The sequence below is a fragment of the Lepisma saccharinum genome, chromosome 3 (genome assembly GCF_977018435.1).
Source record: "Lepisma saccharinum chromosome 3, izLepSacc3.1, whole genome shotgun sequence".
Lineage (NCBI taxonomy): Eukaryota > Metazoa > Arthropoda > Insecta > Zygentoma > Lepismatidae > Lepisma > Lepisma saccharinum.
In genome coordinates this window covers 87620573-87764751 of record NC_139231.1, presented here as the reverse complement: position 1 = coordinate 87764751, position 144179 = coordinate 87620573, and the positions used below count along the sequence as shown (strand labels likewise).

The window sequence follows — 144179 nt, the reverse complement described above, 5'->3', positions numbered from 1 at the left end:
AGTCTCAGTTTAGAAAAAACCAAAGTCCTAGGTAGTTTTATACTACGCTGTGTTAATGTACTACATCCAACATTCTTATTGCAGGGCCTCTCTTCTAAGCTCCAGCACAGTGCTGGAAGTCTGGAGGATGAACTCAGGTATATCCTCTGGCTGACTGGAAGAATCAAGCAGAATATTAAATTCATCAAAGGAGCAGATGTGGACAGGATGCAACTCACTACTCGGGTAATTATAGGCTGTTGTTTAACATTTTATTTTCTCCTTGTTTTTCAATGCCTCCATCCTCTTCTGTCATTCAGATTGGGGCGTCCGAGATGTGTTTACTTAATGTATATGGGCCGCAACCTGTGATGCTCGAAGGACTTATGATGTCAAAGAATTAGTTGTGCATTTTGGAGAAATACATATATTTGAATGAGTGATTTGTACAATAAAGAGTTCTTGTAAATCTCTTTAGTTTAGAGTAAGAATAATCATTGTTATCGCAAATTAAACATAGGTGTATCCTGATCAGTTACATGTAAATTTCTGCATTTGTATGTAGTACAACATTTAATTATATGTTAGTAAAAAAAAGTCTGTGTTCAACCAGTCCGAAGTATTAGACATTTAAGAATTTGTGAACATAGGTGAATGGTAATATTAAACACATGGATGCTGACCTTGTAACTAATATATTCCTTTATTTAACATTAAGAAATGTTGATTGTTATATATAATCATACGTTGTCTAAAATTGTGCTGTTCAAATTGCAAGAGTCACATCTTTAACACATTTACTTTCTAGTAACAATAGAAGATATTGCCTTACTTCTTCATGTTATGTTCCAGTTTACAAGAATTATGTGCTTGATGATGATGTGAAAAAATATAATGTATATTAATATAATTTTACGACTTTGTTCAATTTTATAAGCCTATTTCACAAATACATTGTGAATAATTTTGTACCTTTGTACTCAGTAATGGAAGTCATATTCATTCTTTGTGGATTATTTTCGTCAAAACAGGAATACGTTTTTGATTATTGCGATGTAGTTAGTGAACTATATAAAAACATGTACTTGTGTCACCAACATTTAAGGTATTTGGAAATGTAGAAAATTGCTAAAATAGAAAGTTGCTAAAGTGAAAATTTACTATGTAAAGAATAACGATTAGTACATTTGCATAGTCAGTGATTGTGATTTCATGTAACACAGTTGCTTTATTTACATTTATGCTCCGTGGAAAAGTAGGAGAGCGAGATATTATCTCAACCTGATCTTAATATCACAAGTACAAGGAGGAAATGCAATTATCATTTTACATGTCAGTGAATATTGCATGACACAATTTCAGTACATGTCCAGGTACAGTTAGAAGTAAATTGTCATTGCTAGGGATGAATAAAACACGCTCTGATATGTACGCTCTATCCTGAAAAATAACTTGTCTCTTGGTTTTTACCATTTTCTAGCTTGTTTACTGAAAGTGGTATAATTATAAGGACTTTAGAATACGATAATCTCCTGATAGCATGAGGTTTATTGTGTTCTCCTGCTTTTTCCTTTGGACATCTTAATTAAAGTAAAGTTGCTTGCATGTTGCATTAATTTTCTCAAAGAGTTTAATTTTCCGTGTGTTCGTAAATCCCTTTTCATAGGCTTGAATTACTGTTAGATCAATTAAGATTGGTGTTCTTAGCATCTAGGTATTGCAAATAGGTTAGGCTAGTACGTTTGTTGCATTAATGTTTGTACACTTTTTCTCTTTGCTTGCATGGAAGATTTTAATGCAAAAAATGATTTAAAAAAAATTTAAACTACAACCAAACCACGGGAACTTGTGCATCCAAATATTTACCAGATTTCTAGAAAATTAAACATGTACGGGAATTAAATTTCTGAAGTTGGAAAGCTTATTTAATACGAAATTCCAATCTTACAAGCTCTTTCCTCAGCCTTATATATGTAAACATTTACAAATTATCTTGCATACATAATTTGGACTGTAAGTTTTTATTCCACAGCAATTTAATAGCACTCGTATACTAACGATGATAATCCTTTACGAACTTACAGTAAGTTCTAATTGTAGAACGATATTTTATCTATATGGCCTTTTTTTCATTGGTAATATGAAAAATAAGGGTACATTATGCAGAACGGTAAAGATTGGATTTTACTTTTATCAATATTATTTACGTATTTTCTAATGTCATATAACATTTGAAATGTTCTTCAGGTGAAAGCAACGTTCTGAACGAATAAGAGAGGACTATTCACTCAGAAAACTAAATATCATACTCTTACAATTTACACTTTGTGAAATGTTGTAAATGGACTATACTTGACTAATCCTGTGACGTCACGGAAGCTGCTGTGACGCCCATATATAAGTATCTCTGATATGCACATTATTCTTATTTGTTGTATGTTTAGATTTGTTATAAAATACAAAGCAAAAGTCTATTTTTGTATGTATATTTGTTAATATATTCACTTTCTGAATTTTTCACAATTGCCATTGTTATGCATATGTATGAGAGTATCAATTGAAGATTATGATATGCAGTATTATCAGCTCATTTTTAATGTTATTGAATTTAGTCTCATCATGTGACCTCTCTCTCTTTCTCTCTCGCTCGCTCGCTCGGCGGCGGCGGTGGCGGGGAGGTGGTATGGATTTTTATATTTCTTATTTTACATTGGTTTTCCACCTCTCTAAACTAATTGGCACAATGAGGATGAATGGTGTTTTGAGGTTACTTTTTGTCCAGATAAGCCAGTTGGGCCTGAAGCTATAGTTTTGAGTAGAATTAGAACCATTGTGCCTTCACAGGGGTTTGAACCAGGAATCCCTTAATTAGAAGGCCATGACATTACGACTGCACCATTGGGGAGGCTCCGAGGATGAATATTGATTAGATGATATTGACGAAGGGACACATGCCCAGGCTTCAATGGAGAGACAGTGGGCCAATTGCTCAGTCACTTAAAGGAATGGACTGGTGTGAAATTTTTAAAAACAATATCGACATAAAATTTACTGATAATGATAGTCTAAAGTATTAAATACCCATGATGAACCTGAATAAGTGATCCGCCTCCTTGATTTATGTATGTAGTGGGGTGACTATAGTGGGTAAACTACATATTCAGAGATTTACTTTCAGAACCATAAGAAAGGGTGGAGTTTTTCTTAATTACAGGCTATTTATAGAAATACCAGATTGGTAAAAGTATTACCAATTTTTCCAATACACTGATACCTATATCAGCCAGCACTGGAAAGAATACCAATCAATCATCCATGCCTGGCATTTATACCCTTTGTTTTTTGTCATGTTCCAGATCCATGAAGCAACAGAGGGTGCAGGTGGCTTAAAGCACCTTTCTGCATGGGAAACAAAACTTGTCCAGAATGCTCAACTGCAGGCACAGTATCTTCAGAACACCAAGGATGACATCCATCTGTTGGAGACTTACATGAAGTGGAGACAAAAGAGCTCAGTATTCTGGCAGTGGATGGTAAGTACTGATTTGGCTTTTACTTAAAATATCCATCTTGGAAGTCCTGTGATGAGATGAAGCATCTATTTGGTCAGAAGCATGTAGTCACATGTCATATTTTCAAGGAACAGGCATGCCTATTGTTTGTAGCCACTTCTGAACAAATGTAAGAGATCAGTGGCTAAAGCTGTTGCCTTGCAATCAAGAAGTCTTTTTGATTCCTGGTGGAGGAACATTGTGCAGTGGTTCAGATGCCACTTTAAACTGTAGTTGGCCTCAACTAGCCTATCTGAGGAAAAAGTGGCCTTAAAAAAAAACTTTGATGAACCTTTTATGTCTTCTGCATATGGTGAGAAATAGTTGAGGTTTGGCTACTGGCAATGTTGGAATCATGGGATTCAATTGATCTGTCTGTTTTTTTTTTTTTTATCCAAAGGGTATTGGCAAGAGACTTGTGCAATCTCTTGCTTTAGATTTTAATGCATGCTGGGACTTGACTAAGACTTACAATCAAAGGTTCCCAATGCATTGGGTCAGGTCCCAATTTAATCTTTAGTGTCAGCACTAGCACCATGTGGCAGCAATTAACACATCATTTCTTGGAAACAGAGATGATATTTCAGTTCTCTCCTTTGTTAATTTATATCCATGTGAAGGTATGACTTACTGGAATAACAAAACAATATATTTATTCAGGGTGGCTACTCGCCGGGAATTCTGTGAATTATTGGCTCCGGGAAATCAGCGTGAATTTTTCTCCATAGGCATGAAAAATTGCAACGAGGCAATTTTTTTACAGTTTAGCTCTTAGTTTTATCAAGGAAGGAAAAGAAAGCTGCATGCAAGATAAAACAGAATTCTCTCAATCTGTTTACTTTGTTATTGTTCTTTGTAGAACAATCTATGACAGACAGAACATTATTGCAAGATATCTTGAAGTTGATTAGTTAAACTTGAGTTTGAAATTCTTACGCAATTGACAATTCTTCGTAGATTAGTATATCCCATAAAATTTGTGACTTGTGTTTGTAGATGTATATCGAATGTGAAATGGCAAGTTTAAACTTCACACTTTAAATATTTTAAATATATGTACCTTTTATTTGACTTTGAATTAATTTAGAATTGTTTGATACATTGGAATCACACAGATCCTTTATATTGCTGTGTGAGAAAGGAGGGGGGGATGAGGTTGAATATGTAAGGTTGACATACAGAAAACATCTGCTTGTACCCTTGAATTTTTGGAAAGTTCACCTTGAAAACCAGGAATTATACTTGAATTTTATCATGGTCCTAGGGTGGCCACCCTGATATTTTTTAATACATTTTGAAAATGTCAATTTTTTCCAAGAAAAATTGTGATGTTACTTAAAATAGGGCCATATAGGAGTGCCACATATGAATTTTTGCATAAAATTTCAATGTCCTTCTCCTTTTCATATTTTCATTATTGAGAGGTAGAATGCATAAATTTCACTTCGCCTCTGCACAGGGTAGAAAAATACAGGGTGCCTGAAAATCTTCACCTGCCACTTAAATTTCTAAATTGAGTTTGAAAATTTAAAAAAAATAATTCAAGTTCACTTATGGAAGTTTCAATTACTTTTTAAAAAACTAAAGAGTACAGTAATATTTGTGTATTTTCTGTATCATGTGTATCATTAAATCAGAATAATAAACATGACATAAATTTTGCACTGTTGCTAGCTGAATTTGAAAATCTGCAGGGATATGGTAAACAGCCGTTGCATAGTTATTCATGCTGTTACCAGTTGAGCCTTCTTTAAAGGACATTCCAGTGCAAAAATTAATTACTTTTAATCCAATTTTGTATTAATTAATAAATTGATTTTACTGCTTAGATATTTTTAAAATGTGCTTGTTTTAAAGTCTCAATTGAAATACATTAGGTTTATAAAATAAATGTCTAAATATAGTTAATTTTTCTAGGGCAAAATCCATTATGGTTATGTCCATTAATTAAAGATGCCAATGAATCATTGTGTCAATTTTTATATTGGATTAGTAAACTACAGGCAGTCAGCTTGGGCAAATTTTTGTAAAAATATTTGCAGTTATCTGTTCTCATTCATCCCTGATTTATAATTTAAAAAATCATTGTTTTGACTGATAAACATTAGTCATCATTGGGAAACTTAAAATTACATGACTTTGGTGGATATTAAAATTGATTGATTTGGTTTGTTTTACTTCGCTCTTCTGCTATTTGCAAAGATGAGAATGAGTGATGTAATTGATGAAGGGACACACAAAGAACACCCATGCCCAGGAAAAATCTGGAACTCCTGGATGTGTTAAAATGAGATTAACCTTTACTCTGCTGAGGGGGTCGTCAGAAAGTAACCCCGGTTTCACCTAGGCCTTTGGCGCAATTTTAAATGCATACACTTATTTGACAAAAAATGTTATAACTTAGACTATTTGACCAATCTACTTTGGGTAACTTTTGTTTTAGCTGCAGCTAAAACATCAGGGGATGCAACTGTGCAGAAATCAAAACGCCAAAGCCAATAAGAGGGGTTGGGTGGACTGCAGCCTCCAACTTTCATGAAAAAAAAACATAAAAAAGGGGAGTTTGTTTCACATATTTGATAATGTAATGCACCCAGGAACATGAAATTACTTTCATTCGGTTGAGAAAGGACCATTCTTTGAAAATAAGGCTAAAGCTTGCATCTCCTTCCAAAAATAGTGGGGGAAGAGGGGCAAACTCCCCATTTTTATGATTTTTTCATTGAAAGTTGGGGGCCGCAGCCCACCCAACCTCTCTTATTGACTTTGGCATTTTTATTTCTGCACGGTTGCATGCCCTGATGTTTTAGTTGCAAAACAAAAGTTACCCGAAGTAGATTGGTTAAATAGTCTACGAGTTATAATATTTTTTGTAAAATAAGTGTACAAATTTAAAATTCCATACATAACTTTGGAGTCGGGGGAGGAGGGGTGCATCCACATGACGTGCCAAAGCTTCGTTTAACCCACTGTAAATGTTTCCGACCTAAAAGAAAGGTATCAATATAGTAAAAAAACAGGAATTTTGTAATCAGCTGCATGGTCGATTTTTGAACCAAATTACGAGTAGCCCTTATATTCGATGGTTGAAAAATCGACCAAAATAAGAGTAAAGGTTAATGGGAAAAAGTACATGGAAAGAAAATTAGATGTGACATATCATTGTCATTGGCACTTGTAGAATACCATGCAATTTTTAGATTTAAGACTAACGTTTATTAATTGAAATACTGAATGAGTCTCCGTAAAAAACTACATGACTGTAAGGTACATTCACAATGCTCTGCATGTATAAGTACTGTACAAGCTTCATATAGGTTTGTCCTTGCTTTACTCTAAAGTAGAAATGTACATGTCAAGACACAACACCTAACAGTCACAAAGATCTCATATAATTCTTTCTTGTAGGAAAGTGTCTTGAAAGAAAAATTGGATAACCAAGCTGTACATGCCACCACTGAGAGCGATAAAGGCAATATATTATTAGTGTTAACCGCTATTAGATCTGAACTTGGCATTCATTTGAATTGCAATGGAAAGTGTTTTATGGGGACAGAAGATGGTTGTGTTTCTAGTGCAAGGGAAATTTGTGGTTCGTTACTCTCGCCATTTGAAGTAAAAGATGTAAAACTTAATATTCCTAAGTTTGTCCATGAATCAAAGAAGCCAAGCAAGGAGATGGAGAATTGGCTCTCGCAGTTACATTCTCAGTTACAAGAAGCAAAAGAACACTGTGCACAGAATGCAACAGATATAAACAGTAGCATGTGCAAAGTATATCAGCAAGCAAAAAATCTGTTGGTGCTATTTCCAAAATCAAGTTCTTCTGTAGACGACGATTCGAAAAAGAAGGGAATAAAATGAGCCATTACAAATTTTGGCAAAGTTTATAACTGTGGATAAAGATGGATGTTCAGTGATGAGATATGAGATATTGTGTGCAGTGTGTATGCAACAGAAAAATTGCTGTAGCGTAGTTTTGGTAGTCAAGAGATTGTTATGATTGCCTTAAAATATATATTTTTGTATTGAACTTACACTTGAAAGATAATATAATATATAGTGATAATAGCGCTGTTCCTAATATTGATCACATGTGGTCTTAACTACTATGACTTTCCATAAATTTGTAGATAAGGCCCATCTGAAGGAAAAGGGAGTCTAGTATTTGTATTATTCTTATTTTACATTGTTTTTTAACAGGGTTGGCATTTTGCCCGGATTTTTCAAAGAAAGAAAAAAAACTGGCACAACTGGGTTTTATTATTGTTTTTTTTCAGGTTATGTTTAAAAATATATATTTTAAAAATGAAATACATTTTCCCGTGGTAATAATGTATCGTAACATCCAGTTTGTATTGCTTTATACCCTGTTCCAACTATCTCTTGAGCAGGTGAATAAAAACAAGTCTCAGTGCAAGTAGTGATGCGAGATGGTTTCACCAATGAACACGTGAAAGGAAACGGAACTGGACTGTTTGGAGGGGGTAAGCGACTGCAGTTACCAGCCTTCACTCTGCCAACTCGATTTCCTCTCCTTCTCTGATGCTATGTGTGACCTTGCTCCAGAGATAGATGAGTCAGGGTAAAGCTGACAATCAAAAACTATTTAACATTTCTGTTAACATATTCTGTTCTAAAATATTTGTCCAATGGTTTGATTTTACTCTTCCTGGAGAGTGTAATAGGTAATAACATACTTTGGTGTATCCAACAATCAGGCTACCAGGGGGAAAGGGGGGGGGGGTACAAAATATTTTATAACCAGTGCTTTTTTTCTGCAGTCAACAATGATCCTCCATACTGGCACGTTTTAGGTGTGGACTAATAATATTTTATTTTAACAAGATAAATGCCTATGATGCCAGAGGTCCCAGGTTCGAATCCCGGCCTGAGCATGGGTATTCTTTGTCTCTCCATCAATTTCATCATATCATCGCTCATTCTCATCTTCGTGATTAGCCAAATGTGGAGCAAAAGAGAAGTAAAATAAACCAAATCAAATAAGAGAAATGCATTTGTGTGTGTATGTGTGGATGCATCATAGTTTATGAACATAATACAATTTTGAGTAGTTGTTATGATGAACACAGTAACATAACAAATCAACTTTAATAGTGCTGTAACCATTCTTCCCAGAAAAGAAAGCAATAACTGTAACTTTTTTACAGTGAGATTTTTAATTTTATCAATCAGGTTTGTTACTTTCTTCCCCCTGCAACGATACTCAAATTTAAGCATGTTAAAAGTATATGATTTTCAAGATGCACACATTTTTAGTAAATACTGTTAGTGAATATTCCATTCTGAACTTCAGTTTATGAAAGAAATTATTTTGTGAATGCAGTGTTGTGTCTATACAACTACAAACACATTTTTTATCTAAATTATTTCATGTTCGATAGACCATTAAATAATCCAAAAATACCATGCAACACAATGTTTTCAATCTGCTTCAATGCAGTTTGTTCACAGTTTATCGCAGTTGTGTTTTACCATTTTTTTCTGGATGTTTCAAGCAACTTCTCCGTGTATTAACATGACAAATTATAATTTTGCCATATTTATTTGTCTGGCTGATTTCGTTCAAATGAAATACCTTGTTATACACCCTCCAAAATATCTGGCTGCAATGAAACTGGCAATTCCCATGGTCAAAACATTAGTGACCCCTAATTTGGTCCCCAATGCTCCCCAAACATGCACTATATTTCAAAACATTTATTATCAAACTATAGCTTAAGTGATGCCCTAAATTTCTTAAAAGAATTTCTTTTCTTAATATCGAGAAATGTAGGTTAGGCATTTGAAAGTGTCATCAGAATTTGGAATCTACCTCAGCATATGAAAATTCCATTTTTCATCTACAATCTTGAAATGCTTTGAACAAATGCAGTTGAGAAACAAAATCATTCCTGAGATGTATCTAGATGTGATTAATTTCAGCCAAAAACCTCGAAATTTGCTGCAGTTATTGTGGTGTCAAAATTGGTGTCTTAACCCCCACCCTTCCTAAAACACACACTATATTACAGAGTTTTTATTAAAAACTTAAATCTCACGTGATGCCGTAACATTGCTGAGACTTGTTCTTCTTAATCTAGAAAAATGTAACCTAGTCAAATTTAAAGCTCTCGCAAGACATGTTAAACCGGCCTGTCGTCTACTATCTTTGTACATGATCAATTTTTCTCAAATACAATGTGAGACCAATCTTCAAGTTGTCTTGCAACTATAAAAATTGCAACTCAAAAGATTTCCATTTATGGTGGTTATCATAAATACAATTTTTCTGATTTTATCACCACTCCTCTCCCAAGCTATGAAATATTAATTTAAAAGTCTTACTGCAAAATTGCAGACCAATGAAATCTCTGAAATGAATGTTTAAATCTTTACACTCCGAAAATGTATTCTAGGCAGTAAAAAGAAAAAAATAATGTAGAGCATAGCATAGACCCTCAACATGGGGAAAATCTGGATTTCAAGTTAGGCCTCCTGAATGAATCTGTTTGCAGCCAAGTCCATTCCCATACTGGAGAAAGAGTAGCTGTTACAGTAGGTAACTGAAAAGCAATGAGATTTTGTGTTGTGACAATAGCATTGTTGAAGCTATTGGGGCTGTTCTTTGTTTCGACCAAACATGTCCACATTGTTTGATGATGGTTTTAGATTCCTTATCAGCCATAGCTGTTGCACAAAAGCAGAAAGAACCATTTCTTGTAAAAATTAAACTAAGAGCAAGATTAAGCAATAACCCAATCAAACAGAACAAAATGAAACTATACAAAATTTGACAATCAAGAAAATAAGATGAATTACCAAACAGCAATTAAAAATAAGCTACAACAAAATATTCAAGAAGAAACAATAGAAGGGAAGTGGAAAAGAATTTAAAAAGTGTTAACAGAAGCTGCAGAAGAAGTAATAGGCAAAGAGAAAACATCAAGGAAGAAAGAGTGGTTTGATATAGAATGTCTGCAAATATTTAACCAAAAAAATGCTGCAAGGAGAAACAAGAAGTAGCTGTAACAAATAAAAAGAACTAAGGCAACAGGAAAATAACTTATTTAAGAAAAAGATAAAAAGAATTGATAAGAAAGAATATCCAAGAAATAGAAGAACTAAGTTGACAGTCTGAATCAGAAAGTACTATGCAGCCATAAAGAGAATAAATAAGGGATATCAACCCAAAGAGAGAGGATGTAAAAGGAGAGACGGGAAGATAATAGGAGACAAAGAAAACGTATTAGAAAGATGGACAGAACACTTCCAAGAACAACTATACAATGAAATGTATAGAGAAGATCAAACAGAAGATAACGACTAACAAAACACAGAAGGAACACCAACAAGAGAAGAAGTTGAGAAGATAATAAAAAATCTAAAAAACAATAAATCCCCAGGAGAAGATGAAATAACAGCAGAAATACTAAAATATTCTGGACCAAACATAATAGAAGAAATATACAATCTGATAAAACAAATCTGGCAAGAACAACACATACCAGAAGCATGGAATATTGTGCCCAATACATAAGAAAGGTGACAATATTTATAGAGGCATCATGTTACTTAATACAACTTATAAAATATTAACTAGCATTATACGATGGTCACTATTTATATTTTGAGCCTAACAATGAAAAAACAGGAATTTGGCATTGAAAACTGCTTTATTGTTTTTCGAAGTATTCTCCTTTATGGTCAATACACTTTTGCATTCGTTCGAACCATTTGTCAAAGCAGTTTTTCCAATCTTCTTGAGACACCTCCATAATATGGTTTTTGAACGCATCAACGGCATCTTCCGCCGACGAAAATCGTTGTCCACGCAATTTATTCTTGACATTCGGGAACAAGAAGAAGTCATTGGGTGCCAAATCAGGACTGTACGGCGGATGACCCATCAATTCGATTTTTTGACTGTTCATAAAGTCGGTTGTTAGACGAGATGTGTGACAGCTGGCATTGTCTTGATGAAGAATGATCCGACGGCATTTGTTTGTTTTCCGTATTTGACCGCAGACCTCTGGCAAACAAATTGTTGTGTACCATTCAGAGTTGACCGTTCTACGTTCCTCTTAAGGCACAGTTGCCACATGACCAGTTTTCCCGAAAAAACAGGTGACCATTTGTTTCGATGTGCTTCGAGCGCGAACAACTTTTGTTGGATTGGGTTCATCTTGAAACACCCATACAGTCGACTGCTGTTTACGTTCCGGCTCATATGCATATATCCATGATTCGTCACCTGTTACAATCTTATATACGTCTTTTGAAGCACGACGATTATATTTATTGAGCATTCGTTTGCACCAATTGACGCGAGCATCTTTTTGAGTTTTTGTCAAATTGTGTGGGATCCAACGAGAACATACCTTTCTCACAGCTAAATGATCATGTAATATTTTATATATGCTGGTGGAACTAATGCCTATGGTTACCTCAATCTCACAGTATGTCACATGACGATCTTGCAGTATTAGGTTTTGCACAGCATCAATGTTTTCTTAAACAACAACTGATTTTAGACGACCTTCGCGAATCTCGTCGGTGAGCGAATGGCGGCCACGATTAAATTCGTTATACCAACGTTTCACAGTGGCAAAGGATGGGGCTTCATCGCCAAATGTGGAAGTAAGTTGATCGATGCACTCTTGACTTGATAATCCACGTCGAAAATCGTAAAAAATCATCGCACGAAAATGTTCACGACTTAATTCCATTTTATTGTTGTCGCGCAATCTCCAAGGCAACATAAACAACACAAATGAAGCTATTGACAAAACATTTGAAGTACGTTATGGTCAATAATGCCAGACGATTCCGTGCAAACGTCAAATCGCACCTAACTTCAATCAGTGTTGCCAAGGCTCAAAATATAAATAGTAACCCTCGTACATAGAAGATTAACAGCAATATCAGAAAACACAATAGGAGAATACCAAGCAGGCTTTAGACAAGGAAGAAGTACCATAGTTCAATTATTCACAATAAGACAGAAAACCATTACGAACATAATACAAATCTCTACATGCTATTCATAGACTTTTGTAGTGCTTTTGATAATATTACAAGGCATAAATTAATGCAAACTATGACAGAATTAGAAATACCTAAGAAATTGATTAGATTAACAAACATGACACTTCGACGCACATAATTTAAGGTCAAAATATGGCGTGATATGAGTGAACTAACAGAATATAACACAGGAGTAAAACAAGGAGATGGACTATCTAAAGTGAGAATCATAGAACTTAAGACCTTCTGTAAACAAAACACGTGTATCATAACAGTGTTGCCAACTTATGACAATAAAATTATCTACATAGCCTACAAGGTGCAAAGATGTTCCATTTGTCAACGGATGCGTTGTAGCAATGTTTCACTTAAGGAGGCCCTATCACTTGTTGGAAGTTAATTTAATATGTAGCTTAAAAATAACAATTAAATATACATCTTGGCTGCTCGGTGGCTGAGTGCAAGAAGAGACGATTAGCCAAATGTGGAAGATAAAGTCGTTAAATATAAAAAAATAAAGAAAAAATGTATATCTTATCCCCTACCGGGTGTGACAGTTCAGTACCAAATGATTATTCTTCTGTCATCTTATGCTAAAAGTAACCTTTGCAAGGGAATATGATGACACATTCAGATAAATTATGTTTTTAAAACAGCGGTTTATTGATTAAATTCATTTGGGGTTTGAAAGTGTTATGATTTTTTATTACTATTGCACATAATGGAAGTAAGCTGATAGATTTAATTTGATTAACTAAGTTCTTGAATTGTATTCATCGTCTTGGTAACTAATGACATAAAGTGCGTGTCACAATGTGGGGAATCTACACCTCAATGTCACACATTACAACATGCTCCAGAGTTTTCTTCAACGTCTCTAAGGTTATGCTTTCCCAAAACACTCGTATGTCCTTTTCACCTCTATCTAAAATTCTGGGATAAGCAACAAAAATGCCGAGGGAGACTAAAACAGCAAGTCAATGAAGCATTGTCACTGGAAAGAAAAGTGGGGGAAGAAGACGGTAGGAGGCAGTTACATTTTATTGCACCCTACATTATAAAATAAAATTCATATTTGCATCGTTTTATTTTTAAATTACCATGTTTTTCTTCTTTCTAGAGCAAAAGTGTTCATTTTAAATCCACCTCCACCAGTGACGTGCCGTATACTATAAGTTTACGTCTACATGCGTTGTCTACACGTAATCACGTAAATTACATTGGGCTGTGGTTTACATAGACTACGTAGACAATCTAAAGTACATTAAAATTAATTTTCAAGGCTTTCATTTTCAACTATATTAGTTCTTTATGAACTGACAAGAATAGTATTTACAACAAAATTTATCTTCTCTTCTGTCATCAACTATGGAAGAAGATAAATAGTATGGAAAAAACAACAACAGATGGCAGTCGTGAGGTAAGAGTGGTCTTGTTCTCCATAAAACACTAGAATATTTCCTATATTTGGTTTCTTCCTAGGTGAGAAATTGTTCGAATTTGGAAGAAAGAGCATGAAGAGTTCTCCTCACACATCAGCAACTGATACGCAGTATAACTTTATTTTTATTCCACGGCACCCTTTGCTACGTTATCACCTTTTGCCATGTTGTTTACATAGATTATGTGATCTACGTGTATAAAATAGTCTACATGTAAATGTAGACTATCGTTGTTTACGCGTAGACGCACATCACTGACCTCCACCCATCCCCCTCTCGCATCTGCCCACACCCTTCCTCACAAGTCTTACAGAGTGTGAGGGTGTTTGTGAGGTCTGCAGTCATGAGGGTAACAATCGATGATGAGCACCTCTGCTATGGTCAGTCCCTCTGTGTCCCTATACCCCACAGCACCCTCACTGACAAAGTGAAATCAAATTATCATGTGCCGACATTTGCCACACCACTTCGGTTTCCTCGCCGACTTAGTGCGAAGGTATTGGGGTTGACAACAACCTAATAGCGGATTTCTTCCGCCCCATATAGTTCGTTTTAAAAAAGTTTGCAATCTATGCAAGAAAAATGTGTAAATTATCCCGGAATTTGCATTTTCAAATAGCTTTTCATTAAAGGTTTCTGCTTATAATAATAATACGTGATGATTGTATAAATTACAACTGATCACGTGAGCGGCAAGAAAGTAGCGCCAGTTTCGAATATGGCAACTTCTATGCGTGCAGGAAGGTCTCCGTGTTTTCAGAGTTTCTTTCGGGAACATCGGCAAGGACAGCCGTTGAAAAGTGGCGAGAAGCAGATTGTTCTGAACGTTTATGCAATGTTCTGTCGGTGGCATCCTGATAAAACAGTGAAGGAGGTGGTGAAGTTGGTGTCCGAGTGCAGTGGTGTGTCAGCATCTTCTGTTTTCGGTGCGTTGAAAGAACTGAAAACGACCGGTGAAGTTGTGACTCCCGGGAAGAAATGCAACGTTGTTGCTCGTGTGAACAAGTACACCAATTTTGAAATAAGTGCAATACGGCGCAAGGTGCATTCCTATTTTTTTTTAATCAAGAACTACCCACCGTGCGGAAGGTATTGACAGATGTTTGTAACAATGAGGATCTCCCCAATTTTAAGCGTGTCCACGTTAAATCGCCTCTTCTTGGACGTTGGGTTCATTTATGGGAAGCGAAGTCTGCAGACAGCACTCATCGACAGGGATGATATTCTTGTTTGGCGCCGAAAATACCTCCGGTCCATAAGGGAACTGCGAAAGCAAGGTAAGAACATTTATTACTTGAGCCCAACCCTGTGGCCGAGTGGTTAGCACATCGCGCTGCGACGCCAAGGGTCCCGGGTTCGAATCCCGGTCGGGTATGGTTGTTTGTGAATGTCCATTTTCATCCATTTCATCACTCATCCCCATCTTCGCAAATTAGCCAAGAGGCACAAAACGCGAAGTAAAATAAACTAAATCAATCAATCAATCAATTTATTACTTGGATGAGACGTGGGTAAACGCGTGGCACGATAGCACTGTCACCTCCAGGAAGAAAGCTTTTCTCGAAGGACTATCAACTGGACTGAAGCAACCATCAGGAAAAGGCAAGAGGCTCATCATTGTTCATGTTGGAAGTGGATGTGGGTTCGTGCACAGCTAATTTTTGTGTTCAAGACTACAGGTGACTACCACAAAGAAATGAACGGTGATGTTTTTTAGGAGCGGTTTTCATCTGTTCTGCCAAAACTTGACCCGAACAGTGTTATTATGCTGGATAATGCTCCCTATCACAGTGTGAAATGCGAAAAGTTGGTCAACCACTGCTTGGAAGAAGGCTGACATATTAGCTTGGCTGAGCGAAAAAGGCATTGTACTTCCAGCTGACTTTCTCAAGGCTGAACTTTTGGATCAAGTTTCACGTATGAAGCCAAGCTGTGACAAATACGTTGTCAATGAAATGGCGAAGAGAGCCGGGCACACTGTGTTGCATCTACTGCCTTAGCATTGCAACCTGAATCCCATTGAAATGATATGGGCTCAGGTCAAAGGGTACGTTGCGTGCCACAAGAAGACCTTCAAGTTGGACGAGGTCAAGAGACTGAGATTGCCATGTCTCAGATTTCAGCCTGTAACTGGGCCAACGCAGTGCGTCATGTCATTGAAACCGAAGAGCAGAAATTGTGTGAAGTGGACAACCTGACAGACGATTTAAATTTAGAAAGTTAATGACGGGGAAAGTAAATCTAAAGATAGTTGTGATGAAGATCAGACAGGCATCGAACCTCTCTCATTGGATTAAAGTAAATGAATATTTTTCCCTTGCATAAATAATGTGAGTTCTTATTGCTGCTTTTTTTTCAGTGCTCATGAAAGAAAAATGAACGGAGATAAACAGTCTATGTTTTTATATTTCGGCTTATCTTTGTGTAGTTTCTGCTAAAACTGGCAGTACATTGTTGGACAAAGGAGAATAACAATTCTCTACATGTCAACAATGTTGGGCAATAGCTTGGTGGAAAAGGTAGCAATAAAAAGAAAAGGCTTGAATTTACTGAATTGACTCTCTCGCTCTCTTAGTTTTACTTTGGCCCCGTCATACTGAGAGAAAAGGGGGGAGGAGGGACCCGTTAACCCAGTGTCAGGTAAATGAATTTTTTGAAGTCGAAAATATGTTCATACCTGTACTTCAAGCTTTAACAAACTTTTCTTATGCTTCAATGTGTAGGGATGTCATAAAAAATAGGAATACGTTTTTTTCCATGTAACTTATTCGGTGAAATGCGAGTGAACAACAGCATATGATGACCACGTCATCAATGAACAGCTGACGCAGAGTGATACGTTACTCGAAGTGAGACTGTTTGTTTACAGAGGGTCTGAAGGTTCGTGATTCCGACTTTACATGCTTATTTAACATAGCACTACATGGAATAATAAGTAAAATAGACAAAAGAGGAACAATATTTACGAAACTTAGCCAAATTTAACACATATGCCAATGACATAGTTATAATATCTAGAACAGAAGAATAATTAAAGAGAACATACAGGATATTAGAAGAAGAAGCAAATACAATTGGGCTACAGACAAACATGAATAAAACCAAATTCATACTACTGACACCAAAACAAGAAAAAAACATTCCCATCAATTTACAATAGATGACAAGAAATTTGAAGCAGTAACAAACTTCAAGTATCTTGGAATGACTATAAATGACCAAAATAATATGCATGATACAATCAGAGAAAGAATAAATGCAGGGAACAAAGCATATTATGCCAATATACAATTACTAAAAAGCAATTTACTTAGCAGATATACAAAACTATTGATTTACAAAACACTTATAAGACTGGTAATAACCTATAGTGCTGAGGTATGGACAATGAGTATAGAAGATGAACAACAATTAAGGAAAACCGAAAGAAGAAGAATCAGAAAAATATATGGACCAATCAAGGATGGAGATTTTTGGAGAAGCCGAAATAATGAAGGGATAAATTCCATCTTAAACCAAAAGCATATAGTCATTCCATGCGAAATCAACACAACCCCCAACCTGACCATCACGGATTTTAATTAAATTTGGGGAGTTGAAACAATGCATGGAACTTAGTAACTATGGAAATTTTGAGTCTCGTTTGTCTTGCAATTGTTAAATTATTCAAGGTCAAAGTTAGCATAAATTGCACTTTTTGAGCCCGCTTAGCTGTACTAAATGTGCTGTAACTCCGCCCCTATTTCGTATAGGAAGCTCAAATAAAGCTTATTGTACAAGCTTTACAGTGATATATAACAAATCTACCTTTGGGTAAAAATATAATTTTGTCACGTGAGCTTGTCCTTTAACCTTGAATATCTCAAAACATGTCATCACCAAAAATCATGAAAAAAATATATTTCGTCCCTCATGCCATACTCTAAAACATACCAAAATATGATTCTGGGACTGCAATGGGATCAGAAGATACAAAATAATATGTGTAACTATGTAACTATAAAAGCCTCATTACATGAACTATGACGAGTCAAATTTCCCTTAACACCCCCCCCCCCCTACAAAATGTAAAGGAGTTATCGTGGGTATAATTGGTCATGAAAGAAATAGGTTAGGCACAGGGTGATCCCTAGCCGTGTGTGTCAAGCGCAGGTCCGGCATATTGTTGACCGCCATATTGAATTCAATGAAAAATTTCAAAGGAAAGGGGGTGATGTGATATATCAAATCAGGCTAGAATTTCACGAGAAATGAAGTGACGAAGATTTTTCCAACATATATTTAACCAACAAAAAGTGATTACTGCATGCTTGTAACCATTCTCCTTTTTGAGGTGTTCAAAACAAAGCATTAAAATGCTCCTAACGTGTTAGGAACTCATCCTGATCACGCTGACATCTTGGGAGAGAAAGAAGTACCTAGGTATGCACCATTGCATATGATTTTAATCAAAGACATTCACCAAATAGTTGAATAGTGAAGAATGTTGAGAAAAGTATCTCAAACAAACACTTCCTTTGGAATGAAAAGATTTTTATGTTCACGGTGAAGTTAATGAAAAGAATATGCAATACCTGGGATTTGATAATCTACAGTAGATAGATCTCAGCCGAATGGTTGTTGCTGGTAAGCTAATGATGTGGTATAGGACAGGACAGGACAGTGTGTGACCACACTATGTGGACATTGTGGCAATTTCTAGGTAGATTGATGGATACACGGGGATCTATTAAAAGGCCTGCACATTCCACAGATCTAACATCTTAGGAGGACATTTACCTTCAGAAACATTTGAAGATAATAGTGCATGCACTAAAAGTCCGTGATATTGACCATCTGAGAGAAGGCATAGTTGTAGATTGCGATGATGTTGCACCTGCTACATTGCCAAATGTTCTATGTGAGTGTGAGAGATGTCAACCAGTGTGCTCACAGGAACATTGACAACATTATAATGTTATACCGTAAGTCAAAGATATGCGTAAAACTTTTTGCTGGCTAAAGATACGTTGGAAAAACCTTCGTCACTTCATTTCTCGTGAAATTCTAGCCTGATTTGATATATCACATCACCCCCTTTCCTTTGAAATTCTTGCGTTGAATTTAATATGGCGGTCAACAATATGCCGGACCTGTGCTTGACACACACAGCTAGGGATCTCCTTGTGCCTAACCTATTTCTTTCATGACCAGGATAACTTCTTTACATTTTGTAGGGGGTGTTAAGGGACATTTGACTCGTCATAGTTCATGTAATGAGGCTTTTATCAGTCACATAGTTATACATATTATTTTGTATCTTCTGATCCCATTGCAGTCCCAGAATCATATTTTGATATGTTTAAGAGCATGACATGAGCGACAAAATACATTTTTTTCATGATTTTTGGTGATGACATGTTTTGAGATATTCAAGGTCAAAAGCCAAGGTCATGGGACAAAATTATATTTTTATCCAAAGGTAGACTTGTTAGATATCACTGGAAAGCTTGTTGAATTCCACTGTATTGCTAAGCACAGCCGGCTTCCATATAATTTCATTACTAAAATGTTAAAACAGAAAATTAGGATGGAACAGTTTTGCAAAGGTCAACTCTGAGAAATACCTTAAAATAGATTAAAGTGAAAACTTGTAGAGCTTGAAAGAAAAAGAAATTAATTTCATCGGGAAAGCGATTTATTTGGAGGCATGATTCGTGACAATTTTCAGGGTTGCTACGCATCTGAAAAACAGGTAAATGTCAGGGAATTTGGCTTGTCAGGGAAATGTCAGAGAATTTTGCAGATCGTCTGGAATTTACATACATTTTGGAGTCTGCAAGAGAAAAAGTTTCAAAATGGACAAGCAGTTCACTTCCACTTCTGGATTCGGTTCTTGTGATTCCACTCCCAAAAAAAAATCAGTTCAGAAACTTCTTTCTTTCGTTCTTGTGATTCTCAGTCTTGTGAAAAATTATGGTTTCTTCGAATTTCTGTAATAAATTTTCACTTTTATAATACTAGATATTATAAAGAATATCAAAGTAAAACCTGCAGTCCAAATATCTGATTGATAACTAATGTACATTTACCATATGAAAAACTCAATATGCTAACCAAGGCATGTTATTATAAAACATAAACTAAACGTAATGTTTCAACATTCTAGCAAGGACAAGACAGAGATAGGAGAGAAGAAGGAAGAAGAATGAAGGAAAAAGAGTGTGAGATAAAAGAGTCCAACCACATTCCAGATGAAAGAAAATGTTTAGCTAAATAGTCTTTCAGGTGAAAGTACAGTTGACAAGGGAAAGCCACCTGCTAGAATGTTCCAGAACAACTTTCTAATAGTCTGGAGGGGAGTAATTTTTGTGTATATATACCTCCTGTTTTTTTACCTTGTTACATTTGTACTTGGTGCAGAGTCTGAAGAAGACCTTGCTAGAAGGTTAAAACGTTACGTTTGTTTTATAATAAAATTAATTTCTGCCTTGGTCAGCATATTGAGTTTTTCATATCATTGAAACAAGGCTTAATGGTGTTATAATTTACAATATGATCATAATTATCGGAAAGGTTGGTGAAGATGAGGTTGTCCTCTATTATTTTATAGATCTTAGTCTTGTTGGCATTTCCCATAGAATTCCTATATGCAACAAAAATTTCTCCAGATGCTGCGTACTTGTAAATGTAAGGAAAAAGAGCAGCATTTTCTACGATACTATAAAAGATACCAGAAAAAGAAAAATTGTGTATGGTTTATGAACTTTTTCTGTTGATTTTATATTGTGGAGATCTGTTATGGTGAAATAATGTACCTCTTTTATCTTAGCCTGAAGGCTAGATGCATGTGATTGTAGCATACATACATTTGATGCCGATTGTAATTTTACAGTTCTAATTTTCACGTGTTCTTGTGTGTGTTGAATGAAATTTGCCAAAAAGAAAAGTTCTGGAAGTGAATATTCATAATAATTAACGGATTATATATTTAATTGAAAAACACACAAGGTTCATTAGCAAAAATCATGATGATAAACATGTTTGGAGAAATTTCATTTTTTGACTGGAAAACCTGGAAATGTCAGGGAATTTCATAATCAAAAAATCGTAGCAACCCTGCACGATTATAGTAAGATTGTTTCTTGTTGTCCTATTCCATAATTTTGTGTATTTATTTTCCTCCGAAAGGTGCTTTTAATTCTTGCTTATAGCTAAATATGTATTTTTTTTTTCAAGTCCGCTTTATTGCGGGACTGCACCTACTGTTTAAAAATACGGAAACCCTATTTTTTCCAGAGAATCTAACTTACGACCCCATAATAATAAAGGTGGCAGCGTTAACCCCTACAGCAACAGGGGGTGGGGAAGACTTGCTTACAGTGGTGGCAATTAAGGGGGCAGTTGCCCCCTACTATTTGCCACTTTTGCCCCTGCACTATGCTAAACCTTATCTATAAACAGTCCTTGCCCCCTCCCCCAGGTTTGGAACCCAATCGCTGCTACTGATTGCTTACATGCAATTCAACCAATTTACATTTCACTGGGACATTTGTTAGTAGCAGATTGGTGTTCCACTCACCTCCCCCATGCAGGTAAAATTGGGACTCTTATTAAAATTTAATCAGGAATACTGTAACGTAAGCTGTGATAGAGGTGGACGCCCTGCTGTAAGCAAGTCCTAGCCCCAAACAGACAAGAAAAAAATTATAAAATCAACTTATGAGTTTTAACTAAACCCCACTCCAAAAAAAATTCTCTAGTTCTCTGCACTTGATTTTTACTATTTTTACTAGCGTTGCCACTACATATATCAAGACTCTAATTGTCTCCCAAAATAAATCATGAACTAAACTAAATCCCTTGCAGCAACATTTCTTCAGGCCAAACGCTGTAAATCAGCTGCTGAAATAAAAGTAAATTTACTATTTCCGATTAAGCTTTCTTTTCGTCTGCACTTGTTCAAGAAGATCTTCATGTTTATTTGACTTATTCTCACTGTGAACGTTAATGGATCCCAATTAGGGGTGGCACATGAGAGAGGTGGATTTTTGGTGCCCCCCCTACTTTCCACCTCGCACTGTATTGAGAGACAACAACCACCCCTCCATCATCCCACAAGACCTTGCGTAACCACCAGACAAAGGACGATGTTGTGGGGAACTCTTCATAATATTGTTCGTAAGTACTGAATTGCATTCACAACTCTCTTGATTCAGATTGCTTGAACAAACTGGCAGCTTACAAAGACAATTGTTAGTTTGTGTGCAGACAAAAAGAAATCTGCAATCTGGATTTTATCCAAAATCCGGATAGTAAGATTTCCGAATCCGGATTTTAAATTTTCTGGATTCTGGATATTTTTGGCCATCCCTACTTGAAACTAGAGGGTTCAGTGGTGAGAACATGAGTCAACCACTGAACACATTTAGCCATCGTGCTGAAAATTTCACCCTAATAATTTTCTAAATGATACACACTTTGTGCACAAAAAATTGAATGGAAACAATAACAGAAGTTTTTACAGGATACAAAGCAATGTAGTTTTTCTTTATTAAATCACACATGGATGTGGATTGTATTATGGTGTAATAATGCATGGTACATTCTAAGTTTTTATTGGCTTCCAAGTACAGATTACACAGGCCTGCGAAATTGAAGTTATTGAAAAATACAAGAGACGTGTACGCTGAGTTTTATGTTATTGGGTGTGCGGATTTCGAAAATGACCTCCATTTTTTTCCATCACGTCAGGATTTTTTGTACAATCGATATCGATATTTTTGCTAAAATCCTATGTAAAAAGGAATTTCATGAACAATTTTGCATGCTCTATCTGGCAACAGTGGTTTTGATCCATTTAAATCTATGTAAAATCGATCGATGCTTGGTGATGCAAATTGATTTATTAGCAATTGATTTTATTTTGTATAGGTTTAAATGGAAGAAAACCACTGTTGCCAGATTGCACGAGACACCTCTGGTCGAGAGAAAAACACAAAGTTCCCTTGTGTTTACACTTTTAACATCCCATTATGGTGAAGTTTCTAGAAAAAAAGCACCAACGTATTATGTTCATTTGTGTTTATTAAGGTAACGTACATAAAATATACGATTGACCACGAGGAGCAATGTATGTGTACATGAACGTTTGACACAAATTGTAAACTGAACAAACAACAAAACCAAACACAAACAAAGTTGATATTTAAGTACGTACCCTTTTGCCTTTGAAACTTCTTTTTGACGTTCTTTTATGTGCAATCTCAGGCCTCTCTCGTGTTAACATCCAACAGTAGTTGGCGAGCATGTTCTTGTCCCATTGTCCTTGATATTTGCACTCCATATCTTTAATATCTTGGTGGAACCTTCACCCTATTCTTCGCTGACTGCTCCTAAATTTTCGGGGAAATAGTCCACATGTGAGTGAAGGAAATGTAGTTTGACACTCATGGAGCAACCCAACGCTTGAAATTTGTACAGCATATTCATAACAAGTGCTTTATAGTCAGGATCCTTGTAATTCCCCAGAAATTTACTGACCACATCTTTGAAGGCAACCCAAGCTTCTTTCTCCTTTGTTGTCATGCTAGTCTCAAAGTCTTTATCCTTCATGAGCTTGCGGATATCTGGACCAACAAAGATTCCCTCTGTCAACTTCGTTGCAGATAAACCTGGAAACTTTTTGCACAGGTATTAGAAACAATCGCCATCTTTTGGAATAGCCTTGACAAATTGCTTTATTACACCTAATTTGATATGCAACGGGGGTAACAATACTTTTTTGGGTCAACTAAGCTGTTCCGAATCACATTCTTGGTGCCTGGTTCAAGATTTTGTCTTTTAGCCCATTCTTTCTTGACCCAATGTTGAGTCTTTGCACGGCTGTCTCACTCACAAATGAAACATGTGAACTTTGTATATCCGTCTTGTTGACCAAGAAGCATGGAGATAACTTTCAAATCACCGCAAATGGTCCAACCGTGGTCGGCAATTTTATTTTGTTGAGGACGAGAGCCAGGTTTTCATAGCGTTCATGTAAATGTACAGAGTGTGCAACTGGTACAGATGCATACTGGCTTCCGTGATAAAGAAGGACAGCTATAAATCTATAAACAGCTCCATTCATCTTTATCGTAGGTGATATTAAATTTGCTCATCAATCCGGGAACATCAGAACAATAGACCAGGTACTCCGCTTTCTCAAAGTACTGAACAAAGTCCTTTTCTTGATTCCTGTACCAATAAAAAGTGGTTCCTTTGGCCAATAAATGTTTTTCTCTCAATCTGGAGCCCAACAATTCAGCTGCCTCTTTCGAAAGGCCCAGATCTCTAATCAGATCATTAAGTTCAACCTGAGAGAAGGGCTGAGGTGAATCGCCTCCAGAGGGCTTATATTTGGTATCGGAGCCTTGACCGTCTGGATGTTCCGAGTCTGAAGACTCTGAAGAGATGACTGGTAATTAAGTTGGAGGCAAAGGCACTAGCACATAAGGTCCATGAGGAACGGGGTGTATGGCCGATAGAATGTTCTCAGGATAAGAGATTAGCTTGTGATTTTTTCGGTTATACCCGCGGACATGGCAGGCACAAAAGTAACAATCATCACAGTGGTTTCTCGGCTCCCTCCATGTCATAGGAATTCCAAAGCGTAAAGCAGTCTTCTTTCCGTTGAGCCATAAGCGTAGATCATTGAGCCCACGATTTGTCCTGGTCTCAGAGTTTCATGCCAAAATACGCAAGATAAAGTTTTCTTACATAGTTTGTAATGGTCAGGCAGGGAGGAAAGCTATTCCACGCCGGAACAACATATTTATGATAAATGTTCATACAAATCCACTTACAATTAAATTTTTCAAGAAAACTTGACGTGATAGACATTTTTCTTTATTTTTTTCGAACACAGCACGACAAAATACATAAAGTTCACCTATCACTTCCCTTGTATTTTTTTCATCGCAGGCCTGTGTTATTGTATGTTAACTCCATGCTGAAACCACCACCAGATTATTCCTTATATTTCCATAAGTAATATTAATGTCTGACCTTAATTGATTACATGAGTCAAAGGTGGATCCAGAAATTGAGGGAGGGTGCACACACAGCCTCCAGAGATCTGAATATTTTCTCAGTTGCATTTTGATGTAAATGATTCATCAGTTAAGCATCACATTTCTGTATACTTTCATCTGATGAGTGAAATTCCCGATAAACTTGTGAAGCGAGTCCAGTCAATCTATCTGCAATCTTTTCCAAGTTTTCATTAACTGAACAGGGTGTCTACCAGTCAAGAAAGTCAATAAAAAGTAAAGAAATCAACAAGTAGGTCAAAAAGTCAATAAAAAGTCAAGAAATTATACTTGTGGTCAAGAATTTTTGCTATCACAATGACTGATTGATTACTTTGTTTTTTTTTACTCCACTTTTCTGCCCCTTTGGCTAATCGTGAAGATGAGGTTCAATGGTGGTAAGATGGATGGAGGGACATCACAAACACATAGCGACAACAACACAAATCCCATATGAGATTATACTGGTGGCGAGTCCAGATGCCAGAGCCTTGCTAGTTTGCCAAATGTAGTCCAGGATGCATTAATAGGAACAAGGTCTTATTCTCTTCTTAAATACAGCTTCAGTTTTCATCTTAAGAGGGAACTAAAGGCAATTTTGCAGTAACTTTTCGATACTAGATGGCAGCACCATTTGTTTTGGCAACCGAGTGCCATGTTGCCAGATTTATGCATGAATCAAGGGTAGGTACTATTTATCTAGACAGTTTATGCTTGGTTGATGGGGGCATTGCAAGCAAAACTTTAAATATGAAACATTTTAAGGTCATGTGTGCGACTGAACACACCAATACCACCTCAAGTTTTTTGAAACTAAGATATTCTCTTTATCACAGTTGCGTCCCAGTAATGTATTGCAAGATTTACATGGGTGGCAGGAGGTTAAAAATCACAGCGGGCTGAAAAAAATAACTACATCTGAAAAAAAATGAGCAAGAAAAGATACACATCGCCCATGATGAAACAATTGAAACAACTTACATTATAAGTAAATACTCACATAGCTATCAGTAGGAGCTGTAGGTGAGTGGTGAGTGTTATGGCTTCACATTCTGAAGAATGCGTGTTCGAGCCTGGTCAAAGATTTTTTTTATTTTTTTTTATTTTGTAGTTACCAACAAAGCTCCAACATGTGTGTGTTCGAATCCACATTTATAGTGTAACTTTTTTTTTAATCTTGTGTAACTATGCATATTCTCGTATACATGGAATGTGGGAAGTGCATACGACATGCATTTTCAATCCACGATTTGACCCGCTAATTTCTGAAAAGTCTTTCATGTTTTCACTTGGGGACCAAATATGGAACTGTTAGACCATACCTACTTTCAGCGTGACTGTAAATTACATGCCTTTACATTTTAAACTAAAGATTAATGTATAAATCTGGCAACATGGCACTCGGTTGCCAAAACAAACGGTGCTGCCATCTAGTATCAAAAAGTTACTGCAAAATTGCCTTCAGTTCCCTCTTAAGATGAAAACTGAAGCTGTATTTAACAAGAGAATAAGACCTTGTATCTAGTAATGCATCTTGGACTACATGATGAGTTTGTTTACACAAGTTTGCATTGTCACTTACTAATATGTTTAATTTAATCTCTATCTAAAGAGAGATTGCGCTGGAATCATAGAATAAGAATGAAACGGACGTTTATACTTTTACACAACGTATGCATACTACAAATGTAAATCAGGACGATACTGATTGGACAAAAAACTATGTGCTAAAGGTGGTCGTAAGAACATTCGTTTTGCTATTCTTATACATAGCCACAGATTTTAAAACAAAATTATAATGACGTGGTTGTTAAGAATTTTCAGATTTACAACAATATGCTCGTATCAACTCTTGTCTTTTTTGCATTTATGGCTCGTCCACATGCCTTTCCACATTTTGTAAGAGATTTAATATCAAGTAGGTACTCTCGAAACCTTTACATTTTTATTAAAAATAGCAGACGTTTCGAAACATGCAATTAATTCCATTCTAAGCATACACTAGTTGGCACTGCACTAAAAAAATGTACCTTTGATGAGAAGCAAACCTGGGACTATTTAGTATGTTGGCAACTTATCATACAGACTTGACTATAAAGTCATATTTTCACAGCATTTTATTGCCCACTTTGACTTCTGTAGAAATAATATTATTAAAGAGGGGATTATGACATTCTTTCAATTTTTATGGAATGTTTGTGCATAGTTAGGGACTGATAAATGTAGGAATGCAAGGTCGATATCTTCTTCTCTCAATAGGCATGTACACAATGACTAAAATTACACAATTTTTCAAGGTGTAAAACAACATAAATCATTTATCATTTTAATAGAAAGAATATAAATGGCAAACTGTAAGAGAGATCACTTTATGAAATGAGAGCTTGCCACGAGGTTGCTAACAATTCCAACCTTAACGTTTGCATCTGTGTATAGATTTAGAGGCAAGATTTAATAGCATAGCTATAGCCTAATATAAGCAAATAATCTAGTGATACCAATTCCATGCAAAACACTAGATTCAAATAATAGACTACACTTAGCGTTTATTTTATTTAAGTCTCATTTCATGGCTTCAACTTTATTAAAGTAAGTTGGTATTCAGCAGTTTCAAAATTATTTGCAATTTGAATAGAAAATGGAATTATTTGTAGTGCTCAGCTGATACCACTTTGAACCTATACCGATGCCGATACTTGTAAAATTCTATTTTAAAATAATAAAGGCTAGTCACCAAGTCATGCTAACTCATCACATCACATTCCTTTAAAGATGTTAAATAACTCCCAAATTATTCTCATGTAGCATTATAATACTTTGAGCTGCGTTGGTCTAGTCGGTAAGGTGACGACTGCCACGTAGGATACCTGCGTTCGATTCCCGGGGCAAGTGATCTAAGGTCACCGTTTACTGTATTAAATAAAATGGCTATTGATATTTGCTGTTCTTGAAAATTCGGGAGATTTTTAATATTTTCTTGCGGAATTATTACGATATCACTGGCATATTCATATCTAGCTTATGTGTAGTTAAGAGTGCTAAAATTTGTGTAAAATAACTGTCCTGGCAAGGAAATTAATGTCAAGAAAGTAAAAGATTGAATATTTATTAACTACCAAAAAAAAAAAAAGATCTGATGTTCAGTTGATGAAAAGTAAAGTTTTTGATTAATATTTTATGTTCATTATTATAAGTAGTGTTGAACATATATCTTTAGAAGGGCCTTCACGATGAAATAGTGGTAACGTCGTCAATTTGTAATTGAGGGGTCCTGGGTTTGATACCTGATGAAGGCACATGGTTGTTGAGATTCCACTTTAAACTGCAGTCCCAGTCCTATCTGTGCATAAAGTGGACTTGAAACAAAAACTCAAACTCAAATCATCTTTAGTATTGTCATTGAAAGCCATATGGTCCTAATGTCATTTCGACGGAAACAAATAACCCTCATCGGCCGATACCAGCAGTCGCACAAAAGACTGACATAGAAGAGAAGAGGACAAGAAGAATTGCTGAATCCACTTCCTGTTTAAACATAGATAAAACAAAGCTAATTACATAGCGACCTTCATCCCTCTTTAGCAAGAACTCCGCAACCACCTGACCCAGCATTAGCACGGTATGTGGTTTAAGGACATCTACCTATCATACCCCACAAGCTTTCAAGCAAGAATTGGCAATGAAAAGTTTATTTTATTTCCACAGCATTAACTAAGCAGTTATATGCCTTCATGGTCACGTTTGGGTTCAGCTTCCACTTACCCATGCCTTTGATCTTGCCATCTGCTTCCCAGGAGAGTGAGGGTTTATGATCAAGTGTTTCTAGCAGAATCTATGGAACTTCTTGTGCTGGTCTCCCAATGCAAGGAAGGGTGAATGAATATTTAAAAAGAACAAATGTTGCCCTCTTGCTCTACTAGCCACTCAAAATGTTTGGTATCATATGGTATCGGTAGAAAAATTAAGCCGATACCAATACATCGGTCTCGGCTCAGCCCTAATCATTTCTCAACAAATTTGCAATTAATATTTCACAGACTTACAATAATTTGTATTTTATCGTTTAAGAAAAAAAGTGTTGTAGTGGAGATTCGAACCAGGGACACTTTGTGTGGTGGGAAAGTATGATAGTCACTGGATCACACCATCTGTCTTGTTCAAGTGCTTACATGTCCCTATCCAATCAAGCACTCGCACTGATGAAGAAAAAACTGAAGGAAATTACGGCAACAATGTTTGCTACAATCAACACCACAGAGTACATTGCAACGAAACGCAATTTCAAAAATCATTAATATAACCACTACTTTCTGAAGGTACGAAATTTCATTTTTTCACATAGTATTTCAAATGCTTGCGGCTACAGCCTGAAGTCGTTTCACAATGAAATCTTCCTTACTAGTCATAAAATAAAAAAATGCACCGGTATTGACAAAACTACCACTTCAGCACCATCTGTACGCAGTAGTTTGAACATGACTAGACCTTATATTTTCTGTTATTTACTTAAATACCTATAATCGTAACAAAATTATAAGGATTCCAGTTTCTAGTAAATAAACCAACCTTTTGTATCGTTATCCAATTGAATTTGGGCCTATGCTTTAGTATGGCTTTAGGATCTCCTTAACTGGCCTTTTAAAAGGGGTTTTTCATTAAATACAGGGTAAGTAAAAAATAATGAAACAACTTTATACAGTTATTATAATGTAACTATTTATGATAGAAAATCAAACAAGGCGTCAATAGAATGAAAAACTGTGGAAGTTTTATTCCCACTTGGCGCTCTTATGCTGCTTTGCCATTCCTCCACCAGGATCGCTAGTGTGGAAAAATGGCGAGTGAACAGCAGAAGGATTATAGTTTGTTGGAGTAAGCAAAGTCTGAGTCGATCTCAATGGCGCAAAGACATTTCTGCATATGTTTCGGTGATAATCCACCACATCGGAAAAACATGTGGCTTTCTGGGGCAGTTGCAGCTCACGACTTGCACTGTGAGTGAATTTTTGTGGCATTCTTGCGAAAAGTTCCCTAATTCTGTTTGCTGCCTCATAGGGTACAATGCTCTTCCCTTTACACACAGACTATATATAGTCTCTTCAAACAGTTTGTACTGATGGTTCGTCCAAAACGGTAGTTTACTATCAAAACGCATGCAGAAATATCTTTCCACCATTGTGATCGCACTCGCACACACAATATGCCTTCTGCTGGTCACTCGCCATTTTGCCACACTAGCGATCCTGGCGGAGGAATGGCAAAGCAGCATAAGAGCACCAAGTGGGAATAAAACTTCCACAGTTTTTCTTTCCATTGATGCCTTGTTTGATTTTCTATCATGATTTTTTATTTGAGTTGCTTTGTTTTACTTCGCTTTTTGTGCCACTTTTGGCTAATTTGCGAAGATGGGGATGAGTGATGATATGATGAAATTGATGAATGGACACTCACAAATATCCATGCCCAGGCCAGGATGTCCCTGGCATCGTAGCGTGATGTGATTTTCTATCGTAAATAGTTAAGTCATAATAACTGTATAAAGTTGTTTCAATCTTTTTGACTTACCCTGTAGATATTTAATTTCTTAACTGCTAATTTCCAACTTTACCTAAGTAATGGTTGAATAAATAATGGTTAAGAAAAACAAAGAAAAGGTCAATAATTTTGGATTTGTTATTTTGGTATAGACACCTTGCTGAAGAGTGGAGAAACTTCATTCTGCCACGGATCTTGTTACCATTCAATATAATTGTCAGTTGCAGGAAGAAGTCATCCTCATATTGGACAGAGTGACGATGGATGCATTTCGTGCTGTTGCTAAAGGAGCTCTACTTTCGTACCGATATGTAGTAGGAGGTCTGAGTGTGAATCATGTCCCATGAGCTGAGTCAATGTTTTTTCCCCGTGCAATTTTCTGTGGTCATAATTACTGTATTCTAAAATTTGAAGAATTCAAAATATTGAGATTAGTATACTTCGTAAATTCTTCACCCAAACATTGTTTCTAAACCCATGCCATTGTAGAGCAGTGCAATGTAAGCAGCTCGCCTCCATCATATTGTGAGTAATAAGTAGGAAACGGATTTTAAGGTGCAAAATCATGGTCAGGAAAGGGAGGAAAAAGGTTCTGAAAATGTTTTCAAAAAGGTGCTGATAAAATGCCTTTATTCAATGTTCTCTTTTTTTCTGCACCTTCTGTATGTAATGCACATGGACCACATAGAGAATTGTTTTTCTGCCGAAAAGGTTTTGTTGAAGTTTGCGTTTTCTCTCGTGGGGTTTGCTACATTATCTTTGGAACTATTGGGGCTGCAATGATTATATTACACCATTTTATAGCTCTAGTTCTGCTCTACAAAATGAGACTACAGGGATTTTATGTAGCTGCTCAAGAAGAGTGAAAATCATTTATTTTTCTGTCCAATTTTTTTTAACAAAACATGATAGAAAAGGAAGGAAAAAGGTGCTGAAGGATGAAAGAGAGGCTAAAAAGTGGAAAAATGTGCTAATCTCACGAAAAGGTGCAACAAAGTTTGTTCATTTTACTTGCTTTCATGTCCTAAAATACATCTCAAACAATCTGTATGAAAGCGTTTTTTTGGAAAAGTGCTGCACCTTAAAATCCATTCCCTAGTGATAAGGGTTTGCCTTACAGTTGGTCTAGGCCATTTGATTCCTAGTAAGTCCTTTATCTGTACTTGTGTGACAAATTCTACACCCACAAAGAAAATTAATGGCAATTTTTCATCTGCCCTTTAAAATCATGCCTGTGGCTTCGGTTTTCTTATATTTTTTTGTAGAATGAAGGCTGAGGAGACTCCCCTGTAGTATTTTTTCCTAGAAACACTTGCTTACAAATCTAGAGAATACAGAAGGAACGTTCATATGGACATGATTTTGAATATGACTGTAATATTATGCACTGTAGCCATACCACTCTGAACTCACAATTTCATTATTGGAACAAGGCAGGTATATCGGAAACAGTTTCTTTTCACCTTGCTTTCAAAAAATCATTATAAAATGTAGATGTTAGGGTCATGATGTTTCTGTTTTCTGCTACCACTTCCTAGAATAGGATAGACAAAGAAATACATTGGAAAATCATAGAAAGATACTCACACTTATCTCAATAGGCTGTTTTGAAAATTAAATAATTTCCTTGTACATAATCAAAGTGAATAGAGGGATAAATAAATTATTTTTTATGTGCAGACAGAAAAGAGCAAGTACATTACATTTATGTAAAATAATCACCTTTGCCAGCTGTGTGAAACACACATTCTTGAAAAATACACTTTTTATGCTTTCTCATGGTTCAAACACATGTAACACTTGCTGGAAGCATTTCTTGGTATAACTTCAAAAGTATTATGTGTAGGATTTCATCCTTGAGTTTTGGTTAAATTTGGTAATCAGTGTCCTATGAAATACAACACCATGATTCCACCTGCTCCTTAACAAAGGTGCAAGTGTATTGGCCACAGACAGTTCCTGGTTTCAGTCTTGACCAGGGCATAGGTGTTCCTTTGCGAGTGTTTTTTCATCATTCATTCTTCTTGTCATAATTAGCCAAATATCTCAGAAAAGGGACAAAAATTAAGAAAATAAGAACTCAAGTTTGTTCTTTTTAACTGTAATTCCAGCTCTTAGAGCCACAAATATAAAAAATTGGGAAGTCAATAGGATATGTTTGTCATGATTGAAATTAAATTGGTACTGATAATGAAAAATAAATTTAATTTTCAAATATAAAGAAAAGGGAGTATTTTTATTGTTGCAGCATCAACGTTATCACTAAGAATGTCGGCAACATTGAAAGTGCATATTTTCTGATGAATGCACTGAAATATTCACAGCAACAATCAGGTTTTACTAACATTTCCCACATTGGCATCACAAAGAAACACACCTTGCAACAATATTGCAATTTATGAAGCTCTACAATTTGTTCTGTTAAAAAATGTTCAAAGTTACCTACATAATGTGTTTAAAAAGCAATTTGGACTAGCATCAGTGGAAACCCAGAAAATCAATCAGTCTGTCATTCCAATTCAGTAACCATCGGTGAATGGGATGTGTCTTTGTGGTTGGCGACATCATATCAGGAGGTAAATAATCTTCACTTCGGATGCAGAAGTAACTCCTGATAGGGCTTCTGCACATGGGACAACGATCGAGTTTGTTGAAACAACTAGCACAAATGCAAGTGTGACGACACGGAAGTAATGCACGAGAAAGGGGGAAGTACTGACACACGACACACAATTGTTCTCCTGTACTGTTCCACAATGTTGGTTCACTCTCTTCAGGTTCCTGAGGCAACACACAATCTTTGTCCTCAGTTGTTTCTTCTTCACTGCACAATGGGGGGTCATCATCATAAGTTAGAGGATTCCCTGTTGCCAAATACAATTGCTGAAAGTAGAAAAAGGTAACTAATTCGAGTCAATATGAAATTAATTAATTCCTTAGTAGAAAAACTGATTATTCATTATTCTAAGGGTGAGCCGATACCCATACTACAGCACCTTGAATAATGTAGTGTGGAAAACGACCCAAGAAACTGGTTCCCGCGACTGATGAGAACATAGATGGCAGTGCGATCAGAATCGGCGCTAATTTTCTTATGAAAGTAATGTGGCTTTGTTAGTTTTTGGAAAATATTGTGTAGATTTGTTTGTCTTGAAAGGCGGTACGTGAATTGATGGAAACAGTTATATTTGTGGAGTGATTTGCAGTCACGAAATGGCATTAATTTGGAAAGAAAAGCAAAATAAAATTAATAAATAAATAGCATGCATAACACAAGACGAAACATCGCAATGTGATTCCGGACGTCAGGTCTTGGACTGTGTATTAGAGTTTATTTTTCTATGTTATTAGAATATAAGTAGTATCCTGAGAGATATTTCATACCGAGGTGACAAACCACAAATGTCGCTTGAAAGCGAGCAGTCTGAAATCAATGCCGCCTTTCGAACCATAGGGACACAAGCTCTGACTGCACCGTTTCCTCGAGGAGATTTTAGACTAAAGCAACACGCGACAAACGATACGAGGATTTCACACCAAAGCGACACGGGTCATTCGGTCCAAGGCAACTTTCATACCGAAGCGACACATGTTGCTTGGAAAGGAGCCAATCAAGAGCAACATTTCACATCGTAGCGGCATGACGGGAAGCACAGGCCAGCGTTTGGTTGGTGAAATCCTCAAGCGATAAGAGTCGCGTGCCGCTTGTCGCTTTGGTGCGCAATCTCACTAAAGCAAGACACTCACTGCATTGCGTATGCACGAACAACAAACCACGGCAACATGTTGCAAGCTATTGAGGAAATGGCCCAGTTTGAGCAACGCTTGCTAATAGACTGAAGGCACCATGTCGCTTGTCACTTAGTTGAGAACTCCCCCTGTAGCGCGTCGCTTCAGTCTGAGCACCCTTCCTTTAAGGAGCTTTTCGACCGAAGTAACAAGTAGCACGCGAATACGCCATATGAAAGTGTCGTTAGCTGTTTGAACCCTCAATGAATGTTATTTTACAGTCTGGAAGTGTGTGTCACTAGTATGACAGTGTGAACATCCCGTGTCGCTTGTCCCATTGGTTTGAAAGTTGCCTTACACTCATGTCGATGGCACTAAGAAAGTTTTGTGGGGTTCCCCTTGTCATTTCATGCAATCATCATCATCATCATCGCCGCGATTAGTTTAAAGCGGAAGAAAAGAGACAGTAAATATCAAAAATACAAATGCTTCAGTGTGTATATCTTTAAAAGAAATTATGATGATGATAATAATAATGAACCTAATTCATACACAAAAATTTACTTGCCAAGAGCATTCCAGGCGTATTTTTTCTCCCATATTATTAATGAAAGTATGACTATAACATGACGTGGTCGACTGTCTAGAATGTTTGTTAATATCTTCGCGACCACTGAACCAAATATCATAGGAATTATCACATTCATGGAAATGCTTCATGTAAAAGAATCAGATGTTGCAGCGAAAACTCCATTTACTTCCATTATAAGCAGTCTAATACGAAGCACCGGGTTCAACACCAGCGCCTCTAGCGGATCATTTTCGAGTGGACCAGCCAGAGAGCACAGAACCGTGCACGTTTTCCACACTACGTTATTCAAGGTGCTGTACCCATACTGATGCCAATATTCTTTCTAATATATAAGGATTTCACTGTCATTATAGTACATCAGTATACTAAAATTTTGCTTTAAAACATTCAAAGAATTACATTGGAATGCTACAATAGCTTTGATTTGGTCCAAAAACCAATTTTCCACAAATACCTGTGCAAAATAAAGGAAAATTTGAATTCTGCATAATTTCGAGAATGATTAGACTCCAAAAATGCCATGCAGTATTTTTGTGAACCCTGCCATATACGTAGACTCCAGAAAAGTATCAGCAGTTGATCAGTGCTTGAAGTGTGTGTGCATGTGTATGGAGGGGGGGGGCGGGGGGTGCTACCCCTCCAGTTAAAAAAAAATTGTATCAATAAATAAATTGCATTTGCAGCTCTAGAAAAATAATGCAAATTTGTAACTTCAAAATAATGAGAAAATACAGAACTATACCTAGGGCTCGAAAAATCTCAGTCGCCAGGTCACCATGGCGACTAAAAATTTCAGCCTGGCGACTGTGATCTTTTGCTGCAATATGTAAGTAATTTTGAAGATTCTAAGTTCAAATTGCAGTACAGCGTAAGTTAGCAATTTTTGTTTATCAACGTTGTGAACATTCCATAGATTCAGTAACAATTTCTTACTCTTTGTCCCCCATTTCCTGCTTTCTCAAATGATTTAGCGATGTTTGAATACCGTGATGCTCAGCTTCTTATACAGAATGTTTCGAAAGTTGCACAACCCAAACTTATATCATGAAAACCGTAAGAGATATTTACACCTGGTTTTCTACATTATAAAGCCTCATCCATTGAGTTATTTTTCATTGCATAAAATTATCAGTTTACGCCATACAAAAAATTTGATAAATTAATAACTGGCGGAAGGCAGGGTTAAAATTTTTCCAGAAATGAACTTTTGAGAGAAAAATATATAAGAAATTATCGAAGGGTCATAATTAGACGTCTGATGACTGATACCATGTCAATCTATCATTTACGACCAATATTGGTCATGTGCAATATTTGATGGATTTGTGACTGAGGTTTTTATGGTTTGAGTGAAAAGGTGACATTTTTTGGACATATCTCCGTAGATAGCAACACAAGCAGGTCGAAATATTGTCAAAAGACGCATGCAACATGTGCCTAAGTATTGGCCATACATTTACATGAAAAATCATAAATCAAGATTTTGTGCCGAAATCCAACTCTTGAGAGAATTCTAGACTGCCCCTGGTTATCCTGAATTCTCTTCGCTCACCTTCGCTGCTACTGTGCATGTTTTCTTTTAATTGATTCAGCATGGCGTATACATTGGAGTAGCGTGTGTGCTTTTCTGAAGAGTATTTTACTACTAATTCTTACACTCGGGTGCAAGAAGTTTTCAAAGAAAAATACCCTGCTTCTGCTGTACCTCACAAAACAACTGTTTTACGACAAGTCAAACACCAACAAATGATCCCACAAATTGTTAAGAGTTGGTATTTATTGTTGAAAATCAATTCTCAGATGTTCTATTCATATTAACAAATGTTTTTTTTTTTTCAAATAATGTAATTGCTTTCATTTGGATAAATGCTAAAATAAATTTATTAACCCAGTGATAGCCTACATGATCAGTTTAGTGCAGAGAACCAGGTGTAAATATCTCTTACGTTTTCATGATATACTTTTCAAAGTTTGGGTTGCGTGACTTTTGAAACAATCTGTAGTATGCACAATTGCTAGTAGGTGGTTTCCTGGTGCCTGATTTTCAGAGTTGGCGCCTAGCTTTGAAGAAATTTTTTCGAGCACTGACTATATCACAGAAGGAATTATTCGATATAGCCAAATACATATTCAATGTTTACAAGTCTTTAGGTAATACAATCATGAAATATTATTCTGGGAGTTTGAGTGTCAATATTGTAATAAAATATTTTTGACACATTTGCAATTTATAGAACAGTATATATTTAAGGGATTACAATCTACATGCTAATATTAGAATGAAATGTGCTGACAGTAATTTTTTTACACTAAGCATTGAGGTGTAGTGGTAACGTCACCTTGTAATCAGGGAGTCACAGGTTCGGTAGCTGGTGGAGGCACAGTGATTTCAAATCCCACTTAAAACAAATTATAGTAATGTGGAACTCAACTAAGAACTTTAATATTATGCTTATTGCTTCCAAATAATTTTGCAGTTTTAATTTCTGCTGGAAGCAAGTAACATCACAATCTTTAAAATCATATAATTAAAAACTCACTAAATATTTAGTTCTTTTAAATTTGTTGTTCTTCCATATAAGGTCACAAGCCTTAATTCTGATGTTGGTGTTCCAAGGACCAGGGTCTCTTTCAGGTTTTTCCAAATTAATTTCCACACTATTCTGTGGTGTTTTAACCTGCTATGAAATTGCAGTAAATGCATAATTAGTCGCTGCATGTGTGAGAATCATGTTAATATTCTCTACTTGTAACAATAACTACAAATGAATGCATGCTCCATCAAGACTAGAGATAAATTACCTTCAAGCACGAGAGCTGACCATTGGCTTGTTTTAAGTACTGTGCAAGTATGCTTGTAGGTAATGTACATGTATTGTCCTTGATGTGGATCACGTTGATTAACGCAACCTAAAATAGAAAAAGAATTAAGTGAGGGCATGTTCGTTAATCTGAAACATTACAGAATAAAATTTGAGCTAAATATGCCTTAGTGAAGGGGACAAAAATGCCCACTGCCATCACTTTATAATTACATAAATACTTCTCATACAAAAAATGTGTATCACTAATCAATATAATAAAAATATGACCTGTTTGCTTGTTCTTGAAAATGAAAATTGTCCAATTTGGGAAGAAGGGAATGCTAAGCTTTAGAATTGATTTAAAACAATTGTGTATAATGGAAAATTTTAATAACAAAAATTTGAAAGTTACAAAAAAAAATAAAAAAATATTAACATTAGAATCTAAAGCCCGAGCAGCCAAAGAATGAACCTCAGCAAATCCAGACTTGTCCCCTCCACTTGTACTTGACCTTGTTGAATGTGCCACCTGTTTCGAAAATGACTCGAAATGAAAACTTTGGCAAATCAGAATACCATGAGAATTTCCCCTCACCACGGCAACTGGACAAAGCAGATTGGTTCAGCAGTTCATGTGACCCTCGCTGACTTTCGACGGAAAAGTCAAAAATGGAATTTTCAAGTTTGTTCTTTTGCTGAACAGGCTGTAGTTGTCCTATGTAGCTTGCATGAACAGGCTTTTGAAGAACAAACTCTAAAATAGGAACTACATGCAACTTCATATCATAGTATATGCGGTATTAATTGTAAAGCAGTTATCATAAATAAACTCACCGTTTCATCTGGGTGGAAATTTGGTAAATCACTTCTTATTAAGAATATCACAAGAGGATAAAATAATCTTGGAGGTACTCCCAAATCTAAAGATGACTGACTAGGCAGACTCAACCTGTACTCTTCTTCTAAGTGAGGTTTCTTTCTATTGACACAGTTAAGGAAAATATACATATTTACACAAAAGTTTCATGAGTCATAGAACATAAACAATAGTTTTACCCTTCCGCTGGAACACTTTTGAAAACTGTGTAAAGAGAAGGCATAATACAGTATCTTAATCTCTAGCAGATAGTCGGGACATATAAGTACCACTGCATATATAGCTTTGAGGAACGAAGGCTGGTACCAGGGTCATTCTGAAAGTTTTGAGAATCTACAACAATAAGCCAACACAACACGCTGCTGGTGTTTGTATATTTAGATTGGCATTTCAATAATAAACTCTGCAATTTCAACTTGCTCCAACAACGGGCTGATTCAGAATGATAGTTTACACAGCAGCAGTTGAGGTCTCGTTTTGAGCAAGGATGGATCTGATGAAACGAGAGCATTTCCGCACTATGATTTTTTATGACTTCAAAGTTGGTTTAGGCAAGACTGAGTGTCGTGAAAGATTGCACCGTGCACAGTGGCGTACACAAGGGGGTGGGGTTAAACCCCCCTTGTGCTTGTGAAATATGAAAAATGCTGTACAAAAATTTTACATGGCAGATTTATCACAGTCAAAGATCTGAGAGAATACTATTACTATTACTACATCTACTACTACTACTATTTGGTCTAGGAATTAATTCGTGCGCCTGGACAAGAGATGGCGTAACGAGCGTATCGTCCCACAGTTCCGTGTATCCACACATGCGTTGAAAACTCCTATCAGCACGCATCGTTCGTAGTATAGGGCAGTTGATTGACGCGTCAACAACAGCATTTTGTAGTCAACTGAACATGGTGCAGTTCGTGCCAGATAAAGTGTTTTTGCGGGGTGTTCTGCTTCATTACTTTAACATGCAGAAAAGTGCTACCGAAAGTCATCGTATTTTGGTGGAAGTGTATGGTGACCATGCGCTAGCTGAGCAAACGTGTCAGAAGTGGTTTGCACGGTTTAGAAGTGGTGATTTCGGCCTGGAAGACCAAGAGCGACCTGGACAGCCAAAAAAAAAATTGAAGACGAAGAATTGAGAGCATTGCTCGATCAGGATTCGTGTCAAACGCAGGAAGAACTTGCAGAAGCATTAGGCGTTGATCAAACAACAGTTTCCAAACGCCTCAAAGCCATGGGAATGATTCAAAAGATGTCACATTGGGTTCCACATGAATTGAAAGACAGAGACGTTGAAAGACAAAAAACCATTTGCGAATTGCTGCTTCAAAGACAGAAAAGAAAGGGGTTTTTGCATCGCATTGTTACTGGCGATGAGAAGTGGATCCATTGCGAGAACCCGAAACGAAAAAAGGCCTGGGTGAAGCCAGGTCAACCAGGTCCATCACAACCGAAACGAGATATTCACTGTGCAAAGGTTATGCTGTGCATATGGTAGGATATGAAAGGTGTGGTGTACTATGAGCTGCTGAAACCGGGTGAAACTATTAATGGAGAACGTTATCGACGACAATTAATGCGTTTGAAGCAAGCTCTGGCCAGGAAACGACCAGAATGGGAGAACAGACATGATAAACTTATTTTTCAACATGATAACGCTCGCCCACATGTCACAAAACCGGTCAAAACCTATTTAGAAAATGTCGGATGGGAAGTTTTACCCCACCCGCCGTATTCACCAGACGTTGCTCCTTCAGACTACTACTTGTTCGATTGCATGAATAACGATTTGATTGGACAGCAGTTCACTTCTTCAGAAGATATCGAAAAATGGGTCTCTGACTGGATCGCTTCAAAGGATGAGGACTTCTTTCGCCACGGAATCCGTAACTTGCCTGACAGATGGGCGAAAGTGGTGGCTCGCGATGGACAATATTTTTCTTAAGGTATTTATGTATTTTGTGTTTGAACTACAGCTTCAATGTGTGCGTAACAACTGCACAAATTAATTCCTAGACCAAATACTACTACTACTACTAATAATAATTTGAATTATTGTTTCCATCCAGCATGGAGAAAAGCACAGCATTCCAAACACACACGTCTTTCAGAATGATGCCTTGAAAATAAACACGAGTTCTTGAAAATAAAATATGAGGGTAACTGTGATTTAAAAGAGAGAAAACTTGTTTTGTATCTCAGTTGCAACAATGTTCAATACACTGGCGTACGTAGGATTTTTTTTTCTTTTCGGGAGGGGCTGGAATAGTAAATGTGCATAGCACATGGCTTTGTTTTGGAGGGCAGGATACATAATAAAATATTTCGTATTTTTGGAGCTTTTCAGTCTATTAAAATTGTATTCAAAGACAAAAATGGTGAACCATGAGAATTAACTAAATAGAGTTCTTGGTTCGTTGTAAGAGACTAATGTATAGACAAAGGCTAGGTGGACAAGAATACAGTCACCAGTCCACCTTCCCATTGTATTGTTTACCGCAACACGTTTGAATGTCTCTCTTTAAAATGTCTCACCTTGTTGACTACACACTATTCAAATGACAATAAGCTTAACAGTGTAAAATGTTTTGTTGGTACTGGTAAGAACAGTGAGACAATCCAAGTGTGAATTATCGGGGACACTTATGCAGGGAAGAAGCTGGAAATATTACAACCAATTTCGGGAATCGAATCCGGATCTCCCGCATGATTGTCAGATGCTCTACCAACCAGACCACCGCAGCTCCTTGGATGAGTTCCATACTTTGATTATTTCAATTTATTTTAATATATTTTCTTGTTTTTATGGATTTTCTTCACCCTTAAAATGTCTCACCTCGTTGACCACAGTTATTTCATAACAAAGAAAAAAAAATGCTCCCAGGAGTTGATAGAAATCGAATGACTAGAAAGTAATTTCGTTCTATTGTTTTCATAAATACTACATTTATGTAGATCTCTACAACTTAATAGTAGTAGTGGTATTAGTAGTATTATTAGTAGTAATTCAGCTAATTAATTAACTATAAGTATTATTAATTATAAGTGATTATTATTTAATTAAAATATAATAAAACAATGGTAATGTGAATTTGGAGAAAGTTTTAGAAATAACCCCCCCTTGATGAAATCCTGCGTATGCTACTGACCATTCATTTGGTGATCTTTGCTCTTCACAAGCCACTATCATGTCGATGGTTTGCAAAATTGGAGAGAGGAAGGGACTCCCTTGAAGATGAAGATCGTTCAGGGTGGCCTGCAACAGCCACAACAGATGAAAATGTGGCAAAAGTTGAACAAACGTTGAGAAGATCAACAATGTACATATGTGCATATTCAGACAAGCCTAAATATTGGATTAGCAGCAGTTAGACAGATCCTAGATGAATAACTTCATGTCAGGAAGATTTGCAGTCGCTGGATCCCTCACCTCACAAATGAGCAGAAAAGGACACAAGTGGATTGGTGCCAGGAATTGTTGGACAAATTCAGTGGAGGAAGATCAAAAAACATTTTTAACATCACAACAGGTGACGAAAGCTAGTTATACCAATATGATCCTGAAACGAAGAGGCAGTGAAGTGCCAGCATCAGTCTGGGTCTTCCCTAGGGAGGATCCTCCACCAAAAGTGAAGAGATCAAGAAGTGTTGGTAAAAAGATTATCTGTTCTTTTTTTCTCTGCTAGTGGACACATTGTGACAGTTCCACTTGAAGAACAAAAAACACACTGCTAGATGGTACACAAAATGTCTGCCCAAAGTGTTTGATGCGTTGAGGAAGAACCATCAAAAGACAGGCCTCCGCATAATCATGCTGCATCATGACAATGCAACTGCTCACACCGCAAGGGAGACAATATATTTTCTCAACGAGTGAAAACATTTCACCACCCCCCTTACAGCCCAGATCTGGCCCCATGTGATTATTTTCTTTTTCCTAAAGTGAAAGAAAACATTCGTGATCGTTGATTTGACTCACCTGAAGCTGCATATGAGCAGTGTCTTTGTAGCATGACGTATGGCGTTCAGCATTCCAAAAGTTGTTTGAACGGATGACACATTGTTTAGTGTGTGGTGGAGAGTAATTTGAGAAGATGTAAGGAAAGAATATTTTCATTTTAAGGCTTCCATTCTCAAAACTTTCAGAGTGACCCTTGTAGTTGTCTTTATTGTTAAATTATATGCATATGAAGTATGAAAATCTCTAATTACAATGCATTACAAGTATTGTATGTTACCTATTTGTGTTAACCCATATGGATTTTAAAGCACAGGCTTTTCAAATGTGCAGATGTGTTTTAAAAAATCATAGAATGGCAACTATTTTTCAAAGAGAGTGATGCTTGTTTTATTTTGGATGCAATGGCCAGGGCTTTCACAGGAAGCAGAATGCTGACATTCCATTCAGGTGGAGGTAGAAGAAAAGGGTTAGTTGAGAAATTTGTTTTCAAGAAACACCTGCATCTACCACAATAAACCAAAGTAAACAGAAATTTCAAAATGTGGCATTGCTATAAATTTGGCTAGGAACTTGAATTGAAACATTGCAAAAGATTACTCTTTAAGAAAATATTATTTTCGGGGGGGGGGGGAGGAGGGGACAAAAAAGAGAAAAAGTAGAAATTTCGTGAGGAATGTATTTTTGAAAAAAAATTGGCTGCCCCCGTTTGACGCCTACTTAAGGCATGGTGAGAAAAATGGTTTTCGGCTGTAGAACATGTGTGTCTATATAGAGAACCTAAAATCCAACAATATACGAGGGCTGCTGGAAAAATTTCTGCAGTCAATATGAAAAAATATATGTGAATTTCTGGGAATGGCATTTTTGTTTTTCAAAGTATTCACCCTTAAGATCAGTCAAGTTTTGCATACGCTCAAACTAATTTTGAAAGCATTTTTTCCACTCTGAAGCTGATACCTCAGAAACTGATATTCGGAATGCGTCAACAGCTGCTTCAGGCGACACAAATCACTCACCACCATCTTGTTTTTCATGTGTGGGAACAAAAATAAGTCATTAGGTGATAAATCAGGTGAGTACCGACAATGAGTCATTAATTAGACATTTTTACTGGACAAAAATCAACAGTTTGGTGTGCTGAGTGGGAACTGACGTTGTCGTGGTGAAGAATAATGCGATGATTTGGGTTTGTTTTACGCAATTCATTGATGACCTCTGGCAAACAAATTGTTGTATACCACTCAGCATTTACAGTCCTTTGATCTTCTAAAGCTATTGTTGCCACATGTCCGAAATAACCAAAGAAACGAGCAATCATTTGCTTGGCAGCACTCCTCGAACAAACAACTTTTGTTGGTTTCCACTCACTTTGAAACACCCAAACGGTGGATTGCTGTTTAGTTTCGAGGTCATATGAATAGATCCAAGTTTTGTTTCCTGTAACGATGTAGTACATCAAATTTGACTTGCCTCGGTTGAATTTTTTGAGAATTTCTATACACAAATTCACATGAGCTGATATCTCTCAATCATTTCACGCACAACATCAACATTACCGGCAACAACAGACGTGGATGGACGACCTTCATGAAATTCATCACTGAGAAATGTATGACCACGCTGGAATTCGGAAAACCAATTGTACACAGTCCTATTGGATGGTGCTTCATTCCCAAAAGCCAAATGAAGTCACATGATGCATTGTTTCGGTGTTAAACTAAATTTGAAATCATAAAAAATCATTATATATATCACTATACACTGTGATAACATTGATGCTAAAATAGAGTCACAGGAGAAAAATCTGACTAAATTGTATAATGATCATGCCCCGATAAGGATGGCTAGAATCACAAAGGAGCCCACGCCATGGCTAACAAGCAACCTTAAACTTCTGATGAAATTAAGGGATGGGACACTGCAGAAATATAAACAAACCAAACTGCCTCTACATTGGGATGAATATAAACAGTTAAATTTTTTTACCACCTCCATTATGAGACAGGAGAAAAAAGCTTACTGTTCATTTGTTATAAACAACTCGATGAAAAACACAAAAATTTGTGTAACAAGCTAAAAACAGCCTGCATAGGTAGCAACAAAATATCGGCGAACTTCCACATCACCTCCGTAACCCTTCTAAAATAAATCACCATTTTGCGAATGTTAGGAGAGAAGTGGAGGTGTCTCATGAACTCCCGGATGCATTTGAAGCTCAAGAACAGGCATTCTGCAACAATGTATATGATAATACTTCCTGTGACATCGCCCTCATTGCAAAGGAGTACAAATATTTCTCTGACAACATTTTGAACAACGAAGCGGAAGAATTTCAATTTCATCCAATGTCTGAGCCTGAGGTGAAGAAGGCCATACACAGCATCCATTCAAATGTATCAGGAATAGATAACATCTCGGGCAAAATGCTTAAATTAGCTCTCCCTTTCGTACTCCCTGCGCTCACACACACAAATTATTCACTAAAATCAGGTCAATTTCCTAATGCTTGGAAGGAAGCGCAAGTCATCCCACTACCCAAAAAAACAAATGATAACATCTTTGAATGATTGAAAAAATAGTATCAATACAATTGAAAAATTATATTGTGAAATACAATATTTTATCTGATACACCGTCGGGTTTCCGTGCATCTCACAGCACTACTACAGCTTTACTGTCTATCACAGACAGCATATTAAGGAACATCAATGACAAAAAAGTAACCATACTCCTATTATTAGACCTCTCGAAAGCATTCGACCTTGTTCACCATAACCTCCTTCTTGCTAAAATGAAATATTATAATTTTTCCAAACAAGTAATGAACTGTTTTAATTCATATCTGCAAGAAAGGAGACAGAGAGTAATCTGTCCTGGAAATACATTTTCATCACCGTTATCTTTAAATGGAGGGAGTGCTGCAAGGCTCCATCTTGGCTTCTCTGTTATACGTATACCTTGTATGTTGCCGACTTACCGATGGCAATCAAGCATTGTACTGTTCATTGTTACGCAGATGATACGCAACTCATGATATCATCCTCACCAACAAATATATTAAACAAAATTGAAAATCTAAATAAAGATTTACATGCCATTAACAAATGGTTCATTGCAATTGGGCTCATAATTAACCGCTGGGCCTCCCCGATGGTGCAGTGTTAAGGTCGCCGCCTTGTAATCAAGGGGTCTCGGGTTCGATACCCGGTGGAGGCACATAGTGGTTCGGATCCCACTTTAAACTGCAGGTCCAGTCCTGATTAGCCTTACTGTGCATAAAGTGGACTTAAAACTTCAAATCATTCATTCATTCATAATTAACCCCCAAAAATCTGTTCACACGATACTGGGATCTCACAACTCTCTGCAACAAATAAACAATTATGCAATTAATGTTAAAATTAGAAATCAAAACATAATATATGCTCACACAATTAAACATTTAGGTCTAAATTTCAATCAACATTTATCCTGGCCTGCACATGTTTCAACACAGTGCACAAAAGCACTTACAATTCTTAGATCATTATATAGAAACCAAATTATACCTTACTGACACATTAATATACTTGCTATTTGATTATTGTGATGTGGTGTACGGTATAAATTTGCAAAGGAAACTATCAAACAGAATTTAAAAAATTCTAAATTCTTGCATTTGATATGCTATTTAGATCATAAGAAGTGAGCATATCTTGCCTTGGCTTAATATTCATGAAATCCTCATTTACTGAAAGAAACAACGATTAAGTCACTCCTCATGGCTAAACCAACTTACAAATTATCAGTATTCTCCCACAAAATATCCATACACCTGCCTGACGTCATGAAAAATGCATATTGTGTACACATTTCTTTACTTCTATGTATTTGGATACAATTTTGAATCATATATGATGAGTGTTTGTGTGTTTGTGTGTGAACCGGTATGTGTGCTTCTATTTTTTTTCATGTATTTCATGTATTCTAATCAATTTTGTTTAATGCTTTTCACATGTAACCAACTTTGTAATACCTGGGCCTGAGTTAGGTGGTAGAGCAGCCCTAGGCTGAACCCTACATTGTGCTACAATGCCAGGAGTCCCAGGTTAGAATCCTGGCCTGGGCATGGATGTTTGCGAGTGTCCATTCATCAATTTCATCATATCATCCCTCATCCGCAACTATGCAAATTAGCCAAAAGTGGCACAAAAAGCAAAGTAAAATAAAACACATTAATCAATCAACCTAGGCTGAACCACTCTCAGTAGAAAATAAAAAGACTGTTTTATTCTATATATAAAACTTTTTCTCAGTAAGTTATTAATAGGGAGCAATTTTTAGGTAAAAACATTTTTTTTGTTGCTACCGAAGGGGTATCGAGCATATGGCTGCAATGTAATTTGCAGCCTATGAAATATTTTTTCAATTTAAATTTTCTTCTTTTTTTGGAACGGGAGTGTATAAATTTTACTTCCTTTGAAAGGCCTGTCTGTCAATGGGAAAAAAATTAAACACATCTCACATTTCTACGACAAATAGTTCACTTGCTATGATTTTTCGAATATGACTGCACATTTGAAAAACACTGAAACCATGCACTAAAGGTTAATGAACAGTATTGGAAAGGTGGAGGGTTTGAAACTAGACTTCTATATTTAGGCACCATTTGGCAACTCTTGAATAATATTTATGGAACACAAAGGTTGACAACTCAGCCACCAAATACTAATTTCTAATACTGATTTGTACATTTAAGTAAATAATTTAAAAAATACTACATACCTATTTTGCAAAAGTTTATGCCTATAATATTGCATTCTAATCAGAAATCCCAACATACCATTCTAGAAATAAACATGATTTACATATGTCGTTTAAACAAACATGCACAGCACTGTTTGCAACAAAGGATACCCATATGATGAGCCCCTTAGCTGATAATGCCCTTGCATCAGAGCATCGCTCTCCAGGCTCTTGTGTAGGGAATTCCATGAACGCCAGAGGAACAAATGCAACTCGCGTATCGAAACTCCCCAAAATGCTTGCAGGGTGTATGGAACCTGACTTGAAACAGTGCAGTAGAGATCTGAAAGTAGAGGAGAAATAATTACTGATTAGTTTCACTGTCGTAAAGAAGACTTGTACAGAATATGTGCATAATGTGCGCTGTCAATGTGAATGATTCTTTGGAAGCTTAAGACAGGGTGATCAATGGTTGAAGCATTCCTGTGATATTGTTCACTATGCACTAGATTTCTGTGCCAAATTTGCAACTGGTGGTGAAAATTTGAACTATTTTTTTCGTCAGCATTCGCTTCCCCGTGGTCTTCATAGCCTCTATAGCAAGTTTCAGCGCAATCCATTGCTTTGAAGGTGGGTCCTGAGGGCTCTGAGTAGGGCAACTTTAATTGTGGCCATCCAGTATAGCTAGAATATTATAATAACTTTTCAACCGATTACCATTGTTGTTTAAAATTTGCATAACTGCTGTATATCGCAAATTATTACAGTAGATCGTATTTTGAAAGTGGCATTTCATTCTAGTGTCCTATAACTTTTTAAGGCTGATATACTGCCAACACTTACTTTGGTAAAATAAATTCATAACTAGAGCTGAGCAGATACCAAGGGTATTGGTATGCAAAAGTATTGGTTGATATTTTTGCACCGATTCTAGCCGATACCATTGTCTTTGAGTCGCTAGAAGCATCGCCAAGACCAAAATTTAATTTGTTCCTTTTCAAAGGTTCATTCACCTTTTCCAATTTACCTTTGCCTTTGAAAAAAACTGAAAAGTATGTATTTGTGCATTTTTTAGTTGAACGTGAACTGAAGTTCCGTGAACAGTTAAGTACGTGACAAAGAATCCATACACAGATAGACTCGCGGTCAAGTATCTTGGAAATTAAGGGTAACGTGGAATTATCCCCATAGGCGTGAGTTCCTTCGAAGTCTACCAGGCTTTGTTCCCACAGATGCAGTCTCGTGTAACAATAATCCCAATAAGGTCCCAGTGTCAACAAGGCACGTGGTGTATTATGGACATCTCTCTCCTTAGAAACCTCCAGCAGTGAAAACAGTCATCGACCACGTGGTGAACGTGTTTCAGACATAGTACTTAGCATATTCCTGGAAATTCAAATACCTGGGCTAATCCCCTTTTCCTTTCCAACTTTGGACTTTTGTTTGCCCCGATCTGGATAATTGGGTTTTCAGCAGGCGTGTTTTGACACACACAGGGACGTGGCAGGGGAATAATGTTCTTTGAACGACAAATGATGGCAGGGACTTTCTGGAACGTGTGTGTAGTCATGGGTTTGGATCCTCCTCCACTCCAATGGATAGAAGTATGCAATTACTTTTTTTTTAGAAGTAATTTGCCGAAAATATATATATGTCAAAAGCAAAGTCACATCGGAATATCACTGTACTGAAGTCAATTGCCTGATATAGAAGCAAGAGACTGGTTAGTTATCTCTCAGCCTCCCCGATGGCGTAGTAGTATTGTCGTCGCCTTGTAATCAAGGGGTCCCGGGTTCAATACCCAGCCGGATCCCACTTTAAATTGTAGTTCCAGTTCCGATTAGCCTTACTGTGCATAAAGTGGATTTAAAACAATCAATCAATTAGCATTCTCTCCTTACATTTCGTTTACAAATTTTTATTCTCTTTGTTAAGGACAAAAAAGAGACTAGATTGGTTTTACATTACAGCTTTACTGTTAGTTTCACATGTCGTGTCCGTCCAGGGCTGGTAAATCGCCAATTATTCTTGTGTTCACGGATGATTTAATGTTAGTTTGGGAAGATTGATTCCTTAGTTTTAGCATTTAGAGGAGGTTGAAGAGACATGATCTCATTTTTCAACATTGGAGGTGGGGGGACGACGACACGATTATCTCACTCTTAGCTTCTTGTATTTCTCTCATATTTGAAACATCTGATCGATTGTCACTGATCTAAAAATAGACTGTAAACTTGAGATGCATCGTGGGTATCGGTGAGAGTATCGGTATCGGTTCAAAGTGCTATCGGCTCAGCCCTATTCATAACTTTTCCAGGCAATTTTAAATATAATTCTAGGCCATTCTCTCATGTTTTAAGATGCTAAGTTTTCAATTGCATATGCTATAAAAAGAATCAATTTTATTCAAATAAATTACTAAAAAAAACTTTAAAAATTATATAGAATACCTCCCATTAAGATGCTGGTTAAAGGCAAAAGTGAAATTTCTTTTCATTCCCAAATTCTTTCAAGTAGAAAATAATGAATACAGCCGGGCTTCTTTTCAAGTCTACTGAAGGCATTTACAAACTTACATGACTTTTTCACTCACTTTTCCATGGTATCCAGATCAGTGGGATTCCTGCACATTAAATACATACACACAACCTTACAGTGACTGGCCATGTAAGGTGGTTGTGTTTGTGTGTATGCATATATACATAGATAGATAGTATCAGTTCGGAAAAGTTCTGGGAACCAGAATGAAACATCACCAGAAGAATAAAAGCACTTTCATAATAAGATTTATTGTGTTATTTTGTAATGTGCAACCGATTAACTTTTTAAACACAGATTTGTATAGAAATAAATTATTACATTGACCAAAATAATTGTTTTCATATACCCAATGTGAGAGGAAGAAAATATAATCAGTGGCAGCGATTGGGTTCCAAATAGGGGGAGGGGGGGCAAGGACATTTTACTTTCCCTTGGTAGATAAAGTTTTGCTTAGAGTGGGGGCAACTGCTCCCACGAATCGCTGCCATTGAATATAATTGTGAGTCTCCCTACAAGTGGAGTGGATTGATGCTGTCTCTCTGTAATGAAGGGTATCCAGGTTCCCAGAGACATATCTAGAAATATATTTTGGGAGCAATCCTCTCAGTCGAACCAGATATATCATATGATGTAATCAAGGTGGTATTGGCAGGTGTAAGGGGCATTCCCCACCTCCGCCCCTCCTGTTTGCAAATTTTTAACCCTTAGGGGCATGTTACAGTGTAATATTGTTCCACACACAAAATATAGTGATAATTGGAAAGAAATTATCAGATTTGCAATCCACTGGAAAAAATACCACACTGCATGAATATGCCATAAAAATGAAAAAAAATATACATTCATATATGCAGCCTATTTTTTACTTAAGACTGTGAAGCATTTGTAACAACCAGTCTACAAAGGCAATTAATAATAATAATAAAATCATCTTTATTAGAGTGGGCATGTTTCAGCCTTGAGGGCCGCTCTTACAACAGACCCTTGTCTGAGAGATGATCACAATGCAAAAATGGAATACAAAATTGCATATTGATTACATGAAAACTTAATGAATATGGATTGAATAGAACAAATATAATTGAATTAAAAAGAAAGAGAAAAGCATTACATTTAAATTAGGTACATATATATCTAATTATCGTTGCTTTCATCTTTAGTACATGCATGACTTTGAGTCAGCTAGAACAATGAATAAAGTAATCATATTAATAATTATAATAGCAATGAAAAATAAAGTGAAATAAAAATAAAATAAGAAGTTATAGAATGTTAATAGCTATAACAGGTTTTACGAATACAGTTACTAGTTGTATAATGATTATGTATAATGTTGGTCGTTGCTTGTTTAATTTCAGTACTTGACATTTTTTAGGAGGGGTTAGGATTCTGGACACCACATTTAAATGCGTTCTTGTTATATCTCTCTGGCATCCCTAAACCTGAAGGTTCACTGTACCAACACCATAGGTTTTACATTTCTCACTATTCTGATCAATCTACTCTACTCTTGATCATTTCCTTCAAGCACATCTTAATATTGTCATTCCATCTCTATCCTAGCCTTTCTACACGACTCTTCCCAACAAGAATCCTGTAAACATTTATATCTGCCATTCCCGATTAATTTATCAAACTCATGGCCGTAGGCAGGAAAAAATTTCAGGGGGGGGGGGTTCATTCATAATTGTTCCCATGGGCGTCGCCAGAAATTTGAATAATAGAAATAATAACAATAATTGTACAATAATAATTAAAATTTCATAATAATAAAACAATTTCATTCCATAATAATAATAATTATTATTATATTATTGTTATATCCTTGAGGGGGCTTACTCAATCCAGCAGATGAGTGAATATCCAGCACAAGTTTTTTTTACACACACACACAGTGTGTACTGAAATGCACAATTATTATACTTCGTCATTAAACTTTAGATACCTTCAAGAGAAAAGCTTTAAAAGTTAGATGGAAATTTTAGTCATAAAGTTTTTGTTGTTTGACTTTAAAATTAAATTTTTGGAATTTTGAAAAGTGTGGAACCAGTTATTCTTTTTAAAAACTTAGCCTGGTGCATGGATTGTAACCTCAATCGCGAAGGTAATGCGCTACAAAACTGGAGATCCTAGGTTTGAACTCCTATCAAGGGGGATTTTTTGACTTTATCGGAAAGGGAATTTTGGGACAATCATAAGGGAATCTTCAGTCTATATTCCTTGTGACGCAGGAGCAACACTGGAAAGATGACAGCAGAAGTGATAATGGAGGGGTCGCGGGTGGGTTACGATTCTGAGAATAAATCCTGTTTCACTCAAGTTTCAGAATTCCAAATGTATGAAAATTCTAGCTCGATCGTTTCAACATTGTCTCCATGTATTTTTGTGATGCTTCGAAAAAAAATTGAAAATTTGTTACAGATTTTGGTTTCTGAACTTCCATTAATCCAACATGTCAGAAGTTTCGGGGGGGGTTGAACCCTAGAAACCCCCCTCTAAATACGGCCATGATCAAACTAACTGGTGGTTTGTAAGATTTTTTGTATTCCAGGAATCCAGTAAATAAAAAATATCATTATGCGTCTGCCGAGAAAATAGCGTGTGAGGAAAATGTGCATTTTAAATAAAGCTGTCAAGTTTAAGATCTGGAATTTTAATGCTGATTGCAGCAGACAACAATGAAAACATCGATGTTCACTACAAGGTTGTGGTGTAAACAGTAAGCACATGTGACAAACTTCCTACGAGTGAAAACTTTCACCTTAATTACATAATAACTTCCCACTTTCGTTCACAGCTATTCTTACATAAGGGTCTTACAAGAAAATGTCTTTGGTTCCATTCTCAGGCCAGGAGGTCAACTGGAAATATTTTCCTTCCCAGCAAAGAGGGGCGAGTATCTAGCGCAAACTTGTGGAACTCTCTCGTGCTAAAATTAGACTAAAACGCGTGCTTTCCTCCACGCCTGAACTGGCTGTGGGACCCTTACATAATATAACGAAAGAAGGACAAAGAGAAGATTTGAACAAAGACACGTCACGTGTACCGCAAGGAAGAAATGGGAGTTAGGTAATCCTCTATATCTCGTGGACAAACCGCCTGCAGATACTTGATGCGAGCTATTTTATCTCTCGGAAAGGCAATTTAACCTTTTCTTAAACCTTCGTGAACCGCTAGGTCTAATGGATTGGATGTTGTTATTGTTACGTCATCAGTTTGTATGGTCTTCGAAACATTTCACACCGTCCTGTTTTCAAAACTCTTTCAAAGGCGGTGGGAACAAAGCCTTTATTTCCCAGACTATATTTTGTAGCTCCGATTAAAAATATGCAATTTAGGTTTTTCTGGAGTTGAATTGTGAAGAATTTATTTATTTATTTATTAAAAAAAACAACTGAGTAGTAACAGGTTGCATTTGGTATATACTCAAAACATGAGAAAGTTATATTTTCACAAGCAATATAGTTATAAACTTTCCACAATGTCTCATAAATACTGTTTCTCTTAGCCCATCTAAAACAACTTCGTTGCGCAACAGCCCTTTGAAGGGCTTTTCGCTGAAAGAGGCTTCTCATCGCCGCTGTTTTCTGGGTTTCGAACTGGATTCCGATAAGATGGCTCCCCAATTGTACACACGGTGCTTGGGCCAATGCCGAATTTTGAAACTCTCACCAGTAATTGAACTTGGCGCCGAAGGAGAGACCGCTAACTTTACGGTTAGGCGGAAGCGCATTTGTTCCACGTAAGAATTAAATACAGGCCTACGAAGTTGAAATACTGTATTTCGCCTATGAGATCGTTCAACATTTGCCTTCGACCAGTGTGACTGAAGTAATTCAGAGCGAGTTTGCAGAGTGTCAGTGAGAGGATTCATTATTTTTGGCTCAACTTGATTCAGTTCTGTAGAAAAGGTGTTGTGAAGTAACGCCACAAATAACAGTTGCAAATATTACCTTTTGAACACACTTCCAGTAAACTTTTTCTTCTTTTTAAGCCTGGTCCACATGTAACGTTTTGTCATCAGTCATCATCAACACTGAACTTATATGTACATGGTGATTTTGGAACGACTGAATAAGACCAAAAAAAAAAGCATGAATAGTGTAGCCACGTGTTTTGCGTCAGTCTTCTGTCAAACTTACCTTATCATGCAAGACTGACGACAAAACATTACATGCGGACCAGGCTTAAAGATGACAATCCTATTTCATCGAGGATGCTTCAAAGCGACATAAGTTCGACTGGGGTCATTCCATGTCAAGTCAACCAATACTAAAATAATTGGTTGCATGACCATTTTAGAAAAAAAACAACATAATAATTAGTACATACGTTTGTGAATGTTTCTAGATATCAAAACAATGTTCAAAAACATGTATTGTCTTTAGTTCTCCTGGGGCAGCCATTTTTCCAACATGGCGCATGGTTTTTTTGTTGTTTTTTTTGCTCATGTAGCACTTTACAGAAACCTTAATGTCTCAAAAACCATTAGAGCTAGAGACCTGAAACAAAATTAATTTTGTGGCTAATGAAGTATACTTTCTATGATATTCAAGTATGTTTTGCTTAAATTGCATCCTAAGTACGAAAATTATGGTGGACATTTGGGTAACTGGGTAACAATAGTTAGAAAATTGAATTTTTAAGCCCGATTTTTTCAATGAAGGGGTTTAGTCTAAGGCTTGATTTTTTTTTCATGTATAGACTAGGGATGGCCAACCGGATCCGGATCCGAGAGTTTCGTTTCTCAATCCCATTATAATATTACCACACCTGAAAAGGTATTATGATCTTCGATTACAAAGATTTTTTTTCATTAGTTAGTCCTACAAGATGTTTTTCAAGTGTTGTTCCTAAAATACTTTGCTACGCATCGCATAACACACTCTTGCAACAAATATAATCTTACTTGTTTAACATAAAATGTCAGAGGTGATTTTGTAATGCCATTGAAACGAATATATATTCATTCGAATGTATTGGAAATGGAAACACACATAAATGTGAGACATTCCATTCCAGGATGAAACCTTTAACAAGATAGAAATGTTATACATAAATTATACAATTGTTCTACAGTTACAGTTTTAAAAATTAAAACAAAACATTATAATATATGTAGTATTATACAGGGTGTCATTTTAATGGCGCCCACGGACCACGGAAACGTACAGAGGACATCAAAACAAACAACTTTTCTCAGTAACATTTTTCTCGTTGGTGCCTCGTTTCGGTGCTACAGCCGTTCAAAAAAGACCATTTTGCCGCCTGGATGCTGGCAACCCAACACAACATTTGATCGCATCTGTGACGTTATTTCCTGCGGTGAAACAGCGCACGGCAGGGTTGCAAGGAACACACATATTCTGTGAATAATAGCAAACTACCAACCACATTATCAGCTGTAAAACGAAGGGAGAAACGCGTCCAGTAGACCAACCCGGAAATGAACCAACGATAATAAAAATGATTAAAAAACAACGCATTCAAAAGAAAGTGGTTATATCGGGTTTTGTCTCTCAGCCTACATGTTCAATATTTGCAAATATCATTGCAAGGTTGATATCTACAGGTTACGTCTATACATTTGTCCTGATACACGCGTTGTGGTATTGTTTGTGGTGCTGATAATGGAAGCATCCGAGGTTCACGTTGTTACATTACGTCTGAAACACATACAGTAGGATCCATGTCTATTTTCATTAATTTCTCTCTTCCATCTTGTGTATTTTTAAGCGATGGATTTTTATGTTTGTTGTTGCAGAAGTTGTCAATAGCTTGTATTGAGTTTTATTTTAATTCTTGAAGCTCTTATTGGGTCAAATAAAGTGCACGAACATGGTGATGGATAATTTGCACGGTACAGTGGATCCCACTCTACAATCCCAATAACAACGTATCAGAAGGATAAGTGGATAGAATAACATATAAATCTGCAAAGAATCCATTTTAAAATCTCCAAATTGTGATTGTAGTAATTCAAGAGCGATGTTCATCATATTATTTTCAAATGTCCTACTTATACTTTTCAGAAAAGAAACATTTTATTCAAAGTATTATAAAATGTGTTTTTTTTTTCATACATTTGACTTCATTTTTGAACGCAACAGATATTCGATATATTGTGATTGCTTTTTGAGACAAGCTAATATAAAATTGATTTTTTTAGGAAATGAACGAGTGAATGTAGTTATATGTAAACATGTTTCTTAAGAATATATTTCAACTTTTGGCAGAAATGTATACCTAAAGTGTGTCTTTTATGTATTCAAAATGAAAATGTATGCTGGGCATAAACAGCCAAAGTCAAAGCTGTAAGTCGAATAAAGTATTGCTGATGAATGATGATAATGGTCAATAATCTGGCAATATCTATGGCAACGGGTGCTATAAGTAGAAAAATACCGACTCGAACGTCATCCTGATGCTAAGGTAATACGCAGACTGGATCTTCGGATGAGGTATACTGGAAGTGTCGCACCTTCTCCTCAGGTGGACAGAGGTCGTCCGCGGTACGTGAGAACACCACGTGCTGAAGAGGAAGTACTCTTTGCAATTCAGCAAGATCCAATGCAAAGTACCCGTGACATCGGTCGCCAGTTTCGTTTGTCCAGACAAATGGTACATTCGATTCTGGCAGACGAAGAACTGTATCCGTACCACTACACAAGGACACAACATCTGATGCCTGGGGATTTCAATCGTCGTAGTGTGTACTGCGAATGGTTGGTACACCAATTAGATCAAGATGGCCAATTCTCGGAGCATATTTTGTGGACAGATGAAGCACTGTTCACTCGGGACGGTGTTTTCAACATTCATAACAGCCACTGGTGGGCACATGACAACCCATATCTTACAAGAGAGCGCAGTCACCAGGTTCGATGGGGAATACATGTCTGGTGTGGAATAGTCGGCACTAAACTGATAGGGCCTGCTCTGCTTCCAAACCGCCTCAACGCTCACCAGTACCTTGAATTTCTGCAGACCACACTACAAGAACTTTTGGAAGATGTGCCACTCGATTCACGCCTCAGAATGTATTTCCAGCATGATGGAGCGCCAGCACATTTTGCTCGGTTCATAAAACAGCACTTGGACAGATTTTTTCCGAATAAATGGATAGGAAGGAACGGACCTGTACGTTGGCCACCTCGTTCGCCCGATCTCAGTCCACTAGATTACTTCCTTTGGGGCCATTTGAAAGAAATCGTGTACAGACCACCACCAACAAATCCTGAAGAGCTAGTCGCCAAATTGCACGCAGCAGTGGCTACAATTGATGCTAACATGTTGCTACGCGTGCAAATTGGTATTCGAAGACGGGCTGAAGCATGTCTCGCTACGCAGGGTGGACATTTTGAGCACGTGCTCTTTTAGCTTTAGTTTCTTTTTTATTTGTTGTTGTTTTTTTACTAGTATTAGTAGTTTTTGGTCATCTATGAATTTTGTTTTGAGTTTGAGTTTTGTTTAAGTCCACTTTTTAGCCCAGATAGGTTAATTGGCACTAAAACTATAGTTTAAAGTGGGATCCGAACGACTGTGTGCATTCACCGGGTATTGAACCCGGTACACCTTGATTACCACCCGATGGTCTAATACTACGTCATCCGGAGGCGAATTTCATTTTATATTGCAAAAAAATATTACCGTGCCCTCACTTTTCTTACCTGCATTTCAATCGTGGATACAGGAGGGATAAATAAGTTTACACTATGGGCGTTAGACATTGATAAATCTTGCATAATAGAAAAAAATAACAAAAACATTATTATCATGACTATGATTATTATTGTACAATAATCACTATACTAATATAATAAACAAATCTCACTCGAAAGTTGTTGTTCTTGTTATTTATACTAACAATAATATTGTAATATATTTAGGGAAATGGAGTATAACAAACACAGGGAAAGAAGCAGTTGACGTGTGTTTATCATAAGATCTCGAACAAAGGTATTAAACTATATGTTTCAGAAGGTCAGTGAATCCTGATTTTATTCTAAAACTTGTTGAGCAGAGTAATTAATGTGTTAAGAATAATTGTATCCCGTTCCTGAACTAGATTATTATTCCAGTGGCGTATTTAGAACACCCCAGTAGGTGGGTTTACTCTGGACGTGTTACAGGTTGCACTTCTCCTCACGCTAATTATTTCTGATTTCAAATAATAAGGTAAATAAAACTGGCACCATTCGGTAGTGAAAAGATGTCTCTTTACACACGTTGCAGAGACCATGCGAATTTAAAATAAAACTGAACACACCACAGAACGTTATCTCTGAACTGCCCAGTCTCTGACTCCACAGTTGGTTTACTGAATTGCGTAATCATTCTATTTAGTTATTAATTTTAATATACCTTTTTTTAAAAAAAAAAGTCTGTAGAGGAATAAGGAATCTTAAAGTTTGTGTGATTTCTTACATAAAAATCTCTCTTTTTTATTTTGAAAAGTGGAACCGTATATTCCTTGTTTTGGATGGTCGAATATTAAAACACAACTTAATTCCTGTATTTTATACTCGGTGATTCCATCTAAAGCAATTGTTACATTGGTTATTCTGTTCGAACAATATTTCTGCATTTTTATGAATTGAAATTAACATTGACAATTTACAAGAGTGGGGCGAATGACTCATTGGAACTCCCCTCCCATGGTTTACAATGAATAAAATGTAGTATCTACGTATTTGAGAATAAAAGGAAAAACTTGAATAAGAATGAAATTTTAATTTGCAAATAAATTACACGTAGACAAAATTCGATATATCCACTTCCGTTTGCTGTTCTTCACAACCTGCCCTTACCTTTCAAATTACGAAGAGAAAAGGATCACAGAAAAATATTACTTAGAAATTACATACAAGCTTAGAAACACACTAATTGTTAAAGAATTCTCAGCAATCATACGTATTCTATTTCTGTGTGAAACTAACTCATGTTTCCGAGTTCCGTATGAAAGATAACTTTCTAAAGTTTTACGTACATGAAGATGAGGAAAGAGTATGTAAGAATTAAATTTAGTATTAAATAAACTTTCAAACTTTGCAAACGCAAAGTGTACTTTGCACACATATTTAATTTCCGAGAACTCATGTAGGTATTTGATTACACAAGTTTCCGTAGTCATGAGTTACATTTTCATCCATTAAAAATCCTGCGTACACACACGAACAGGCGAGGAGTGAAAGTGTTAAATACTTATGCTACAAACAAACTAGCCTAACCTACTCGAAACATCTGGATGCTAAGAACACCAAACTTAATTCGCCTAACTCACTAATTCAAACCTATGGGAAGGGGTTTACATTAACGAAGAGAATAAAAACACATTGGCAATAATAATGAAAGCAGCTTACATTAATTAATGAACACTAAGCAAGATGCAAGAGAATCTAGTAGTCCTCATGCAAAATCAGGACAATGCTGCTATTGTTATAAAACTCTTATAATTTATATTCCTTTTCGGTAGACAAGCCAGGTAATAGAAAATCTTAAGAGGTAATATATGATGCAAGTCTTTTCTCAGGAGATGTCGTAGGTTTCATGAATGTCAACGTGTGCTTCACCCTTTCCTAACGACATTATACTTCTAACTCTACATGGATGTGTATTGAAATCGTGTCATGTAAAATAGGTGTGTGTGTGTATATGAAGATATAATCACCCTGCAATCTAAACTTGGCCCAGATTACGAATTCCAGAAAAGCACTTAATCGTTGAAATGATGTATAGTTGAATTGGTACAACATTAATTTCACTGACATGCAAGTTGGGAATTATATTTTCCCTTGCACTTGTGACATTAATATCTCTCTCTCATACTTGTCAATACGAAGCATAAATTTAAAAAGAATGCAAATAGGTTACAGGAAATCACACTGACTGACTGTGCAAAGTTAAGAATTGCTATTCGTAAAGAGCAAATTTTAATTTTAGGAACTTCTGTGCAGATTTTAATTTTACATATCTTAAATTCTGGTGTGCACATTATTTATATTGTTCATTAACTACATCGCAATATTCATAAATATCTTGGTCTCCTTGAGAAGGAGAATATAACATGCATTGTTTGCATCAGGTACTAAGGTACAAAAATTAACCACAAAATTAAAATTGAACGAAGTCGTAAAAATTCATTAATGGACATAATATTTATTTGACATCATATTTATCATCTTGCGCATAGTTCCCTTAAACTGAACATAAATATATTATTTGAGAATATAACTGAATATCTTGCTATTATGTCTAGATAATGAATACGTGACCTTTACACTTCGAAGTGCACAATTTCATACAACTTATGCACAACAATACGGACACATACATAGCAATTAACTTATTTTCGTGTTAGATAGTTGAATATATGTAGTTACAAATCAGTCATTTATCATTCAGCTAGGTTCACAAATTCTTAAATGTCGTACTTAGGGCTGGTTGAACACAAACGTTGTTTTCACTAACATGTTATTGTTATTGAATGTTGTATTTCATACAAATGCACACATTTAGTTGTCACTGATTAGAATATAACCATGTCAAATTTGCAATAACATGTAATATTCTTACTCTGAAATGAATACATTTACCGGAACTGTTTTTCGAAGAACTCGCTCACTCAAATACTCTATTTCTCCAAAACACACGAAAACGTCATCAGCCCTTTTAGAACAACAAATTGAGGTCCGTAGTGTTACATGTGGTTGGTTGCAGCTATATTATTTTTCACATAATATGTGTGTTCCTGGCAACCCTGGAACGCATCGCTTCACGACGGGATATGACGTCAAAGATGCAATCAAATGTTGTGTGTGGTTGCCAGCATTCAGGCGGCAAAACGGGCTTTTTTGAACGACTGTAGCGCCGAAATGATGCACCAACGAGAAAAATGTTACTGAGAAAAGTTGTTTGTTTTGATGTCCTCTATACGTTTCCGTGGTCCGTGGGCGCCATTAAAATGACACCCTGTATAATTACAAAGTGTAAGACTAACAAGGGAGGTTATCTAAGTGTCCCCCTCCGATTTCCATGAAACGTGGCAGGTGTATAGAGGGGCTCAAAGGAAGAAATAAGTGTTTTTCTGTTTCAGCTAAAAACTGTTTTAGGGGGCAAATCCCCTCAAATGTCAAGATGAGGACAAATTGTAGTGGGGATGTGACTCCTGTGCCCCCTCCGATTTTCATGAAACTTGGCAGGTGTATAGAGGGGCCCAAAGGAAGAAATACGTGTTTTTTTGTTTCACCTACAAAAAACTGTTTTAGGGGGCAACCCCCCACTCAAATGTCAAAATGAGGACAAATTAAAGTGGGCATTTGACCCCTGTGCCTCCCTACGATTTCCATAAAACTTTGCAGGTGTATAGATGGGCCCAAAGGAAGAAATATGTGTTTTTTTGCTTCGGCTAAAAAACTGTTTTAGGGGGCAAAACCCGCCTCAAATGTCAAGATGAGGACAAATTGACGTGGGGATATGACCCCTGTGTCCCCTTCCGATTTCCATGAAACTTGGCAGGTGTATAAAGGGAGCCAAAGGAAGAAGTACTTGTTTTTTTTGTTTCGGCTAAAAACAGTTTTCGGGGCAACCCGCCCCCCCCCCCTCAAATGTCAAAATGAGGACAAATAGAAGTAGTCATTTGACCCGTGTGGCCCCCTCCAATTTCCATGAAACTCGGCAGGGATATAGAGGAGCCTAAAGGATGAAATGCGTGTTTTTGTTTCGGCTAAAAAAACTGTTTTAGGGGACAAAACCCGCCTCAAATATCAAGATGAGGACAAATTGACGTGGGGACCTGACCCCTGTGTCCCCCTCCGAATTCCATGAAATTTGGCAGGTGTATAGAGGGGCCCTATGCCATATTTACGTGGCTTCTGGGTCAGATCTCCACTTCAATTTCTCATCATCTTGACATTTGAGGGGGGATTGCCCCCTAAAACAGTTTTTTTTTTTTTTTTTTTTTTTTAAGCTGAAACATAAAAACACATATTTCTTCCTTTGGGCCCCTCCATACACCTGCCAAGTTTCATGGATATCTGAGGGGGACACTTAGATAACCTCCTTTGTAGTACGTGTATTAATTACAAATATATATATATATATATATATATATATATATATATATAATGTATGTGTGTGTGTTGTTTTAAACACATTCTTACTTTCCAAAGAAGCGCTACAGGGTGTCTGTAAATAAAATACCAATGCTTAGAAAATGCAACCCTTTTATACATCATGGGCTCAAACATGGCCGTTCATTGAATTTTGACAGTTTTCGGGGTTAAATATATATCAATGAGTCCTCTTGAAAAAGTCTGAAATTTGGCACAAAGGAAGCCCTGCATGAACCTAAATCACATTAAAAATATCAACTTTTAGATTCAACTAGTTTTGGTCAATAAGAGATAACGTATGTGACCTAATTTCTGATGCTGCAAAGTAAGGTTAAGCTACATCCCATACTTAGAATAATGAAGTCTTTTCTTTTTTAAATTTGGTTTAAAAAAGCCTCAGAAAATATAGTAAGGTTTTAATACTTGACTTACCAGAAATTGAAATTACAAGGTATAACAATTGAAAATCTGCGAAATCTCATTGAATTTTGTTTCAGGTCTCTAGCTCTAATGGTTTTTGAGACATTAAGGTTTCTGTAAAGTGCTACATGAACAAAAAAAGCCATGCACAATGTTGGAAAAATTGCTGCCCCAGGAGAACTAAAAACAATACATTTTTTGAACATTGGTTTTGATATCTAGAAACATGTACAAACGTGAAAATTTTCTACAATGGTCATCAACCACGATTGGATGGTTTGGCATGGAATGACCCAGAGGCGGACCGTGTGGTTGAAGACCGACGCTCAAACCACGGCCCACGGAACACACTCGGCTCGTCATAATATAGCGTGCCTCAGAACGGCGTAACCAACTGGTGCTGAGGAATACCTTTAAATTTGCTCGTGGAAAATTTGCAATCCATAAGCTTTGGAGGAAAACTGCAGGGTGTCCCAAAAGTTCCTTAACAGCCGTCCTAGAGACGTGTAGTGCAGAGATTGACATGATTTGAGTATATAGTAATACTATAGGGGTAGGGGGAACATGATTGCTGTGGGTGACCATGGCCATCTTGGTATCCGTGATATTGGATGGAGGTCATTTTTTTAAAATGGGAAGGTATATGTGTGGCACACAATTTTAGGCTAGAATTGCACCAGAAACAAGAATATGAAGCCAGTTTTCAGATATCTTTAATCTGTGAAAAGTTATTGATGCAATGTTGAATAAATAATGACGTATGATAAAGTATGGAAATTGTGATAACTGATATATCTCTTTTGTTGCAAGTGTAAGTGACAAAGAACATGATGTTATCCAATGAGGAACGAATTGAGATCATCCTCATTTCCGCCGAAAGGAGTTCACGGGACATCCGCTTAGGCCGCCAGTGTCGCATGTTAGTGTGGCCAATGTGATGAAGCGGTTTAAAGAAACGGGTGCAGTGCACGATAGACGTCGATCGGGAAGACCAAAAACAGCCACGGATGAAGAAACAACAATGGCATTTCTGGCATCATTCGTGAAAAAAGTATTCACCCAAAAAAAGTATTCGACGACTATCCGCCCAATGTGGTGTTAGCAAGAGTTCGATTAGCAGGATTATGCCAGAACACAAGTGGCATCCATACAAGATGCAAACGCAACAACATCAGTGAAGATGATCTTCATAGGAGGGTGGAATTTTGTGAGTGGTATGTCGTGCAACTTGAACGTGACCCTGACTTCTGGCGAAACATTCTGCATAGCGATGAGGCACTTTTTTATACCAATGGTGAGGTCAACCGTCAAAACTTGCTGTATTGGTCCTCTGAGAACCCGCACTGGGTAAACCCGGGGAACGTGGTTGGGCCAGCAAAAGTTATGGTGTGGTGTGGAATTTGGAATACCCAAATCATAGGTCCATTTTTCATTGAGGGGACATTGAATGCAGAGACCTACCTGCAGTTGCTACGCGATCTTGTCTTACCTTCTGTGTGTATGCCGGATGGGTCTTTCCCAGAATTTTTTCAACATGATGGTGCACCACCTCATTATGGGAACATTGTTCGGCAGTACCTTATGTCCAATTTCCTGGTAGGTGGATTGGCAGACGAGGACCAAGAGAGTGGCCAGCCAGGTCCCCAGACCTTACTCCTCTTGATTTTTACTTGTGGGGCCATCTTAAGGCCATGGTTTATGCAGTTCCAATACGTGAGATGCGTCACCTTCGGCAACGAATCACTGAGGCCTGTGCCGCTGTCACTCCCGAAACTCTTTTGAATGTTCGCGTGCATGAGAGACTTGCTTACGGATGTGTTTACGGGAGCATGGCGAGCACATTGAGCACATTTTGTAGCGCAATAACTTTTCACAGATTAAAGATATCTGAAAATTGACTTCATATTCTTGTTTCTGGTGCAATTCTAGCCTAAAATTATGTACCACACATATACCTTCCCATTTAAAAAAATTGACCTCCATCCAATATGGCGGATACCAAGATGGCCGCCGCCATGGTCACCCAAAGCAATCATGTTCCCCCTACCCCTACAGTATTACTATATACTCAAATCATGTCAATCTCTGCACTACGCGTCTCTAGAGCGGCTGTTAAGGGACTTTTGGGACACCCTGTAATACAATATGAACTATGAATATCAGAAGTTATCTTCATAATATGTTCCCGCGTCGGCGGATTGGGCATGGTGGGCCCACTGGACCCTGCGTTCACCTGGCATAACCTGTTGTTGGAGGTTACAACATCCCTGTTACAGGCATTGTATACTTATAAAGGAAGATTACACAGGGAATTCACAAAGCTGATACTGACATTCTAGCAAGATTTTTTTTGGAATTTGATTAACGTTAAAAATTCTTAAGGTGAGCAGTGATGCCCATTTTCAATGCCTCTAAAAACTTAATGGGCTTTTTATCCAATTAACACCAATTGTGACTTTATATAATTCAGAGTGGCTACAAACAAGCAGAAATGAAATTCCCGTGACTTTTCCAGGACAAAATTTACGTTTTTCCCTGACAATTTCAAACTAAGCTAAATTGATGTTTTTGCAAATAGAAATAATAAACTCATACAGATCCAGGTATGAATTTGATTACCAATATTATTTTCTATGAAATTGACAATTTCTCTATTGTCTATGATTTGAATTCAAACTGAAAAATAGTGAATTTGAAAAATTATTACAATTCACAAGCTAGGGAAGGATTACGGAATTTTATCATATGCAGTAAGTTTAAAATAAAATACCTGATTATTTTTAAAGTTACGACTAAATGAGATTAGTGTGATTAAAAAAAGAAATACAATTTGTAATTTAACAGTCCCCTTATCCATTCTCGGTATTATATGTTGATATTTCCACTGAGGTTTGGAACCCTCTACTTGCAAGAACTATGAGTGCGGACTCATTTTTCGATGCATAAAGTTACTTCTCTCTTCTCTGTAAAGCAAACAACTTAACTCGAGCATATAAGTGAAACAATTGAATTGTACAAAATAAAGTGTCATATTTCTTTACATTATCATTGGGATTTCTGTTTCAAGTATATCGAAGTGAAGTACTGTGAAACTGACAACATGCAGTTATACCATTATTGTTGACGAAAAGGGTATGTAGTTATTAGAAATTTAACACAAGGAATTTATAGAATTGCATTGTATAGGTACCTGATTTAGCTAACCAAACAATAAAACAGGAACATTCTGTTAATAACAGCTTCTGAAAGTTCATATACGAGGGTCATCCTGAAAAAAGCTCCAATGGTGTCTGTACGCAGCACTAGTGGCCGGAGAGCGACACACACATGCGGACAGGAAGAAGTGGCATGTAACTGTAACCTGGTACAGTCGCAATGCAGCCGTTTTAGGACAGTTCTAGATTAAAGATTGCAGCTCTCATACAGTCTCCTTCCGACTACGATGTAGCCTACGTGTAGTAATCCGATTTTTGCACGCTCAGAATTTGGCACAGATCCACCAGCAATCGTGTGAGGTGTGCAGACCGAATGTCGTGAGTGATAGTATGGTCAGACGATGGTGCAGACAATTCACAGAAGGCCAATCGAATGTGCACAACCCCATACAGCTGAGTACACGCGGGCTCTTTGCACCACTGCAGGTGAGAGATCTTGGACCACTCCCTGTACAGCCATGGCCTTCCATGTACCGACTTTCAACTCTTTGTTCAACTGAAGAGGTTTCTGGCAGGAGAAGGATTTGACAGCTACACTGTACTGTGGTAGAGATAGTTCCATCCAGTCTTTGCTGTCAGACACATATGCCATGAGCATACAAAATTTAGTGCCATGCTACGACAAAATGCCAGAACAACGGTGGTGATTATGCCGAAAATTAGGTTAGGACTCTGTTCCTAATGCAATAAATTACTACTGATGTTCTTGTTTTATTTATGTCTAATCGGTAGGGACCTTGAATTTTTTTTCTTTCAAATTGGTGTATTTTTTAATTTTTATTTTTTACTATTCGGTGTTATTTTTCCCAAAATTCACATTTTCATTTTAGCACATTTTCTGGCAAATACCTGAAATTATACCTTCATGGTGTTTTAAGTCACATGGCCTACGCCTCTTCGTGAGAGTTTGATATCTTGAAAGTTATTTTACATACCCCCTTTTCAATTTTAAGATAAGGATTTTAGATAATGGAATTTTTCCCGTACATACTGAAGGGTGCATAATGACCATAAGTGGCGACGCACCCAAAAATTTTAAATCAATCAATCTCACGTGACAGATACCGATATATTATGGCACCAAAAATTGGCATTATATTTTTTTGACTTGTTAGTGTTACGATTCCCAAAATTCTCATTTTTGTTTTAGAACGTTTTTCTGCCAAATATACCAAAAGTTAATACTTCCACTGTGCTTTTAAACTATTATTTTAAATTGTAGGTCACATGGTCTAATAGGAAGTGCTCTGCAGCGATCTGCGCATATCGGGACTTAACTTGTCAGGCTATAGGGGGTGTGGAGTTAGGATCCCACACTTTCTTGATCACGGCTGAACGTGGGGGTGAAGTGATCAGCACCACGCTTCTGGCTACATTTACCCCCCCCCCCAAAGTTTCCTCCAGGTACACGCTTGATATGATGCTGGGTGGGTGCCGGAGCAGTTTGAACAGGTGGAAAAGATCCCGGGTCTCTTGCATGGTAGTCCGACGCCCTAGCTCAATTATTTCTCGCCTGACAAATGCAGATGGTGTGAACTTAGCTTGGTAATTCAAAACACATCTCGCGCAACAAATACTGAAGCTGCTGCTCCCGTGTGACGGTAGATACGCACTCGATCTGCTGTTAGAGCCCTGCCACTTCGTTCTGTAATGCGAAATGTTTTGAGAGAAGTTGAAAAAATCGTGGGAAATACATGATTTAATGTGGCCGTCGGAATTAATGAATGTATAACGAGCATTATAGTTTTCTCTTGAATAAAATGTTGGAAAACTTGCACGTTCTATGTACAAAAATATGACACATTTTGTTTCTTTAAGCCTAGAAAAGACAAGAATGTTGGATTTCACGGAATTTTTCATTGTTTTAGGATTTTTTTTAAAAAAAAAATCTCTAAAAACGCCAACAATTCGCATTATTTAGATATTTTGAACGGGCGAAAAATGTGTTCAAACATCACTGCACATTCATAAACACAACTTCGCAGCAATTAACATTTTTCACGTTTTTCGCGTTTGCGAAAAATTAAGGTCCCTACTAATTGGAAATTACTTTCTGGGGACACCTCATATAAATCAGTAGATGCAAAGTGAAAATTTAGCTGCCAGAGAAAAGTCAATTCTTGAAAAAAGTGATTTGGTTTTATGATTGAATGATTCGAGAAAATATCATATTAAAACATTTACGTATTTATTATTAGTATTTTATTTCATAATATTGGACATTAACTTCACTCAGTGAGAGATTAATGACCATCTCTCACGAGTTTAAAGCTCTTGTTTATGATTGCGATTTTTCTTGGATGTTGCAGTCCGAAGACATCGAACACAAATCAATTCCATAAGAGTGCGATGCATGCAATTTCTGTTGCATGTTGTAGTGAGATACTTTGTCGGGTGGCGATATTCGACAAAAATCGTATGCATCAATGGAGCCTATTTGTTTCCATGTCCCTTCAGTTTGTTTAACAAAATTACTTACTACGACGTCCAACAACTATCAGACGGCGCCACCCGCTCCCATCCCCTACATCTGTTGACAGTTCTGTCTCCTTACTACTCCCATACCGACAAGAAAAAAGGATAATTCAATGCATTTTCCACGTAATATTTAGAGGCTTAACACATTTTTCTGCCAATCCTGGAAAAAAATTCAACACAAAATCCCCTGACATTTCTCTTGACTTTTTTGACACCTCAAATTCCCTGACTTTTCCCGGTTTTCCAGGTCTGTAGCCACCCTGTAATTTCTATTAAATGTTTTCTGATCATTTAAGATTGATTATACCCATTTGGGGTAACCTGTATTCATAAAAATCACTCTAATTTTATTATGAGGCACAACCAATCGCTCAAGTGGTTACTGACGCTGCATATAAAAAGTTTGTACACCACTGATGTAAATGGGGCTGTAAACATGCGTTACTATTTTGTACCTGTAATTGGTCGACATATTCTCCGCAAAAGATGACAAGTGCAATTCGTGATAGAATTTCGTTGCTCGTATATCCCCCAGCCCTGCTTGTACCCACGGGCAAGACGAGTTATGCGTTTTTAAGAATTAAACTGTGCTCGGGACGCCACAGATTCAAACCTCGGACTAGTTTTCCTAGTTTGCTCGAGGTTACTGATGGTAGTACCTCTGCCTACCTTAAAGAGAAATGCTTCGTATCTGTGTATGCAGAAATTGAGGAGCAAATTTCATATAAATCAGGCCGGAAAAGATTACACTGGGAAAGAAAAGTTTTATTGCATTGATACCAGCAGTTGTTCTAACCTAATTTGGGTGCGCAGATTTCAGATCTGAGGTTAGTTTTTCTCTCTAAGCTCTAGTTTTTTGCAGTTCAACATTTTAAAGTCAGATGTCATCTTGGATACTACCTTGGCGAATATATTCTTCATGCATTCGCAAACACGTTTAACTGCATCTCAATATGCATTACAGTTTGAAATTACACAAGATAAAAGCATTTTTGGAATATTAAACATTTATTCAATATAGTAAAATATGAGTATGAATTTAAGACTTTTCTTTTAGAAAAAAATAAAACATAATGTCTACATACAGACGGAAGGTAATGTAAGAAATTTGATACGGATGGCATGCAAAGTTCAAATAGGTTCTATTCAGGCAAGAATTTGCGCCTGTAGCTCTTGCTTTGTGGCTTGCTCAGGGCAATGTAGCTGGCAACTGTAGTCTGCCATCATATTCTCATCCCATGGCCTTTGACATGCTCTTTTATGCCATTATGTTCTTCTCGCAAATGCACTGAGTGACCAAGTGGAATTGATCCATAACATTCCCGTTGTGCAAGAGAACACATATGATACTCTGCTTACAGCTACCGAGATATAAGCACCATTCATTGGACTAATTAGTAGTGTTGCCCACGAGACGAGACTTTGGCCTGTCTCGTCTCCAAAATATTCGTTTGTCTCGTGACACATGGTCAATCTCGTCTCGTCTCGAATTTTTAAAAGCCTGTCCCGTCTCGTCCCGTGGGTAACACTACTAATTAGAGGTAAGATTTAATTGAGTGAGAAGACCTGGCATATCATGACAGTAAACAAAGCGCTTGTCGTGTGAAAAGAAGTCCACAAAAATCTGCTCTCACTTTCGGAAATATGACACTTTTGCTTATCAGTGCAGTATATATTTTTTTTCTTGCAGCCTCGATGTTAATAACTCAGCTTCTTTCTTATATCTAAGTGAAGAAGCCATGATCTGATATGAAAAACCGAAAAAGAGGTGTTTTAGGGCCTCACCGATGGAGTAGTGGGAACGTCATCGCCTTGTAATCAAGGAGTCCTGCGTTCGATACCCGGTGGAGGCACATAGTGGTTGGATACCACTTTAAACTGGGGGTCCAGTCCCGATTAGTCTTTCTATGCATAAAGTGGACTTAAAACACTCTCAATGAATCAATTAAAGGTGTTTTAGTGCGTGGTTAGGGTTGATCTAAGCGTCGTTGTCCACCTATCCCCAATGTAAATACCAATGGGTGTCCTTTTTCATAAAAGTGAAAGTTTCAAATTGCATGATAACTATAGCATAGATGGGAAAACCGGTTTCATAATTGAAATCAGCGTTGAAAAATTACACAGAAACAGCTGAAAAATCACATGCAACAGAAAATGAGAAAAAAATATGTTCCCCTGTGTTATGTTAGCACTGTAACGACGGATCGGGTGTATCGGACCTGGTGTGGCAAAGTAACACTGTCGGGAAGTCTCTCACTTCTACGTCAAGACACGTGAGATCACTACAATCCCTGAAGATCAGAGTGGCGTTAGCTCTCGAAAGCCTGTCCGGAAATCGACTAGTTGCTCGAGAAAAACTCATCATCATTCTTCATGTGAGGTCATGTTTGTGGACGAACCTAATAGAGCAGGGGTTCCCAAACTTTTTCGTTTCACGGCGCCCATAGTGTTTCAAGATTTTTCCGCGGCGCCCAAGTCAGAATGTAGGGCTATTTAACACTTGTAACACTCAGTGTGGTTAGTAGAGTGCTGCATCGAGGCTTTTTTGCTCGATCGGCTAATAGTTCGCACGGATGATGCTAGATGGCTTACGGAATCGACTGTTTCTTCGGTCGAGCGAATAACGCTCGAACAGGCAAACGGTCACGAAGCCGAGTAGTCCACATACAACAGTAAATTGTCTGTGATAGTGGGCCTTCAAAATTGCCTCGAAGTGAAAGACACAGTGAAATTGAAACAAAAGTGAACATAAGTCATCATCTCCATGTTAAAATGTAATTCAGTGTATCTTTCCAATACATAGCAATATATGAAAATGAATAGATTATTATGAGCTGAAAATACCAGCACGAATTTTACACATATATTTGTACGATTATTGTAACATTGAAATAATATTTGATATTCTATATATTCGAGCGAATCATGCTCGAGCGTGGGAGATTCGATCGAGTTTGAGCGAGCGAAAGAGGCCCAATGCAGTACTCTAGTGGTTAGGTTAAAAATAAACATATTTCAAATACATAAACATTTAACATGTAAAAAGTACTAAATAAGCACATATTTGGAACAATCATGGCATTTCAGTGAAATATTGGAACATTCCGCGGCGCACGCTTTGGACACCACTGCCAGTTCCAGTAACTACTTACTTGAGTAACTAGTCGTGAGCCACATTACATCATACATACACCAAAAAATAGGACTCAGGCGGCTCGAGATAAAGTTTTCTACCGGACAAAGTAGATTTTTTGCGCCTCCCCCCACTTTCGACCCCACCTTGAACATGTTATATTTATTATGTTATGCAGAAGTAACTTCAATTACTGTTGGATTAAAAATTATAGATACCTGAGTTTGGACTCCAGTTAAAAATTAACCAGTAGACCTACATTAACGAGTTACATCAAAATTTTGCTTATTCAACTTTGCGTTAATCTATGCTAACCATTTTTTTTGGAGCAGGCCTATTTTTTATCGTCGTGAGAACAAAAAGTACCGTTTTTTTTTTAGTTTTGCAAATGATCGCTATCTTTGAAATTCTGTAAATCAAAAACTGGTTGTGCGATCGTTATGAAATTTTAGTAGGGTGCAGGCAGAAAGGTTTTAAACACAATTATTAATTTTCAGGCTTTCAAAATGTCTAAAAAAAAAAAAACAGTTTTTCGCAATTTTGCGAAACAACTTTTTGTTAGTATTGGGTAGTCCTACAAATACAATATTGGTGTTGTTTTGAAGCTGTTAGCATCTGTTTTTAATTATCATTGTGAATTCACATTGCGAAACCGATTTGATACAGATTTTTACTCAGCGGAGTAAAGCTGTACGTGGAACGTGGCAAAACGCACACAGCGATGTTCGTTGAACCGCGGAAACTGCCGGCGGCTGCTGCGAGTCGATGCTTGCGGTGTTGCCATGTTCCACGTACAGCTTTACTCAGCTGAATAAAAATCTGCATAAAATCGGTTTCGCAATGTGAATTGACAATGATAATGCATTTTAAAAACAGATGCGAACAGCTTCAAAACAAGACTAATATTGTATTTGTAGCACTATCCAATACTAAGAAAAAGTTGTTTCGCAAATTTGCTAAAAACTGTTTTTTGAGAAATTTTGAAAACCTGAAAAATTAATAATTGTGTTTAAAATCTTTCTGCCTGCACCCTACTAAAATTTCATCACGATCGGGCAACCAGTTTTTGATTTACAGAATTTCAAAGATAGCGATCGTTTGCAAAAAAACTTTTTTGTTCTCACGACGATAAAAAATAAAAGGCATACTCGAAAAAAAATTGTTAGCATACATTAACGCAGAATTAATAAGCTAAATTTTGATGTAACTCGTTTTAATGTAGGTCTACTGGTTAATTTTTAATTGAAGTCCAAACTCCAGTACTATCTACAATTTTTAATCCGATAGTAGTTCTTGTCTACACAAATCCAACTCTTTTGATAAATATATGAGTCTCCGTGTAGCATGGTGGTTAACGTTCTCGCCTTTGGCGCAAGAGATTCCCAAAGCGAAATCCAAAATTTCTAGTGTTCACAGCTTTATGAAGTTTTAGGAAAATCCAGATAACCGACAGCAATGGGACTCGATGCGCTGACCACGTATCTATCACCCACCCGAAATCAGCTTGGGCGTTCGTAAAGAAGGACCATGATACCCCCCCAAATGAACGTCAGACTAAAATTATATATTCCACACACATAATTTCAATTCACTCACAGTAATTTGAATTAATTATTTTAAGGAACTGATAATTACAAGTAGATTCGTACATGTCGCACGACCGCAATAACTTGAAACCAATGCAATGTTTGCAGCGGGATGAAGAACAGTTTTGTGTGGAACCTTCTCTCCTGGAAAAATGTCTAAGTTGTCTGCACATCCCTCGACAATTTTCTGTGAACATATTTTCCCTCGCCAGGAAGTTTAGTTTACGTAAATGCATAAATAGTATCGTAACAACATTGTTAATGCATTTATTCGTACTAAATAAAATGCATAGGGTGACCAGATATTTGTTGACCAAAAAGAGTATAGTCTATAGGTTGAAGGTGCGCATGCATTTTGGTCTTTCACGGGGTCCGCAAAAATCCCGCGCGACTTCTTGGCAGTCTAATTATCCTGGAAATTACTCAAAATTAAAACTTCCTTTTTATTTTACACTAATTTTGCACAAAAAACTATATTTTGTGACTACATAATATCTATTTTAATATTCTGATGCAATTCTTGAATACTCGTATTCTAAAGCAAATTATAGTATAGTATGTTGATGCATATAATTGGAGGAGAATATTTACACACCAGTATTGATCAATATTTTGAAGAAACTTTAATTATTGCAATATTCAAGTATCGGTATCTGTATCGGTGGGAATCGGTAAGAGTATCGGTATCGGTTCAAAGTGGTATCGGCTCAGCCCTAATCATTATCATTAAATTCCAATGAATTTGAAATATGTTTTGCTTGTTGATGGAATATGAAAATGATTCTTGAAATTGTTCATAGGAAATTCTTGAGTCAAGGAGTAAATACTTCAGTTTGTTGACATCTTGACGTTTTCCGTTCTGTGGATTTTAAGGCATTATTACGCGTAAAATAATGAATGAAATTAAATAGCAAGGAAAAGAGTATGTTTGGGGATTTTTTCAAATTGAAAAGAGTATAGAGTATATGAACCTCTAAAAGAGTATAATACTCTTAAAAAGAGTATGTCTGGTCACCCTAAAAATGCACACAAACTTCTCTGGTTGTAACCGGGTCAACTGCTCGACACTGAACCGCCACAGGGCGGGGGAATCCTCCTGCGTTACCACCACGCACCATTTCTGATGAACTAAGCGTGCGTGTCACGTAGACGACGAGACTTTCAGGTCTCCCAGGATGCGAAACGGGTATCGCTACATGTCTCCCCACCTCCATTCATCCCGATGCTCTCATGGCAATGATCAAAGCTTTCTCTTGAACTTCGAGTGCTTTCTCTTCCTTTCACTCTAAAAACACATTTTTCCGGGTAATTTTTGATTTCGTACTCTGTTGCTTGTAGATCGCCCTGCAACGGCTCCCAATTGAGTACAAATCGCAACGCCTATCATCACTGGCATACGCAGGATATTTTTTCGGGGGGGGGGGTGAACTTGGAACAGTGGCGCAGAAACATTTTTCATCTGCGAAGTACAAAATTCGTCCTCCGTGTGTGCGTCTGCGTGCAAGTGCGTGCGTACGTATACACACACGCACAGGTCCAAAAGGAAAGAGAAGAAAAGGGAAACCTCGTGGCCGAATTTATGGCTATTTTAAAAAGTAGATAATTCCGAAACATATAAAGCCCGTAGACATCGTTTTGGGTTCATTTGGAATGGAATGGAATGGAAAATCAGAATTTTGTCATTTGAAAGTAGCCAACAAAGATGCATCTATTCATTTTAATGCAGAGTGCGATTTGAAGGGGCGATAGGGGGGATTCTCACTCCCCCCTCCCAGCGACGGATTAAGTTGGGTGCTATTGATGCTGCCCATTCCTGAAATAGGCCCAGATGAAAACCGACGAGAATTTTCCGAAAGCTGAACAGTTTTCTTTTGCTATATTAACCTGAAAATAAATCTTAGAATGAAATTTGGAGCCTCAATTTCGGACGCCTAGACACAGCGTTACTTATTATACAGTTACTATTATTCTTGCAGCATCAGGCCCAATTTCGTCTTAATCCGACCCTGCCCCCTCCCCTTCCTGCTTTGAAACTTCATATCTCTGGTTATGAATGACACCACACCTGGGGATCATTTTTTCCAACCCACTTGTAAACTATATCGTACTTGTGGTGTTCCAGTTGAATTCAATTAAGTTTACCGCATCATACCTACAAAAAAAAATCGTTACACAATTTATGTCGACTTTGCACAGTGGCGCCAATTTATATGGGTCCGTGAGGCCCGAACCCACCCAATAACTTACGTGATTTTTTGTGAACTTATAAATCAAGTGTTTGAGCCCTACCAATGTTTTTGAAAAATTTGTGCCCCTGACTGTCTCCCTTTTAGATGCCATGTAATCTGTATTTTTTCAGACTTCTGGTGTTTCACAAGTAGGCTACTTTTCTATCGAATACTAAAACTAGGCATTGTTTCTGACGTATGTTGGGTTGCTTCGTCGTTTAATCCTGTTCGAGAGCTTGTCGAGATCTGTAGTGTTTTGTTGTGTTTTATGAAAATATGTCGTGATGGCCTCCGATCGACTCGTGGGAGTTTCAGGTTTCAAGGATTGGCAAGACATTTGTAAAAGTAGTTATTTATGATGGAATTTGCGATATCTTAAGACTCTATACAAGTACGAAAGTACTATCATTATTTGCAAAACCAAAATGCTTGTTCTTAGAGCAAAGCAAAAAAAATTGGCATGGCTACTCTTGAAACATTGAAAACGATTGATTCATCGCGTAGGAGGACGGTAGTTCATGAATTAGATTAAAACAATACGTTCGAAAGTAATTTTGTCAATCTTTGGTGCACAATATGAATAGCCGGTTTGAAAACTTAGACCTCTTTTCGCATGTAGTCCTATTAAATACTCACACACATGGCTTGTATATGAACGTATGTTTTATGAAGACATGTCAGGTGAACTTTAATGTAAGTGCAAACATATGAGCGTCACTAGTTAAATATTTTCACATCTACAAACAAAATCCAAAATAAATTTCCACCTCACTCAACGATTATGCGAATTCAATTAAAATTGTACCAATATCTACAGCTGAATGCGAACACGGATTTAGTGTCATGAATCTAATCTTTACTGAAAAGAGTGAGATTAAATATTTACTTGGACAATAGAATACATCGGCGTAAATCAATTTTGGTGATATGAGATATGAGCTCCAATTACAATTTTAAACCTTCGTTTTAAAAGTTATTCAAACACAAAAATAGTTATGGGGGCAATTTAAATTTTTTCCCAACTTCATTACTTACCTTCATTTGAATTTTCAATTTTCTAAACATTTCGAGGGGGGCTGTAGCCACTTCAGCCTCCCAGGGTACGCCAGTGCATATCATATGAGCCTTCAATGAACTCGCAAAAGGTTTGCTACCAATGCAACGATAGTTGATGAAGTGGTGGCAAAGTTCTTTGAAACCGAGGACCTGTGTGGTTTTGCAATTAAAAGGTCCCTTTTTACTGATTTCTTTTAGCGACTCGAATCACATGTTGGGTTGGGTTAGGTTAAAAGAAAAAGTGTACCTTCCGTTTTAAAGGGCATGGGGGAGCTCAATACTATGCCAATTCTATCACCATGACAAATTGGACGGTGCGATCAGAACATTTAAAGTGCTGCTGCTCCTCGCAGATTATTTTCTGTGAATATTTTGTAGATTGTGTGGATGGAGGTTATGAAATAATTAGTTCAGCGATTGATTTACTAGTCATTCCAGTAGAGCCTTGGTGGTAGGGCGAGAAACCCGGACTAGGGGTGGGTGATCTAACGTCGGAATTTTTCCGGCCTTGTCCCCGCATAAAGTGGCTCCAGGGCTCACCCAGCCTCAAATCAATGGGTACATGAGTGGGGGACAAGCGACCGGAGCGTGATGCCGATTACATCACCTCCAAAATGTCCGAGATCGAGAATGTGTGGGGGCCCTACCCCTAAATATGCCTTCATAGCACGTTGCCATATGCACGAACTTTACTTTACACCTTTTTACTTTTATACCTTTACCATTCCAGTAGTGAGTTGTGAACCTGTGATGCGTGGTCGCATACATATTTACGATAGAATCCCGTTTCCCCAAGAATTTATGTTTTAAGTCCACTTTATGCACAGATAGGCTAATCGGGACCGTTTTCGAAGACCCGTAGCTGTGAAAGAAGGCGGCGAACAAAAAAAAAAAACTTTTCAGAAAAGATGTTTGCCGGAATGGCCTCTTGTGATGGTGCACATGTAGTTTTTATTATATATTTCGAGATGAGACCGAGGCATTGCTTTGTCAATGAACACGTCTTAGAAAGGGTTTCCAAATACAAAAGAATTAGAAGACTCGGTTGTAATTCTAACTTAACTGGTTCTAACAGCCCGATCTGTAGCTAAAAGTTTTTAACGGAAGAACCGAGATTGGAACTGTATTTTATGAAGCCACTTTTCAGACTGATTTTCGGTGCACGCACTTGACAATGAAGTCTTTGAACGGCACAATTAATTTTTCCAGACAAGATCACCGATATTATTCTCCTTAATCAAAACCACATGAAGTAACATAAAACTTTCCTCCGCTGCAACTTGCTTGTTTGATTTAGTTTATTTAACGTCGCATTCCTGCTCCTTTTAGCTAATCGCGAATGATGGGGAGGAATTGTATGAACGGACAACACAACCCAACCCCACGGAGGATTATACTGACCATGAGACCAGGTGCCAGAGCCTCGTTGGCCTTCAACGCTGCAAGCGGGCAGGAGGGAGATGCTAACATAGACATTCGAGATCTAAAACAAACGTGCACTTGGTGCAGACGTGGTGGATATTGCCTTGCAAAGGACAAATAAAATTGGCCGCAAACATGGCGGCTGTGCGGATCCTGACATCACATGAAACCCACCTATTATTATGTAGTATTTGAAATATTCTTGCAGGTGAAGGCCAAACTCTGAATAAATAAGAAAGATGGACTCAGTTGGAAAACTAAATATTACACTTTCATAGCGAGTTGTATGTTGTACATTAATTATACCAGACCAGTACTGTGACGTCACAGAAGCTTGTGTGATGTCCACGGTCAGTGTCACAAAGAATCAAATTACACTAGTGTTGACAATGCTGATTCGAAAGATTGATGGGTTTACGACTGTTATGCAAGACCTCCCCCTCCCCCTTCCCAGTTCACAGAAGCCGCACAGAGGGCAACAAACGGTGTTGTTTTATTTACTCTGTGAATACTTCGTGTTGTCCTTGTGAACATGTCAATGTAAATAAACGTGCTTGCATTTCTTGTTGTGCTGCACACGCACATTACTAAATAATGTGTGTTGGTGGTCTTTGTTTCTTTTACGTGTCGAGCGCTTGTAATGATGCATGGGTCTTGACAACTACAATATTTTTTAAAGAGTAATTGTTTACAACGTGACGTGACCGGTCAGGGTGTCATTTCAAGTTTAGTCTTTGCTGTTATTCTCTCAGCACTATCTCAACACAAATATTTTTTGTTCTATTGCTATAAGCAAAGCATGCAGCTTCGTGTTGTTGTTTATACAAAACAGGTATCGTTTAAGATGTCACGTTTTATTTTTTCGCTGGCTGAAATCTAGAGAAAGCAATGTATAATGTATTTTATTTCTGTCTGAATAGTGAAGAAAATAAACCTTAACACGAGTTGGGAGAAATTGGTGAAAAACTTAAAAAGTAATGCGTTATTATTACTACTCCGTCGCACAATATAGACAGATAATAAATCTTAATTCAACCATATTGCAGACTAACGAGGCTCTGGACCTGCATCCAGTATAATTCTCTGCAGGAATCGTGTTGGTGTGTTTGTGACTATCCACTTCATGTTATCACTATTCATAATCTTCGCAATTAGCCAAAAGTGGCAGAAACACAAAGTAAAAAGAAATCAATTCGACCATATATACACAACAGAGCCGCGGAGATTCACTCAATAAGGCGTCTGCCTCGCAGGAGACTCGCGTGCGATTTTCTGGATGGATGATTTTAGGTATAAAACTTTCCAACAATGGCGTGCATAAAGCAGCTCTGGGGCTCACCCAGGCTCTAACCTTTGGGTAACTGGGGGCGGGGTAAGGAATGCAGGATCATCCCCTCATAACTGTGATCAAGATTTCGAGAATGTGTGAGGGCTTACACCCAGACCCCTTACGTCTAAGTGCAATTCACAGAGAATAGCTCTACCTTTCATCTTTGCCATACACGCACACACATAGATGTGCTGTTTCACATCATTCTCAGCCAGGAAGCCATTGGTTCCCGAGAAAAGTAGAACAGCCATCCTTTGTAAGTAATCATGTTTTGGCCACTTCTGAACGTTACGTTACTCCACAACTGGCGGTAACCCACTCTATTGCCCTCTTTATTCTCAATACTTTGGGTTGAAATTTAAGTAGCTATCAGGCCTACAACGCTAATGACAACACAGTTCAACGCGAAAATGTTTCTTAATCAGGTATTATGAACACAAAGTCTCATTTACTTCCCATGTGGCTGCGACTTGAAATCCAATTCAAAGGGCATGCAAGGGTTACAAAGATCCGTTCATGCAATCTTACCTTGTTACATTTCACATACCCGCATGACACATCTCCTTATTGAATGTTAACACACTGATTCTCTTGTGGGAGCCGTGCCATAAAACGTTCCCATACGAACCACCAGGTTTATTGTCCTAACTCCTACCATGCCAGGTCACTTTCTAGGGGACCATCGATTATCTGCATTTTCATAAGAGATCGTTGGCAAAGCGGCAACAACCGTCTAAATATTGTGGAACGTACAACTGGCAATTCGTGTCGAGAAGAGCAAAATTTTTCCATCTACACGATATGGAGATATATCATTCAGATAAGTAATCTTGAAATATCGCCCAGACAAGGAAAGCATTTTCACAAATCTTTCTGAAAATGTATTACATGAGAAAATTGCATTAAAATTTATATACTAAAAGTCCCATCGGGCTGGAATATTGATAGATGTAAACAACGCAATGAAGTTCCAATGTAATTACTCTATTCTCCAGGAATTTATGCTGCACGTGTTTAGAATGTCATTTTACATTCTGAAAAAGTAGTAAGCGCAAGTGGCAAATACTGTAGGTCTAAAAGTTGCCAATCCGAGCTTTTTAACCGCAGCAACTTTAATATATGCTATCAGAAATGTACTTATCGTGTCTGCTGATACCAGACTTACACTCCGATAGATTCACCCAACTGTTTGGGGTTGATCCATTCTGATTACAGAGCCTCGGATGAGTCCCGCGTCGTTATTTATCGTCACTACCTCCCCGTGCTGGGAGTGGGTAATTTGCTTGCCTGCTGCCTTCCATAGATATGGTAGCCGTTTCTCATACTCCCTCTCTTTGGAATCGAACCCTGATTCCCCGTTACCCATGGTGGGTCAATAATCCATCATCATTTGATATGGCAGACATTTGATCGGTGCGCCGCCAGTGCGTGGCCTTGGCGGAATGATCGTAGCACACCTCCTTCCTATTACTAGACCTGCACACATTATTATAAAAAGTTGCAGTTCGTTTAAACACACGATGTAAAAAACAACTAGCTCATATTGATATTGACTTTATATTCTGTGTATACTAAGGCAATTAAGTTGCCTTTGTGATCAATTTCAGGGTAGCTAGGTACTCTATAGCTCAGATAAAAATCAAGTATGTATAATTTCAAGGCGAAATGACACAGTCATAAAAAATGTAATTAGAATTAGCATTTTACACTTACGAATAGTTCTTCATACAGCTTACCAAGTATGTGAATTATTCCCCCCCCCCCCGACGTCAAAAACTAGCAATTAACACCATAAATGACGATCGACGACTCTCACACTTGGACGTCTAAAGGAAGCTTCTCCCCCTTACCTCCCGGACATCCAAGTTTAAGCAAACTTCACCTGAGTCATCTAAACAATAAAAATAGTTAATTAACGTAAGTGTTAATGCCGATGGTACTTCTAATATTTTAAAAGGCGATTACCCTCGAGACATACAAGTAGTAACAAATCGTTCACAAAGAGGAGTAAATAGTGATAGTCTCCTCACCTACAAGCAACGTATCGATTAAACTACTCCCATAGAGTGCAACAGCTGCTAAAAAAAATAAAAAAATAAAAATAAATATGGCCATTTTTCATGTCTGTGGAGGAAATTCAAGCGCGGAGGAAATTCAAGCGCAAGTCAATCACGCATCATTCATGATCCCAAAAATTTACACATAATTCCCGGTCGGTAGGCACCATGAATTTAGGTTTACTTCATCAGTGCAAAGGCCTTTTTCTTTGTCGGAGTTTGAACCCCAGATCCCTGACCTTACGATGCATAATTATACAAAGGTGAGTCGTCGTCTGAAATGATTTCATCCTTTCGTCTTTCAAATAATTATCTTTTTTAGCCTATTCATTAACATGTACGAGAATAGTTGTATGTAAGCACACTGTAATTCCTTCTATCACCCAACGCGTAATCAATCTCATCAGGCCACAGACACAGACAATTATTTCTCATGTTAACTATCTAAAAAGTTCTATCTCTTGTTCACAATTGTTCATATGCAAATCTTACAATGCGGTTAACGATTGCATCCTCTTTACAAGTTTTCGAAACTTGCAATGTGCTTTTCGCGCTTTCTCTGATAAGAAAAACAGTAACAACAGAGAGAAAGAAAAAACCTTTTGGGTCGGGGTCATTGACCGTATGCCGCTAGAAAATGAAGAACTTTGTCATGCAATATGCCGTTATAAACTAAAGTAGTCGTCCAGCTTCGTTCAGAAAAGAGGTGGGGACGAGATTGTCTGGGATTTACCCGACCACTTGTGCCTTTAGGTCCTTTATATTGTGTCCTTCGCCAATCTAACGAAATCGGGTCTGAACTATTATTTTTTTCTTTTCGCCATGGAAGAAATATTGTATGCCACGAAACGCATATTGCTAGCCTCCGTGATGTAGAGGTTCGCGTAGCGTTAGGTGCCTGGGTCTGAATTTCGGGAAATACATTCATATTAAATTTCCATTACTTATTTCTAAGGATAAACTCCCGGGTTCGATATCCGGTGAACACACATAGTGGTTCGGATCCCACTTAAATTATATGCCCAGTCCCGAATAGCCTTTTTTTATATATATATACTTGTATATATATATAAAAAGTGGACTTGTTCTGTATCACATTTCTTCCTCTTCGCGTTTATCGTTAAGATGAGGATGACAGATTATCGGATGAAACAAAGAACCTCCCTCCTCTGCCTAGGACGGGACTCGAACTCATAATCTTCTATGGCGATATCATGAGTCGACCCTTCGACGCGACTTTGATCTGACTCTAAAATTGTTATGAGTATCTCTGTACTATCGCTATTGGCTTCTTTCACGTAATACAGGAGAAAAACCCTGCAACAACCGAGTTTTCTTTTTAAATTGCTAATCGGGAATTGATCCGAATCACTGTGCAATGTGCCTCTATCGGATATCGAACCCGGGATACCTTGATTACAAGGCGACGACATTAATCATAAAATTAAAATCTCACAAAAAGAAACAATGTAAAACATGTCTCAAAAATTAAAAATACTACGGCTCTGATAAAAAGCCGAGGCTGTGCGCAGACATACATCCAGACACTTATAGTAAGGAACGGATTTTAAGTTGCAGCACCTTTCCAAAAATATACCTGTTTTCATACCGATCGTTTGAGATACGTATTTTATGACATGAAATCAAGTAAAATGAACACACTTTGGTGCACCTTTTTGTGAGATTAGCACATTTATACCCTTTTTACCCCTCTTTTATGCTTCAGCACCTTTTTCCTTCCTTTTATTTCGTGTTTTGTTAAAAAACTGGACAGAAAAATAAATAATTTTCTCTCTTCTTGAGCAGCTACATAAAATCCTATAGTCTCATTTTGTAGAGTAGAACGAGAGCTATAAAACGGTATAATATAATCATTGCAGCCCAAATAGTTCCCAATATAATGTAGTTCCTCCACCTCCTGAGCTTAAAACGTCGACGACTTACATTCGAAAACATAATAATGTTGAACGTAATCCAGTATAACAAGTTCTTTGAAACCCAGTAAATGCCACGTTTCAGTGGCGCAACCACAGGGGAGCAATGTCCCCCCCCAACCTTGGACTGAAATAAGTTCTAGGGGGGCAAACATTGACGGCCAGGTATACCTGCAGGGGCAATTACCGCCCACAACTTCAAATTTTATGCAAATAAAAGTACTTTTCGTAAAATTTTCTTGCTCGCATTCCCTGTTTCTCTTAGACTTATCAAGTTCAGAACCGTAGCTAGGTGGCAGCGGCAGTTGGCCCTGGGCGCCGAACGATCTAAATGAAAGTAAGTTGTAAGAATGATTGATTGGTTTTTGGTTTAAGTCCACTTTACGCACAGAAAGGCTAATCGAACCTGGGACTCCTTGATCACAAGCTGACAATGATGTTAACCATTACACCATCGGGGAGGCACAAAAGTTGTAAAAGAGAGAATGCATTGGCATCCCGTGAAATTATTTGCGCCATATTAAATCAATATTGATTACAGCCTGCAAAAAAATTGGATCCAAAAATGTTCTTGTTCGCTTCGTTCCCAATATTTCATTCTCCTCTGTAATGCGTTGTAAATTTTCAGACAGAGAAATAAGACTTGTCTTAATTGATTTAGTTTTAAATGCATCAACAATTGTTTTGAGGAAAGGGAACGTGCACATTTCAGAGGCAATTTATGTAATTTTTGCTGTTGGTTTATTGTGAGACGGATGAATTGGATGTGTAATGTATTTAAATAATATATGTTGTATACAATATGCATTAACGAAACTTTGAATACGTACACAATTTAGTGTCCACGTCGCTCAATGTTGCATATACGTATAATATATGTGAAACATATATCTTGCATGAAAGTTATACATGTTAATGTAAAAAAAAATGGAATGCATTTATCAAGCATTTTCTGTCTTTCAAAAATAGTTTGTGTGCTTGTTTCCCATTATAATGTGAAGTTGAACGTGTTCAAAAAATAATTCAAATAGTTTGTTCGAAAACAAATGCTTTAGCACCAACTTGTACACCCTTTTTGCATAATTTACGAGGGCAATAACGTCTTTGTAATTACTACTACTACTAATAGTAATAATAATGTTGGTCCCTGGTTCGAATCCCGGCTTGGGCATGGATGTTTGTGAGTGTCCATTCATCAATTTCATCATATCATCACTCATCCCCTTCTTCACAAATTAGCCAAAAGTGGCACAAGAAGCAAAGTAAAATAAAGCCAAAGAATAACAATAATAATAATAATGTTATATTATTATTATTATTGACATTATTATTATTATTGGTACGTTTATCCTGGTACTTGCCCCCCCCCCCCCCACCCAGACAAAAAATCGTGTTTGCGCCTCTGCCACGTTTATTCCTAAATACTGGTTACTTTATAAAACCAATAAGTTGCTGACCAAGGCAAGGCATCAGATTTTTTTTTTTTTTTCGTCTGAGGAAGACCCTGATACAGGGTCGAAACGTTACGTGTTAAGTGTTTTTATCTTAATAAACTGCCTTGGTCAGCAACTTATTGGTTTTAATATGGAAACAAGGCTTAATTATATTACAATTGGTTACTTTATGTAATTATTACTAATTATGTTATTTGCTACACTATTGAATAAAGAATGTTAATGTAACTGGTTTAGACCTGAATAAAGGCATTTTATCAGAACCATCTCCCCTCCCCCGACCATAATTTTGCATCTTAAAATCAGTTTCCTACGTTATAAAGTATATCATAACCCCAAACAAGATTATTTTGTCTGTAGGTTCAGGTCGGAGCCTCGTTAGCCTGCGAGTATGCAGTTACCAGGATGTACTGTGTGGAAGTGTGGTTTAAATTTGAGTGCCTTCCAAGAATTAACCCTTACATCCCTCAACGAAAACGGTTACCACGACGACTAAGTCGATCGAGCACCCGTGGCATTATAAAAGTACCCTCTCATCATTCTCCAGAAGTAGCTGAGGAAAACTGAATGCCTCAATGCTGCCTTGCGCCTGCTCCCTAATTTGTTCCATATAATACAATTTCATTTTGACCTATGAGAAATATATCTAAAACGACTAAATAAGCCGCCTCTGTGGTAGAGTGCGTTCGACGGTCGACTCAGATCGAGTGGCCGTTTTTGAGAGCGTCCTGTTATCATTATTATCATTCATGCTCGTCGCGAACAACCAAAAGGAGCAGAAAAGCGGCGCTAAATAAGAAAATACAACTACGATCAAAGAGCAAAGAAGTATAATCGAATCCACTACTTGGGTTCGGAATATGCTGTGTACGTATAAGACTACGTAACACACAAAAAAAACGACAAAAAACGTACCTCACGTGTTTGCTTACGTATATTACGCATGTATACAGAAAAACGCTGTATAGCCACGCGGAACGTCTTGATGTATGTGTGTGTGTGTGTGTGTGTGTGTGTGTGTGTGTGTGTGTGTGTGTGTGTGTGTGTGTGAGAGAGAGAGAGAGAGAGAGAGAGAGAGAGAGAGAGAGAGAGAGAGAATGCGAGCATGTGTGTGCCTGAGGTATCAGCACGTGAACACAGGAAAAAGAAGTGCTCAACCTTCAGTCATGTGCTTGGTGCCCGGGTCATAATTTAGAACGTGCAGCGAAGACACAGACGGGAGGGAAAACTCATGACGTAATCTCCTCATCTTACACCTATTATGTAATCCAACAAGAAACAACTGTCTCCAGAATCCGCCTCGCCTCAAAACCTCAGAACTGACGCACCCTTATCCCGTCTCACCGAAGTAGTGAAGCCAGTATGTTCCACATTTCCAGTGCTTCCCGGATTGAAATTGGCACTGGCTGGAACTTCATTGGCCATTTATCTAGCACCACATGCACACAGGAACATAATTCTAAACTATCACACTTTGTTGTTTTCTTCATATAAACCACAAGGTATGCCACGATCTTTGTTTTAAATAGCTAAGTTTGTTGCAATTTTTTAAAAAAATGATATCTAACACCGGCTATATTAACTACAGTTCAACGCAGAGTAGTCAACATTATATTTATTAAACGTACAGAAATATCTAGCATCAAGTCGAATGCACTTTCTGGACTCCCCGATGACGTCATGGCTAATACTGTGGCCGAGTAATCAAGGGGTCCCTGGTTCTACTCCCTGTGGAAGAGCAAGACTCGGATATCAGGAACACAATGGATAAATTAACAACGAAATGCAGGTTGACTTTTTAAACCGAAAAAGTTATCGTATTTTGCATCACATATTGTGGTAATACTACCATAATTTACTTTAAAAGTGCTTGAATAACACCCAATGGGAGAGGGGGAATTAAAAAATAACTATTTTTATTATTATTCGCAATTGGATTCGTGTTTAAATTTATATGTCTCACATTCATGTATCATATAAAGTTTTTTTTAAGCTATTTGTTGTGAGGATTAAGGTTTGGGCTGCTGCTTTTTTCCCCAGCTATAGGAGATAGCATTTTATTTAAAAAGTTCCATAGAGATAGCATTTATTTTAAAGTTCCATAGAGATAGCATTTATTTTAAAGTTCCATAGAGATAGATTTATTTTAAAGTTCCATAACTCTCATGTAAATCGTGTATGGATTCACAGCAAAGAAATGTGCTCCTGCAGGAAATTGAATCGCACTAGTAATTCCGGTAGCTATAGTTATCGAGGGCTACAGCAGTAGCGACGCTAAAAGAGAGGGTGGGGTGAGGACCGGGGTGAACTATTCCGACTCAATATTTATAATTACGTCTTACAGCACTTGCAATCAAGAAAGCAATGGAAGCTGTTAGGACGCCAGACGAAGGGGGTTTTGGTGTCGCTGCCAAGAAAACGAACGCATAACGTTAAGTTGAGCATGTCACACTGGAATGCCACCGGCGATGCTTTCTTGTGATTTGTTTCCGGCTTGCCAATGTTGTATTTTTCACTACCAACCAGCAGTTGATATAGAAAGTAATCCAGTAATATAGAACTTGAGATCGGATTACTACGCGAACAAGTTGAAGAACATTTTTAGAGAGAGGATGCGAAGAAGGTACAATGGAACTTGTTGGAAAATATTTGCAACGATATTTAGAAATGTTCACAATAACAATTACTTTTACTACAAATGAAACAAATTGAATTTGAGGCACTTTGATTTGCTTCTTTTGAGATCCACGATGCACGTAGCTCTTCCTGGTAACTTTCGTGGCAGATAACAAATGTCAAAAGAGATGCCGTGGTTGACTGAGTTGGTGTTTTAAATCCACTTTATGCATAGTAAGGCTAATTGGGACTGGATCTACAGTTTAAATTGGGATGCGAACCACCATATGCCTCCACCGGGCTAGAGGTGCCGTCGTATTCCAGTGTGACAGCACCCGTATAATCACCTAGACCTGGTGTAACAGAACACCCTTTTTTATATTAAAGCGGAAATTGTATTGTTCAGAACATCTTTGGTGTCTTGTTGTACCACCGACTATCAAACAAAAAGTATACATCAATTTTATTGGCTACCAAGTATTTTAGGGCGCATTAGACATGGGCTATAACTACGCCATTCACCAAACAGGAATTCGAATAGCCAAAACGTTCCATACTCCCGGGATTGCATAATTCATTCTCTTCCATCCCAAGGAGCTTCGGGGCTTCCACGCGAAGTTCATCACAAAAGTTGTTTTTATGGCCACCAGAAAGGAGTTTGCTATGCTTGGGTCACGTTTCCCGAGTGAGTTATATAAACACACATGATGCATATTCAAGATGAGTAGAAGAAAGCCTGCACATTCCTGTCCACAGTAAAGGTGCACGTCCTCCGCGCCGTCTTTATCGGTTCAATCCCGCCGTGATATACGTCAGGGTTTACTTGACTGATATTGAAATGTTACCTCCAATCCAGTGCCAAACCCGCCGTGTGCAGCAATACGTTTCCAGAAATACAAAATTAACCAGGTTTTCTTAACAAACATGATTTTTTTTACCTGCTTCAATGACATTACGGAGGATTGCTTGTATCAATTTTATTTAATTCAGCAGTAAGCTTCCGTACGCGTGGACACAATCACACATTTTCTAACAGGTACAGAAAGGAAAGTGCTTACACAAATTAACGAGCCATCTTTGATCTGCTGACCTTCGTAAATAAGGGACTGCTCCCTTGCGTTGTTTATAAATAATTTCCATATTCTCAGCCATCTTGTCGTCTGTCATCAAGACTCGACTCTACTTTAAATAGTCTTCCTTCAGGACCAGAACTACTAATTAGCCAAAGCAGAATCGCTTATATACACGAAGAAGAGACGCACTCTTTTTAAACTTTCTTCTTACATTCATTCACCAATCATATTCCTTTTCAATTGAAGATAAAAACAGGTGCAACGTCATCAATACACGTGCACAATGCGGGTTTGACACTCTTGACTTGCATGGTAGAGTAAACCCTGACATGTCACTGCGGGAATAACACAGACTCCCCAGTAAACACCTGCCATAACTAAAATCCAAAATATTTCCGAGTGATTATAGCAGCAATGCTTAATGGCTTAACTAGCAAAAATTCTGAATTTTATTATAATTGCTCCAGTTCTGCGATGGTCCACTCGATACGGCACCTGACTGCCAAGTGAGAGACCCAGTTTTATTCAGAGATGTTCAATTTTCTGCATATGTTTCTGCATAAATCGACTCTGGGGCTCACGCAGCCTCTAATCAACGGGTAACTCAGCCCAATTCTGCTAAGTATAGAAGCGGCAGAAGCTGATTACAGCAAGAATGTCCTACCTCCACACCCATATGCGCGTGTTATTTATGACAATTACCCTCGTGTTTTGAAAGTGAAGTACTACGAAATTATCTAGCTTAGATGTATAGGAATAATAAATTAACATGCAGAGTCAACAAAAGAACTCCTGGAGTTTATACTCTCAGTTTCCGCTTAAAAGTCTAGAAATTATAACACAGGAATGCATCAGTAGATCTTAATGTGTGCACCTTTTGTGGATTTGCAGACGTCTACGCTAAAAATAAAATAATAATGATAAGAACTAAACTTCCTGGCGCAACGTCCCTTTGAAAGTCAAACGGCTTGTCATTGGGTGACCTGTAAAAAGTAAAGTGCTCCCCTGTGCTATGCACCACGCCATGAAGGCCTATGGGGGTCTGGAGTTAGGGCCCCACACTTCCTTGATCACGGCCGAAGGTGGGGGTGATGTGATCAGTACCACGCCCATGGCCGCCTTTACCCCCTCCCCCCAGAGTTTCCTCCAGATGCCCACTTTATTCGAAGCTGGGTGGGCGCCGGAGCCGCTTGAACAGGTGGAAAAAATCCAGGTTCTCCCCCGCCCGGGGATCGAACCCGGATCTCTCGCATGGTCGGACGCCCTAACAACTGAGCTACCGCGGCTTGGGTGACCCGTGGTCAGCGCATATCAAGACTAAGAGTCCGCTGTACGTACTACTGCAGGCACGTAGCCAGGGGGAGGGCTAAATTCTTCCTAATTTAAATAGTGTTTAGAGGTAATTAATTTTACTTCCGTAGCGGGAATAAAAATCTTGAATAAGTCGTAGTATACTGAGAACTTCATCTTCAGGGCTTCTAATCCTCATTTTTCGCCTTTAAATGGCGGCTACTGATAAGGGATGAGCCCCTCCCGACAGGGCCGGATTAAGGTGGGTGCTATTGATGCTGTAGCATTAGGCCCATTCCTGAAATAGGCCAGATGAAAACCGACGAGAATTTTCCGAAATCTGAACAGTTTTATGTGCTACATTAACCTGAAAATAAATCTTAGAATGAAATTTGGAGCCCCAATTTCGGACGACTAGACACAGCGTTACTTATTATACAGTTACTATTATTCTTTGCGATGTGACGTAACTATAACGTCGTTGTGTTTGTTGTTCAAAGATTTCAAGCATCAGGCCCAGTTTCGTCTTAATCCGGCCCTGCCTCCCGAAATGAAATTCTGCCTACGGGCCTGTACTACTTACTGCCTTCAATTGTCCTAATGATGCTGGGTCAACACCGAAATTGGAACTCTCGTCCCGAGTCTTGATTTCTTCCGACGTTTGCACCGCACATTTTTCAAGATGACGAAGGTCCCCAATGTTTTCAGCGTGGACCAAAATTCTTAACTTGTCCGAACATAAAAATATATCTTCTACTCGTCAACCAAGTTACTTATTTACGGTCAAATCCACCACCTCGAAACTCGTTTGCCAGTTCTACTCAAATGACTATACCAGACCAATCTCCAGAATTATCCATTTAGTATCAACATTTCAGCTCAAAAGCTCCAATTTTATGATAGCTGGAGTTGTCAGAACATTGGTGACCTCTCTACATTTGGCCCACAGCCCCTTCTAAACCACGGACTACGGTATATTCAATCCATTGCCTAATTGTAGTGCAAGTGATGTCCTAACGCTCCAAAAAATGTAGTCTACACAGTCAGAAATGGATAAAATGTGTGAATACGTGTTTACACCTCGAAATCAATGCATAAAATGTGATCAGAGATTCGACATTCCTCCATGAGAGTCTCCGCAAGTGCGTGTAATGTCCGATGCTGTACTTTATAGAACTTTGAGGATAAAAAACGCGAATTCTATACGCGCACCGCTCCACCACTTACCCACTATGGCGATTACTATTATAATATTCCTATCTATAAATGCGGTATTTCTACTGATGGGAAGATGTGGAGGTGATGTGATCAGTACCACGCTCCGACCGCCGTAGCCCCGTGCAGGTACCCATTTATTATAGGCTGGGCGAACCCCAAAGCAGCTCCGTGCACGGACATTACTGGAAAAATTCTCACATCAAATCACCCATCCCGGGAATCGATCAACTGGCTTTCCCAATTTTTTTTTTTTAGGTTAAGGAATTTGTTGCATATTTCGGCATTGATTTACTGTTATCGCAGAGAGAATAAAACTCATCGTTGTATATTTCTTCAATTGTTCCTGGCTTTTCACACTGTTTAGTCTTTGGCCTCTTTTATGCTACCATCAAGGAATGGATTGATCTTGAAAGGCAAGTAAATTGAAAGAATGAAGTACAACCTTAATGACAATGAAGTTCGACCAGTCACAAATATAGTAGTGCGTTGTGAAAGAAGGAGAACACATGCATATGCTGAACATATTTTATTCAGCAGGCTACATGGAACAAAGGAAAACATAAATATCCGCTGCAACGCAGCAATGTATGGTGTCCACACAAAATAAAACATTTTCGTCCATCTACACGTGACATTGAAGTTCGACCACTGTTAGAGGGTATCCTGTTTACCATGGTGTGACGCCGCCCCGTCGGCGAATAACTGTGGCAATGCGTCGGGGCATGCTGCGGACGAGTCGTTCAAGGTATTCCACATCGATGCGGTGCCATTCCTCCTGCAGGCAGGCGATAAGAGCAGCCACTGTCGTGAGTCCCCTCTGTTGCACACGTAGCTTAAGAACACGCCACACATTCTCAATGGGCGAGAGGTCGGGACTCGATGATGGCTATGGCAGAGTTCGCACGTGATGGCGAGTCAACCATTCTCTTGTCAGCCGCGCTGTATGAGGCCTGGCATTGTCGTGTTGAAAGATGAGACGCCGCCTGTGGAACAGATGCCTTCGCACTGTGGGAAGATGCCGCTCCAGTATGCGTGTATAGGCGTGTGCATTCACAATGCCCTCACGGACGTGTAGTGGGCCAACCCCAGATGCCGTCATGCATCCCCATACCATCAATGACGCAGGTTTCTGTACCCGATGTGCATAACATTTTGCTTCATTCTGTTCCTCCTTCCGACAAATGACTGTTTTCCGTATTTTCCCGTACACAACATTGAAAATGGGTTCGTCCGTCCACAAAACCCTGTTCCACTGCCGAAATGTCCATCCCCGGTACATTCGTGCCCACCGTAGTCGATTGCCTTTGTTCAACATGGAAAGGAAGGGTTTACGTTTCGCCTTGTACACTCGATAACCGCATCGCTGTAGGTAACGGCGAATGGTTCTGGTTGACACTTCAATGTGCAAGCGTTCTCGAGTCCACAGTCGTTATTCGGCCACAGAAACATGATTGTTGGTCTGGATATAGCGCCTAAATATCCGTAGGACACGCACGCTCACCAGGCGTTTTCGACCGGGGGCCTTACCTGGCTCTGTAGTACCCGTATTTTTGTGGTGTTTGATGATGCAGTGTACGGTTGACTTGGGTAAGTTCAGTTGGCGCCCTATTTCCCGTTCACTGAGCCCATCCCGTTGCAACTCCACCACTCTTCTCCTCACGGTGTTGTCAATAGGTTTGCCCCTGGAAATGGTGATGATGCACTGCGGTTCCTCGGTGCACAGCACGCGCTTATATACGGCGGACTCCCTTATCGTGTCCGCGACGTCATGCTTCCGTCGAATGCGCCACTATCTGCAATTTCCGTATGGGTCTGGTGCCTGGTCGAAGTTCAATGTCACGCGTATAGTTCCCCGATTTCGTTCTTTACGTGACCTTTGGTGCAACATGCTGGGATCACGATTCTTGCCTGCTCACACGCCTCCTCTTACACACATGCGTCACTTCTGTGGGTCACCCATTCCAACGCCTATGCCTCTGTGCATTTAATCACGTATTCCTTTCTGGTCGAACTTCATTGTCACCAAGGTTGTAGTACATACAAAGAACTCAAAATATTTAATTTCGACCACACTGTCAGTGAACACCATAAAATATGATGGAACATTACTGCTCGACTTGTCGCAAATAATTAAGCTCATGAAAGTTACGTAACTGCAATTAAGAATGGCACAGAAGGAACAAAAAATCGAATTCCAAAGAAGTGATGTATTGGAAATACATATTTGAGCTACTTTCAATCAGAAAAGTATCATAATCGTGTGTTCATACGTGCAATCGTTGTCTCCCTGGCGGATTAACGACTTTCTCTCACGGAAGGTTTTTTTCCTGTCCGTCGCAAAGCTCAGGTTTATTTTTATATGTGAACGTTGTTTCCGAGGGTGGCCTCATCACTAATCAGCGCAGGCGTCGGCAGAAATATTTGTAGGGGGGGGGGACAGGCAACTGATAAAACTTTATTAGTAGAAATAATAATAATTATTATTACCACGGTTATAAATGTCATTTTACAATAATAACTATAATAACTTATTAAAAATAAACCAATTTTAATCCAAATTTATTGTTGCTATTATTGTTATTATTATATAAATGGAGATACTTTGCACCGTATGAGTGAATATTCAACACAAGTATTGTCCATTGTTTTTCTTATATTTTGTAGTTAGTGTACTGAAATTTATAGTTATTGTTTTTTTGATATTAACTTTTACACAATCAGTTAAGAAAAAGGCTTTAAAAGTTAGGACCAAATTTTAGTCATGAAGTTTATATTTTGTGATCTCGCACAAAGAAAACTATACATTTTGAGAGCTGTGGATTCATTTATTCTTTGGATTAAATGGCAGAATATAAAAATATAACACTCAATTGTTTTGCATCTAATGTTTAATCCTGCTAAGGAAGTAAAATTAACTATCTTTATACATTATTTATATTAGAGTAAGGTTGTTCGCTTTATATCCGACCATTTTCGATTCGGTGCTGCCACCTGGCGTACCATGCTGGAACTATGGGTCTGCTGGCTGGAGCAGTGTTGTGTCTGACCTTGTAGGTGCGTGAGTGTTGATAGTGAATGTGTTATCAAATGGCGCCGAAAATCAACCGGTATTGGGAGGGTTACGTAATGGCCCTTTTCCATGCTAAGTTTTCATACGTACGCATTGTGAAACAGTGTCGGGAGAATGGGTTAACACTCGGGGTGACTACTGCGAAAGCTATTGTGGCCCGTTACACACAACAGGCTCTCCTTGCGAAACATTTACCCACGAAAACCACCAGGAGAAGGGCTGCAAGCAAAGTGTCACCCGTAGTGCCAAGGAGCGCAGCAACTTTGTTCGTCAGTGCAGGGAAAGTTTCCCTCGTGGCTTTATGGTTGTGACGGGATTCGGATATGAGGGTAAGTTGATGATACGCAAGGTGGACAATAACGTGAAGGTGAATGCCAAATACTTTCAAGACTCCATTCTGACACCTATCTATCGGAGAGACATCCCACAATTGTATGGAATAGACGCGAACCAGGTGATGATCCATATGGACAAGGCTTCGAGTCATACCGCCACAACATCACTACGTTTTTATCAGGAAATGGCAGAGGAATTAGGAATTTGTGTCATTCCGTTTGAAGACATTCCTGTGAAAAGCCCAGATGCAAGTCCAATGGATTTTTGCGCATTTGGACTGTTGAAACGACGTCTTCAACATCGCCGCCAGCGATGGTCTATGGGAAGCTTGCAGGGAGGAGTGGGACAGAATTCCCATGCCTGTCCTGCGCCGCAGCTTGCTGCAATGGAAACTGCGATGCCGGGCGATAGTCCACAATGCTGGGGGTCCAATAGAACATGATCGGTGGTGGCGGCGCGGTATCTCTCAAGGTGAGTACCCGTCAAAAATGATCGGATATAAAGCGAACAACCTCTGTATACCTGTCACATTTGATACAAATTTGTCAGAACGAGCATGCTCGCTCCAAGATTACATTCGATATAAACTCTAAGTCCCATGGTCTTACATGGAAAACATGACCAAAACTGAAACACAACACTGTCAAGGAACAATAAAGAAAGAACCCAACCACCCAGGAATGTTCCCGGGTCATCACTAGAGACCGGATTTTAAAGGGAAAAATGTTACTCTAAAATGGACCAAAAAAGGAAATGAAGAAGGACTACAATTCCCTTAGCCCTCCCCCTGGCTACGTGCCTGTATGTAATCCTATCTTGAAAGTGTTGCATTCTTCTCTACATCATCGTCACCTTCAGTCAGTGTCAAGTGTTTGTATTATCTTGAAGGGGAAAACTGTACACAGCGAAGCAGAGTTGTTGTTGAAGTTTTTGACATCGAAACTAGGGAGGAAAGTTATAAACAGGACAACACGGGGGCAGCCGACCTCCCTGACAAAGAGTGGTTAGCATAGCGCGCTACGGTGCCAAAAGCTCTGGGTTCTGGTGTTCTTTGTGAGTTCGTTATCATGTCATCACTCATCTTCGAAATTAGTCAAAAGGGGCAAAAAAAAAAAAAAAAAAAAAAAAAAAAAAAAAAAAAAAAAAGCGAAGCAAAATTAACCAAACCAAAACATGGGATCACTCGAGCGCAAGCGAAGGTGAAGTATGAGGAGAAAACAAATTACTATCGCACTTAAGTTTGCGGGTTTGGAACAGCTCTAATTAATTTGTTAAAGTTGTAAGCGGCGACATTAAAATATAAGTACTTGCATTAATTTTAAATCTTTGATTCACCTTGTAATAAAGGGGTCCCGACTTCGACACCCAGTGGAGGCACATAGTGGTTCGGATCCCACTTGAAACGGTAGGTCTATTCCCGATTAGCCTTTTTGTGCATAAAGTGGACCAAATCAAAACAAAAAAAATCTGTGACGTTCAACCTTTCAAGTCACAGTAAATTTTAGGACCCTTTTACCCTCCCCCGTTCCTGCGCCATTGCATTTGCATATGAGAGAAAGTATGCAGTCGACATATGGTTGCTTACCTTCATATTCACAACTGGTTCCTGCCTTCCGTCGTTTTGAGAAGAAGTCAAGCAAACGAAGCTGATGTTTCTACATTTTCCCCTAGTGCTGCACTTCTAGCTCTTATAGCACAGTCCACACAAAACAACCAATGCAGAGCTAGCTAACTGAACAATGGTGGTGGGATTTTCAGACTTCTCAGGCGTTGATTTCTGGACCTGATGACTAAGCGTACAGGGGGTGGTTCAGAGTGCACCCTGGCCCGATCATCGCTTCCTCGCAAGCTGACGGATGTGGGATGGAGAAATATAGACACTTTGGAGATTTATGACAGTCCGCTCGGATTGCCTTGAGAAGGAAAAGCCGGTAAAAAGACAGTGAGGCACAAGGACCCTTGCACATCGCACGGAGCCCGGTCAAGCTATAAAAATGTCAGGGTATAATGAATGAACTGGCTGTCGGACAGGCACCTTGAACACCATCGCACAAGCTTGCAAACGACAACTCTGACAAAAAAAAGAGGGGAAACAGGAGGATGTCTTCCAGGAAAGGGAGAAGTGACCTTCAGTGGACCAATCACAGAGCCTTCCACTTGAAACAAGGGACGCAAGATCAAACCGGGTTTGTTCCTGGGAACCTTTCGAGATGAGCGGGGCTCCACTATGTTTTCCCCCATTTAACTCCATGGTTTTGAATTACCGGAAACTTGTCCCCGTGAGTTTCTGGTGATGTGCGATGTGCTTCACTGTGTTTTTACCCTAAGGGTAAAAAAACGGTGAGGTACAGGGACCCTTGCTCATTGCACGGAGTCCGGTCAAGCCATAAAAATGTCAGGATATAATGAATGAACCGGCTGTCGGACAGGCACATTGACCGCCATCGCACAAGCTTACAAACGACAACTCTCAAAAAACAAAAAAAAAGTGGGGGGAAAGGAGGGTGTCTTCCAGGAAAGGGAGAAGTGGCCTTGAGTGGACCAATCAGAGCCACTTCAAACAAGGGACCCAAGATCAAACCGTGTTTGTTCCTGGGAACCTTTCGCGATGAGCGGGGCTCCACTATGTTTTACCCCGTTTAACTCCATGGTTTTGAATTACCGGAAACTTGTCCCTGCGAGTTTCTGGGGATGTGCTTCACTGTGTTTTTACCCTAAATGTGACACTGATACTTGAAGAGAGGCTGGGATGACTGGAAAGGAGCAGTTTGGGAATGGGCGGGGAAGGGGAGAAGAATGTCACAAGTTGGCAGTTTCGAGGGTGGTTGTAAAGACGCGGGGGGTCGGTCAATGTCCCAGCCCTATATGCTGACCCTTCCATCAGCATCGCGCTTTCAGCGAGCAGAGCGAGTTTCCAGAAAAGGAAAGTGAGCGGCCGACGTCAAGAGGAGGAAAAGTAGTGAATACCAGGAAAGCAGTGGTGTGCTCAAGATGGAGGTTATGAACCCCGCCCAACAACCCTCCCTCCCCTGGACACGTCACTGCACGAAACACCAGGAAAAAAACACAGACAGATTAAGTAAGGTCGACTTCATGATTTATAAGCTACAGTTGCTTAAAAATTATAAAAAAGCTGCAGGTTTATTATAAACAACCAATGAAACATTTGTAGGATTTCGGGGAGGGGGGCTTTAGCCCCCTCCCCCACTACGTGCCTGCACGTGAAGATCATTATTTACTCTTATGTGAATTCGCTTCTTATTGTTAGTTTATTTGCTTTTATGAGCAATCGATCGCTTCATCTTAGATATCAGATCTTGGATTTCATAATTAAGCGATTGCTCCTGAAACGTCTAGAACAAACAATAAATCGTCAGTTAACAAAACTTATATCTAAGATTAAGCGATTGTCCCTCAAAACATCTTTGCTGATACTGATAAAGTGCTAATATAAAATTTACCGATATCAATAATATGATATACAATTGCAAATGCTTCAGAAAAAAATATGATATCCTATCAGTCCATATCTGAAATAAATGATCAGGCCAGATTAACCTGCGCAAATTTGGTTATGCGATGCCAGCCCAAAAATTCGCTTGCTGGGCTCACTGACAAGTTTGTGGTGATGAAAGCATTAACTGCTCAGTGTTTAATATTAAAGACGTGGAGGAAAGCATGCATGCTTTGTGAAAATGAACGGCCATCTATGCTTATGGAAATATGGATTTGAGACTATAGCTTTGAGTTTTGAGAAAAGTAACCAACCATATCTACCTTTCAGTATAAATGTCCTGCTCCACAAAACGACTAGGGGGACGCAGAACTCTCTCGTTTTCGCAAAATTTACTCTAACTTTCTCGCTTCAGGAGAATTATTTAAAAGCGTTCTATGGTCGTTGTAGACTATTGTTGGTCATTGCCATAAAGAACAGAAATGTCAAGCTTCGATTATCGGTTTCTATCGACTCACGATATTATTTTCCTTCAGATGACCAGTGCTCCTGCAGGAGTGTTTTTGCTTGTCAAAGGAAGATGTCTGAAGAAAAAAAAGATGTTGAATACCCCTGAATGCTATGACGACGCCCAAAACAATTTCATCCAGAGTTCTGTCGAATTTCATAATTTTCTCAAATCGAATATCCACTTGCTCAGATATAGTCATCCGCGAAATACAGTTTGTAACGTGCCTTAACGTTGAAAGAATTAGCGTGCTCTGTGCACTCCCATGTACGAATGTATATTTTTATCTTAAATACATCTCTCTGAATATTTAAAATTGACGTCTATCAATCAAATGAAATAGTTGTAAGTTTTTCTTAACACTGTCAATAATGTATAATAATGTCAATTTATGACGATTTCGGTTGCACGCATTAGGCATTCTACTTTGACTTCCAAAATGTCTGGACACTAGTTTTAGGTGAAACTGCCCAATAATGGATGACATAAGTATGTTTTAATTCACTTCATGGAGACTACTAACGTACTAGCCGTCAAGGGGGCGTTACTTTTTACTATATTATGCATAATAATTGGCGATTTACTATCAGTTTCAGGTATCTCCGGGACCAGGCACATATCCCGGAATTCCTTTCAGGGGAGCTGAACACCATTTTTTAAGGGGTATATATAGAACCTCACAATTACATGTTTAAGGTCAGTTATGGCAATTTTCTTCCAAAACCGGGGGGGGGGGGTGATTTTAATCAGAACGTGAAATCTGAACATTTTTTACCACTAGACTCCTCAGTTTCCATTAACTTTGTGTGCCGGAACCATCTTAGTGTGTGTGTTCGTCCATTTCTTCTCATCAGGCATCAAAACATCTGTGTACCAGGTAACCAAAAGTGGTTTTACGAAGCTGTTACACATGCACGGGATAGACAATCCACTCGACAACACGAGATTCAAACTGTGTGCTGCGAACTGGACGCAGACAGTTCTCGAATATTTATCTGATTCGCGTCTGAACACCACTAATGTGTCTTGTCCTACCATGTTTGCAGCTCTTTTAAAAGCCGAAACCCACCAAATTGTTCATATTCAGGCCTATGCACTCGCAAGTGTTCAAAATTGTCTCTCACAGCTTCCGCAGTCTTGTCATATATCGGCACGAAACAAAAGAAGCCTTCTATAGAATACAGCTGGATCGCGAAACAATTAATACACAGGGAAAACCCTTCCGTTCCCAACACATCTAATGTTTCTTCTCCCAATATGATCAAGTGCTTACTCATTTTGGTATCTCCAGTGACGTGACGTGCCGTGCCGAAGGGAGGGTTGGTGGGGTCATAACCCCATTTGACACAGTATTCCTTAAAAGAACGTCAAAGACAGGAAAAGATGGCAAAATGAGGACTGACCACCAAAAATAGTATGCGTAACCCCTCTCCCTGCCGAAAATCGTGGGCACGCCATTCTTTATCTCGGACACATTTTTAAAAATTAACTCACCAGAAGTTTTTTTTTTATCATTTCGTATTAGAGACTGAAGTAAAGCACCTTTAACACGATCAAATAAATCAAGAATAAGTCCTTGAATTGAACGCTTAAAAGGAAATGATGTCAGAGGCAACGCCATTTCTCTCATTGGATCAAAGGTTCGGTCAAAGAATTTCTATTTAGGAATGGTTCTAATTAACGCGTATTTATATCCTCAGTATATTTTAGGACGTTGCGCAGATAAACGATCTATAAATATTGCCAGTAGTTCGACTCCTCTCATTCAAGAACATTCCCTCTCGCGCCTTCCAGAGATTAAAAATTGCAACGAATCGCTCTACGTGTGGCGATACCTTTGCTGTGCAGTTTCCAAATGCTGACAAGTCTCTACATAGTGCTCACGTTTGCTGCGACAATACTGTTAGCTCTAAAAAAGTTTACCTGCAATATTATCAACAACAGGATTATGGAACATTCTCAGTCTTTTCTCGATAATTATTTCTCTCAAATTATCATCACATTATTCAAGAAGCCTAAATCCGAATTTTATGTAGTGTATACAGAAAAAAAAACCTAAAGGGGGGGGGGCTCGAGCCCCCTGATTTCCACCTTGGATACACACTATTAACAATAACAGGGATACAGAACATTCTCAGTTTTGCCTCGATAATTATTTCTGTCCTTAAATTATTGTCACATTATCTTATTTCACTCCACAAGAAACCAAAAGCCTCATTTTATCTATTGTACACCGAAAACTTTCGGAGGGGGCTCGAGCCCCCTAAGGCCTCCCCCCCTTGGATACGTGCCTGTCCGGGGCGGCGGAGAGAGGGGCTTCACCCCGCGGGCCATCCTGTACGCCTTTGCCCCAAAACTGATTGAAATGCGCTTAAAAAGCCAAGCGGAGTAAATTGGCGAGCTACTCGCTCTAGTTACTGGACTAATGTAAACCAGCCGTTAAGATAACAAGGAAATGAAGTGAGCCTGGCTTTCGCCAAACTCAACACCGTAACAATTGTACTGTGCTTACTGAGACCACTTCTCTGCATTATTTTGTTCACAATTTAAAACGTATTGTTTCATAATACGAAAAAAAAATTCTTTTCCGAGGATACATATCACATCCAACACAATGCTTTGCACAGACAAAAGTAATTCTAAAAGAAAAGTACACCAGTAACAAGTTAAATTACAAACATATATTCTTACGGACAATATTTCACTTGGTAATAATACAATAATATACATGATTCAGTCAAAATGGCACAAATGAAAGAGAAAAGGTTCCGTGCGCACATCTCAAGAAATCATAACTATTTGTAAAGTCGGCGGATGGTAGTTAGAAGTTTTAATGGTGGCCTCTAGAAAGGGAGTGCACAGAAGGATACCGCAAAAATCTGAAGGAAAAAAAATAGTCGACCTATTTAAAATATCCCTTAATTTCATACAAATTTTGTACGAACCATTATCTGGTGCATTAACTGGTATTACTTCGCTTTCTGCCACTTTTGACTAATCGCGAAGATGCGGATGAGTGATGAAATTAATGAACGGACACTCACAAAGAACATCAATGACGGGAGTCGAACCCGGGACCTCTGCCGGCGTAGCGCGCTATGCTAACCACTCCGCCACGGAGATCGGTGCCCAGTAATTGACTTCAGATATATTTGCATGGATACAATTGTAACTAACCAATATTCTAAACTCGAAAAAGAGAATGTATAAAATAACAGTTCTTTCCTATTTCCTAGTTTTGGAAGATCATCCGTTATGCGTTTGCAAATGCATGAGGTGATTATGTCGACGTACAGTCACCGGTAATAAAAATGGGAAACCTAGATCCTGAAATATTGGCTTCCCTGCAAGGTGTTACGTAAGTTGCCTGGTGGTAGAAGTTGCCATTGAAAATTTGCTATTAAAATCAACTTATTTCCGGAGAGTTGGGCAACACAGCGACTTGCAGGCAAGCGAATATTTCATGATCTACGTGTCCCATTTTTATTGCCGGCGACTGAACATAGGGGGCGCGGGAGGTCACTTCAGTCTATTTTCGTTTCGTGTGAGATTCTAACTAGATCTGGACTTGCAGTAACATCAAAAAACTTTTATTAAAATCGCCTTTCTGTTGCACACATATAACACTGGTCCGCACACCAAAGTCAGCCTTCTCCTGCATGCTTATTTGGCCATAACAGGTTTGTTCCTTAGCTGGTATATTAGTTATATTAAAAAAAAAAAAAAAAAAACATTACAAAAAGAGAAAAATGCTCCCACCCCATACACTTTCAAAAGTCATCGTCAAATTTACTACTATACTGCAAAGGTTCTTTAATATTGTAAATAAGTGAATGTTTTGGTTGGACCGCTTCCAAAACATCAAAACTGCTAGAGAAGTTTGTTTGTTTACCTCTAGCGAGAAAGGTATGAAGTGTTTTGGTTAGACCAAAGATCAGGTTACAACTTCCAAGCCGTGTTTTTCAAGGTTGGAGTTGGAGGTGGGTATTTTCCATCTTTTGCTCTGAGAGAAATATAACAACTTATGTAATATCTTCATATTTTGACGGCATTTTTTTTCCCGAATGTACTGAAATGGACCGTACGAACGTGGTCCTGATTTATTTACGTTACGCAATGTTAATGACATTTCTTCTGCAAAGGGGGCGACTTTATTCTTTATTTGCGATAAATAAATGTACTGCAGAAGTAACTGTCGTGTGCTGGTAACCTTTCGTCTGCTTCAAAGATCCCAAACAGCATGTCAACAAACACGTGACTAAATGCTAGCATGTTTGGAACCCGCGGGCGGTGAGTAAAAATGCAAACACTCGAGGTTGTTCCACATGGAAATGGGAAAATAGCTTCTGGGCGAAACACGTGACAATTACGACCTTCATTCAATCCAACAAAGGCGATGTGGCTGCACTTAGCTCGTTTCATAACCCAGTTTTTTCCACTCGCTTTCCTGACCACGTAACAGGCATTAGAAAGAAAGTGAAAGTGGGACACAGGCTTTATGCAAGCAGCGAGCGGGCAGTACAAGACGCTTTATGTTGCCCTACTCACGTTTCTGCACTGTGCCATAGAAACATGTGCTCCGGTTATGCTTAACTGACAAATTCCTTTTCGCATACCGCAATTATGGAAAATAGCAATCTAATAATCATAAATATTCCTTCTATTTCCTGATAATCAAACTCAGATATTTCAATTTCAATAACAAGGAAGAAACCAATAATAAATGTCTTGAACCTATTTCGATCTTTTATGGACAAAAATGTAGTTTCACATCTTTCACCCAAAGAATGTTCGATACGGATGTTACATGCATTGTGGTATTTTTCCAGTGTCTTCTTTTGAAGTATCACATCCGTTTGTGAGCCTGTTAAAAATAAGCAGATTACTCGATACTCTATAGGTACTGTATGTGTCAATGAAAGTCATATCGATCCCAATATTTCTATAACTTGCAACGCTACCATTTTGTTTTCATATAAAGCGGTAGAATTCATGTGCTCTAGTCAAATGGTTAGCGAAAACTGCAAATTGAGTGATTGAATTGTTGTTTTAACCCCATTTTAAAGTGGATCCGAACCACTGTGCAATGCGCATAAAGCTGCTAACATTCTGCATTTTTTTTTCCTTATGCATCTTTAATATTACACAACAGGTGAATGCAATGGCACTTGCTTTATAAAATAAACTACATATTTAGATACCTACTTCCAAAGCTAGTGTATATGAATTATACTCTTTTATCAGTGATGGCACCAAAAAAAGTAAGGAGGCACAGGGTTGAGGTGGTAATATTTTCTGGGGAAACAGTGACATTTAATATATCTCCATGTATTACACACACTCACAAAAAAAATATTTGGGCTAAAAGAGCATCTATTTATTTTGATTTGCTTGCTTGCTTGAGAAAGAGGATTGACAGGGAAGACTTACAGAACAGGCAGAGTCTGTCCCCTGCTTTTGTAGCTGCCACTGCTTTATATTCATAAAAATATAGCAAATGGTAGCTGTTTACACTAAATTGCAGACCATTTACAGATATACCAGATTGTGAAATTCAGTAATTTTACTGATACAGTAATATACCTATATCAGCTAATATAGACCCCCATTTATTTAGAATATTCAACAATTCAGCTTTATCAATGTAGAAGCAGCCTGAACATTGAGCACACCTGACTGGAAGATCACACTTCACTTCTACGAACAAGGAAAATGCACAAAACATTTATCACTGGCACATTGAAAAAATAGAATTACAAATGTCATCGCATCACACATCCTTGCTTTCAGAGCGGCTCGTTGAAATATTCATAGCAGTCCAGAATAAAAGTTTTTTATGTATTTGCATCTGTACATACTCTCATACTGTGCACCTGGAAGCAGTGTTTAAATGAACACTCGATGAGACCAAAATTAAAAGCCTGAACGATTATCTTGCAGATTCATCCTCATATAGCTCCCCAGTAAATGTCTGCACATATTTATTTTTGCCACTTACAACCACCTATCAGTCTTGCTGAGGGGATGGACATGCTGGAACATATAGTTTCAACTATATTCATTATGAAAAGTGCATGACAACAAAAGAATCAACTTACATTTACTGGTTGGCACAGAACCTTCACGGAGTTTGAAGGTGAAAGGAATATGAACCTTCATCATCTTCATTTGTGGGATCTGAGGCTGCACTGGATGAAGTCCTCCACCGAACACCACATCATCCCCATTTAGGCGGAACACAAGCATGTTTCTGCAAATTAATATATAAATATTTTATATGTATATATTAAACAGAACAGAAACTCCACATCTACATTCACAGTAAAAACTTGTAGAAAATGGAACTTCTGTATCACAGAAGCCTGCTTATGTTGTTTGTTTTAATAACAAGTCAATGTTCAATGTAAATTACCTTGTATAAATGAGAAACCAGCATGAGAGTCATTAATGTATGTACATTTTACTTGTACTTAACTTTTTTTTGTTTTTATATCTAGATTTGACAAGCATAAAAAACACTTTTCTGGTTACATTTCACATCACATCAATCTTCAAACACAATTTTATGACAACAAGAAGATATGCGAAATTTGTTGAAACGTAAGTCTTAAAAAGATTTAGTCATTACACACAAGGGCACCTGCAGAATTTCCTTTCTTGGGATGGGGACCGTAAGATTATATATCTTGCCCTTCGGTCATAGAAACTTTTGTTATTATTATTATTGAACCAGGTTTCCATTCACCTCTGATCCATGATTTTACGTGCTAAAGGGCACTGTAAAAAAAAGTAATAATTCAAAATGACTGTGTGTGTGAGGCCAGATACCAACTTCAGGAAATGATTTACCTACTTTTTGTAACCCCAAACAGCCAAGAAATTCCAAATGATCATGTTTAGAAGAGGTTAATTCTGACACTTTCTGCACTATAAGTGTTTGGAATTTCTTAAAGCTAACAGGTTTTATTCCAGAAGTGCAAAAACAATCAATCCATTGAATGGAAAATAGTGTGTGCAATTTGAGAATTTCACCGCATCGAGAAATTTAAAAAATATCCTGACCTGGGTGGGAAAGTGAGATTTTTTCAGTCCTGAACATCAAGATTATTAATATTTCCTTCCCAATCCTATTGCGCACACTCGTAGTTGTGGCAGACAAGATGATTCTAATGTCCCTTGTGGAAACGTTATTTTGTTGGACATGGCAGTTAATTGCAGTAACTGATAGCCTGCAAATCACAAATACACACAAGGATCATTTTTTTAAAAAAAGTGATTACATACTGATAACTGTCTGCTTATGTAATTGTGGATTGACTGATTGGCTTAATTTTACTTCGCTTTTGTGCCACTTTTTGGCTAATTTGCGAAGATGGGGATGAGTGATGAATGGATACTCTCAAATATCCCTGCCAAGGTTGGGATTCGAACCCGGGACTCCTGACATCGTAGCATGATGTGCTAGCCACTCAACTACAGGGGCCGGCTATATAATTGTGGAGAATGAGGTTACAGTATTCCTTTGTAATAGTCTACGGTTGAGTATACCACATTTTACCAAATTTCTGGCAATTTTCTCATGCCGTCAGTGGAATTGTTTTCCCATATATCATTTAGAGGCTGCCCTAATGCCTGCACTATGTTATTGATGATCTTGGAAGAGACGTCCTCGCACAGGATCTTGTAGATTCCAAAACAAGTTATAATTGCAAGAACTCATGTCCAGACTATAGGGGGGGATTCTTTAGTACTCAGCTATCCAACCTGCTCAAGCAATTGCCTCACTGAATTTGCAAAATGATACCTTGAATTGTGGTGCATCACAACCGGATGTCTAGCCAGCCAGAAGTATTGGTTGTTTTCAACAAACAGCTGGATGTTTGTTATTCTCCAGAAAGTTACTTTAATATTCACTCTTCACGGTAACTCCATTTGGTACTCTGTGACAAAGGAAGAATACTTTGTAGTAATAGGCAACAAGAAGGATCATTTTAATGTTGCTGCGTGCTTGTTGGAATGTTTGCGGTCTTGGCGAACCAGTATTGCAAACCACTTAACCACTGTGGAATATTGAAGTGCCTCCTCACCACAAGTTTGCACATGTTTTCTGTGACACTTGTGCAACTTGTATTTCAATGAACACAATTTGTTCTATTTGTGAGAATATTGTTTTACAGTGCTGCCACCACACACCCAACTGTCGAACTATGACACGTTAAGTGTAGAGGCAGGAATAAATCCATTATCTGAATGCATAATTAATTGTTGCTACCGAGTGACAAAAATATTGTTGAGTAATCACTTTTTTTAATTGATCCTCATATATTTGTATGAAAATATTGCTTCTCCCCTGCAGGTGCCCTTGACTACACACGTAGTGTCTCATTAGTTCTGTTATGAATGTGACTATACAGACAAAAAAAAACAACTTTCGACCAGTGTGGGGATGACTTCGATGACTGACTGACCTACATTTTACAATGATAGTTTAAAGACCACTTATTTTTTCTTTGTACTCAAGTTCCTCTTGAGGATGAATTGGTGAAGTCAATGACTGGACAAACACAACACACAATGCTACATACCTTTCCAAGGGTTTGAACCTCTAATCTCTAGCTTTTGTAGCACATTATGCTGAATACTCCACCATAGGGGCCAGTATAGTTGCAGACACTTCTGGGTTGTAACAATACCATTTACTTTCAATGGTGATGTTACAACCCAGAATTGTCAGTGACTGTCCATGGCAAGGTGCACAATAAATACATTTACATGCTATCAGATGGCCTTATTTGGTTTATAACAATGTACTTTTCTCTCTCCATACACCAATAATGAAGACAAACTGAGACTTTAGAATAGGTTATGGCATAGTCAACATAGAAAGTTATCGTAGTTTTATCAAAATAAAATAAACACACATTCAACTTGCACCTTTAGACACACACTCCAAATTACACTGTAAATGTACAACTGGTGCAAAGATTACAGTAGGGAAATTGTCCATTACTATTTTCGTTTTTTCACTCTTCTAAATGTTATACATTGATATTGGCAGTATTGGCTGCCAATGCCTTCCGAAGCTCTGCAAATTTTGAAAGTATGTACTATTCTAAATTTTATGTCTCAAACAAAGGATAGTGGAGTCATGAATGATACCTTGTTTTGTTCAGCATAATTAGGCTATGTCATCATGATAATAAAATAATGTATGTGTTTGCTGTTAAACATTTTATTAAGCCAGCTATTTTGTCAGTTCTACATTTTGCCATCTTCTCTGCACCTAGTGTATTTTTAAAAGATTTCTCGCTACTGCTAAGCTGTGATCAAGGGAATGGATTTACGATCCTACCAATCTTCTTCCCTTTAACCATGCCAGTACCATCTATGCTAAATTAACATGCTATGTTAATTGGACATTATTCATTGCCTAGTGCTTTAAATTATACTTACTCTAGCACTGTCTTTCAAGAGAGCACCCTTTCTAGTCTTCAGGCAAAGGTGAGAATCGAACCTATGACAGACCTGTGAAATGTTTGGGGCACTGAGCCCCCTGGCCCCTGCCTGGTCTTATAACGTCTCATACTCACATATAGGTGTAGCACTTCTTATTAGCCCCGTCTAGTCCGCTGCACTTTTTGACTCTCTTTGCACCGAAGCGTCTAGTTGGTTGCATGGTGCAACACAGAGTCATCTAGTTCGTTGATTTGGAGTGAAGTAGTGTATTTGCTGTTTGCACCGACTGCACTACCTTCCGGACCAATGTGTGTATGGTTTACGTGGTGCGTGCTAACTATTCAAATGTCCCTTTAAAGCAGCAGACAGGCATTTGTTGAATCTTCTGAACTTGAACACCGCATTCTGTCTAGTTGGTTGAACGTAATTTCCTTGCACTACTCTTGACACTGGATACACCTGCACTGCACAGTGTCAAAAAGTGCAGCCAACTAGACGGGGCTATCCTTGCAGGTGAACCCCATGCTAGAGCACTGGGAATTTTAATACACACAAAGTGAAGAATGAGGCAGTAATCAAATTAGAAATATTTGAGTTGTAAGAAAGCTTGGTAAGTAAGGGATAGTAACAAGTAAAATATATTATAAGATTTTTTGATAGCAACATCAGGCTGTGAATGAAGATAGGGGGCAAGTACTTCAGCCTCGGATGCAACACATTCTTATTAGGTGCACGCCCATGACTTACTTATACTATATGCCTCTTTATCAACGACAATCCTAATGTAATACTACTTCAGTATTCATCTGTTTAAATTAAGAAGAAAATAAAACACCAGCGATAAATATGACTGTCCCCGTAACATGATATTCAACAAAAAGCAAATTACTTTCAACAAAAAAAACAACTGATGTGGTATTTTTAATTGAACCTAATTATTATAACTTACCTTAAAATAAATAATACCATTCCACAAAAACAAACTAACACAGCCAACACAGAAAAAATGTTCGAGTACTCCGCTACCGAGACGAGCATTGCTGTCACTAACACCATTCTACAATATTCCACAAAATATAAATTCTAATGACAATGCACCTAAAAACATTTTCGTAGCATTATTCGCGTAACAGAATCGTTCTGTTTCCATAAAACAGCCGACGGACACTCATTTCGCGATGTTACAAATGCAACAAAAGCACAGTTGTGTGCAATCTTCATACGTAAGTCCAAGGAAACAGATGTGCGCTTCGCTTTCACAGTTCTTTTATACAATACACGCCGCACGCATTTCAGCACGCAGACGTAAGGACTGTCACCACCTGACGTTATACATTGTTCAACTGCTACAAAGGTTAATATTGCGCACTTGATCCATTCTTCCCCTCCAAATTACTAGCGGACAATCCCTTATCCCACCCACTTCTGCATACTTTCGATGTTATTGTCCGCCAGATCCATCTATTGGTCCATTTATTATGAATATACTCCTCCCCACTACAACAATTCGTGCTCACCGACACAGGTATTAACTGCTCACTAATTTAAGAATGAAAAATTGACAAAATTCGTACACGCTTTCGAATTTTCACTATATGACGAAAAATACAGCGGACGAACGGAGTAACAGATGATCATACTTGTTTTTTTTTTAAATCACGTCACCCATTGGTTTGTAGTAATCACGTGATTACAACTAACCTGTTTAGTCTGTGCCCTGTTTACTACGTCCGTAATGTTTCTTGCAAGACTCTTTCACATACCCCTGTTAGGTTTTGTTGATAACAGTTACCGCCTGTGAGACCTCACACAGTAAAGTAAATTACTAGAAAATATAATTTTATTTCAACTATATTATGTATTTTTTGATATAGATTAGTGTATAATAGTTTGGACAATAGAGTGACTACCCCTTCTTCTAAAAATTATAAGCTACGGACGATTTATAAACTTTTATATGTTAGATTCGACTAGGGGTGTGCGGAATCCCGACAAGTTGGGACCGGGATAGGGAAAATAAATTTCCGGCTTTTCGGGTTCCCGAGCAGTCGAGAAATACCGAATGCTCATTTTAGAACGTCGTTAATTCTCGACGTTTTCTGCATTGTACAGATTTTTTTTGGTCGGGACAGAATTTTTTTTTAATCCAGCGACGCGATTCACGAACTGTTAGTAGTCCGGTATGTAGTCTAATATGTAGCCACGTCAGGCTCGTGGTCAAATTTGTAGTCATTTCCTGAATTTGCGATTCTTGAAACTGTCTACAGCGGTCTACAGGCTACAGTCGACTACATATCGGGCTACAGTTGTAGACAGTTCTTGTAGGACCCTTTTTAACCCTCCTAGAGCGGGCTACAGCGAACTACATTCGTCATATTCTGTGTTTGTGTATGACATCCAACTTCAAAGAAGAAAATAGAGCTACCAAAATGGCCCATAATCTGTGTTTTCACGTTTTCGAAAAGCAGAAGGAAATGACAGTGGGCTTTTGCGTGTACTTAAAACACATCTTAGAGATATCGGAAATCCTTTTTCTGTTTCGAAAATATCTTCATACTAATTTGTCACTGAACAGGAGGTGCCGGATTGATCAAAATTGTGGAACCTCATTTTCCCAACAAAAGGATTGTTTCTCTCAACCTCCTGTAATCCAAGTTAGTAATAATAATAATTATCCATATCTTGCACTAATTTATATGAAAATACACTTCCACGAGCAGATTAAGTTTGGTAGGCATAATTTGTTAACACCTCTTTGCAGGCATTCCTGCTCGTGCACAATACATTTCAAAACATAATTTATCTTGTAATTAATACTTTGTGCAACTTTTAACTGTGCTAATTAGTTTCTCCAAGTTTCTAACTTACTCCCACAATCGTTTCCAGTTTTGTAAACACTTCCTAATACTCATATAAAATTTGTGAAAAATCATGAAACATTCGGAACTGTTACCTAGGATTTCATGCGATTTAAAAACAGCAATTTCATCTTCTACAGACCATAAATAATAACCACTCATTTTGAATCTTATGCATCCCATAAGCCATGCCAAAATCGTAATTATACGGAAGTCAAGCCCCAACAGTATGCAGTTTGGTTTTGTACGAACGTGCTTGCAGGGAGATGGATGAGAAGCAGCAGCACAAACGTAAGTGAAAAAAAAAAATGTGCATAGGTTATTGATGTCTCTAACAGGACAAAAGTAAATAGTGAAAACATTTCTGAAAAGAAATGAAAACTCTTGGTAGGCTACTTAAGGTTGCTAAATCATACAAACGCATGCATCGAAAATGTTCACAGTACACACACCACTTATCATAGCAGCCAGTTACGTACAATCGTTGTGATGATGTTTTTATTATTGTTATTTGTCCATGCCATTCCATTCGCCTTCTCAATTGCCAGCGATGTGGTTAGCACATCGTGCTATGATGCTAGGGGTCCCGGGTTCGAATCCTGACCGGGCATGGCTGTTTTTGAGTGTCCATCCATCAATTTCATCATATCATCCCTCATTCCCATCTTCGCAAATTAGCCAAAAGTGAAGCAAAATAAAGCAAATCAAATCAAATCAACCTAACAGTCTCAATTGTTAAAATGGGCTTCAATGAAGTCCCATGAGAGCTATTTTTCTTCTTTGTGCAGTGCTCAAGATTTGTGTGAAATATAGTTTTACATAAATTTATTAAGCATTTACTTAATTTATAAATAAAATTCACAGCACAATAATTATGCATTTATTATGAAATAATTTTTATAATGATCATGCATTAGTACAAATTGTTGAAACATATGTCATTTAAAAATTAGATGTGGATAAAAATTGTACTTTACAGCAGGTTTTATTTACACATTGTATACTTAGGACATAGTGTAGATAGAGCACGTTGTATACTTAGGGCATAGTGTAGATAGAGCACATATTATCTGCTGGAACAAAACAGTACACTGTACTGACACAAACACATGTAAACATTTAGAGTTTGTTGTGACGATTATGTGTTCATTACCATGTGCAAACTATATATATATTTTTTATTTTTCTCAGGTTCCAAGTTCATTCTGGCTTCCCTGGGATCCAGACTCAGGAGCATTAATGCAAGGCACGGTATGGGATTTGTGCTTGGGAAGTGTATTGTACATAAACTTCTCAGTTCAAATCCTGTATCAGCCAGCATAAAACATCTTTCAATGCATATAAAATATTAGGGATATCACTATTATAAACAAGAAGCACTATATTTCCTCTATTGGCAACCCCTCAGCACATTCATGTTTAATTATGTAACACTACTTATCTTTTAACGGTTAAAAAATTGTGGTAGCAATTATTGTAAAACAACATAACTTTCAAAATAGTTAATACATGAGAGGAAATATTTTCCTGTAGTTTACGGTTATTACAAGCATAAGAAAACAGTTTTTCTTTGTGACGTTTCAGGAGAACACACGCTCCTTTCATCAGACATTTATTTTCGTTTTGACTAAAGATACAGTTATAACAATGGTTAGTAATTTTTTAAACAATGAGAGGAAATTGCATTAGAACATGATTTTTTTAAAATTAATTTGGTGCACCAAAGCATTCTAGTGTAAATAGGTAAAGAGGTTAGTGTAACAGTTCGTTATATCGGAGACATATTAAAATTGGATATTTTTTGTTTCGCATGGTTCGTACTTACCAATTGTGTATTGTGAAACATAGTTCAAGGTGCCATTATGCTTTTTACACAAAAACAAACACAATTTTTCATATAGAGAGTAGTTTTTATTATTCCTTTTTTCACTTCCGTAACACACAATATGGTGGGCAGAGGTTGACTACTGTTGTAGGTATGCAGTGTTTCCAACCTTCTTTACCAAAAAATACCTACTATCGTGTTCGTCACGTGTGCAAATTGTACATTATGCATGGGTAGCTGACGGATAGCCCCACAAACCATTTCTGATAAGGTTAGGTTAGGCAAGCATAGTTAAAAAAAGGGGGGTTGGAAACTGACAGGGGGTTACATCATCAAACGCATGTAGCATCCAGTTCACATAGCGAAAGCAATGGCACTTGTGCGTCGCTGAGATGTTTCTCTTGAAAAATACATGATTTCCCGGTCAAATAGATTCCAGGATGAAAGAAAATACCTCGATGAACGTTGTAAGTAGTTTCTTCTGTAAAAATGAAGAAATGTGTCTCCGATATAACGAACTGTTATCGAGGTTAGCAAAGTTTGCTATGATGCCAGGAGTTAAGGGTTCAAATCCTTCCCAGGACATGGATGTTATTGTGAGTGTCCTTTTGTCAATTTAAACATGTCATTCCTCATCCCCATCTTCATGATTAGCCAAAAGTAGCAGAAGACCAATGCAATAAATAAATCAATAAATAGGTTAAAAAAATATGTGAACAGAGCATTTTTATTTTAAATCTATAATCCCATATGGTTGGTTCTTTCATTATTGTGTGATTTTAGGTATGACTTGAGATGACCGGACCCCTCTCCGATTTTCTTCATATTTGACATACTCACTAATTGAGGGCTCCTAAACACGAATCTGAAGTTAAAATTTGTCGGTCACGTCTAGAAATTGCGAACCATTGACGCTAGCCTCACGAACCATTGGCACGTGATTAGGTTAGTTTCAGTTAGGTTAGGCAAACATAGTTAAAATTTGGTGTCGTGGTAGTATCAGGATCTAGAAATTGGAAATAATTGCGAACCACTGGCGCATGGTTAGGTTAGTTCAGTTAGGTTAGGCAAACATAGTTAAAATTTGGTGTCATGGTAGTATCAGGAATATATATATTTGTTTGTGAAACAAAAAAAATTCTCGAAAATCGACAGTTTCCATTCCAAAAACTAACGCCTTATTTTCGCTTATTTTGCAATTTCTAGACGTTTCCGACAAATTTTAACTTCAGATTCGTGATTAGGAGGCCTCAATTAGTGACTATGCCAAATGTGAAGAAAATTCAAGAGGGGTCCGGTCATCTCAAGTCGTTCCGTGATTTCTAATCCAAATTGTTACAAATGTCAACATTTCTTTTTTGTTATCAACAGGAATGCAAGGTATATTCTGGAGTGTATCAAATTATGATGTGTGTAACTTTTAAGAATTTCTTGACATTCTCATTGAATGAAATTTCTCTAAATTTGAGGTGTAAGCAAATGTGATGCGAGTGGTTGTCTTATACATAGATATTACATGAGCAGCTAACAGCAGCTTGGTGTTACATGCTAAAAACACCAAACCTACTAGCATATGCATCTGATAGCAAAAACAAACATCTGAAAAGGTTAGGCTGGTTAAGTTTGATTTATTTCTGATCTCAGATGCAGGTGTGAGTAGGTTAGGTACGTCACGGTTTGGTGCTTTTACCATACTCCAAGTTGCTGTCGCTAGCTGCTTATAGATAATGCAAATGTATGTTGTTGTTTTTATGCCAGGTGGTGGCAGTACTAGTCCATCTTCTTGGCAACAAACAATGAATGACTGTCTGCTGAGAATTCCATACAGTATAACATGGGACATGAAAATAGTCCTTAAAGAAAAAAGAAGTAACATGTAGGCCTATCTTTTATGTTTCCGTAGTATGTGCATTCAGTCAGAAATCGAATTCATATGTACAAATGTAGCATGTAACATGACAATATTTTATTCATCAATTAAAAGTTTGACCAAGTTCAAGGCATGAACAATTTTTGAGCACAAAAACATTCAAAAGTTTGTTCTAATAATTAGTGACATTTGTAATCCGTGAACCTTGAACTTAATTTTCGCTAGTGATTCCAATTGTTCTGATTCTACTTTACTAGGTTCGATACTCAGTGGAGGTACATAGTGGCCCGATTAGCTGGGATTTTCTATTTACAACTGTTATCAATTGTACTCTACTGTTTTCTTGGAAATCTACTGAAACTGAATGGTTTTCTACGAAACACCTACAGTAGATCTAATGTACAGCAAAGAGAAAAAATAATAGGCAAATAGTTCATATCTTTTCATTTTTTTCATTCCACATCATATGTTGCTTTAAAGAATGGAATTCTGTTGAAGTGAAGCACATATTGTCCTCCACTTTTTTTACATTTTCATTTAAATTTCACATTGTGTAGAACAGACCAAATAAAAACTGTTATGGACAACTCGCCTACCATTTCTTTAACATATTGGCTGTAAATATAAATTGTCATTCCTCATGATAAACGATTTGTTTTCATATCTGCTTGAAAACCTACACACAGTAGATGTTTCAAAACACCTGTTGATGTACTGAAAACAGTACAGAAGAGACACTAAAAGTGTAAATCATTTCTTTAGTATTATTTTTAATGTGTATGTAATGTGCTTAGCATAAGATGATGGCTGCTCAGCAGGGCTATTTGTGCATAAAGTTGAGTAAAGAGAAACAGTTCGTACGAAACTGGCAACGTTAATCTTAATAGGTTTGAACAGGTTAAGAAAACGTAGAAGTTCCTGCTACGAATAATGGCAAAGCATGAAAAATCAGCTGCCCGATCCTGTGGCCGAGTGGTTAGCACATCGTGCTGCGACGCCAAGGGTCCCGGGTTCGAATCTCGGTCGGTCTTGGTTGTTTGTGAATGTCCATTCATCTATTTCATCACTCATCCCATCTTCGCAAATTAGCCAAGAGGCACAAAACGCGAAGTAAAATAAACTGGTACTACTTTACAATACCGGAGACACCTATCAATGTTTTATTTCGCAATTTTTTACATTGCTAACGTACTATTCTGCATTGCGGAACATTTCTTTAGGTGAAATAATGAATTTCTAACGAAAATAATGTCTATTTCTTACAATAACGAGTCCTTACTGTTGTTCCTTATTTCCCACAAACTTTCACTGGCAGCCCCAAAATTTCACGATAGCCTCACGAACCATCACGGGGACGAGGTATGCCTACTAGGTTAGGTTAGGCCTGTTAGGTTAGGTTCCATTAGCACTCCTTTCGTTCAATTTAGCATATACGGAAAATACGAGAGTGTATTCTGCTCTCGTGCAGAAAGCAAATGGCGGGAGCAGCAATAGCGCGTCGGAAATAGATTTTCGTAGAAAACCACATGCTTTCGCATTAAAATGGATCAAAACTACATTCCCGAACATCAACAACGCTACAGAAAATGATTTGCGTAAGTACTTTCTCCTGTAAATTTGAAGAAATCCGTCTCCGGTATAGTAAAGTGTTACCAATAAACTAAATCAATCAATCAATCATGAAAAATCAGCTGCCTTTACATTTTGCATCATTCAATTGCAACACATAAGAAAAATAGTATTCCTTAGTTCTGCCGCATATGTTTCAACAGTGACATACAGTAGAAGGTAAGGTAAAACATAGCATCTGTTATTAAATTTCGTGTATTTACACACAATTGCTTTAATTCAACGAGTATTTTCACTTTATACAAATTACTTTGCGGTTACGCGTACATTACGATTACATTACTTCGCGTAAACAATTCTTCTTCTTCTTCTTTTTTGTCCCTGTCAGCATTATCTTGTCGACTTTGGACATCGTTATTGTTTTTTTTATTTCTTTTAATGTTTTCTTCTAAAGTTGGCAGTTAGTCTCACAAATTAATCGGAATCACAAATATATAACAATTATTATAAATAATTCACTTTTTTTTTGTCCATTTTGCTGTTTCTTAAAAATCACTTTATATTTCAAGTCTACATTTTCGAGAATATGCATACAGCATCCATATTAATGAAGGGGATAAATCTGTTAAAATGGATGATAGTGATATTGGAAATGGAATTTTTAAACGTTGAAAACCTTTGTAGAGTATGATTTGTTGATCTGAATAGATTGGACATTCTAGAATTAAATGTTGAGCATCAGGATTATTATTGCCACATTTACAATTTTCTTGAGTTTTAATTTTTATTTTTGCTAAATGTGCTGGTGTACGTACGTGTCATGTTCTTAATCTATTAATAAAAACTATGACTTGCCGTGGGAGTGTGTATGAATTGAACCAAGGGACTTTAGATTTAAATTCTGCAATCCATCTATATGTGTTGCCCACAAACTTAAATTGATCTTTGCACCATTCATTCCATTGTTCCATAAGTTTGATTTTTACTCGTGGTAATAAATCAGTATACATTAACCTATTGAAACTTATGAGTTGTAAATCTCTGGCCTGTTTAGCGTATATGTCCACTCTATCATTTCCTACATTAATATCATGTGCTTTGACATAACTGAATTGTATGTCAATGTTTCTTTTGCAAGCAAGTTGAATTTGTTGAATAATTAAAATAATAAGATATGATTGGTGACATAATTTGGGATAGGATGTAGATAATGCTTGAAGAACACTCAGCGAATCTGTAAGGAGAAGAATTTTTTTAAAGTCTTCCGCTATTCCATATTGTAAGGCTTTGTATAGGGCGTAACTTTCCGCAGTAAAAGTAGATGAATCTATAGGTAATCTAAATTGTTGATAAATGTTTTTCTCTGGGATGTAATAGGCACATCCTACACTATTGTTATTCTTAGAACCATCGGTGTAAATCATTACATGCATTGGCCATTTTTCTCTGTACAATGCATGTAAACCTAGATCATGCCTAGATCTCTGAAGTGGATTGAACATTGAGTATATAATGGAATATCTAGTTGATAGATCAAAGGATGTAAGAGAGTGAAAGTATTAGATCGAAGTTCTGGAAATAAGTAATGACAGTATACAAGGAAATATGAGGTGGTATGAGGATTTATTACATCGGCTTCAGCCCATTGTTTTTGTATTTCAAACAATTTATTAAATGGATGAGGATGATTTTCCCATGATTTAAGGAGGAATTTTATTGTTAATTGAATCCGCCTGTGACTCAAAGAAGTCTCTTTACTCTCCATATAAACACTTACATTGGGGCTTGATTGCATAAGACCTAGACAAATTCTCAATGCTTTTCTTTGTAATATATCTATTTTGTCGAGTAGATTGGATTTTGCTCCCCCGTAGCTGAAAGCTGCATAGTCGAAAAATGAGCGAAAGCAATTTCTATAAAAGAGAAGTAAAATTTTTGGGTGGCCTCCCCATTTTGTTGTTGTCATGCTACGAATTATGTTTAAAAACTTTTGACCTTTGATTAATAAATATAAAATGTGTGTATTCCATGTAAAACGTCTATCAAAATGTACACCTAAATATTTGTGAGAATCTGTCACTGGGATGTCAGAAATTTGTAAAATATTATTGGGATAACTATCTGTGAGTTTGTTATTAAAGCAAATGATTTTGGATTTATTTTCACTAAAGGTTAATCCTGCATTATGAAACCATTCTCTAATGGTGTTGATTAATCTCTGTGTTTTAATTATACCTTGGGTTGCATCATCTGTAGTACAGTAAAAACAGAAATCATCTGCGTATTGTACTAACTGGAACGGATAAAGAGGTAAGGAGTGAATTTCATTTGTGTAAATATTCATTCGCGTAAACAAACAACTCTCGGAATCTCGAAGTACGACATGCATCGATAATGTCAAGGAAATAGCACAACAATCGATTAAAATATCGATTATTTCCATAGATATTGCTTAGTTTCGCCAAGTTCACCACTTTCCTTGTAGCCGTGCGCTGTAGACAATTAAAGATGTAGTCGATTCTTAGTAGACGGTTTCGTGAATCGCACTTTACTACATCTTTTACTACTAAAAACTACTACTTCGTTGTAGACTTGATTTTGTAGTCATTTTCGTGAATCGCCCTACAGACATTGGGACGGGAAAAATCCACCATTTCGCGACAAGTCGGGAAATTTTTGGGACTGGAAATGTTCGAAATTTCCCGAAGCTCTGAAGATCTCAAATTCTACAAGTAATTTTCACTTAAGTGATTGTTTTTGCCTTTCTGGAGTAAAAACAACCAATTTCCGATAATTTCCAGACACTTGCAATGCATAAAGCGTCGAGAATTAACAACTTTTTAAAACGTCCATTCGGTATTTCCCGACTGCTCGGGATCCCGAGAAAAAAAGAAAATTGCATTGCTACAACTTTTTATTTAGAAACATTGATTTTAATTTGTCATTACACTGTGTGTGTACCGAAGGCGACAAAGGCAAATACAAACATTGTTCGCAAAATACGGCCCTTTCCGCTAGTGTTTTCGGTGGTCTCGAATATGGATGAAACAAGTTCAGGAATAATGAATTATTTGGAAGTTTATTGAATAACAGTTTTCTTGGGCTTGTTTCAAATAGGAACCTAAATTATAGTAGGTTATTACAGCATTTCACGCTTTCACGTGTGTGTCTGATATATTGAGACCATTCAGAATCTATATCAGTAATAATATTTTCCCATGGATATTGGAATTCTGGGATGATTTTTTGTGTGTGGTATGTTGAACCTAATACATGAATATACTTTTGTGAATAATCGAGGATGTAGAAAGGGGTACCGAAGCCAAAATTTTACTATCATATTTTTTAAAAAAATATCTTTTTGGTAATTATGCAATATCGCCCGAACACCTCTCACTCGTTTCTTTCGTTAATTTTAGCATTGATACTTACATATTTTGCATTGCGGAAGATTCCTTAAGGTGAAATGGTAACACTTTACTATACCGAGACGGATTTCTTCAAATTTACAGGAGAAAGTACGGTAACACTTTACTATACCAGAGACGGATTTCTTCAAATTTACAGGAGAAAGTACTTACGCAAATCATTTTCTGGGTAAATTTCTCGTATGGGACAAACAGCTGAAATTTGCTAGTTTATTTAATTTGAATATTCGTACTTACGTATTCTGCATTGAGAAACATTGCTGAAGGTGGCATTTCGCTTATTTCACGGAAATAAGCTCTATTTGCGACATATTGAGTAAGTTTTCTTCGTTTCTTTTTGCCTTCGGTAACACGCAAAATGGCGATCACAGTTTCACTACCGTACTCAGCATGCAGTGTTTCCACCCAACTGCACCCAAAAATATCTACGTAGCCCACAAACCATTGACGCATAGCCCCACGAACCATTTCCGGTAAGGTTAGGTTAGGTAGGGTCACTATAGGTTACAATAGTTAAAAATTGGTTTCGAAAACAATATGCGTAGCCCCACACACCATTCTCGCATAGCCCCACGAACCATTGACGCATAGCCCCACGAACCATTGACACATAGCCCCACGAACCATTGACACATAGCCCCACAAACCATTTGTGGAAACGTATCTTCTTCAGTTACAAAATCACTTACCAGGATTACGTCATCACACACAGGCTACATCCACCTGGAAGTAATTGGATGCAAGAACTTCCGTGCATCGGTCACACATTTATATCGAAAAATAGATGATTTACCGTCAAAATTCAATGAACGATGCGAGAAAACACTTCCCCGAACTTCCAGAAGTATAAAGAAACTGCATTCGGTAAGTAATTTCTCCTGCAAATTTGATGAAATCCGTTTGTCCCTTACGAGAAATTTACCCATTTTCTGTAGCGTTGTTGATGTTCGGGAATGTAGTTTTGATCCATTTTCATCCGGTGTAATGTGGTTTTCTACGAAAATCTATTTCCGACGCGCTATTGCTGCTGCCGCAATTTGCTTTCTGCAGGAGAGCACAATACGTGCTATTGCTTCTGCTAACAGCCGATGTTGTCCGTATATGCTAAATTGAACGAAAGGAGTGCTAATGGAACCTAACCTAACAGGCCTAACCTAACCTAGTAGGCATACCTCGTCCCCGTGATGGTTCGTGGGGCTAACGTCAATGGTTTTTGGGGCTACCCGTGGATGGTTTGTGGGAAATAACAAACAACAGTAAGTACTCGTTAATGTAAGAAATAGACATTATTTTCGTTAGAAATTCATTATTTCACCTAAAGAAATGTTCTGTAATGCAGAATAGTACGTTAGCAATGTAAAAAATTGCAAAATAAATCATTGATAGGTGTCTCGGGTAGAGTAAAGTAGTACCGAAAGTGCTTACGCAAATCATTTTCTGTAGCGTTGTTGATGTTCGGGAATGTATTGTTGAGCCCAACTTAAGAGTTCAGTATGGGGCTTATGGGGACAGTGTTGCCACATGGTGCGCAGTGGAAGAAGGCTCCGCCGTGCATCGAACTTCTGCTGTAGTACACGCCGCAACAAAAGTTAGTGATTAACGGAACGGGTACTGTTCAATACAAGAATACAAATCCTTTCGCCATGATTTGATGGGAAGCTGTTCTTTCATGCGGCTGTGGTACAGAGAAATGACGGTCCATGGAGGGAGATTTGCAAATAACTGTTCCCGAATATACTTGTCATACGTCTTGCTGTCCATTTAATCGTGTACGTTGACCGTGTTTTTTCCCTTTAAGTCCACTTTTTGCACAGAAAGGCTAATCGTGACTGGACCTACAGTTTAAACTGGGATCCGAACCACTATATGCCTCCAAAGGGTATCAAACCAGGACGTTACCACTGTGCAATCGGGGAGGCCTGTTTCACATTTATCGGCACACTGTCTCGTTTGAGACAAAACCGTGTTCATTACCGGCATGCACCAAAGCAAATCTCTCCCCCCGACCTGTAAGTGCTCGCAAACAACTCGTAAGGCCGCACAGAAAGTCTTGTTGTGTCTTTATTGTTTTGTCCCTCTATTCGTTTTGCACAGCAGCAGCTCGACAGTCATAGGCGGGTCTAGATTATTTTTTTCTGGGACGTTCACAGAATATGCTGTAAGCATTACGTAATATTGGAAATATAATGTGCAGATTTGCAACTTATTCGACACATCAAAGAGCACCCTTATATCAGTGTTGTGCCCAGTGTTTTCGAAGGGGGAGGGGGGTAGTACGTATACTTTTTAGTAGCGGGTCCTCATATGCCATCTTCTCCTGCTGTTGACCCTCTTATTTTAGGAATACTTATCCAAGGAGGAGTTATGACCAGCATATACGCCCATTGGACACGTCACGTCATTCACATCAATATAATTGCAAGGGTTCGTTCTAGGTGTAATTTGTGGTCAGATGAACTAATCGGAACTGAGCCTTCAATGTATAATTCATCCTAGAATGTACCTCCACCAGGAAACTGAACCCAGGGTCCTTCGATTATAAGGGGATAGCATTAGCAGAATTTCCGTTGTCGCATTATAATCAAGGGATCCAGGGTTCGATACCTGCTGGAGGCACATAGTACTTCGTATCTCACATAAAACTGTAGGTCCAGTACCAACTAACCTATCTGCGCATAAAATTGGACTTAAAACTCAATCAATCAATTATTAGTAGAGGTGTGAAATAAAAGGAGTTCTATTGTATTTTTACTCATATGAAGGATAATTACAAAAAGGAGACTGACATTCTTTTAACTATCTAGGAAAAATGGCTGGATCATTTTTTTATCTTTTAATATAACGCTCTCAATACTTTTCATAATAGTCATCATTTTGGGAGGGGCAAGTGAACCTCCTCCCGAAAAATCCGGCAATGTATTATATACAATGTACCTGGGAAGTTTCGCCGCACATCGCCTCGTATTAAAGTTATATTCGAAGTCTTTGGATTTTGCGTACCTCTTGACGTTTTTTCTGCTCGTTTGGTGTTGCAAGAGGACCTTTAATCGCTTCGCTATTAATTTTGTAAACAGTTTTGAACGAAATTCCAGTCGTTTCAGCATTTTCGCCTGCAGTCCAACTAACACTTTTACCGGGATTTTTCTGCTTGAAGTATATTTATATTTATTACAATTTGTCTCTCTTTACATGTAAGACTCTGGACACTTTTATGCTTGATAATACCACCCCTTGCCATTTTGCTGTTGTAGAATAATTATAATAATAAATTCCTTCAACAAATACCCAAAATGAGAAAGCGCGTAAACAACAAACCACTTGACCCCCGACAGGAGCCTATTCACGAACTTTTGCCTGGCCATTCCCCGCCCCCTTCCCTCTTCCCAACACGTGTTTGCAGCACGTGGCAACCATCGGACGGCTGTTAGTTTTAACTCCCCAAATCGCAGTAAACACAAGAAAGGAAAACGTCCTTTTTTGATGGCCCGAATTGCAAAAGAAGGTGTAAACCATCAAAGCCTTACATTTCCTCTGGTTTTTGCTTATTTATTATTTTCTCTTCGAATGATAACGACTTTTGTTTCTGACAGAATCACACTTGTTTAGGGGTGGTGATCTCAAAAGTAAAAGCCCATAAGGGCCCATACTGAACTCTTAACTTGGGCTCCACTATAGTTTTGATCTATTTTAATGTGAATGCATGTGGTTTTCTACGAAAATCTATTTCCGACGTGGTATTGCTGCTGCTGCCATTAGCTTTCTGCACGAGAGCACAATATGCTCTCGTATTGTCCGTATATGCTAAATTGAACGAAAGGAGTGCTAATAGAACCTAACCTAACAGGCCTAACCTAACCTAGTAGGCATACCTCGTCCTCGTGATGGTTTGTGGGGCTATCGTGAATTTTTGGGCTAACGTCAATGGTTTTTGGGGCTGCCCATGGATGGTTTGTGGGAAATAAGGAACAACACTAAGTACTCGTTAATGTAAGAAATATACATTATTTTCGTTAGAAATTCATTATTTCACCTAAAGAAATATTCCGCAATGCAGAATAGTACGTTAGCAATGTTAAAAATTGCGAAATAAATCATTGATAGGTGTCTCCGGTATAGTAAAGTAGTACCCGCTTGTGTAACAGACAATATGACGCGCACAGCTGTGGATCATTGCGCATCGTGCTTGTGTTTTGTCGATTTGGAGTGGGTATGCAGTGTTTTTACTGAAAAATACCTAATTTCGTGTATTAGGTTTGTATCACAAACCATTGACGGATAGCCCCAAAAAACCATTCACGATAGCCTCACGAACTGTTGATGGATAGCCCCAAAAACCATTGATGGAAAGCCCCATAGTCATTCACGATAGCCCCACGAACCATTTCCGGCAAGGTTAGGTTACGTTAGGTAAGCATAGTTAAAAAGAGAAAAATATCTCCAAAAAAAGGCACGTTTGGAAACACTGGCGAGACCGCGTGACTTTCGACGCTTGCGCCATCTCAAGGTAAATAATGGAAACAACGGCATAATGTTGTCGCTTTACAGAAAATGCAAGTTCCTTACTTAAAAAAGTGATTATTTCTTGTTCTGCAGAATTCTATGGTGAAGTTTTCAGTTTCTGTAAAAGAAAATACCTTGAAGAACTTCGACAATGCTACAGAAACTGATTTCAGTAAGTAGTTTGTCCTGTAAAAATTAAGAAATCCATTCGGGCGATATCTATTAATCTCTCATCATTTTTATGATTTGTGCTGTTAGTTTATCGTCTAACATTTTAAAAATATATATTTTAATAGTTTTTTTGGTCTCACGGCACTAAATAGACGTACAAAATTTATAACCCCTGAAAGTACGTACCTTCTACTTCCATTTTCCGGTGTTACTTTTCAGATTACTATTATATTATTGCGTGCAAAAAATGTTTGGTAACAGTTTACTATCCTTCAGGCACCTATAACTTCTTAATTTCGTCAATTTTTGACATTCGTACTTACCCATCTGCTTCGCGGAACATTCTGTGAATGGTTTTTGCGGCTATCCATCCCGGAATCGATGGGAAATTTAAACTAAAAAAAAATTTTCAAAATTTCCCACCGATTCTGGGCTCTGCCCCTGGGGTAATTGACCTACCGCCCCCAACCGCTTGCGCGGTCCCGCCTCCGCTCCCCGGCTTTCTCTATAGACTCCCTGTTGAAGGCATGTTAAAAATTGGCCGGGGTCACCTGCCCCCAAGTGAGCCCCAAACTTTTAAATTTGAAGAAATCCGTTTCCAGGATATGGAAAACTTACCTGAATTTCACACAAAACACCTTCCCGATGTTGGACAATACTACAAGAACCTATTAGGGTAAGTAGTTTCTTCTGTAGAAATTTGTCCGAAGGATAGTAAACTAGTACCAAATGTTTTTCCTGCTACTAAAAGCAATGCATTTCTCCATTCGTTCGCATCGATATTGTTTACGCACAGTTGCTGTCATTTGTTTCGGGGTCTTCCTCTCCACACAAGAGTTCTACCTTGTGTTCCGACATCAGACGAGGAATGTCTACGAGGTTAGGTTAGGCCAGATAGAGTAGGTTCTATTAGCATAAATACAATGAAAAATTATTCTTTGAGAGAACTAACCCAAACTAGGCTACAATAAAAATGCTTTTCCACGTGATGTCAGAACACAAGGTTGCTCAAGTGTTGTGCGATAAGTGAGACCCTTCGTTTCGCAGACCCATCCACACAGGCACAGTTTCTTTCATTATTTCAGATGACGAGTGCTTACAAGGTTAGTGTAGGTTGGGTTCCACTAGCATTGAAAAATGTTTTTCCTGCTTCTAATAGCAATGTATTTCTCTATTTGTTCGCGTCCATGTTGTTTACGCACAGTTTCTTTCATTATGTTGACGAGGAATGCCTACAAGATTAGGTTAGGTTTCATTAGCATAAATACAATGACAAATTATTATTCAGGCTAAGAGAACTAAACCTAGCTACCTAACAACGTAGGCATTTTTTGCTTTCACTAGATTTGTGCAGGAATATATGCCTCAATGTCACTTTTTCCTTCCAAGAGCACTCAACGTGGAATATATATTTCTCGTTTTGGTAAAATTTCAGTAACCTCAAAACATCTGAAATTCCTTTATTTTCTTCTTTTTCACTTTGGTACTTACATATTCTGCATTCCTAAGGATTCTTGAAGGTGTCATTTTGTTGTTTTTTTTTCAAGTAAATAATCTCGACTTTCGACATATCGAGTAATTCTTGTTTGTTTGTTTTCGCTTGCGTTATACGCAATATGGTTGGAAAATAAATAGCCCCACGAACCATTCATAAATAGCCCCACGAACCATGCACGGCAAAGTTAGGTTTGGTTAGGTTAGACAAACATAGTTAAAATTGTCATCTTCAAAATTGTCATGTTCTTGGAAAACAATGGTGTGGTTGGAAACACTGACCGGGGGTTACATCATCGAACGCATGCAACATTTGATTCACGTAGTGGAAGGACATGGAGGCAACAGCTTTCGTGCATCGGAGAGACATTAATGTTGAAAAATACATGATTTACCGGCAAAATATATTAAGCGAGGGGAAAAAACACTTCCCAAACCTTCGTAAAGTATACAGAAATTCATTTCGGTAAGTACGTTCTCCAGTAAAATTGAAGAAATAAGTTTTGGGGATACGAAAATTGTACCGAAACTTTAATATTACATTACTTTCCTGTAGTTTACGGTTATTACAAGCATAAGAAAACAGTTTTTCTTTGTGACGTTTCAGTGCCAAATTTTTTGAAGTGGAAAGTTAGAACTCGTAATACCTACACCAGTGAATTTAAAGGAAAGCTACAAATGTTAATAATAGGACGACTAATGAAAGACTCGTACTCAGAATTGGACAGCCTTTCTCGAAAGACATATGATCTCCACATAACATTGTCAAATTCTTTGCATCCACTCATATGGGATAAAGTAAACAGAGCTACACAACAAGTTGTAGAACACTACAGCAAGCTTTCAGAAAGGAGACTTGATAGGAAATTCTACCAGCTAATTCAAGAAGAACAAGTTATATACAACAACAATGAAAGAAGGGAAGCAGTTAATGTCACTGGTAAAATAGAAACTACGAACATTGACAACAGATTATTTATAAATCTTACGGATATTAAAGTACCTGATGAGTATATAGAAATTTTTCAATTCGGAATGAAATTTTCAGTTGGTAGTGCTTATATACACAAGGAAGATTTTGTGTATTCACTGAATTCCTTAGATGATGAGGAGGAAAAGAGAAAATTACGAAGTCTCACACATGATGCTCTTGATGAACGGTTAAGTTTTGAATACAACTGAAGGAATAACAGAGGTCCAAAACACAGAACTGGAGAAAGAGCTTTTAAGGTTAGGGAAAAAGTTCATAGTTTCAAGATCTGGTTGAAAGAAAACGACATTTTCTTAATAAAATCGGACAAGGAAAATAAACCTGTCCTTATTCGAATTAAGGACTATGAAGAAAAAATGGAAGAATGTTTCAAAGTAAACAATTTCACGGAAACCTCTGGAAACCCTATAACTAAAATAATAAATGAGGTAAAGAAAGTAATTTAAAGCAGTATCACGATACCAAGAGAAATGAAGAAAAAACTCATTGTCAAAAATTCAACCCTGCCGATTGCCTTTGGACTACGAGGGTCACTATTTATATTTTGAGCCTTGGCAACACTGATTGAAGTTAGGTGCAATTTGACATTAGCATGGAATCGTCTGGCATTATTGACCATAACGTACTTCAAATGTTTTGTCAATAGCTTCATTTGTGTTGTTTATGTTGCCTTGGAGATTGCACGACAACAATAAAATGGAATTAAATTGTGAACATTTTCGTGCAATGATTTTTTACAATTTTCGACGTGGATTATCAAGACAAGAGTGCATCGATCAACTTACTTCCAAAGTTGGCAATGAAGCCCAATCCTTTGCCACTGTGAAATGCTGGTATAACAAATTTAATCGTGGCCGCCATTCGCTCACCGACGAGATTCGCGAAGGTCGTCCAAAATCAGTTGTTGTTCAAGAAAACATTGATGCTGTGCAAAACCTAATACTGCAAGATCGTCATGTGACATACTGTGAGATTGAGGCAACCATAGCCATTAGTTCCACCAGCATATATAAAATATTACATGATCATTTAGCTGTGAGAAAGGTATATTCTCGTTGGATCCCACACAATTTGACAAAAACTCAAAAAGACGCTCGCATCAATTGGTGCAAACAAATGCTCAATAAATACAATCGTGGTGCTTCAAAAGACGTATATAAGATTGTAACAGGTGACGAATCATGGATATATGCATATGAGCCGGAACGTAAACAGCAGTCGACTGTATGGGTGTTTCAAGATGAACCAAATCCAACAAAAGTTGTTCGCGCTCGAAGCACATCGAAACAAATGGTCGCCTATTTTTTTGGGAAAACTGATCATGTGGCAACTGTGCCTTTAGAGGAACGTGGAACGGTCAACTCTGAATGGTACACAACAGTTTGCCGTCGGATCATTCTTCATCAAGACAATGCCAGCTGTCACACATCTCGTCTAACAACCGACTTTATGAACAGTCAAAAAATCGAATTGATGGGTCATCTGCCATACAGTCCTGATTTGGCACCCAATGACTTCTTCTTGTTCCCGAATGTCAAGAATAAATTGCGTGGACAACGATTTTCGTCGGCGGAAGATGCCGTTGATGCGTTCAAAACCCATATTATGGAGGTGTCTCAAGAAGATTGGAAAAACTGCTTTGACAAATGGTTCGAACGAATGCAAAAGTGTATTGACCATAAAGGAGAATACTTCTAAAAACAATAAAACAGTTTTCAATGCCAAATTCCTGTTTTTTCATTGTTAGGCTCAAAATATAAATAGTGACCCTCGTACCAAAAACTCACAAACCGGGAACTCCAATACGGCCCATCATTGCAACTTTCACACATCCTGCATACAAACTATCCAAATATTTAGTTGAAAGACTTGCTATAATTAAACAACAAACACAATTCAGTGTTAAATAGTGTTTGGAATAATGAGTATCATATTGCAAGTTTTGATGTTGAAAATTTATATCCTAGTGTCCCAATAGAAGGTGCCACAGATGCATTACACAGATGGCTTATTGAGATGAAGGTTAACCCAGTAGAATCATGGGAAATGGTTCGATGGTTTACTGTATGTGGAAATTACAATTACTTTATATTTGATGGCAAAATCTATCAGCAAAGTAATGGTCTATCAATGGGAAACCCTGTATCCGGAATCATCTCCAGCATTTTCCTTCATTACATAGAATCTCCAATTGTTAATGCAATAGGTGCGGATATCAAACTCTACATCAGATATGTAGATGATGTGCTAATTATTGCTAAAAATGAGAACACCATCATGGACGTATTTAAATTGTTAAATGAATCACATCGTCCCATAAAATTCACTTGCGAACCCATGGATAACAATGTAATTTATTTCCTTGATCTGCAAATTAAGACAACTGACTCAACACTTCAAACATCAGTCCATAGGAAATAATTAGCGGGGGAAAAATACATCCATGCCAATTCAGAACATTCGCGTATAACAATGGATAACATATTTTTAATTTTTTTCCTGAGAGCACAAAGACTGTGTTCTAATAATGAGGATATCAAAAATGAAGAAGAAAGGCTTTTTAACATAGCAAATGAAAATGGCTTTCACACTAACAGAATAAACCAAATCAAAAAACAAGTCGCAAGAAAACTAAAGGAAAAGAGAAATACAGACAAAGATGAAAAATCTGTTGAAAAGAAATTTGTGTGCATTCCATTCCACAAGGGATTCTCACATAAAATTGCAAAAATTTGTAGAAGTTTTAATTTCAGAATTGTTTTTAAATCACCAAGAAGTTTGGAATGTACATTTAATGAATTCAAAATGAGAAACTCTCTACCAGATGTGGAAACCACAGGAATATATAATATAAGTTGTTCATGTTCAAAGGATTATGTGGGACAAACAGCAAGGAAAATGGCAATAAGATGGCACGAACACGATTTGGACATTATAAATCTAAACCCAAGAACAGGTTTGTCAACTCATATCATCGAAGAGAAGCATTTGATTTAAAAGAGAAGTGTTTTAAAAAGATAACGGGAAACACAGAGTTGAATGTCTGGGAAGCTTCGTTCATTGCAGAAGAACACTGGAATAAATTAAATAATGAAAATGGTAACATAGATCCAGTATGGAGTTTTCTTTTTCACAAATGGAGTAAGCCACCATCTTTAAAATTTAATGTAACAGAAAACATCAAGAGACTTTGTGAAAACAATGATGACTTTGAATTACCTGATGATATTTGGGATTCATAATTTTAAAAAAATCTGAAATAAAAATAAAACCGACTGCTTTTTTCACAGTTAAGTTGCTATATTACAGCAATGTAACATTGACAACATCCATTATATAATGGATTCTTTTTGTTTAAAAATTACTAACCATTGTTATAACTGTATCTTTAGTCAAAATGAAAATAAATGTCTGATGAAAGGAGCGTGTGTTCTGAAATGTCACAAAGAAAAACTGTTTTCTTATGCTTGTAATAACCGTAAACTACAGGAAAATAATTCTATAATGCAAGCAATGCGTACATACAAGAAAAACTATTTAATATTACAGTTTAAAATTTTACAATTTGCAAAACTCAATGTTTCCATCTGGTGAATGAATGTTCACATGTCTTGGCTGTATATTTCATTTCAGTGATGGTTATTTTTAGCATGAACTATCCTGTTTTGAATTAAAAGAAAGTATGGATCTCTAGCCTATTGGTATGGTGTGACTAGTATCTGTCTGGATAGCAACATGTACATTCGCAATGGGCAGCATGCATCTGGTTCAATGGCAAAGGGTTGATCTGAGATGGGAGGGTTGTCGACTACCAGCAGTTTTACTTCATGCTTTCTTTTCCATTCCCTGTTTTCTTTTGTGTGTGTGTGTTTGTGAGGGGGAGGGGGGTGGCGAATCACATTCAGACTCAAGTGTTGGATTTATCTTTCCAGTCAGGATAAGCATCACTTTTTCGTCAGTGTACTCAATTGTATCTTCTTCAACACAATCAGGTTGTGTTGTTAAACACGATCATTTGGTCATTCACCATCTTTATCTCTCCCAGCCTTGGTACCGGGTGGAGACACACAGTGGCTCGGATCCTACTTTTAGATGTAGGTCCAGTCCCGATTAGCCTTTCTGTGCATGAAATTTACTTAAAATGAAATGCATCTTTATTTGTCATAATCTACGATTTAGTCTGGAAAATCCATAAAGCTCAGATAATTTTGTTTTTGCAAAGTTGTAGACACCCTGATAAATATATATTGACACTCTTTTAATTTGGTTATGGTTATTAATTTTCCCATTCTGTACAGCTTTGGTATGTTTAGCATTACTACATCTTTCTCCTCCAGTAATTTTGCTAAAAAGATTTAGGAGCTTCTGTAACATGGGTGATATCTATGATACCACAGGTCACACTTCAGAACCAAATATCAATGAAATTGATGTTTCCTATTAGTTACATTGTGTAGTTACATTAAAAACAACCTAGTATTATGTTTTGTGCACTACTATTTTGACAGTATAGTACAGTTGACCCATAGGGCAACAAAATCACCATGGCATTACCTGCCATTGCCTACAGAATAGGGTGCCTGTACATCCCATTTTGACAGGGACAGTCCCATTTCAGAGGTGTGTCCTGTTGATATTCTTAAAGGACACTATTTGTCCCATTTTATAAAAGTCTAGGGGTTATTTTGAAAACCAAGTGTAAAGGCTGGTTTACATTGGTCGAGTGAGTGGAAGATTTACTGGAACCCATTGATGTCGGAGATTTTTTTTTTAAAAAAAAAAGCTCTGAAACTGTTTACACACTCTTTTTATGAGAAATGAGTACAATAATGAACGAGAACATGTCTAGAAAGAAAACTACCTTGATTCTTTCAATTTTCAATCGTTCTTGGTTGTACGTAAAACGTAAACTCTTTATTTTCAGTTTTTCTTCTCCTTTGCTAAATACATCAATATCCTGCACTTATGGCCTCGTACGCTATGTTTCCTTTCTTTGTTCCTATAATCGACAATTCCGGCACCAGTTCTAAAAAAAGAGAACATGCAAGCAAACTCACAACACAAACTCTATACTCTCCTCAGAAAGCGTTTACATTGACCGAGTGATCTGTCGAAATTACGCACAAGTGAAAAAAATTATAGGGGAGGAAGCAACTCGGTCGAGTCTATTGACTATTGGGGTGAGTACTGGCGAGTTTACTCTCCCCAGTTGTTTACACAAGCAGAGCAGCTCACTTTACCCTACTCGCTCCAGCTACTTTCCCATGTACTTGACCAATGTAGGCCTAATCCAGGCTTAAGTTTTAGAGACATTTCATGCTGTAAAAAATGGAATTTTTAAACCAGCGCCTTGGCAGCTTTTCGATCACTTCATAACAATCAAAATATTCTATTGTCGTCGAGAACATTGTCAGACATCAGTTTACTGTTAAGCTATCTTGCATTGTGGGTTGTATTATTTTGTGTGTGTTTCGTTCTTTGTAGAGCAGTGAATAAGCATGGCCAAGAACCGCATAGTTTCAATACGGACCTGCATGGAGAATTTAAATTCCTGCTTCTTGACACACTCAAAGGACAAGTATCACGTTATGTAAGATACATGGGGAGTTTTATGAATGGTTGGTGAGGAATAAAGCTGTTTTCACAAAGATTCGTTCTTCTGATAAATACTTGGGACATTCCTCAACTTCAGGGTAGGACTAACATCAAAGGTTGTTCAGAAGGGACCAGAAACACTATGCAAGTCATACCGAGGTTTTAATAAACACCTTTTTACAATGAGAGATCATATTTGATTTATTGTTTATGATGTATCATTTATGTGATCCATACTTTAATAGATAATAATAGTAATACATTAATAATAACAATGATGTAATAATTGTGCCTAATCAATTTGGGGGGGGGGGTGTAAACTGACTTCTTAGGGATGTCCCATTTTGCTAAATAACATAAAAGCCTGATAGTCTGTTCTGTTCTCAGTACATACCTCTTCACAAGTTTATTACACCTTTTGTGTTCATTTTCCTTATTTTGCATCATTTTCTACCACTTTTGGCTAATCGTGATAATGAGAGTGGATGTTAATAAGTGGAAACAATAAAGAATACTCTCAAAGGAACTTCTGTTCAGGCAGAACAACCTGAAACCTCCTGTCTATGCCTCATTGCCTGAGTAAAGTCGTATATTTCAGATTCTGTATTTGGGATTTTCAGGAAATGCAATTGCTATACTCATCTCATAATCAAGAAGTCATTTGCTTCATTTCTGGTGATATTGTACAATAGAATGCATAAAAATTACAATACAAATTGTTCATTATTTTGGTGGTGAAATAGGTTAGGTTGTTAGTTTTTTGTTTACATTATTCTCATGCTAAAAGCTTCATTGCAAGACAGTCCTGTTGAAGTATTTTAATTTCAGAAAACCCATGGCATCATATTCAACAATTTTTTTCACCCTTTTTTAATTTTTGCTTCATTCATTCCAATGTGTAACCCTTTGTCTATCCATAAAACTTGTATTGCAGAACTCCATAGATCCGACAAGAAAATATTTGCATGTTGATTGGAAAGGGGAATACAAGGTGTTTGGGATAGATTAGTGTATGTATTATTATTTGTGTTATCAATGTGTGAAAATTTGTATATCTTAAGTATTCATTATACTTGTTGCCACTAGGTGGCAGGACAGTGCAGACTCTCTTCTTCGGAGACTGTGCAGGGCATGGTACTTATCGGGAAATACCTGCACTGTACGAGAGAACAGCGAGAGACATTGCTACACGGTGGTCAACTCCATTCCAATGTAGTCCAGTGTCAGTGTACATTAAATAGTGTATATAATCAGTCCAGTGTTTAAATAAGAAACGCAACATTTTATGGTCATCTCCGGGCAGGATTAGTTTACCAAGTGAACAATCTCTGTGAGATATGACGTGTTACGCATCACAACAAACGTCTCAACTCGCCCGCCATGGAAAGAACGAGTGTTTTCGCCCGGTATTGAAGTGACTTTGTATGCAGTGTTCCAGTTACAGATGTGTACTGACATTCGTACTTACGTCAATATATGGTTGCATGTTATGTGCTCAATCGTAGAACTTTCTGTCACAGTACTTATTACGTATTACGTGTAATTTTCAATCACAACCGTTACGCGTGTGGTTTGAACATACATTCCATATCGTTATCATGCGTACGTCGAATATTTTGTTATAAGACAGAGTTATATACGGTAGTATGCAGTGGACAATAAGTTGTCTGCTACGATAACTCATCACGGGACTGAGTATCATAAATTTGGACAGTTTCGAGCATCCTCTACAGTATCCTGCTGTCGGCTGAAGTGACGTCATCGCCAACACCCAGGGAAGCTTCAGATCAAGGTCAGTAGTTAGCTAGGCTCGCACCATATATTGTTTACTCTTTCCTCACGTACTATACTTCCTACATATCTTGCCCTCTTTCCTTCGCGATGGATGAAGAAGAGAAAAGAGTGTTGATACGTAAGAGAGCTGGATTTAGGGGCCAGTTAACACGAACACAAGCATTTGTCAATTCCTTTGAAGATACGGGGGAAGTTCAAGAAGTAAGGGTCCATTTACAGAATTTAACACCTTTGTGGGAAAAATACGATGAAGTTCAAACACGTTTAGAAGTAGAAGATATAAACGAAAATCATGAACCTCACAGGGAGGATTTTGAAGAAGTTTACTATAAGGTACGGGGTAAAATGGAATCCATTATAGAGAAACATAAACACGCACAAGCAGCACCTATAAATGGATCGGATGTTGTAAACAATGATTCATCATTAGGCATCAAGCACATCAAATTACCCACGGTATCTTTACCCACGTTTCACACAAATGACAATATTCCAAAAAAATACAGAAATTCCACTACTTGCGTTCATCATTGGAATCTGAAGCAAGAACACTTATCGATACTTTGCCCATGACTGATTCAAATTACGATATTGCATGGCAATTGTTGAAAGATAGGTATGAAAATAAACGACTGATAGCAGCAAGTCATGTCAATAACATCTTACATGTGAACGCAATTAACAAGGAAAATGCCACAGAATTACGTCAGTTCATCAATGACGTCACAGTAACTTAAATGCTCTTCGAGCCCTTGAATTACAAACACCGTTAGAAGATGTTATTTTGATACATCATTTTTTGGCTCAACTTGATTCTCACACAAGAAGGGAATGGGAATTAAGCCATACCGATCAGTCGTTCCCTACACTAAAGGAACTGTTCACCTTTCTAGAACAAAAATGTCAAGCTTTGGAATCAATGAAGTCTGTTCACATAAACAAAAATGTCAATGAACACAAGGTTAGCCCTAAACAGAAACACATCCGTCAGTCAAATTCTTACCTGACAACTACAAATACACAATGCTCTTTCTGTAAATTAGCACATTCCTTATATTCATGCAAGTCTTTTGCAGGCGCCAGTCTGAAGCAGAAACAAGAGTGTGTGCGCAACAACAAACTTTGTTATAATTGTCTCAGATCGAATCATAATTTTAGGAACTGTACTTCAGGTAATTGTAGACGCTGTGGATTGAAACACAATTCACTGTTGCATCCAGACGAAGGCGGTAAACGAGGAGGTCCTCTAAGGCAAGACCAGCCAAGGAATGACTCACCAGACACGAGGAACGAAGCTGCAAGGACAACTTCAGTACAATCTTCATACTGCACATTTAAGAGTAAACCAAGATCACACGTTCTGCTATCAACAGCTTTAGTAGAAGTCATCGATTCTAGAGGACAGCCACATACATGTAGAGCTCTCCTGGACAGTGGGTCTCAGTCAAATTTCATCAAGGAAGATCTTGTTCAGAGACTACAGTTACGAAAGCAGAAAAATCATATTCCAATCAGAGGAATCAATAATGTTTCATCGGAAGCCAAGCACAGTGTAGACATTCAGCTGCGCTCAAGAGTGTCAGACTTCACTTACTTGTCTGATACTCCCACGCATCACAGGGAACATACCTTCTCAAGTTATTCATCACGAACATTGGAACCTACCAACCGACATTGAGTTAGCAGATCCAGATTTCTACAAACCAGAAGAGATAGATCTACTAATTGGATCGGAACTTTACTTGCACTTACTTCTTCCTGAGAGACAAACGAGAGATGAAAACTATCCAGTTCTTCAAAATACTGAATTAGGTTGGATTTTAGCTGGTCGGATGGAACAGCCTGTACAGCCTAGTACACCCACAGTAGCATGTTTTGTACGCATGGAGGATAATTTGGATTCTCAATTACGGCGTTTTTTCGAGTTGGAGGAAATGTACTCGAGACCAAAAACAGCTGAAGAAGTAGCTTGTGAAAACCACTTCAATCAACACACCACCAGAGAAGAAACAGGGCATTTCATTGTTCGTCTCCCATTTCGATCAGATCATACAGAGCTAGGACATTCATACAACCAGGCATTATTCAGATTACATCAGTTAGAGAAGAGGTTTCAACAACAACCAGAGTTGAAAGAGGAGTATAGCAGAATACTCGAGGAGTATGAAATGTTGGGACACATGAAGCCAGTACAAGCAGATCCAAATGAAGCTGATGACTTGTCATACTATTTACCACATCATCCAGTATTCAAACCTAGCAGCAGCAGCACGAAGACTAGAATTGTTTTTGATGCATCAGCAAAAACAACAAATGGAGTCTCATTAAACGATATACTGATGGTCGGTCCAACCACACATGACGATCTTCAGTCTATAGCTCTTCGCTTCAGAACGCACAATGTTGTATTTACGGCAGACGCCGAGAAGATGTTCAGACAAATTCTGATTCATCCAGATGACACTAAGTTTCAACGCATACTTTGGAGAAAATCTACAGATATGCCAGTACAAACGTTCGAGCTCACAAGAGTCACATTTGGTTTGGCATCATCACCGTTTTTGGCGAACAAAACATTGCAGCAGTTAGCTGAAGAGGAAGCAACCAAGTTTCCGAATGCATCCAAAGTTTTACAACGAGATGTTTACGTTGATGACCTCCTCACCGGAGCTAACAGTATTGAAGAAGCTAGACAATTGCAAGGAGAACTAATCGATTTACTGAATTCAGCAGGATTCACTTTGAAGAAATGGTGTTCTAATCATCCAGAACTTCTTGAAGCAGTACCAGTTACTCATAGAGAAATGCAACTACCATTTCAGTTTGACAAGGGAGCGAGCGTTACGGCTTTAGGCCTCACGTGGGATCCAGTCACAGATAAATTGCAAGCAAATAACAAGGAGATAGTGTCATGTTTTGAAGACAACATCACTAAACGACAAGTAGCTTCTATTGTCGCATCAATCTTTGATCCTTTGGGACTAGTGAGTCCAATAGTAATTTCTTACAAGATATTTCTACAACAATTATGGTTCCATAACATGGAATGGGACGATAAGTTACCAGAACAACTCAACATGGAGTGGAAACGTTTGTTTCAACAGTTACCACACATTAATCAGATACAAGTTAACACTTTAACGACGGACGGGTCTTTTAGGCCCGGTTTCAATTTTTATACCTGTTTAATTTTTTAATGCTGCAAATCAATGTGTTCTCCTTCCGTGACTTTTCGTCAATTTCGAAGGCCTTTGAAATCATTTATTGTAATCTTTGGTTATTTCTTAAGTTTGGTCAGAAAATGTATTGCGGACGGACGGGTCCTTTAAATTTTTAAATATATAGGCCTATTTATTCTACTGCAGAAATATCCCTCTTCGCCTCTGTGACTTTTCAACGACAGTCACAACCTTGAAAAGCGTATTCCTGGACTCCGTGGCTGGGTGGTTACCATATCGTACTGCGACGTCAATGGTCCCGGGTTCGAATCCCCCTCGGGCATAGTTCTTTGTAAATGTCCATTCATCAATTTCATCATTTCATCACTCATCCCCATTTTCGCAAATTAGCCAAGAGGCACAAACTGCGAAGTAAAATAAAACAAATCAATCAATTGAAATCGTATACAGTACCCTTTGCCTGTTCAGTTTACCCAGGAAAAACAAATATCATAATTTGCAGACGGATACTGCAGAAAAGGATTTTTTTGTTTGTCGATAATAGTCTGCACAACCATTGTTGGTTATTTCAGTTTGTTGGTTTCAAAGCACAGGTGCTGCAATTTTCCGGAACTTTCTGAACAAATCTTCATGCACACTTTGTTTAGTGCAAAGCATCTGTGTAGTTTGGACGACGAATTTGTTCGTTCTCACAAGTTCTTGTGTATAATTGAAGAAATACAATGGCTCGCATATCAAATACACGAAGGCTTAGGTCTCGTATCTCCTCTCCAGATAAGCTCGAACCTATAAGAGATGTATTCGAGACTTGGACTGTTTACCTCTGAGAAGCGTACATTCCTGATTGCATCATGACTGTATACGAACAACTGGTCAATTTTAGAGGGCGATGCCCTTTTAGACAGTACATGTGATTCTCAAACAGCCTATGTTTTGAAGGCTCAAATCTACAAAGGAAAGGAAGCTGGAGGTAATAAGGAGAAAATTCAAGTAGAGAGAGTAGTGAAGGAAATCGAAGGTAGTGGAAGAAACATCACGTGTCATAATTTCTTCACGAGTGTATATCTTGCAAGGGATCTACTTATCAAGAAACTTACTCTGGTCCGCACGATGCGAAAGAACAAAGGAGAGCTGCCGCCAGAGTTTACTGCCACAAAACAGCGAGTGTGTTGCTCCACTTTGTTTGGATTTCAAGATGATCTAATGATAGCATCATATTGCCTCAAGAACAAGGTGGTGATTCTACTTTCTACTTCCATGAACAGCCGAAAATCGACGCTTCCACAGCACAGCTAATAACACAAAATGGTACGAAACTACAGTGTGAAACGAAAAGCTTGGAGGACTAAATCCATTTGTTTTGTACCAAACAGTACATCCGTAAGAATTGGGAGCCAAATCGGCTAGACGTAGAAGGTTCTTGCGGTACCTGGGAAAGGAGCTTAATGGCAAACTAGTAATGGACCAGCAAGCCAACGGATGGTCAAATGAAGAGCAAGGTGTACAGAAGCAATCCAGAAGGAGGTGTCATATTTTTCCACCAAAAATCGATCGGAAAACAAGAACAGTGTGCTCGAAATGTATGCAAATGCAAACGTTTGTACTCAGCATTCGCGTGTTCTATGTAACACATGTTAATCGATGTTGTAAGTTATTTTTGACAAAAAGTAGATAATAAAAATATGTAAATTCTTACAAATCATTAATTATAACTGGACATATGTTAAAAATGTTCCAAATGTAAGAAAACTATTATACTCAAAACTCAAGGGTTTCATTATAACCAGGCGCGTCGCGTGATAATGTTCGCATGAGCACGTGAACACTCATGTATATGTTTTAAATTACGTACATATTAAATGCACACACACACACACACACACACACATATATTTAATTGAAAAAAATACTTTTTTGATGTTCGAATATATACACACAATTTACTCGGAGTTGACGTCTTTCACGTCTGATAACTTTTTTAGATAGTTGGTAACACTGACTCCTGTGTTGCACGGTTGCGATGAACACAATTGCTGTGTTGTGTTTTGTGAACTGTCAGCTAACGGGCTGTTGGCCACTATACCGCGGAAGTGTTCACTGGGCTGTGCGAACATATGGTGCTGGGAGCCCGGATTCAAGCGGCAATACTTCTTGCATTCGGCACCAGAGTGCAGCATATACAAGGCATGCCTAGGGGAACTCGAGACGGTCTGCACTACATAGTTGCAAGCTTTAGTGTGAAGTCGCTAAACCTGGCGGATTTTAAATTCCAGTGGGCGCTAAAGTTCACGGAATAGTGACGAGCGACTTTTCTTTAGAAACTAGTCTGCAGGATTTACATATCTTTCAAGGTTTATATGATTTGCGCATGTGCGGCTAAGGGCCATTCAGACTGTGCAACCTTTCTTTAGTAATCGACGTTTTTAATGCAAAAAAAAAAAAAAAAGAACTCTCACCGAATTAAATTGCAAAGGAAAGTGCCGACTACATTTACATCAATTGAACGCGCATTTTTCTGGTACTATACTCAGAATAGTATGGAGTCCTAGGCCTAAATAGCTGTTACCGAAAACAGTTATCAATTGATGTTAGTAAATTATTTTTACTACTCTCTACGTTATTGGAATATGCTTATTGTGAAGAACAAAATATAACTTTCAGAATACTAGAGATGCATTTTTGCTACACATAATATTTTCTTCTTTGAAGTTTGAAAGTTAAAATGAAATATGCATAAAATTATCTCATTTGAAATTAAGTAATTTTTTAATCTACATATAAACGCACAAATATTGAAATTTAATTTATTGGTTGGGATAAACCTGATGTAAGTTGTTCTTTACAGCACTTTTTAAAAATATAGTTTGCATTTTTCACCAGTAAATTTGATTCAGCAACTTTTAGCGCATGTTGAAGATTTAGCAACTTCTGCGTTTCAGTTGTTGGCAACACTGTTGCTGTGGGAGACCTGCAAGGGACACGTTATTTTTGGAAAGGTCAAGTTCCCTTCCTTTTGCGGGGCAATAAAAAAGCCTGTGCTCTTTGGCGGCAACCGGCAAAACGCGGTTAGAGTGGTGTCGACTGTTGGAGCGATATCTATTGGAATACTGTTAGGAGTTTGAAAGAAACTCCATTTTCGCGAATGAGCGAAGCAGAACGAACTGAAGTAAAAAGGATGGGCCCTCACCAGCCGGACCTCTACATTGTACAAGAGGTAGAATACAAGTAAAATTCACTACAGTGGTTGCAACAGAAATTACTAAAGGAACTGTATCCTCTATAAAGGTAAGTGCCAGCATAATGTAGAATTTAGTTTCTCTTGATATCATTATTAAGTGCATTGTGCGTTGGTGTGTGGCGTTCAATTACTCGACCCACAGTGATAATTTTATTTTTTTCTGTGTAATATCTAGAGCTCAATTACAGGCTTCGGCCGGTTATCCTTCAGGAGGGAGTTCATGTGCAAATGTATAATTGAAAGTGCATATTTAGAGTGTGTTCTTTATCCACTTATTCGGACAAATCAGTAAGTAGTCTTGTTTGTAATAGATACATTTAAAAAATATTTTAATATATCTAAAAGAGAATTGTTATTCTTTTTTCATCGGACAGTTCTTGTAATTGAACAATTCACTCGAAGCATGGATGGGCAAAGGACACATTCTGGGCGTTTGTTACCATTTGCACATAGCTATACAAAAAGACTGCCTCTGGAACGATTAGTTTCGTGCAATGCATAAGATCAAGGATGGTAAATATGTTTTATTGATTTTTTTGGTGTTTTAAGTCCAATTTATGCTCGGTAAGACTAATCGGGACTGGACCTACAGTTTTAAGTGGGATTCGAATAACTAAGTTCCTCCACGGGTATCGAACCGAGGACCCCTCGATTAGAAGGCAACGACGGGTAAATATGTTAATAATAAGAGTGTGCCGCGGCATCCTGAGGGGCGCAGGGGCGCTGCGAAATGTTCCAATATTTTCACTGAATTGTTAGTCAGTGCTATGGATGTTTCAAATATGTGCTTATTTAGTACAATTTTACATATGAAATGTTTCTGAATTTGAAATACGTGTTTAATTTTTAACTTAAGGCATGCAATCTTACAAGTAACTGACTGATGCAAGTGTTAGAGAGGGCTACATTCTTGGCGCCGCGGAAAAATCTTGAAACGCTAAGGGCCCCGTGAAGCAAAGAAATTTGAGAACCCTTGCATTAAATGGTCAAAAATCAATCTCTCTGAACCATGGCAAAATGATGCTAGGAGGGAAAATACGAAACACGAGGGAAGAAGGAACATATGGAATGTTACATTGATCATAAGCATCCCAACCAAGTTATTGTGGGCGGGGCGAGGTCATTCTGTATAATTCCCAAATATCTTACATACAAAATATTTTTTTTCTGGACTGGACGCGTCCTCCCCTCTATCCCGCTAACGATGCACGTGCTTTCAATGCTGAATGAATGTGGTTGGTTAACATATGGTCGGTGTAATAGAAAGTAGATTGCGAAGTATGGTAGTCTTGCATTGTACATACCTGAGATTGCATGTTATACTAATTAGGTTGCACTAACCATTACTAATTGTAAATTGCGTAATTAAAAGGGTGTTAATTGAATAAAAAAAAATGTATTACTTCAAATATAGCGTGATTTTTGTGGGAAATAGTTGAAAATAAGTTGAACTGTTATTCTTACTTTTTCAATTGAAGATGAAATTACAAGGGAGAGGAGTAAATCTCCATTCAGTATAAAAAAATATTGTGAACACCCGTATGTGAACCGCACGCGACGCCACTGATTATAACGTATGTTATTCAATGTTTAAAGTTCTTTTGTAAAACATGTTACATATTAGAAACATGTAAATGGTTAAATGTCATTAATAAATAACCTGAAACATTATTTTCAGTCATTGATATAAATTAGAAAATTTGAACGTCTGAAAAAAAAAGTATAATATTTCCCCGGGTCCAATAGACCCGATCCGACAATAACGTATAGTCATTGTTGCCGTCGTTATAGTGTTAACAGATTTGTGCTAGTTCAAGGAAAAGTGGTTGACATTCAACTCCACGGATTTTCAGATGCATCGCAAGTTGCATATGGCTGTTGTTTGTATCTTAGATCAACAAATGACAATAGTGAAACCACTGTACATTTACTTTGTTCACGTTCGCGTGTGGCACCTATAAGAAGGATCACTCTTCCTCGTCTTGAATTGTGCGCTGCTTTGTTGCTGGCGAAACTAACACACAAGGTGTTACAACTACTACAATTGGAAGTCAGTAGAATCAATCTATGGACCGATTTGAGGATCGTACTGGCGTGGCTTGCATCACCTGCAAGACGATGGAAAACCTTTGTAGCGAATAGAGTTTCACAAATTCAAGAATGTTCTAAGCCTCAGTACTGGAAACATGTAGTGTCAGCACAGAACCCCGCAGATTTAATCAGCAGAGGGACAAATGTAGACTCACTACACACCTCTCAAATGTGGTTTCATGGCCCTGATTGGCTATCACTTCCAACAACATCATGGCCTTTGACTTTGAACTCGACGAACTTGAAGAACAAAGAACAACTACAGTAAGTCTAGTCACAAATGCATCAACAATAGAATTTATCAGCAGATTTTCGTCGTTATTGAAACTTCAAGGAGTGATTGCATATTGTTTGAGATTTCTACACAATGCGAGGAACAAACAAGAGAAACACACAGGATCATTGTCAGCAAGTGACTTAAGATCAGCGTTGCATACTTGCATTAGAAGCGTGCAACACGAAGTTTATGGCAAGGAAATACGAGAATTGTCTTCTAACAGTCAGGTGTCAAAGGATAGTCAACTTTCAGACTTGCATCCTTTCCTAGATGACAAGCAAGTACTCAGAGTTGGAGGAAGACTTAGACACTCGCAGCTACCATATGATAGCAAACATCAAATCATATTGCCACCGAAACATCATTTAACTGAATTGATCATTCTTTCAGAACACCACAGGCTATTACATGCAGGACCACAGCTCCTTATATCTTCATTACGACAGGAGTACTGGATACCAAGAGCCAGACAAGTGGTCAGAGCTATTCTGCATAAGTGCCTAATTTGTTTCAATTTAAGAGCATCTATTTCCAACCAACTCATGGGACAATTACCACCATCCAGAATACAGTCCACTAGACCATTTCTAAACACTGGAATTGATTACGCTGGACCAATTATCATCAAGCCGTCAATCACTAGAAGCAAATCAAAGTTGAAAGCATATGTAGCAGTATTTGTATGCTTTGCCACAAAGGCCATACACCTAGAATTGGTCGGAGATCTCAGCACCAAGTCATTCATTTCAGCTTTACGAAGATTTACGGCACGCAGAGGAAAATGTTTGAACTTGTACAGCGATAACGGAAGAAATTTCGTCTGTGCCAATCGTGAATTACAAGACTTGAAGAATTTATTCCAATCATCAGACTTCAACAAGTCTTTAGAAGACCATGCAGCTCAGGAAGGATTCAAATGGCATTTTCTACCACCTAATAGCCCAAATATGGCTGGACTTTGTGAAGCAGGAGTGAACTCCATGAAGCAGCACCTGAGAAGAATTGTAGGGAACTCTGCTTAGTTCACTTAGAACACTCTTAGTTCAAATCGAAGCCTGTCTCAACTCCAGGCCCCTCACAGTATTGTCACATGACCCTACAGATCCCAGTTTTATAACCCCTGACCATTTCCTTATTGGTGCACCCCTAACTAGTTTTCCTGAGCCTAGTCTAACTAACATCAAAGAATCCAGTTTATCCAGATGGCAGAGATTGCAGCAGATGTACCAACAACTATGGGACCGTTGGTCAAAGGACTACTTGCATTCCCTGCAGCAGAGGACCAAGTGGAACACCCAAAATAAGAATTTGGAACCAGGAACAGTGGTCTTAGTGAAGGAAGATCACCTACCTCCACTTACATGGAAACTTGCTGTAGTTGAACAAGTGCATCCTGGTGTGGATGGACTAGTGCATGTTGCAACTGTTCGCACGTCATCTTCAACCTATAAACGTCCAGTTAACAAACTAGTGCCTCTTCCAATAGATCATTAGTTGTACTTTTGTTGATCAACTCGATCAAGAGGGGTACTATGTTTGGGATAGATTAGTGTATGTATTATTATTTGTGTTATCAATGTGTGAAAATTTGTATATCTTAAGTATTCATTATACTTGTCGCCACTAGGTGGCGGGACAGTGCAGACTCTCTTCTTCGGAGACTGTGCAGGGCGTGGTACTTATCGGGAAATACCCGCACTGTACGAGAGAACAGCGAGAGACATTGCTACACGGTGGTCAACTCCATTCCAATGTAGTCCAGTGTCAGTGTACATTAAATAGTGTATATAATCAGTCCAGTGTTTAAATAAGAAACGCAACACAAGGGTTTAAGTCATATTTTGTATTAATAACTGTGAATATGGAGGTACTTTCCTTCAATGCAAATGAATTTTTTGAACCAGAGGAATGTTACAGTTCTGAAGAATTCCACTTCATATTTATGCTGTAAATTAATATTTTTGATTTTGTAGGCCTTCAGGAATGAAGTCCCTGACAGAAGCCATATCAATTCTTGGAAAGACTGGATTCAGCAAATGGT

The 144179-nt window shown here is 37.9% G+C and overlaps 3 protein-coding genes across 4 annotated transcripts in view; 2 read left to right on the top strand and 1 right to left on the bottom strand.

The window, feature by feature from the left end:
• Positions 1-7765, top strand: part of LOC145985894 (tubulin epsilon and delta complex protein 1-like) — a 13995-nt gene extending 6230 nt beyond the window's left edge. The window contains exons 4-6 of the mRNA XM_083120029.1: positions 85-225; positions 3336-3512; positions 6939-7765. Of these exons, the coding sequence (XP_082976155.1) occupies positions 85-225; positions 3336-3512; positions 6939-7394 (774 nt within the window). The 3' untranslated portion in view covers positions 7395-7765. The remainder of the gene's footprint in view (positions 1-84; positions 226-3335; positions 3513-6938) is intronic.
• Positions 7766-32231: 24466 nt separating this feature from the next.
• Positions 32232-108905, bottom strand: LOC145985226 (cell growth regulator with RING finger domain protein 1-like). The gene is made up of 6 exons (XM_083118983.1): positions 108208-108905; positions 103901-104052; positions 47442-47613; positions 38542-38686; positions 37706-37813; positions 32232-33465 (listed from the first exon to the last, which is right to left on the bottom strand). The coding sequence occupies exons 1-6, from the start codon at positions 108312-108314 to the stop codon at positions 33061-33063; spliced, it is 1089 nt and encodes a 362-aa protein (XP_082975109.1). The 5' UTR covers positions 108315-108905; the 3' UTR covers positions 32232-33060.
• Positions 108906-118370: 9465 nt separating this feature from the next.
• The window catches only part of LOC145985893 (FAST kinase domain-containing protein 4-like), a 69098-nt gene continuing 43289 nt past the window's right edge, over positions 118371-144179 (top strand). Inside the window, exons 1-2 of one of the 2 annotated variants that reach the window (XM_083120028.1) lie at positions 118371-118511; positions 144112-144179. The exon at positions 144112-144179 is cut by the window's right edge and continues 75 nt beyond it. In XM_083120028.1, coding sequence (XP_082976154.1) covers positions 144122-144179 — 58 coding nt within the window. In that variant the 5' untranslated portion in view covers positions 118371-118511; positions 144112-144121. Of the gene's footprint in view, positions 118636-144111 lie in introns of both variants that reach the window. The other variant, XM_083120027.1, reaches the window with a different exon arrangement.

Bases quoted from the DNA above. Each gene is read 5' to 3' on its own strand.
- LOC145985226 (XM_083118983.1), bottom strand. From the start codon at position 108,314: ATGGTGTTAGTGACAGCAATGCTCGTCTCGGTAGCGGAGTACTCGAAC. The intron at 47,614-103,900 runs GTAAGTTGATTC...CTCTACTTTCAG, and splicing joins TTCTGTGCCAACCAGTAAAT to ATCTCTACTGCACTGTTTCA. The intron at 38,687-47,441 runs GTATCCTTTGTT...CTGTGTCAATAG, and splicing joins CTAAGGGGCTCATCATATGG to AAAGAAACCTCACTTAGAAG.